General features: G+C 39.7%; 1 protein-coding gene across 1 annotated transcript; it reads right to left on the bottom strand.

The window, feature by feature from the left end:
• Positions 1–6439: 6439 nt before the first annotated feature.
• On the bottom strand, positions 6440–118329 carry Cpo (carboxypeptidase O). Its single transcript, XM_045148361.1, has 12 exons — positions 118218–118329; positions 115031–115103; positions 80537–80624; positions 76912–77013; positions 74214–74318; positions 72859–72969; positions 71538–71628; positions 70255–70457; positions 62577–62661; positions 61538–61764; positions 24899–24966; positions 6440–6605 (listed from the first exon to the last, which is right to left on the bottom strand). The coding sequence occupies exons 1-12, from the start codon at positions 118327–118329 to the stop codon at positions 6440–6442; spliced, it is 1431 nt and encodes a 476-aa protein (XP_045004296.1).
• Between the last annotated feature and the right edge of the window lie 3567 nt (positions 118330–121896).

Below are 121896 nucleotides of genomic sequence, written 5' to 3' on the forward strand. Positions count from 1 at the left end.
GTATTTTTAGGCATGTGTGTGTGGAGTATGTGGGTTCTAGGGTGTCAAACTTGGTGAGCTCCAGCCAGGGAGGCCCTCATACTTAAGTAGCAAGCACTATTAACCTCCAGCCATCTTCCCAGACTGAAAATATATACCCTTTAAGTGTGAGTGAGGCAAGGCTCAATCTGATGCCTGCTGTGATGCTCAGCTAGTACCATTGCTTTCTCTTATCCATAATGCTGGTTCCCACACAGTGCTGGGCTCTGGCATGCTTCCCATCACAGCATGAGCTCCCTAGCCATTTCATTACCAGAAATTATAATGATCATCTGTCTAACTGGGAATAACATTATCTGAAACATAATTAGAAGGAAACTGAAAGTCTAGGTGGTCCAGTGATAGCTAATCAGAAATATTACTGCCTGACATGTCACATCAGATCACATTTGAGAATCATTGCAGGGTGTTTTGTATTTTCAGAAGCACCTTGATTGCCATTAACATGGTTAAAATGAATAAAGCAATTATTAATATCTTCAACTTAAATATCAACATATTGAAGACCATGAAGTCTGATGCTATCAGGACTAAGCGCTCAGCAGCTCATCTATTCTAAGTTCTCTCTATGTAACAAAGTCTGGGCTGATTCCAATTCTGGAATTCTCCAGTGGGAAAAGGAAAGTAATCCGGGAGATGGGACTGCTTGAGCCAGAATAACACACAGATTTAATGAGTAGCAGGGCCTAGGTTTCAATAGAAGAAAGCGATAGGAATTTTGGCCAGAAGAAAGCAAGCACAGGACTCCAGCTCTATTTCGACCTAGAAAGAGGTGTAGGAAAAATTCCTTCCAGAAATGTAATGATGATCTAGAGTAAAGGTCATTAAGGCAAAGTCCCTTTTTGTCTGTAGGGCACAACAAGTCCATCAAGAAAAGGACTGGGGCCGGGCATGGTGGCGCACGCCTTTAATCCCAGCACTCGGGAGGCAGAGGTAGGAGGATCACCATGAGTTCGGGGCCACCCTGAGAATACAGAGTGAATTCCAGGTCAGCCTGGGCTAGAGTGAGACCCTACCTCGGAAAAAAAAAAAAAAGAAAAGGACTGGGCTGGTCGTGGTGGTGCATGCCTTTAGTCCCAGCACTCAAGAGGCCAAGCTAAGAGGATCGGTGTGAGTTTTAAGGCCCAGCCTGAGACTATATGGTGAATTCTGGGTCAGCCTAGGCTACAGTGAGACTTTACCTCGAAAAACAAACAAACAACAACAAAAATAAAGAAATAAAGGGATTAATTATGTCCTTGACACGAGGGAAAAGAGTGTTATAACATACGTTGTACATGGTTTGTCTTTGCAGTATTGTAGCCAAGTGATAGTGGGACTCTTGTTCAAAATTTGGTTCACGTTAACCCAATAGTTTGAAGACCAAGTGGTGAGACAGGAAAATGGGCTAACTATCTAATGTACGTAGGGGAATGAAGGATCTTGACTTCCAGTGGCCAGCACCGCTCTCCAGTCCCTCAGGGCTCATCAGAAGTAGCATTGTGGAGCAGCTGCCACAGCAGCCAATGTGATCATTTCTGGAGTTGTTTAAGGAAAGTCATGTGGCTGGCAGGTAAAGCCATCCCTGTGACCAGAACAAATGTAAAGAATAATAAAATGAAGATTTAGTTTGTATCAGCACTCCCCATGCATTAAATATAAGAGACGTGTCCCCAAATGAATTGCAGTCTTTTCGACAATGATGCTCTAGGAAAAGAACAAATATTGACACTTCAATAATGTTTGCCCAGCAATCAGTGAGCTGTATACAGCACTCAGGGTATCTATGTTACGGGAATCAATTAGGAAAACGGAGAATTGATATCCTCCAATGAGAAATATATGGTCACTGCTGACATTACCAATAATGTTAGCTCTGCAAATCATTTCTGGAGGTGCAGGTCTGCTAACACTGCCACTGGTGTGTAGTGACTTGAGAACACAGCTCTATCTCTGCTCTGCCCATGGCTCTAACCAGACATACACCTCCAATAGGCAGTTTCTATGCCAGCAACTAACTCTATCTTCTCTCTCTCTCCCTCCCTCCCTTCCTCTCTTTCTCTTTCTTTCCTTCCCTCCCTTCTAACCTTAATTCCTTCCCACATTTGTAGAGAGCCTCTCTTGAGCTAGCACTAATTTTTGGTAGACAACTTCCCTGGATGAGAGAAGGAGTATATAAGCAATAAAAAGCACAACATATAACATTTTCACTTTAAATAGAAATAAATGATGCATGTGAAATTTTGAGTAAAGTGTACTCCACCAGAGAATCAACAGGTGGAAAAGTTCAAGGTGTATACGAGTTCTCCCTTAACAGACAGGAAGACATTCCAAAGCACCAGGTAGGTTCTGGAAACCACACATAGTACCCAGCTGTACTAGTTACCATCTTGTTACTGGTATACCAGCAACACCAGACCAGAAGCAACTTATGGAAGGAAAGGGCTTATTTTTGTCTTATAGTTTTGAGGGGGAGGTTTCATTACTACAGGGAAAGCCTGGCAGAGAGCTGGGCATCACATCTCCAGATTAGCATGAGCAGAAAGCTGCGTGTCAGATCTTGTCACTCCAGCAGGGAGGAAGAAGCAGAATCAGCTCACTGGTGAAGTCCCACTGGGGCTAGAGTAATAAACCTCACGATCCATCCCCGGCAACACCTCCTGCAGCAAGGCTCCACCTCCCAAAGGCTCCACCACCTGGGACTCAAGTATGAGGCTCAATCACAGATACAAGAGGCCATGGGGGACGTTATACACTCACACTGCACATGCTATACTTCTGGTACACATATATCCACAATAAGGTCTAATTTATAAATTAGGAAGAGTAAGAGATTTCAACAGTAACTAATGATACTAAAACACAAAAGCAATTTACTGTAATAGAACTGACAGCCACACATCCCTTGTGGTTTGGAATCATTAGTAAGTAAAATGAGGGATATTTTGATATACAGGTCACTCACTCTGAACTGACACAGATACTAAGGGGCTAGTGGGAGGGTGACATGCACAGTGTGGTTCAGTTCAGATGAGGCAAGACTGTGTGAGATGTCATTGCACTACTCAGAACAAGCACGACTTAAAACTTAGGAATGGATCATTTCCATAGTGTTTCACTCAGGGCATGGTTCAGCAGCACATACCTGAGCCCATATGACAGTGAGACCTTAGGTATGGGGGAGCTGTTGTATATTAACCACACCTCTGTACTTCCTAGTATATATGGCTGGTTTTTGATCTCTGGTTCCTTCTCAGTCTGGGTGATTCCTTCTTGCCCTCTTCCCTACCCTGTTCCTTCCTTTATTTCTATGGTTTTATTTATCCAAATACACTGTCAGAGCTCTTTGAAGAAAGCCTATAGCCACGAATATATGACACCATAAGTATTTGTATTCCATTCATCGTCTGCTGTTCATGTGGGTCCCTCTCTCTATCTCTCTCTCTGTCTCTATCCTCCCCTCTCTCAAAATGCATCTCAGTTTCCTTGAGAATAAGGATACACTCATTTTTCTCAGATTTTTATGAATCTTCCAAAGTATCCAATATAACAAGGGACAGCTAGGACAGGTTTTGTGTGATAGATGTTGGCTCCAACTGAAATGTTTACAGTTGAAAATTGCTGTGGTAACTTTTCTCACCAAAAATATGTTTTCTTTTTTATAATGTTTTCTTGATTTCTCTCCTGGTTGTTGCATTTATTCAGTCTGTCTTCAGGAAAGCAATTTTGAAGGACTCTTGGCCTCAGACATTGCCATGATTCTTGCTCAGCTACCTTTGGTGTGTCAGTTCCCGTTCAACACTACGAGTGAAACAACTATGTGTATCTGTTGGTGACGGCAGCCCGGTTATAAAGAGCTTTGCAACAAGGGCTATGCGTTTACAGTGCAGTCAAGCTGGGTAAAGCTAGAAGATGAAGTTTATTAGCCTCCATCAACAGATGATTCGAAAGAGCCAATTCATCCCATCTACAGAGTTTAGACCCAGTCCTCAGCTTTTGGACCAATGAATTTTTTTTTTTTTTTTTTTTCCTCCTTGCTCTGCTTTCGAAACAAAGGATCCTGGATGAGATAGTGGGAGTTCAGTGTACATCCTCAGCCTGGGGATTTCAGGATCACAGCTCTGGCCAGGCCATCTACAACTACTACACAGGAAAGCTCTTTACAGTGGTGGGCAGGTGCCATTGCTGCAGGATAGTTGCTAAGAGTTTCATTATTGTCTGACTGCAGCAACTGGTAAATTAATTGGCATGACCTCATTCAGGTCCTCAGGGCCTACCTGTTCACAAATTATCAAGGAGATAAAACCTGATCTCTTTAGAGTGTCAGGAGGAAGCACCTGTTAACACTTCACATAACATTTGAAACAAGCTGGGATGCATAGTATTTATCTACCTGCTATCTTTTACTCACCTTCCCTCCTCCTCTCTGCTATGCATAATGGTCTCAAGACATGTCCTTAAACTTTCTTTTTCCTTTGCTCCATTTTTCCCTTGTTCCCTCTAGAGGAAGGGGATTTTTTTTTTTTTTTTTGGTCTGACAAACAGCCATTAAACTGAGGAAGGCTCACAGAAATGAACTATACTGTCTCTGAGGAAGAAAAATCACACTATGAAGATGAAAAAGTGTCCAGGGTAATGGAGATTGATTGTTCGATCTATCTATGGCCTCAGATAAAACTGATTGGATTTAACATGTTAGGTTACAGTTAAAAAGCTTAGTTGTTTCGGTTGGGGTGATACAGTTTCAGATTTTCATAGGGAGCCATTTATTTATTTTTGCATTTGTGAGTCATTTAGTCATTCCCTTGTGAGTGAGAATACATTTATTTTCCTACTCCCTGCTGTTAGGCGTTCTATTAATAACACACTAGTGGAAATAAATGGAGCAGTAGAAACTGTTTGGTGGTGAATTTGTTTTTCAGATTTTTTTTTTTTTTTTTGATATTGCTATTTTGGTAAGTCAGTTTTCCAACCCCTCCAGTGGTTTAAATAGTCGCAACTTCTCACCCTTTCTCCTCTCCAGCCTCATGTGTTTATTGCTGTTGTTTTGATATTGACAGCAGCACAGCCCTGTGAGGCCTTATAAGCCAAGAAAATGCACACAAGAGAATGAGTACGTGATAAAATATTTCTAATCAAGCATTGGGATTGTTAAAGATTACGATAACATGACAACTTTATTTTTTTAATGTGTAGGCGGTGTGTGCGTGCGCGTGTGGGGGCACCTTAGAGGCTGGAGCTCGGTATCTTCCTCCGTTGCCCTATTTGTTTAGTGAGGCGGGGTCTTTCAGTTGAACCCAGAGCTTACTAATTTGGCTAGTCTGGCTAGACCTGGTGTCTTCTACAACTGCAGGCCACCACAGCCAGCCTGGTATTTATTCACGCGGGTGCTGGCTCTCAAGCTGTCACAATATCCGCTGAGCCATCTTCCCAGGCCCCAAGTCTCTTGAGCACAAGTTTTCTCTCCACCTTTTTGAACTGTACCCCAAAGGAAATTCCAACCTAATAAACAGGAATTGATTCTACAGGTTACAAGGAAGTGGCAAGGGCAATGATTTCCAGGATCTGCAAAGGGGATTTTCAAATGTGCTTGGCTGTGCTGAAGCCCAAGAAGGCTTGCCCTTGCGCCTGCGCAGTACAGCTGAGCCAGATGTACGGTCCTTGTTATTCTGGACAGCTACTTCCTGTCAGTGATTGTTTCTGATAACGAACACGGTGGGGGATAAAGGCGCATCCGGGGGAGTGGATGGTGGAGGGTCAATTCCTGGCTTTGAACTACATTCAGCTTGACTCTCCCGGCTGCAGGAGGGCTCCTGCGAGCACAGGTTGGGGGAAACCCCAAGGGGGCCTGGAGGGACGCATGCGCAGCCCGGCACTGCAGAGGTTAGGCGAATCATGCAATTTCTCTTTCTTCTTCAGTCCTCAAGTCATTGACTGCTCTGATAAGGCTGGAGGAGGGGGAAGGAGATGACATGGTACTAACTGGTCCACCCCTGTCCGGGGGAGAGGGACGGAGCTAGAGAAGAACATTCCATTCTATTTGCTTCTCTAACAGAAGCCTGTGAGGAAACAAAGGATGAATAAAAAGCATGCTGGGCTCATGCATTCCCACATAAGCAGACACAGACAGACAGACAGACAGACAGACACACACACACACACACACACACACACACACACACACTGCACTTGCAACAGGGAGTCAGTACAAGTGAAGATAATTTATGCTTGGGTTTACACACCAACCTAGGAGTATAATGTAGGAGGTGGCTGAAGAATGAAGGTTATCCCTTGCATACCAAAATGTTTGTGCTTCCTCTCAGGTCTTAAATTATGTATGCCCGAGGAAGGTAGAAAAGGGCCATCACCTGAAACTGACTAGCCAGGCAGGGCACTGAGACTCAGCTTAGCATGGCACAGGTCAAGCAACCAGGGAAGCAGAGACGAAATCTGAAGTCTCCATCACGAGTTGCTGGTACTGCTGGGTGGTATCGGGTGCAGAGCCAGGAGCCCGCACGGTAGTCTCAGTCTCCTTCATGAAGACACTCACATCTTGGCTAGGATCTTGAGCTCGCTGATTTCTTGCACTTGTTTTATGAAACCAATAAAGTCAAGTCCGCGACACATTTTACTGGCAGTTCTGGGTGTGTTCTAATTGGCCTGTCATTGGAATTCCCGTTAGTGCCAGGGAGAAGTCAACCGATCTCATTCCCTGAAGATTGCTTTAGAGGTAGATTTATGAGGAGGAAACGGGAACAAGAGTGGAGACTCAGCTTCCTAAAGTCATTTTCTTTATTTTTCCCCCTTGTGTGGGAGAGATTTTGCTGCTGATTTCATGCCTACATTCCTAAAAAAAAAAAAAAAAAAAAAAAAATCAGCAGGTTTCCTCTAACATTCTTATTTTCATCAAAGAACATATTTGGAATTCCCAAATGTTGCCTTTCAGGATCTATCTCCTTTAGGGATGAACTGTCACATTCCGTCTCTGTCTACCCACCAGGCTGCCTGCTGGCTGGGAGAACCAGTTCTCGTGTTTTCCTCATGCTAGCCTCTCTCAAGGTTAGTTAATGAAAATGAAAATGAAAAAGAACTCCTGTTGCTTCATGTGCAGGGCCATGGTGACTTTGCATTATGCTGGGGACAATGAGGGTAGTGTTTGCAGGCTCTGGCTCTCATAAGCAAATGTCACTGAATATGTTTGGAAGGAGCATGCTTAGTTGGACACTGTCATGCTGTAGGAACCAAAATGAACTGGAGAAGGACGAAAGGGAAGAATTTCATTTCTTAGTGTGTGTGATGATTAATCTCACTTGTCAATTTGACAAGATTTAGAATCACCATGGAAACAAACCTCAGAGCATGTTTTGTCTGTGAGATTTTCTAGATTGGGTTAATTGAGGTTGGAGGAACCACCCTGACTGTGGGCAGCACCATTCCATGGGCTGGGGTCCAATGGAACAACCAGAAGCCATAGATTGTTACTAGAAAATTTTCAGTGCCAGGAATGGAATACTTTCCAGTGAGTTGTTGGCCAAGGAGGTCATTGATGCCCCCAAAACATTACAGGCCATTGCTGAGGCTCTTGAGTTCCCACCAGGAATAGATGATAAGACCCTATTGCTGAAGATTCCACATACTTGGGATGCAAGGTCACTGAGAAACCCTGCTGGAGCTGAGCTGAAAACCTCCTCCATGTAGACCAGCTGACAGAAAGCTGGGAAAAAAAAATCTATGCTACATGCAGTTCAATGGGAGAGAGAAAGCACCAGTGGAGATACTCAATAATGGACACTGCAATCCTTATATTTGGCCAGCCAGGCCAAATGAGCCAGCAGGTGCAACAGTGGCACATCTGTTATAGGGGAAACCAGCTGCTCTCTAATCAGACTGGTGGCCTGCCTCATGGGAGGCAATACATGCCTGATACTGAAAACGTACAACAGGGGTCTTCATGAGCCCTACAGGTGTAACATCTGTGGTTGTCTGCCTAAATGTATATTCTGTGTTCACCAAACTGCCCAGTAAGCACTTCTCTTAAGGTTCATACCCATATATTAATGCTACGCTCACTTTTTTTGGTTAGAGAAGTTTCTCTTTTCAGATGGCAGTGACCTTGGGATGACTCAGAAGGCACCATGGTGCTGAGAAGAAGTGACAGAGGAATGCTCAGCACTGCAATATCTCTATCACACTTTTCAAGGCTCAGGGTCCATTGCTGAAGAGGTGGTGGAAAGAATGTAAGAGTGAAAGAAAGAATAGGACTCCTTACAATGTGCTCCTCTAGACACAAAATGGCCTGGATATCCATGACCTCATAGTACCTGATGCTACCTGCACAAGACCATCATAATAGGAGGAAACGATGATGACATCGAAATAAAAGAGACTGATTGAGAGGGGGAGGGAATATGATGGAGAATAGAGTTGCAAAGGGGAAAGTGGGAAGAGAGAGGGAGTTACCATGGGTTATTGTCTACAATTATAGAAGTTGTCAATTAAAAAAATTTAAAAAGAGAAAGCTAGCTAAACAGCAGCATTCATCACTCTCTGCTTCCTGATCATGTATGCAGTGTGACCAGCTACGTCATGTTACTGCTCCATGCGTTCTCTGCCATAATGGATTGTATCCCTTGTAACTGTAAGCAAAATAAACCCACCCCACCCCTTAAGAAGCATCTGTTCAGGTATTTGGTCACAATGACTACAGACGTAACCAATAAGTGTGCAACTTCCACTCTTTGACGTAGGTTGAAATCTCAGTAGATTTTAAATCCTGGTCAAGCTACTTAACCTGGTCTGTGTCTTGGTTTCTTCATCTGTAAAAGAAAGGTAAGATTAATATATAATTTATAAGTTTATTATCAGGATTTAATTATATTATTTGTGTGATGCATTTTCAGGTTTTACAACATAATTAGTTTAATTATAATTTACAATATAATTAGAACCTAATAGTATTAGCTAGAGAGCCTTTCCTTCCTACATATCTGGTATTTTATGTTGCCATCAACTCTGTAATTTGGGGGGACTTTAATACCATATATGTGGCAGTAATCCTTAATGTCAACTTAACTGGATTTGGAATCTCCTAGGAGGAGTATCTCTGGGCATGTCTGTGAGGATACTTCCAGAGAGGTTTAACTGAGGAGGGGAAACACACCTCAAATGGCATGGCACTGCACCCCATGGAATGGAAAACTAAACTGAATTAAAAGGGGAAAAGGGAATAAACATGATCCCACAAGCTGTCTTGTATAATACCTTTCCCACCATGATGGGCTATATTGTTTCAAACTAAGCCCAAATAGACCCTCCTTCCTTCCTTCAATTACTTTTGTTAGGTATATTTGCCATAGCAATGAGAAATGTGGGAGGACGAGGGACAGAATATGTTAAATGTTTTTACTTTTGTGATGTGTTATTGATGTTAAAGACCACACATTTAAGTAGTTAGAAAGAATGACTAATACAAAATGAAAGAAACTTACTTCCAGATGTCAATGTCTTATTCTGCTTAAAATAAGATTTTATTACAAAATCATGGGTGATGGGATTGCCATTATTAAATAGATATTGACAAGAACCCATGTAAGCCCCACTTATTTTTAATGTTTAGGTAATTTTGCGGTCAGGATCATCTTATTTCATAATTAGAGGTGGCTCCTTGCACTAGAAGCAGCTGGAACAAAACTAGTGGCATCAAGCCTGCTTCTTTACATCCTAGTAGATTTTTTTCAGGAACAGTCCAGCTCCTGAGAGATGACTCTTGTCTATTCTGGCTGGCTGTAGCAGGTAATAGCCCTTTGGGTTGCCATTAAGGGACAAGTTAAGACAGAGGGGATCATTAGATGACACCATGAGAGAGGGCAGGAGAAGAAAGTTCAAAGCACTTGGACATGCTGGCAAGTGAGTAATATCAGGGTGACTTTGGGAAATCACAGACAGGTTCCTTTCCTGACAGTGGGGAAGAATGCAAGGAAAGTCTTGTGCAGGTCCTAGTTCTAGAGAATCTATAAGAATGCTGTTAAGACAAAGGCTTAGGTCTTCAGTTAGGAAGCCAGCTTCTACTGCTGGGGAACAAATGGGAACTGGAACCCTGAACATGGCAGAAGGAAGATCATTGACACCTATCCCTCGCTTTAGTTAGACCCCTGCTTCAGCTAGGCTAACTCAACCAACCTACTCAGCAAGCCTATGGATAGGGTATGATTTTGACCATGCCTATTTTTCAAAGGTAGAAACCAGAGCTTAGAGAAATTCATGCCCACCAGGCCCCAGAGACTCAGTCACTGTATAAAATAGCTTCCATAGTAGTTTGAATGTATGTTCCCCATAGACTCAGGTGTTTTACTGAAGTTTATAACTTGGGTCTTTAGCTGCCTGACTGTTAATCACTCAGGGGTAGATCCCGAGATCTAGCCCAAAGATGTGTTTGGGAGAGGAACTAAATTTCAGCCCAGAAGTATGCAGAGAGCTGTGAGCAATGAGCAGGGCAGCTGGGAGGAGGGGGTAATTACTGCTGTTTTGTGCTTGCTTCCTTTTGGTGTTTGCTGGCTGCCTGTGGTTTTTCTTTTTCTGCTTATATTTATGAATGGGAGCCAGCTTCTTCTGCCATTGATGGAATTTCCTCTGGATCTGTAAGCTTCAAATAAATCCCTTCCTCCCCTAAGCTGTGCCTGGTTTAGATGTTCATCCCAGCACTGCAGAACTGTACTAGGGCTTCTCAAAGCAGTCCCACTCCTCTAGGGACGACAGTGTCTCAGGACCTTGCCAAGGCTGATCCTGCAAGCGGGATGGAAAATCTCAAACCGTGGACAAGAGGAGGGCCTCAGGCTGAGGGATTAAGTAAGGCCTGACATCTTCCTAGTGTCCCTTGAAGAAAAGTAGCTCAGGTCTTCCCAATCAATAGCAGTTTACGTCTCTGTAATGCCTTTCCTCAGTTCTAGTTAAGAACTTGGAATTTTGGCTCCGTCTTCAGTCTTGACCCAGAGATCCCCCAGGGGACCTGATAATTTCTAGCACATATCTAGAGAAAATAAACCTGCTCCAAAGACCCATCCGCTTGCGAAACACTCAGGTCACAGTGAAATTAAAGAGAGTGAATGGAATTTATCTGCATTCCAGGGTATAACTCCTCTGTAAAAGTGGACATGAATTGATTGAGGAGCTGCTCTATGCTTTATCCAGATGATTGCTTCAAATATTGACAATATACTGATTTCCTAGGCTTCTGTAATCTAGTACCATAAACTGAATAAACAGATTTATTGCCTCATAGTTCTGGGAACTATAACTTTGAAGTCAAAAAGATGGCAAGGCCATTTCTTTCTTCCAAATTCAGGAGAAAAATCTTTATATTCCTTTTCCTAGCTTCTGGTGACTTGGGAGCAATCTTTGATTTTTTTTTTTTTTAACTTGTTAAGTTATTACTTTAACCTCCATTTACATAGGACCGTCTACCTTTGTCTCTACATTATCTTCCTTATGCACATGTCCAACCCTGTTTTGCTGATTGATTGAGTGCATGGGTTAGTGAGTGAGTGAGTGAGTGAATAAGTGATTGTGGTGCTGGGGTTTGAACCCAGGGTCCTGCACATGCTAATACTCTATGACCAAGCTGTATTCACAGCTTATTTTGCCTTTCTATTAGTGTAATGGATATATATGACTCATCCAAATGACCTCACCTGAAAAGAACCTGTTTCTAAATAAGGTCATATTCTGAGATACTGGGGGTTAGGACCTTTGGGGAAGAGGGTGGGAGTACCATTCAACTCATAACATACAAAGACCCTATCCAGTAGCAATTCCTCCTCTCTTTTACAGACAAGGACCATGAGACTTGAGGTTCTAGTTCATTCAGCTAGAGAGTAGGGGAAGTTTAAAGACAAAATCAAGTCCACTTCCTAGGTCTGAACTCCTTGCATTGCGATCATGTTGCCTTCTCAGGATAGGAAACCATCTGTCAGTTCCTTTAGTGACACAGGGTACCTTTTAGGGACCAGTGTGTTTGCTTGTGACAGTCACAACCTTGCTCATAATGTGGAAGGCCTGTTGCCAGTCCATGCTGGTATGTTTTTTTTTTCTTTTAAAAAACTTTTTACTGAAAAATTTCATGTACATACATAATGGATTTTGATTATCGTCCTTTCTCATTACTTTCTTTTGTCCTCCCACCCTAGTCCCCTGTCCATTGAACACCTTCTTCTGTCCACCTAGCTCATACTCTATTTTGATGTCATTTTTTTTTTTGCCCTTTCCCATCATTCATGATTACATGTTTATGGGCCCAATATTGTACAGGTCTTGTGCAGGTAATGACAGCTGCTGTGAAGTCATGAGTGCAGTCACCACTATGTGTCCAGAAGACAACATTCCAAAGCTCTCCTCCCTATCCCTCAGCTATTACATTCTTTTATTATTATTACTATCATTGTTATTATTATTAAAGCAGAAACTTTGTACAGACACATGTTGGTAACCATCATTTCCTTCTGCTCTGCTCCTCAAGGGCCCTCCTTAGTGAGATATCTGGTATTCATCATGGTGTTCTGAGTTATGAGTTTTGAGAGCATTGTCATTGTGTGTGGGGGCAGAAATGCTTCTGGATATGCCCTCCCACCCTGTGGCTCTTACAGTCTATCTGCTCCCTCTTTTGGCAAAATTCTCTGAGCCTTGGTGGGTGTGTTTTTAGGACTACTTTAGTGTTGAGCTCTCAGCAGCTTCCGGGTTTCTGCCTTGGTGCATTTTGAGTGTCCTCAGTGTCTGTCTGCATCATCCTGGCACCAGTTGTCAGGTTTGCAGTGGGAGCAGCGCTCTTACTCATCTTACCAGTTCCTCTGTGGTTTCACCTGGGCCCTTGCTGCTGTGCTACAGGTGGGTCATCTCATTCCAGGAAGTCAGCTATCTTTTCTTGTCTTTTTGATAGATTTTGGTTGTCCACAGGTCTTACTGCTTTCTAAAAAAAAGAAAAACAGATTCTGCAATGCCAAGTGAGATCAGGATAGGTTAAAAGGGATAAGTCTTATTAATTTAGAGATATTTTGATGGGTGTAGCTTCATCGTTGGCCAAAGACTACTATTCTGACTTGGTGCCCAGTTCGAGCCATGGGTTCCATTCCACTGAGCAGATCTCTTAGACAATCAGAAAGTGATTGATTAATCACCTAGGCTGGGCACCACTATTGCAAAGGCATGTCCCTCTTTTCAGGCTGGTTCCTCTCATATAGCTGTGTCCCCTGCTTGCTCACAACCTTGTTGGCCATTTTCCCCCAGCAGCTCATGTAGTGTTTGTCAGCACTGTAGGAGCTAACTATCTGGTAACTGGCTTCCTTCCAGATTCAGTCAGATCTCTCCATGTTCTGCATCAGCAGCATGTGGTATCTTCAGCAATAGGGTCTTGCTTTTTACCTCAGATGGATAATCAAGTGCTGTGACAGAAGTCTGTCTTGTTTGGGGGACCTTGTGGGTCTCTCTGATCAATAGCTCAACGTGGGTTGTAACCAATTTCTGGTACTGGAAGTTACGAGCCAAAGCCAAATGTTTTAGGGTTAGGCTTCATCCCAACCTCTCCAGGGGCCTTCTTACCAGATGATTCCTCCCTGTTCCTATTGAGGGCTATATCTTTTTATGTTCTATCCAGGAGGAAGACTTATATGGCACCAATTCATTTTGAATTTGGTTTTGTTTATATTTACCCCCACTTTCCTGTTTTTCCCCCAAATGCATACATCCCTCTTATCTGTCTGTTGAGTTGCTTGTTAGGTATGCCTGCAATTCAAGCTGTTCCAGTTTAGGAAACACAGATGAAGGAAAACATGTGACATTTGTCTTTCTATGCCTTTGTGTTTTCTTAGTATGATCTGTTCCATGTCCATCAATTTTTCTATAAATTTCATTATATCATTTTCCCTAATGCTAAGTACAATTCCATTGTGGATATGTACCACATCTTCATTATCCATTCATCAAACAATGGGCTTCCGGGTTGATTCCAGTTCTTAAATGCCAGTACTTTGAATAGCCTTCTAAACTTGCTGCTGAATAAACACAACAAAATTCCTTGTTCTGGAGGGATCCCTAGCTGACTGTGTTTTGGGTAACTTTGAGGGTGAATGTTTCACCCCAAGAGGCCTATTACAGAAGAGTTTTTCATATTGTATAAACAGCAGATGCCTTACAATGTGTTTTATCATGGAAAGGTTTATTTGCTATACAAAGAGTCAGAGACTTGTAGCGATAATCCCATATTGGCACCTGATACCACAAAATGAAATGTGTGGCCTGAGGCAACTCACTTAACCCCTTAACCTTACCATCTGGGACCTGGAGCAGATTATGCCCTCTGCTTGGAGGCATCATTTGGTGCCTTGGTAGACTTTGGCAGATGGAAATGCTACACTGATACCAAAATCAGGTAACTGAAAATAATTGGAATTTGTCAAATAGCATTCTTAGGGATCCCAAATTTCTTATGGCTCATCTCCATTCCCAAGCCCCTGGAACTGGAAGAATTGACCTGGAAGCTTGCCAGTCTTGTTAACTCTTATTGTTCTATTTTCACTTTGTAGGACAAATTGAGTGTTCTGTGCAATTGAATGCTAGGTAAAGGGAGGTTTGGGATTACAAATGGCCGTCAGTCTTCTGAGAGCAAGTGGGCTTCTCTATCAATTTTTTCTTCATACTTCCTTTGTTAAAGTACATGCAAAAAACCTGTCTCAGGGGCAGGCTCCTCTACTTTTTCTGCCTCATTCAAGTTATTTAATTATATTGTTTTCCCTATCCCTTTCTGCCTGGCTTTCAGATATCCATGTAATTATCAGATTAGCTCCTATGTAAAAATCCTTATTTTTGGTTTTCTTCCCAATATGCTAAATATACATCTAGTGGCAAAGAGCTGGCACTAGTACATTAAACAACCCAAAATAGAGCAGAGCTAGACCTAACAGAGTCCCCTTGCACTCTATGTTAGAACCCCAGAGCAGGGGGTGGGGGTAGCTCAGAGGTAAAGCACTTGCCTCGTGTATGTGAGTCCTTGGGTTTGATCCTCAGTATTAAAAGAGAAAAGAAAAAGCCCCAAACTTCAAAGCCTTAGATATTCTTAGCCATGTTGGTGTTCTGGTTGGAAGACAACCACATCATAGCAGTATTTTGTAGAATGAGTCCTATTTATCTCTATTAATAAGCAGCACATTAACAGGTTCCAAATAAAGAGGGAAATGTCATCCCATTACACCAATGCTTCCTGTAATGAGTAGGAAGATGTCTCATTAAAATTATTTGATGGGCCACCTTGGATGCTCAGTCTGAACTTCCTCTTGCTCCTAGTTCATGCCCTTCTTAATATCACTGTTTGTTTAAAAAGGAGTCTGAGAAAGAGAGAGAGAGAGAGAGAGAGAGAGAGAGAGAGAGAGAGAGGGAGAGAGGGAGAGAGGGAGAGAGGAAGGGAGGGAGGGAGAGAGAGAGATCTGGAGCTGCCTGACTTGTATAAGAAATGTTTTCAGTCTGCTCATTTCCTGGCAGTCAGCTATTTGGTCAGAAATGTAGTTATCTGATAGAGCGTTTAGCCCTTACAGGATGGTCACTGCGTAAGAACAAAAAGAAAACAACTGAAATTACACAAATGGCATTGTTTAATCACTCATCTGCAGCAGACTTGTTAAAACCAATAGAATATCCTTGCAGATTAGAGCTGTCCCACTGCTGCATATAAATGAATGAGGAGCCAAGAAAAATCTATAAATGGCCTTGTTTTCTCCAATTCTCGTGTGCTTGCTGCTGCTGGACTTCTTGAGGAATTTGCAAACATAGTTCCTGATCCCAGCACTTTTTAAAGCTGTACACAGAATTGTTAGCAGGACTCAACTGCAATTGTTTTATCAGGTTACTTACAAAGAATTGCGACTATTCATGGAAAGCTGTTGTCCTTACAAGGCCCCATTTTGTTTTGTTACTTTTCTCATTGCTGTGACAAAATGCATGACAAAAGCCACATAAGGAGAGGGAGATTTATTTTGGTTCACAGTTTGAGAGTAGAGCCCATGGTGGGGAGGAAGATGTATCAAGAACAGCTCCAGCTATGGAAGCAGCAGTATGGGGCAGCGGGTCACTCTGAGTTCATAGTCAGGAAACAGAAGGCAGGCAGGAAGTGGAGCTGAGCTATAAAACCTCAAGGTCCTCCCTTAGTGACCCACTTCTTTCAGCAAGGCTCCTCCTCCTAACGTTTCCAGGGGCTTTCCCAAAACAGTGGCATGAGCTGGTGTGGTGTCCAAGTGTTCAAGCAAGTGAGCCTGTCAGGCACATTTCACATGAAAACATTTCCCAGTGGGTCTCTAGCCTCCACGTGCTCTGCTCCTTCTAATCAGCCCATTCTCTGTTGTGATTTACAGATCTTTCTCATCTACCTGCAGTGTGTTGATTTAGTCTAGAAACGTTTATGTCCAATAACTGCATGGTGCCATTTCTGTGTTTTTAAAGCTATCAAGATGGTAATATGCTATAAATCTCATTCTTTGCCTTACTTTTTATCCACAATCATGTTTTTGAGAGCTATGCATTTTCAGTACCTGAATTTAGTGTCTGCTTCTGAGTCCCTTAAACCATTTCAACATACATAGCATTTCTGTCTCTTCCATGTAGCACATTCTACATACTCATTTTCCTGGTCAGCATGTAAGGGTATCTAAGTTCACTGCTAGATAATTAGATTGCTTCTGACTTCATGGTACCATAAACAATCCTATAATAATCCTCTTTGATCATGTTTCCTGATGGATCTGAGAAAGAGTTTTTATAGCATATATCCCATAGAAAATTTTCTGAGTTGTGAGCTATACTCATACTTTGTCTCACAGATTGTGATACAGAATGTTTGTACCAATTTATAATTTACCACCAGTGGAAATGAAACTTCCCCACATTCTTGCCAGCACCTTCTAATTTTTGCCAATCTGGTGGATGCATTTTACAAAATGGCATCTCGTTTTGTACAAGAAATTTGCATTTCTCTGATTACTAATGAAGATGTATATCTTTCATGTATATGGTAGCTGTTTCAACTCCCCCATCTGCCCATTGCCTGTTCATATTCTTTGCCCATTTTTGTCTTTTGGATTTCCTGTCTTTTTCTTGCTTGTTTGTAAAATTCCTTGTATGTTTTAGATATCAATTCCATGTTGCTTTGCTAAGATCTTTTCCCAGGACTTTTGTGATATGTTTATGGATAAATGTCAGTCTTTAATTTGGATGTGTGGTAATCCACTAAATTTTTTTCCAATGAATATATTTTTTATTTTCTTTTCTTTTTGACAGAGAGGTAGACAAAGAGAGAGAATGGGCATGCCAGGGCCTCTAGCTACTGCAAATGAACTCCAATGCATGTGCCCTCTTGTGCATCTGGCTTAGGTGGGTAATGGAGAACCAAACCATGGCCCTTAGGCTTCAAAGACAAGCACCTTAACTACTAAGCAATCTCTCTCCAGCCCCCACTTGATATATTTTATTGATAGTTCTCATGTAAATTTCTTGTGTAATTTTCCTTCTTATATACTAATTGTACTTCTAATGACAAAGGAATGACTTTAGTACATTAAGTGACCCAGAATAGAGCCAGAGTGGATTTCATTCTATATAACATTAGAGCTTAAAACGTTAAGCATTCTTGATCATGAGGCCACAGTACTTAGAAGCACAGTATAGCACATGTAGTAGGGTGGGTGTCACTTATCTTTGTTAAAAACCCAACAACAATTATCCAAAGCCCTACACACTGACAGGTTTCAAGTAAAGAGGCCAGCACATTCCTTTGGTCCTCTTGTTCCCTGTAATGACCACGGGGATGGCTAATGATTACTTGTATGGCTGCTTCCAGTGCTTTACTTCCCATTTGCTTGGTCTTTCCTTCTCTTCCTAGTGTTTGGCATTTGGTTCTTGCTTTTGTGAAACTTAGATATACAGGATTCATGGATAATACTCCTCAGTTTATGATTTATTGCCATTATTTGCTTGTGCAAGTTCATTTCTTTTGGTTTCAATCTTTTTATTGAAAATTTTCATAATGAACATAATGTGTTTTTTCTAACTTTTTATTTTCTTAAATATATATATTTATATACTAATATATCATATATATGTTAAGATATATACATATCTTTACAGGTCATACTCTTTTATCCCCTCACCCCAGCTGTCTTTACTCTGGGACCCATCTTCAGTAGGGTTCTAGAATTCTCTGTGGGGTCATGAAGGCCTCAGTTAGTCCCTGTGGGGTAGTGTGGGGGACAACTGTGCCTCAAGATATTCTACTTACTCTGTGGTTCTTACAATCTTTCTTCCCCCTTTCCCACAATGTTCCCTGAGCCATGGAAGGCCTGTTGACAGTCCAATTTAGTGTTGAGTTCTTTGTAACCTCTAGATTTCTGCTTTGATAGGTTTTGATTGATCACCATGTCTTCCACCATCTCCCTGGAACTGGTTGTCAGTCTAGCAGTTAAGAGCAGTATTCATCTCACAGCTTCCTCTGAAATTTCTCCTGGACTCCAGCAGATGTGGTAGAGGTGGCATGTCTCATGGTGGGATGTCAAGTATCATGCTGTCTTATCAACAGCTCTTGGTTCTCCTTTGCTTTCTCTACTGTCTTTACAATAGATTCTCCAACCAAGAGTGAGAACAGCTTGGGCTAAAGGAGGTATGCAAAGCTATTTGAGAGATTTTTTTTTTTTTTTTTTTTTTTTTGGTGTTCAAGCTCAACTCTTCCAGAGAGCAGGGGGAGTCTTCTTTCTGAGGTCTGAGTTTCCTGAACAAAGGATTCTGACTTGGTTTCCAGTACCAGGTATGAGTTCTCTCCCACTGAGTGGGCCTCATGTCCAATCAGAGAGCAGTTGGTTACCTTCAGAGTCTGCATGCCACTCTTGCACAATGGTGTACTTCTTGTCTGGCTAACTGATTTCATAGTCTGCAGGATCTCCTGCATATTCATGCTGTTGGTAAATATTGTCCTCTAGCGACTCCCACAGGACCTTCCAGCACCATGAGGGCTAGCCAGGAGAGACATAATTTCCCTTTTGTTTCCTGCATGATATTCCAATGTCCTGTGACCACAACCAGTGGTGTCTGTAGCAATAGGCTCTTACCTTTTAGTTCTGTCAGGGAATCAAGTGTTTGAGCAATGGCCTGCCTGCATTGTTCTGTGAACTTCATGGGTCTCCTTGGTCAACATCTTGAGGAGGAGAGCAATCCAACTCTGGACCTGGAATTTACTGGCCAGAGTCCATGATTTTAAGGTTAAGCTTTTTCCACCTTCTGTCTGGACTGTACCCGCATCCCCTTTACTAGTGGTTATATCTTGTAGAATGCTAGCCAGAACAAGGGTTTCTATGGAACTGATTCATGTTGTCTTAACTTTTGTGTAATTCACTCCCCAATATCCCTATCCCCTACCCATCCCCAATATTCTGTCCCTATAACTTGCTGTGGCCAGTGAAATATTAATGCCATTGCATTAGCATAGTTGGTTTCATCTACCAACTGCCTTTCACCAGAAGAACAGAGCTTATGTAGGCTTCTTCTAGTCTAAAAAGAATGAGAAACATGTGGGACTGTCCTGGATTCAATTTATAGCTTATAACTACATTTCCAGCCAGAAAAGCCAACACCCAGCTGACCTATAAGATGTGTGAGAAATAAATATTTGTTTTTGTAAACCACTAACATGCTAAAGAGTATTCTGCTGCATTATTTTAACAATAGCTAACTAATGGGCTCCTTCCTGCTTTCCTTCTTTCTGTGATCTGTGTGTCCCCTTTATTCTAATACTGCCACTGTTTTCCTCCTGCCACATTATCATGCTTTCTTCTTACTATTTTAAATCAACATGGTCTTGAAATCTATGCGTCTTTCTGTGTTGTATACATGTTAAGCCTTTGTACACGAGTATTATGGTTTGAATCTGGAATGCCCCCTAAAGACTCACGGTTGAGGGCTTCATTTCCAGTGTATCAGTGTTTAGAGATGACTGGATCATGAAGGCCCTAACCTCATAAATGATTGATCTACTCATGCGTTTATAATTCAATGGGTTATTGGTAGGTGATAAAACTCTAGGAAGTTGACTTATTGAAGGGAATAGGTCTCTGGGGAAGTCTCTGAAGAAACAAAAGTACCTTCTTTTTCTTCTATCTCTCCATATATATCCTTCCTGGCCACCATGAGATGAGTATCTTTACTCAGCCCTGCTCTCCTCATCATAATGTCCTGCTTTACTGCAGACACACAACAATAGGGAAAAGTGACCATGGACCAAAATCTCTGTCCTCTGTTAAGTTGTTTATTACATTGACAAAAAGCTGGCTTACATGAGGATATTGTATTGCCTACCTCCTAAGTCCAATGTTTTTTCACCAGGTAAGTGTACATCTAATTCTTTCCATGTTCCCCATTTAAAAATTTATCTTTAGTTAAAAAAATAACAATTGTATATATCCATGTAAAGAACCCATTATACTAACACCAAATCATTGAAGAACAGGGCTATGTTGGCTCCTTTGTTTTATTTTTGTAGAAGATCCTTGATGTAGGATGAGAGACATGTTAGTTATAGCCTGTGCTTTGGGGAGTGATATGTCTGGTTTTATCTCATAGCTCTGTCATTTATTATAATGGCTTAGTTATCGTTGTATCTTCATGGCTTAGTACAATGTTGATATATGGTTAATTTTCAATAAATTGCGCATCAAACAAAAATTATTTAATATCTCAAAACTTTAGTTTCTTTCTGTTAAAAAATGGAATAATAAATGTCTAGCATAATGTCTGGCGAAGAGAATGCATTCCATAAATTTTATTTCCCTTTATTCCCTTCCTTTCCTTATCATCTCAAACACCGTGTGACCCAAGAAGCTTACTGAACAGCTGAGGAGGCCTGTGGTGACTTGCTGTCATCTCAATTCATAGAGCAGAGCCGCAGGATGATCTTCTCCAGCTGTTATTCATACAATAGTTTCTTGAAGAGTAAATTATGAATGAGCCCAAATTATAAAATGCAGCCCAGAGTCTGAATCAGGTTATAAAATACATTAAAGCTAATGAAAGATCTAATTTGGAAACAGATTTAGGGTCTGCAAAGCTTAGCGATTGGTGTAGTCGGATACAGAATTCAAACTTTACTTCATTCATAATTTCCCAAAGTTGCCCATGGAACAATGATAGGAAATGTCAATTGCAAATCTGATGTAGACCTACTATTGTTTTTTGTTAAATAATAAATGCTGCTTGTTTTTTTTTTTTTTAAATACCAGGATTGGCTTGAATACTGAGATTGCTGTCCAGAGTACAGAATGCGAAAAGGCAAACACTAGAGAAGGTTAAACATTACTCACTCCTTCTTCAGCAGGCGTGGTGACTCATTGAGAGATCGTATCATGTCTTATTCTTTATTCCTCTTCTCCCAATACTGAGATCAAAGCTTGCATGACTCCAATTGTCATCCACAGCCCTGTTCACTCAGACCTTGGTCTTGTCATTATTGCTTCCAGTTCATTTCAGCCTTTTCAGTAACACAACATATATGAGTACTTGGTTGCAAGCAACAGGATTGGATTTGAGTTTATTTATGCAAAATTTGAATTTGAAATTTGGAATTTGAAAAGGGTGGTGGGAAGTGTGGCTGTGAGGGGTAAAGTATGGGTGTCTCATACAATTGAAAGGAAACTGAGCAACAGAAATGACTGAGAAATATAAAAGAAGTAGATTCTCCATTTCAAGATGTGCCAAACCATCTCATCAAGCTCCACTAGGGGGATTGGTGAGGACCTTGCTCAAGGAGTACAAGAGGGAAGCTAAGCTCCATTGACCCGGCTGTACTGTTTTACCATCCACCTAGGAAAGGCAGGGTAGGCTACGCATACATATTGAATCAGACTACATGCTGAAGGTCAGAGATACTTCTCCTGAAGGAAATTGGGATTCTGTTGTCGAAAGGAGAGGAAGATGGATCACAAAAAGTAATAATTGTTGACTAGGCTGTACAATATTCCAAGAGACATTTATAGAATTGATAGTTTGCATCAAAATGCTTATTATGACTATGATTTTCAAATTGAATTTTAAAAATTCATAACTTAAATTTAGTGCCCTCTTATTTGAATCATTGAAAATAATTTGAGAAAATTCTACAGTCTTTATAGATTGGATCAAAGATGGAAGCAATTTCCTTGAACAACAATTTCAGGTGGAGATTAAACATAGGAATTGTAATGGTGAACACTTGGGCCTTCTGAGCTTCCCTGATAACATACTTTATAATCGTCACTGAGTAATTTAATTTGTCCAGTCTTGTAAATCATAAATAAATATGTAAAGTCTATGAAAATTCTGCCTTGCCTGCAAAATGTGCTTGTTGTCAGCCAGTCCTGCCAATACCTGCCTTGATCCCACTGGTTTCCCTTATAGATAGGATTTGAGATACATGGCAAGATATCTCAAATATTTAACCAACATGGCTTCACTGGAAGCACACACACATGTTCAGAGTATGAGAAGAAGGAGGAGACGGTTTTCTCATGAAGCTTAACATAATTTCTACACAGAGCAGGTGGCAAGAGGATTTTTTTTTTTTTTTTTTGCAAATAAATCAACCTCTGTACTCTTCCAGGTCAATAATACTTTCTCATTTTACTGGGGCATTTGAATTATTGACTGTGTCTTCATTCCCTAGAAGGAAAATTGGAGGAATTAATGTTTTTAAAGTAGTTTTTTAAAAAATCTTTCTACCAATTAGTATTGTTTGATCTGTTTTCTTAATCTTGGCTGTTTGGTAAAATGGGATAGTGACCAAAATTACTAGTTATACTTACTTCAGAAGCAACTAGCTTTCTGGCAATGACAAGACCAATAGTGGTTTTTAGTGTTACAAGCTAGTTTCAACATACTCACAGAGCCTACTAGCCCAAACTGGCCTAACACAAACAGTAAGGACCCAGCATTTGACCATCTTCATTCCTGAGCAGATTCTTGTAAAAATACTTGGGAGCCTCGGGATATGCCTAGTCTGCTAGTATGCATAAGGCCCTAGTTTTGATCCCTAGCACAGAAAGAAGGGAGGGAGCAGGAAGGAAGGGATGAAGGGAAAGCGAAAGAACAACTGGGGAGATCCAGCTTTCCAAACTGAGCACATAGGTCCATTTGAATTAGGTGTGCTTTTGAAACTGAACTTAAATATTGGGAGGGAAAAAATAATTTAGTAGCTCAGTACTTTTCAACAATATTTTATTTGTAGTTATTTATTAGAGAGAGAGAGAATGGGCACACCAGGGCCTGCATCCACTGCAAATGAACGCCAGACACATGAGCCACCATGTGCATCTGGCCTAAATGGGTTCTAAGGAGTCCAACCGGGGTCCTTAGGCTTCACAGGCAAGCACTTGACCGCTAAGCCATCTCTCCAGCCCTCTCCAGCCCAACTTTTTGTTGTTATTATTTTGTTTTTTGAGGTAGGATCTTGTTCCTAGCCCAGGATGACCTGGAATTCACCATGTAGTCTCAGGCTGGCCTTGAACTCACAGCAATCCTCCTACCTTGTGTCCCAAGTGCTGGGATTAAAGGCATGAACCACCACTCCAGGCCTTTTCTGAGAACTCTGAAAGCTGTTTAACTCAATAAAAATAGATTTTGGAAAGCCATGTTTGCGTTCTTTTTGTGTTTGTTTTGTTTTGAAATAGAGTCATACTCTATAGCCAACACACTGGCCTGGAACTTAGTATGTAGTCCAAGCTGTTTTTGAACTTGAGGAAATCCTACCTTAGCCTTGCAAGTATTGGGATTACAGATGTGAGCGAGCTATCACATTCAGCCACACTGCAGTTTTCTTTTTCTTTTCTTTTTTTTCTCTAATGCTAGAAATTGAACCCAGGGTCTTGTGCATGCTAGACAAACACTAATTCTCAGCCCATTGTATTCTTTATTAAAATAAGCAAACACCACCACCAACAAAGCATCTCCACAAATTTTTGAAAGAAAAAGCTAGTGGTATAGATTACAAAATGGGAGGGCTTAGAATTCTAGGTAAAATTATCATTTTCTGTTTATGATAGCTTTGAACAAGACTACATACATAATTCCTTTGAAAGCTTTGGTTTTCTTATCTATAAGATGAGGAAAGTACATATTTTAGTCTTTATGGTAAAAATTAAATAATGCTAATGTATGCAAAGGCTTGTGAACTTCCTTGCATATCATAGAATCCAGCAAGTTATGGCTATTAGGATAGAGACTACAGACCTAGAATGCAGACAGAAATATTTATTTGCTCTTTTCTAGGAAATAGAGCATCATGGTTTTTTTCTCTTTTGGTGAACAGCAAAATAATTCTTGGTTCATTCTTCCTTCCAGGAAAGAGAGGTGATTCCCCTTTATCATATGATAACTTTTATTTGTTCCTCTTCCCACTCCTCCATTCACTTCTTTTGTTTATTTAGTTACTTTATAGCTTTGTTCTGTAGTCTGTCTTACATCTTCCAGCCTCCGATATAAGAAAGACAGTTTATTTGATGTTGTTTTGCATCATAAAGTGCTAATTCAAGCAGTTATAGGGTCTGAAGAGATGGCACTCCTTTTATCAGGTTGCCAATGGCTAATAGCCATCATGGTAACTTTAAGTATAGATTATTATTATTATTGAATGCATAGCACCTTGGGTGTTTGCCCAGCATGTCCTTGCTAACTCAGGGTCACAGGCAAAACGTAATTCTCTGCCACAATTCAATAAGACATGAGATCTGCATGATTAAAATGACCTTAGCATTTGGAATCCCAAAATAATGGCACTTCAAATTAAATTAAAAATGGGTTAGATTGCTTGCAATGAATAATTGCTGTTACCACTTACCATTCTTCTTGCTCCCCTCCAAAGTCTTTATTGATTTCCTTGTTGCTCAGATGCTGAGGATGTCTGTCCTATTGTGAGGGAGAATTTAAGATGCTTACAGAGACTTACAAAATTACTGAATTAATGGGAGGGGGCTGAGGAAGGGAAGAAAATGAGTCAATTCATCCTCTCTCTCTTCTTTCCTTCACTTCTCCTCCCTGCCCCCACCAAGAGAGGGTTTTGCTGGGATAGACACTCTCTTTGATAAAAACCCCTGCAGAATTCTTTGTTCTGCACTCACTTTCTGGGTGAATGTGCTTACTCAGGCCATGAGGCCACTGGCCCTTGGACAACTCCAAGTCCTTTGCCCTGCAGCAATGGTGATGGCCATATAGACCATTTTGATAATTAAATTCCCAGAAAACCTGTTCTGAATCACCCAATAATTAACTAAATTTGTATTTGGATGCTGTTGCTGATGAGAATCAAGCAGCAGGCCATAATGCTTGCAGCTTCACCCGGATTTTATTACTTTCTTGGGCCACCAGGGACCTTCTACCTCCCTGGGGGGACACTTTTCAATTTAATTATCCCATCCTCATTTAGCCTAAAGAGTAATAAATAATAGACAAGTACTCCCCCTCCCCCTATTTGCCTCTCATGGATAATGACTATTACCAATAACAAAATAATCAAAATCCAAAATAAAACCACACAGCCGGAGAGGTGGCCAGATAAGAATGAAGGCAGAGAAAGGCTGCAAGAGCTGGGTGGGAACATGGGCTCGCTAAATGTGATGACACAGTGTTCTCCTTTGCGTTCAGCTATGAGCTCAGTGGCCAGGAAGAAAGGGGATTACTGCTTTCATGGGTAGGATTTCCGCAGCCCCAGGACCGGCCCTTACCAAGCACATCCTCCAGTTACAGAACCCATAACAAGGAAGGAAGTCTTTTTTTTTTTTTTTTTTCTTTTTCTCTTACACAGAAGGTTTGGAATGTGAAATCCTCCCAGGCAGGCAAAGAGATGATGTAAGCTCATTAACAAAGGGAATCCAAGGACTGATGTCACACCCTCCCCTGAGAGCTGATTTAATGATGAAAAGAAGAGAAGGTTTGGCCAGACTTTGAACAGTGGTGAGGAGGGACACGACAGTCCAGGGTTTTTCTTCTTCCCTTCACCATCAGAGAGAAAAAGGCTCCTGCTAAACAGATACATAGTAAGCGTTTACTGCATCTCAGGCTCTTTGGACATCTCACAAGACCACATGCAGCAAGACAGGCCTCCTTAGCCTCTTTTGCTGAAGGAGAGATGGAGGGAGGCTGGTATATGTAAATTAATTTATGCAAGATCACCTGGTTTCCAAATGGCAGAGCAAGGATTAGAATTAAGGTCATCCTGACCCCAAACTCAGAAGCTCTTTAATCCCACCATGATACTCATAATAGAGCCCCAGCAAAATGGAAGAATGAGTTTCAAACTACAAAATCATAATTGAGATATTTTGGTGAAAGGGGTCAGAAGAATTAATCTGATTTTGTGGATAAGATAGACAAAAGGACATACAGGATCCAACTCAAGTTTCTTCTGTCAACCGGAAAGCAGTTAGAATTTAGTGATCTGGATGTTGTACCCAAATGTCTACTCAGGCTCTCCTTCTGGGTTTTCCTTTGGCTTTTCTAGTCTATCTATGCAAATTGGAACTCATCATCTTGTACCAGCTATTAATGGTACTCCTTTCTCTCTCTAACCTACTCTCTGGTATATGTCCTTTTTTAAAAAAAAAAAATAGTTTAATTTATTTAATTGAGAAAGAGGCAGATAGATAGAGAGAGAATGTGTACACCAGGGCCTCTAGCCACTACAAACGAACTCCAGATTCATGTGCCACCTTGTGCATCTAGTTTACATGGGTCCTGGAGAATCAAACTTGGGTCCTTAGGTTTGCAGGCAAGCACATTAACTGCTAAGTCATTCCTCCCTTCCCTCTATGTCCTTTCTTGATTTATGGGCAATGTCTTTCAGTTTCTTCACTTCAGGCCATTTTGGGACTAAACCCCAAAGTATAGCACTCTGTCCTGCTGAGTATTTTAAAAGGAAATGTGTAGGAAAGAACAGGAAGAAATGTCTCTGACCTTCTTCTCCTTTCTACCTCCCTCCCCTGTTTTCTTTCTGTCAGTTACAGAAACCAGTTCATCTACCCCATAGAGGGACCTAGAAATTGGAACTCATCTTTCCAAAAGCAAACTATAAGCCTCAGAGAGATCACTCTCTTTTCTCCCTTGAAGATTCTGGCTTCAGAGAGTCTTATTCCACAACCAGGAGGAATTGATATTATACAGAAAACTCAAAAAAAAAAAAAAAATGGACAGCCCTGCAGAGTTTCCAATCTTTTGCCATTAAATCATTTTCTTTTTGCCCACTTATGTTTCTACACAGCAGTTTATTGAGCCTAACTACAAAATTGTCAATATTCCCTGGGTTATTGGGTCTTTATTTCTGAAGGTTCTTATGCCATAATTTTGATTAAATAAGTCTGGTTTTTTTGTTTGTTTGTTTGTTTGTTTTGTTTTGGTTTTGTGTTGAGCCAAAGTCTCACTATAGCTCAGGCTGACCAGGAACTCACTCTGTAGCCCAGCCTGGCCTCAAACTTAAAGTGAACCTCCCAGTGCTGGCATTGTAGGTGTGAACTACCATGCCCAGTGATTTTTTATCAAGCAAGCACCTTTAATTACTGAGCCATCTCTCCAGCCCACCAGTGATCTTTTGTTGCTGCTGTTCACCTGTCTTTCCTTATAGAAGTGACATTTAAGAGAGGTGAAGATATGAATCATGCCTTTCTATCCCTATAACAGGAGCCTAGACATACTCTGCATTTCTCCCTTTATCAAAGCCTCCCCTGCATCCTCCCCATCAAGTAAGTCCTTGGTTGGGGCACCGCTCTTTGCTCCACTGTATCAGTACTCTATTCTGAATTGCGTAGACCACACTACTACCCACTCTCACGCTGCCCAACTCTGTTCAAATTGATGGCAGGTAAGATTCTCTAAAAACTCAAGCCTAGTACCTAGTGCCGAATGGATAGTTGGCAAAACAAACTGCCAAATGGTAAAAACAATTTAAACACAGATTGGCTCTTAAGTACAAATAATCATACGGCAACAAATCAGCCAAAAAAAAATTACTTGGACTTCTTTAAATTTAGGTTAAATATATCCACAACGTTCAGTGAGTTTTGCCAAAATAGCTACCTATGTAAATGACACTCCAAGAAATATAGGACACTTACAGCATACTGGATATCTTTCCCTAATGACTAATAACATTGAGTACATTGCTATATTTTTATTGGCCATCCATATTGTTCTTTTATGAAGTGTCTGTTTTCCATCTATTTTAAATTTTAGTGGCCCTTTAATTGTGAATTTCTAGTTCTTTATAAATTATGAGAACTTTGTCAGATAAAATTAATGTGAACATATTTTCTGAGACTGCTTTCCCACTTACATAATTGTATTTTCTGAGGAGGAGAAAAATGTGAATTTTATGGTTTCCATTTTAATTTTTTTCTTTCATGAATAGTGCTTTGGAGTCTCATCTAAAATAAAAATCTTTGTTAACCCCAAGACTCATTCTTTCTTTCTTTCTTTTTTTTTTTTTTCCCCTACAAGTTATACAGTCTAAGCCTTTTAGTTTGGATGTAGTGGTTGTTTTGAATTGTGTATGTTGAAAGGGCAAGGTGATAGTTAAAATTTTTTTCAGTACCATTTGTTTAAAAAAAAAGTTTTTTTTTCATTACTGAATAAAACAACAACAACACAGTTAGCTTTGTTTTCATTTATTTCCATTTCTGGATTCTGTTTCATTGTTTCCATTTCTGGAGTCTGTTCTGCTCCAGTGGCCCTTGGTCAATCCTAACAGCAGTTCTACACTGTTCACTATTACATGTCTATAGTAAGTTTTGAAAACAGAAAATACAAGTACCCCAAGTTTCTCAAAATTGTTTTACCCTTGGGCTGGAGAGATGTCTTAGCGGTTAAGTGCTTGCCTGTGAAGCCTAAGGACCCCGGTTCAAGGCTCAGTTCCCCAGGTCCCACGCTAGCCAGATGCACAAGGGGACGCACGCGTCTGGAGTTCATTTGCAGAGGCTGGAAGCCCTGGCGCGCCCATTCTCTCTCTCTCCCTCTATCTGTCTTTCTCTCTGTGTCTGTCGCTCTCAAATAAATAAATAAATAAATAAATAAATAAATAAATAAATAAATTTAAAAAAATTGTTTTACCCTAATTTACAAATTATTCTATTGCTTTTCACAAAGAAAAATCAACTTGAATTTTGATTGAGATTGTGTAGAATCTTAGCAATAGTGATTTTTTTTTTCCTATCCATGAACATCCATTTCTTCTTTATTTTCTAATATCAAGTCTTGTACACCTATCATTAAATTTATTCTTAGGTATTTGATGGGTGTTGATGAAATCATAAATATTGTCTTATAAATTTATTATGTTTTCTGCTGGGATATAGAAATGCATTTTATTTATATTATACACAATCATGTGCATATATAAATAAATTTAGTTTTGCCTTTCTTCCCTTACAATCTTTGTGCTCATTTCTTTTTATTGCCTTAAGACTTTTAGTACAATTTAAATATAAGTGGCGAGAACCTGCATTTCTCCTAACATTAGAGAAAAGACAGCCAGTAATTCACCACTGAGTATTATAGACACTTTAAGCTTTTTATAGATTCCACTTATCAGGGTGAGGTTGAGACAGGTTCACACATATTTTTAGTATACTGAAAATTATTTTAACAAATGAGTGCTGAATTTTGTCATGTATTTTTTCTTTCTCTATTAAGATGATCATACAGTCTCTGTTTTCCTATTAATTATATAGATTGATTTTCAAATATTAATCTAGCCTTATATCTCTGGGCCTTCATTAACTACAGCATTTTTTTAGTGTTTCACTAAGTTCAATTTGCTAATATTTTATTAAGGATTTTTATACCCATGTTTACCAGCAATATTGATTTGTAATCATCATATAACTAATGTCCTTTGATAGGTTTTCATCTCAAGATGAGCTGGCAACACAAAGTGAATCGAGTATTTGTTCCTGCTGGCCTCCTTATTGACATTGTTTTCAAATCATGTCTTTATCAACTTTTTTTGTTGCTGTAAGACAATGATTCCAAAAACAATGCAAATTATCTCAAATAAAAATTGATAGGCCATTTGCCCAAAGTTTCAGATCCAGTAAGTCTGAGAATAAACCAATAATGTGCATTTTAAACAAGTTTTAGGTGATGTCAATTTTTCATCTATGAACCAACCTTTGAGGAACACTTTTTCACAGATTAAAATATGTATCTTTAGTTTATCATAACTTACTTAGAATTAATATTCTATAGTTTTATATAAGATATAGAAATGCTACAATAAAAATCTATTTTATCAATACTTTGGTGTTATTGTCATCATATCTACTATATGTACCTAAATGATCAAAATATATGTAATTTGTTATAAGAACACATAGTTTTCAACAAAATTAAAAAGGAAAATATATTTTTATATTTGATCCCCATATATGCCATTGTAGATTCTTTTCCTTCCTATAAATACAAAATTCTAATTGCTATTGTTTATTCATGTTGAAAAAAAACACCTTTATCAGTTTTTCAAATATCTATGAGCTGGAGTTCTCTCAACATCATTGGTCTAAAATTGTCTTTAGGGCTGGAGAGATGGCATAGCGGTTAAGCGCTTGCCTGTGAAGTCTAAGGACCCCTGTTCAAGGCTCAATTCCCCAGGACCCATGTTAGCCAGATGCACAAGGGGGCACACGTGTCTGGAGTTCGTTCGTTTGCAGTGGCTGAAAGCCCTGGTGTGCCCATTCTCTCTCTCGCTCTCTATGTGTCTCTTTCTCTCTCTGTCACTCTCAAATAAATAACTAAATAATTTAAAAAAATTTGTCTTAAAATTGTCTTTACATTTCCCTCATTTTTAAAGTGATTTTTACATATACTTTGCTAGAGAGTTGTGCTAATTGTTTTGAGCACTTCAGAGATAGTATCAAGTTGTCTTCTCACCTCACCTGTTCCTGGTGGGAATAAGCCATTTTTCTATTGAATGTGCAGCATATTTGCTTGGGCAGTCTGTCTCTCAACTTTGTAGAGCTTAACTTTGTAAAATTCTACTTATGAGTGACATCATATGGTATGTTTTGATTTTCTCAAGTTAATAGATTAATCTATTGAGATTTTTTGTCCAATGGAGGAACTTCTGGTATTAATGTTTTCTTCTCTCTCTTTCCTTCTCTTTTGAATTTCCATTTATATATATACTATTATATATACTACATGGTATTGCCAAATAGTAAATCTTTGCCCATATTTATTCTAGTTTTCAGATTGGATAATTTCTCTTGATAGAGCTTTATATTAACTCTTTCTTTAGTAGTCTTTAATGCACTGTTAAGCCTGTCTAAGGAAATTTTCATTCTAGGAGCTGCTGTTGTAAAATTTTATGCATCTTTTTTATGGTTTTTACTTTTTTTTCAAAAATTTTTTCTGTTATTTATTTTTTAGACATACATACACAGAAAGAGAGTTGGGGGGAGAAGAGAAGGGCATGCCAGGACCTCCAGTCATTGTAAACAAACTGCAGATGCATGTACCACCTTGTGCATCTGGTTTATGTGGGAACTGGGGAATTGAACCTGGGTCCTTAGACTTTACAGACAAATGTCTTAACCACCAAGCTATCTACCCAGCCCAGGGTTTTACTTTTCTGTTGATATTTTCCATTGTTTCAAACATTATAACCACATTTTCTTTTACATCTTTGAACATTGTCATAACATTTGCTTTCATATCTTACCTATTTTGTCTCAGATTGTTTTTTTCTTTTGTTTATTAATTTTGTTCTATATGATGGATCCTGTGAATAATATCATGTAAGGTCTAGAATTACTTCATATGCTTTTAAAAAGTATTGAATTTTGTTCTGAGAAACAGTTAGATAATTAAAGGAGAGCTTATGCTCTGTCAGGCTTTATGGATTTATTTATGCCAGGTATATTTTTAGTTTTGATATTAATATTGTGGTATGGTTATTTTTCAAGGAGGTGGTCCTTATTCCTGGTATGTGGTCTTTGAGGGTGTCTCAGCTGGGTGTCCCTCCTCTATGAATTCTTCTGGGTATGCGTGGTCCCCAGCATCTCGTAGCATTGCTCAGCCTCTTACTTCTCCTTTCAACTTTAGACCCACCTGAAGCTTTTCTCCTATAGCCCGTTGTGTCCTGCCATGAAAAATTCCAGCCAATCTAGCTTTCAGCTTGAGGACCTATGCTGAATCTCTACAAAGATGTAAAAGACCTTGCTTTTTGAAGATCCCCCTTTTTTTGTACTTTGCCTTAAAAATCCATACACTTCTATATCTTGAAATTCTATTCTCTGTTCTTTTAACTCAGCATAACTTGCCACTCTACTGGGGTTCCAACCTTTGACATTGTGGAGGAAAAGTACTTCCTACCTAGCAAAAAGCTGAGAAAACATTGTGTGTTTCCCCTCTTTATGGGATCACAGATTTTCACTTTGTGTTGTACAAAAATTGAGCCCTGATCACTGTTGAATGTTCCGACGTGACTTAGTTTGGATAAGGCTTCAGTTTTCATGGTAGTTTAATATTTTCATGAAATTCCATCAATAAAATATTGAGGTGCTTGCTTTAGAGGTTCAGAATTTGTACTTCTCATAAGAGTGGAAAGACATGGTGTAGTCAATGAGCACACTCTAGTTGTTGAAGCAGAGTGGCAGTTGCCTGCTTCAGAGAGAGTCTGTTTTCAGAGCTGCCAGTTCCAAGGTCATCCATGCTACTTGATTGTTGGCTGTCTGATCCCTCTATCTACTTGTGTGTGTGAAGCCTGCATGGCAGCAGACAATCTCACACATAAGAACATCCCTCCAATAACCTGAATGGCTCACTGATCACCGTGCGTTTCCCTTCATAGCTGTGTTCCATACGAGCACCCTGTTTTAGTTCTTTCTGGGGAGTCAGGTATCTCACTAAGGTAAAGAATTAAGGTAAAGAAATAAGAAACAGAGACATGGAATGAAGTTCAATTTTGCCAGTGTACCCTGGTCTTCATGCATGTGGAAATTCATTAATAAGTGGTCAGAGACCAGCCATACTGTCTGCTCCCATTCTGGTTCCAAGGCCAAGATGTGTTTATGCCTTTCAGCCAACAAACCTCTCTCTTACTTAACAGCCTCTCAGATATTGCATTCCTGGAAATTCAATGCAGCTTTGCTCTGAATTTTATACCCATAGTTTTGCTTAAAAAACTCAAGGAAATTGTTGTTTTGCTTATACAATAAACATTGGTGGCCTTTGTATTTTAAAACCAAAGCGACTTTTATTTGAATTCATTGTGTGTGTGTTTATATATCTGTGATCAGATGGATAATAATTAACTACCAATTAGTACACTACTATGTACTAGTCACATTGTTAAGTATTTTATATGAAAAAAAAATGTCATTTTATCTTTAACAGTAATCCCGTAAAATAGAAATGAATGTTATCCTTTTTGTATGCATGAGAAAATGAGGTTCAGAGAGGCTAAATATATTGCCTGAAATTTAAAAAAAAAAACAAAAAACAAAAAACAGAAAAGTAGTAAAGTTGGAATTTCAAATATCTGAATCAAAAACTCCATTAGCAAGTACTGGCCAGGTTGTGCCCTCCACTTCCTGGAGCATAATGGTGACACCAGCAGTCAGTCAACTGCAGACTGCCCACCTGCCAGCTCTCCAGCTTGCACAGTCCAGAGGAGACCTTCACACCCGGAGCTGTGCAGCACGCAGGCCTGGCTCACGCAAGCATTCGCAATGACAAGAAACCCCTCAAAGTACACGTCTTTTTAGAGTAGAAGTCAGCCAAGCATACAGAAGAAACCACAAAATGTCACAAAGAAATGTGTGAAGCACGTGGGCAGTGAGGGGCACTGACGGTTTCCTCGCTGACTCTCCGGCTGTCCTGCGTACTGACCTCACATCTGTTAGCCTTAGAAAGAGGAAGGACTGGGGTTCACACACGCACAGAAAAAACCTTTTTGGTGTTCTCAGTGCCAAAAATCCCTGGAAAGGCTTGGCTAAGGAGACTGGCTGAACCTTGAAGAGCATTTTCTCTTCTCACTCAGGGCCCTGAGAATTAAAGCTGGAAAGGGCTGAGGAGAGATTTTTCTCCAGTACTGTCATCTTACAGATAGGCTAGACAAATGAAGGCTAGAGAAGGCATCGATTCCCCAGCTACTGCCTCGGTGACAGCGGACTCAAGATCAGAGGCTAGGGCTCAAGACGAAAATAATACTCCTTGCATTATTAGCACCAGGGGGCTTTGCTGGTAAGGGCTTCAGGGTCTACTCAAAAGGTGACCCCACAATAAAGCTTCCAGCTACAGAGGTAGGAAAGAGCAAGGCATTCAGGAAGGAGGAGCTGCTGGTGGCAGAACAGGTATGATCCAATCATGAGCCCAAGTACCAACTCATAAAAACAGAACTAACTTCCCCTTTTCATACCACCCAAACCCTCATCGACATTTCCAAGCTGTCTTGAGGGATTGGAAGTCAAGAGAAACAAGGTACTGTTTGATTTCATTGGCTGCTTCTCTATTGATTAATGACAGAAAGCAGAGACATTAAAATGTAAGGATCCTGAGAAGGACACACTGTCTAGTCTACACAATACCTTGTTTGCTTCTGCACTTCCACATGGCACCTGTAGCAAGATGCATTTTTATCCATTATCATAACTGTCAAAAATCTTTGTGTAAAGGTGAACTGACTGATTTTCCTAAGATTATAGATCTACTAAGTTCAGAGAGGGGCCTGGGAGTTCAGTGTATTTTGTCATCTGTCCTATGGGCCTGCTATCATCAAATCAAATACTAATTTCGATAGTTATATCAATACAGGGAGGCAAACTGAGTTATTCTGTTCATACAAAAATACAGGCTCACTAGCCCCGTGACTATGGCTGCCCATGTACCTTCTCTAGACTTCAGTATTCTCATCAGCCAAACAATAATAATATTTGCTTCATTAAAGTAATTCAAGTATTTAATGGGCATCCTTACATTACTTAAAATGGTTTGCATATGGTATATGTTAAAGAAATATTCAGATTTTTCTTGCACTTCCTTGTGCTGACATTCAAAACATTCAAGAGTAGCAAAGATTTACAATTGATTAGATATACTCAACATACCAACAGAAATTCCGAAGCATGACTACAGTATGCCCCCATGTTCAGACCTCTTCATGACACAGCTATTTATTCAATTTAAAAATGTTGGACACACAAAAGGTATTATGTGGCTTTTCAACTTCTTCTGAGCCTCCCTAGTTATGAAGAATTAGAAATCCTTCAGGTAACCCTTTCTCTATCAATTTTGGTATGTTACGTTAATATACATATGTTTTAAAGAAAATAATTGAAAAGAGTAAAGATTACCATTCAGCTTATTTTCTGGGGTTATGATGAACTTTGGTATTTAATTATATCAGTAATGTTCTCAAGTTTGGAATTGAGAAATAGAGATACATCATAAAGATAAGGATAGAGACATCTTTTATAGCTTGCAACCACAGAAATGATCATAAGTGGAAAAAAAAGCAAAATACCAAGAATAAATAATAATGAATTAGAACCGGACTTGTAATGGGGAACAATTTTGTTAGGTCTGCCAGCTCCTTTTCTGAGAACTTTCCACTCAGCAAAGTGGGTGTGGGCTCTTATAACTATATTTATAGTGTTTAATGGCTTTATTGGTAATCACTGATTGTAACAATCTGGGCCAAGTAGTTTTCTTCTGGGAGTTTGGATGTAGGAAGGTAATCAGATTTTCTAGGAACCTCAATGTTGGGAGATGCTATGGTTTTAGGACTAGATCAAATTTCTCACCCTGTGAAGAGAGGCTAATGTAAAGTAAGAGACAAATACAGCTATTACTTGGATAGAGATAGGGACAAGTGGCCCACAGTCACGACATAGCGACCACAGCTTGCTCGGTATTTCCCGAGTCTCCATCCTCTCTTTCCTACATTCCTGGAGTTCCAGGGTTGTCGACTTCTATGAAAGACACACAGATCTTTCCAATAAATCTTTATTTTCACACATCCTGGTCGGTGTATTGCTTGCCTGTTAAAGATCCCTTTCGTGAAGTAGTATCGACAATGATTAAGTGTTAGAGGTTATTCTCTATCCTCTCTGTGTTGGAAGTGTCTGGCTGGGAAAGATGAGTTTCATATGTCACCACAAGCAGAGCAGGGTTTGGTCTGAATCCAATTCTAAGTCTCTTTATTCAAGTTCACCTGCCGTGAAGTTCTACTTTCCCTCCCATGTGCATGGATCTTGCCCAACAAAACTGGAAGCTTCTTCAAGGAGATGACTCTCTTTATCCGTCTTTTCTTTCCCTGTAGCCACTGCATTGTGCTATTATTGAAATTTTTGATGATGTTTATACAAAAAAAGAAAAAGGGTGAAAAAAACCTTTCTACTTGAATAATTTTCTATTTGGGCAAAACTTCTTTTGCCCTGATTTAGGAAATAATCACATTTCTTTCTCTCTCTCTTTGTTGCAACCACTCTCTCATCTCAGCTTTGGGTCAATGAGGAGATAGGTTTATTTAGCCAGTAATTTCCACTGCAGAAAATCTTGAGCCCAGATTGCCCTGGAAAAGCAATATGTTCTGTTTTATTTTTATATTACATTATATTTATTTTAATTGCATTCTCCATCTGGTCAAAGATGGCATTAGGCACTGTAAATGAAGAAATGAAACAAAGAGAGTTGAGCATGATAATAGCTGCGATTATTTGTAAAAATCATCTGTGGCCACAATAACCTCTGCATATGAGGTAAATTCCACTGCCCTTTTAGGAGAGAGCTCCAGGAGAATTGTGGGCAGGAAGAAAGATGAAACTGAATGGACTGACTTCTAACTCCTAGTGCCTTTTGTATGGCCCTGAGTAGATTCTTACACCCAGCGTCTTCCTGAAATCAGTCCTTGAACAATGGGAGGGACAGCACAAAATGACCCATTCATGTAGCTCCTAAGCTATGCTGGGCCTTCGATTATTTCCAAAGGAATTTCAGAACAATGTGCACGCACAGTTTCAAACAAATGTTTTGTTAATAAACCTTAGAGAAGACCCCTCACAGGAGCAGTCATTTTCTATGGTTCTGCTAATTTGTGCTGATCACTGGAAGTTTTCCAAATGAAGCCGATATGGTTGCATTGGTTTAGTGTACCTGGCACCAAATTCTGAAGTCAGAGGCCCTCGGTGAAAGGTGAGACATTCGCAGGCAGGTCAGGATGCTGCATGCAGGGTTACAGGGATGCGGAATCTTCTGTTTCTACTTTTAAATCTGAACAAATTACAAGACTCTAGGGGAGGATTTACACCGGAAAGTTTGCCAGAAACAAGTGGGTGGTGCCATTCCCTGACTGCACTCCTCTCCTCCTGCATTCCCTCAGTCTGCCACTTAGGATAGTTTATGTTTCAGCAAAACAGAACCCTATTTGAAGTGGCTTAAGCAAATAATGGGACTTGGTACTTCATCCACAGATGGGCTCAGAGGCTCGTGCCTTCAGGTGTGGTTGCCGGCAGAGACACACTGTATGCTGAGGGACTCCACACATATGAGAACCTTTGGCAACTGGAGCTGTCAGATCTTTCCTTCAGGCTGGTCCCAGGCAGTCTTTAAGAATGGGTTTTCATAGCTCTGAATATCACATCCTGATGCCAGTCAGAATAGAAAGAGAGAGTGAGAGAGAGAGAGAGGCTGAGGGAATCTTTCCTAGTCATTAACAAGACCAAGGAAATCCTTAGGAAGAGTCTTCATGATCCATCCTGGGTCATGTGTTCATCTCAGAGGCAACTGCTGTCAGGGAGGGGTGGATGGGCTATGTGAATCAACTGTGAGTGGTAGGGGTCACTCCTGGAATGGCATCTATCTGCTAGAGGAATGGGGAGAAATGTGGAATGCTGTTGTCAGAAAAGAGAGAGAAATGAATACAGGAAGCAAAGTCACAGGTACCCATTACAATGTGCAGAAGCATGACAGGTGTTACCTCCCTGCCCTGGGTGGAGCCCTTCATCTGGAAGTCTCAATGCCAACTTCAGCAGATTCTACAGAGTAATAATAGGATTAATGTAACAACAAAGGGCAGAAACAGGAACCTGCTATTCTTTAGATCCTTTGGGTCCTGAGAGGCCTGACAAGATCTGACCTTGAAAAAGCATGTTCAAATAAGGAAAATAACGTTACAACTAGAATAAAGAACACTGTTGGAGACAATCTTGGTACCCAGCCTACATCCCTTTTACCTGGATGCAGGAACCTCCCAAGCTGCTAGGTATATTAATGGCTAACAACTTAAGGTCCTGCCCCTTCTTCAGGGAATTGCACTTGGCTGATGGTGCTTTGTTCACTCCAGGACCCTCTCCTCTCCATTGAACTAATTTGTAATGTGGTTTATCTCTACAGCTTCCAATGCCTCGGGCCAACTGGAGATCCCTGAAACTCCCTCCTTGTTCAGTTTTTATTCACTTTTCATTCTTGCTTCCCTGTGAGCTCACATCTTTTGTGAATGGCATCATGGAATTTCTACAGTGGGTTCCAGGTCTACAAACTTCTGACTTAAAACAGAGGCCTTTGGTAGAAAATAGGTAAAAACAAAGTGTAAACTAACAAAGAGAGGGAGTGGGGATGGGAAAGGAGTCTCCTTGGTTCAAGGTTTCTTTGATGAAACAAGGGTTATGAAAATTAGAAAGTGCTTGAATTCATTTGGGCTTGGTTGTTTCAGGGTACAGTCACTTCTACTGCGGTGGCAGTATAAAACAGGAGGTTGTATAACAAAGAATAATGTTGGCACTAAGGCCATCTACACATCCTCCCCACTTCATCTCTGCACCTACCCACTATTTCTTCCCCCCTAGCCTTGTGGGAGCAGCAGCATGGTACCAGAGTGTTCAGCATCATCTTCCCTGTTCCTCAGGAGGATGGACTGGACTCCACCATCCCAACTTGGCTGGTTTACTTGCATTTACATGAACCTTGTACTGGCCAACAATTTTAGGCTGGGAGCAAAAGTTTGGGGTGCATGTAGCAATCACAGCCCAGAAGCATACCCTCCTGGTCACTTTGAGAGAGATGCTTCTCTAAGAAAGGCCAATGACAAATACACTGGGAGCACCAAGTACAATACTGAGTGTGACATGTCCAGGGAGTGTACTTTATAACCCCAACACCCTAAGGTGACTTCCATTCCTCCTCTCGTCAACACTGTTGGAAAGGATGGAGGCAGCATACTTCAATGGAAGGGAAGAAATCACATGCGAGGTGACACTGAAAGAGTTTAGCAGACTTTGTACCCCTCAAACAATAACATTGTATGCAATGGGATGAATAAAGACACGTAATTAGATTAACAATGATTTGCTAATAATAGTTTGTAAGAAATCTGGCTTGACAATAGTTAGTTTAAAAAATATCTAGAAATTTCATGAGTTGGTGGTACCATGTCTTGGCTTCTAACAGAGCTTTTGTCATCTCAAGCAGCATTTGTGAGTTCGGTATCCAAGTAGTAGTAGATGGCAAGAAGTTCATGTCAATCTCTGTTCTTGTCAGGACAGGGGAGTGTTCAGCTATAGACAATGTACTTTAAAGGCCACAGAAGCATTAATTCAAGAATGCATATTTATGCCACACCTACCCATTGCTAGATACTACAAACAGAGGTTTGAAAACATGACCCACAGGTTGGATGGGTTGTCTATTAATGCAATTTTAGGAGGAATGGAACTGGAAGTGTCTGATGAAAATAGAAGAGAGACTTCCAGAAACTTGTGTTTTGGTATTTAGTTCAGTTGCAAAGAGGAAGGAGAAATGATGATGTTTTCTACTGTTTTAAAAGAGCGAACACTGCACATCAAAAGCCTAAGAGAGAGAAAGAGGGAAAGAGAGAGACAGAGAGAGAGGCTGAGACTGATTAGTGCCTAGTAAGAAAGAGCTTACAAGTGATTAAGGAGGTCTCATGTGATAGAAGGGCTTACTTCTACGACAATAAGAGACTATGGTTAGCACCAATACTAGCTACCATTGACTGTACAGCCCCTATGTGTCAGGCTCCATGGTAAGTGATGCATGTTCCTTATTCTCATAAGTAACCTTGCAAGATAGAAAAATTATTACTCCTGCTTTGCAAATGAGGGTCCTGATTTCTAAGGAAGTCACATTGCTTGTTTAGGATCTCATTACAAGTGGAAGATCTTATGTCTATAATTCCCAAGTAAGGGATATAGTCAAATGAACTTCTGCTTTAGAAAGAGGTTGGATTAGATATCTAGTAACTAGTATAGTAATTTTACCAATTTACTGAATCTCGGTTTCTGCCCAGTAAAGTCAATGTTTTTGTTGAAGCCTTTGTCTAAACACTGCATACCATGATTCAAGTTGGATTTGGGCGGTGGGAGTATGTGCATTCCTCCATGAGCTCAGATCAAAAGAAAATAGATACATTAATAAAGGTAAGCTAGATAGACTGAGGAAATTACCCAGCAAAGGCAGCAAGATTGGCAGAGGACTTGTCCCACAGTAGTCAGGGAACCTGGCTTCGTGTGATCCCAAAAGTGGCAAAGGAAAAGTGAGCCTGTTTACTGGCTCTTATGCTGTATGTATGGGATGACTGGCATCCCTTTTAACCTTAAATGGTTAACCTTTATCACGATTTCACAGGCAAGAAGTCCAGTCATACAATGAGACCAGAAGTGGAAAGCCATGCAGACTTGGGATTACATTAATGGTTTCCACAAGATAATTTTGATAATAGTATTCCTGCTTAATATTTAAATTATAACTGTGTTCATTAAAAATTCCCAAAGTATCCAGATACAATGGCACATTCTGTAATCCCAGAACTTGGACAGCTGAGGCAGGACATCATGAGTTCAAAGCTAACCTGGGATACATACTGAGACTTATCTCAAAAACACACAAAAAGAAAAGAAAAAGAAAAACTATTTTTGAAGGAAAATTTGAGATTTATTTTCCTAAACTTAGGGGACTCATAAATTGGATCTCATATCAAGTTGCCAGAAAATTTACCAGCTTAGTGGTTTTTCTTCTGTTCCATGGAATGTCAGACAGTGCTATAAGGTGTGAAGTTGGGGTCCTGGATACCCCTCATTTTTTTTCCATTTACTACTTTCATCTATGTTATGTGGTGGGGAGTGTGTGTGTGTGTGAGTGTGTGTGTGTGTATGTCTTGGATTTAGAGTTTGGCTTCTCAGAGCCCATTCTTCCTTCCTAAAAGCAGCCTCCTTTCCATTCAGGGAATAACTTCCACTGAATTGCATGCATGTTCGGATGTCCTGACTATAAGCCATAGAAGCTATTATTAGCTCCTTCTACCAGGAGCTCTCACCACCCAGCTATAGTCAAGCGTGTCCTAGGCTAAATCAATTTCTCTTTCTCTAGAATACTCACAGCACAAGGCAAAAGAAATGATGGGAGTTCATTCATTGTCACATAGTAATACCAGCTGCTACCTATATATTCCAAATCACATTATCCCATTTGCCTTGCAATCATATGAAAACACTGATATCTTTCCAGGAACTTCCTCTCTATGGTTACCGTATTAGTTTCTTTTGCCTATAATCAAATAACCCTAAGTTGATAAAGCTTCACTAAAATTTTTTGGATTTTTTTTTCTTAATGAAGAGTTCCACTACTGAAACATAATGCTTTAGACCGCATAGCTTCTCCTTGACCTATGCTTCCAAGCTTGGAAAATACAGAGAATCCTTTTTAGAAATCTGGGAGTTGACTCAATAGGAAACACAGATCTAGGTGAGTATCATGCTTGCTTAAAAGGTATCTTAGCATCTTTCCCACCAACCTTCCTGAATAGTCCTGTAAAATGTAACTGTCAGAACCCAAGCACTCAGCAGCCCCAGGTTCACATGCTGGAGCTGCGTCATCTGAGCTTCCTTTGTGAGCTCCTCTCTCTCCATGCTTCTCCGTGTGTGATAGAGACAGGATCACAGTCTCATGCACTTACTGACTTTGATTGAGATGCCATTTAGGTTTGTGCCCTTTCTGGACAATGGGACACCATTTTCTATGAATAATTTCCATCATCCTGGAGCCACCTCCTCAATCTTCTGAGCTGGTGTCTATGCGTTTAAATATGGCTAATGATAGCACATGCCTGCCAGATGGCCAACGGGAACTACCCGGGATATTTGAGCACCAGAAAAATGCTTGATTTATTGAATTAGGATTCAAATCTAAAGCCATTCATGGAAAAAATAATTTAATAGCAAGGACTTATAAAAACATTATAAGGAGCAAATAGAAATTATCAATAAGGATGACTAAGCCACGAATTAGCTGAGGGTGAATCATAATTTCTTCTCACTTGAGTGAGTAGTTGGGTCACTTTAGGGAGGGCTCATGTCTTTAGAGTTTTGCCTATATGTCTGGGACTTGTGCAAAATGGATTTCTTCTGTGTGATCTCTCCCCTGTCTATTTATCTTGCTACCTTGTTTTTCTATAATATTTATATATTTTCATGATCATCTTCACCTCCACCATCTCCACTGGACCTCTCCCACACATGTCTCTACTGTGGTGGTTTGAATATTCTGTCATGCACTGCCCACAGGGGTCTTCCTTTTATACCTGCTCTCTGGGGAGTCTCCACAAGGAATGCCCATCTGTTCCAGTAGTTGTGCCAGTCTTCCTCACTTGACCACTGTTGTGCTCCTCTGAGCTACCACCAGCTCCATTCAAAGCCCAGCACTACACTGGACAAAAAGTTCCTCATGTTCTGCAAAGTGGATTCCCCTTCCATTTCCTGCAGAAAGCAGCCTGATTTCTACCAGGAATGACTGGCCCCTCGGCAGAGGACTGTGGTAAGAACATCACCCAGCATTCAAAGTGAATTTTCTTCTAGGCATTGCTTATTAGTTTTCTTTTTTGTTGTTGTTGTTGTTTTCTAACTTAAAAATCACTAAATGGCCTGGCAAAGAGAGTTGTATTTCAAGGCCTATCAACAAAGCATACATATATCAACTTGGTACATTGTAAGAATGGATGAGTCTTTCAACTAGGTATGGTGTGAGATCAAGAGAGTTTTCCAGGGCTGGAGAGATGGCTTAGCGGTTAAGCGCTTGCCTGTGAAGCCTAAGGACCCTGGTTCGAGGCTCGGTTCCCCAGGTCCCATGTTAGCCAGATGCACAAGGGGGCGCACGCGTCTGGAGTTCGTTTGCAGTGGCTGGAGGCCCTGGCGCGCCCATTCTCTCTCTCTCCCTCTATCTGTCTTTCTTTCTGTGTCTGTCGCTCTCAAATAAATAAATAAATAATGAACAAAAAATATTTTTTGAAAAAAAGAGTTTTCCAGGAGATAGGATCTCCAGAGAATATAGAACAAGGCTTCAAGGAGTCGTTAAGGAAGATAGCAATCACCTAGTTCTCTACATACATGAAAAAGGCAGCCACTTCGTCTCTATGGAAGTTTGAAGACTGCTAAAGGCTGGACTTTTTCATTAAAGTATCAGTTTCCTTTGCACAGAATTCCCAAGTTGTTCCTCTGGCTGTTCTCTTCTTCATATAAGGGTCCCAAAGTCCACGAGCTATAAATAAACACAAAACCCTCACAAGAACTTTAAAAATAGAAAGTCAGCAGGCAGCGATGAGCATATCCAGTGAATTAGGCCACAATACTGAAGCACCTTGCCAAGGCCCCTTGCTCTGATCTCACCAGGCTCATTCATTCTTATCACTGTACTGGAGGAAACCAGGACTTCTGCCTGCCCTGTTTCTCATTCTCCTGTCTCTCGGTGGTCTTAACAGGTCACAGGCAGGTCTACACAGGCTGCCCTACCTATAATGTACTCAGCAGGTACAGAGATCTTATATGTTCTTCACACTTTTTTCTCTTCTCATCACCCAAAGCCATCCTTAACCCTCCTTGCTTTCAAGGGAGAGACAAATTTACTATGATCTTCACCCTGGACAAGGAGACCTTTCATTTAAAAGAGAAAAGATGCTTTATTCTCTATGAATTGGGATAATTAAATATTTCTTGTAAACCTAGAATTAAAATGCAGACAATACATGAGTCCTTCAGTTTCCTTTTATTGGTCTTCAGAGGTGAACCTGGGTAAGGTCATAAATATGTATCAGGGTAGTGCCTGGCCTTCTGCTATTGAAACTCCACTCACAAGGAAGCCCAGTGTCACTGTCTGACTTGACTCCCAGAGTCTCCTCCCACTCTTTCACTCCCTCCCCCACACGTGCATCTCCCTACGCTGGCTACAGTGACTTTGAAACTAAGAAGCATTCTGAAGTGACACTCTCACAGCTGTGTGGTCTGGAATGCATTATGATGTCATGTCTCAATTACAATATTCGTTGGGCGATACAGGAAGCAGGCACAGGCCAAACGCAGCCTTAGAGCGTACTGCCACCTCCTGGAAAACCGTCTGTACCCTCTAGTGCCATGCCTCCTCCAATGCCACCAACCAGAAAACAAGGACTTGGGCATGGCCTTCTATCTTTAGAAGCAAAGATCTGAGTGTGCAGAGCCCTATTCTCCTGCCCCTTCAAATTGGAAGGCACCAGTCCCTGAAGGAAATGAAAAGGTGTAGCACTGCTGTCTTAATTAAAAATAAGTACCTAGGTCCGGGAGGCCACTGGTGTGGAAAGCTGCAATCATTACTCCTGCCTTCTGCTCCTGAGGCTGGAAACAGACGCTGCTTACTGTAAATGAGTGCCTGGCACCCGTAGGATCTTGCCTTTGGGATCTCTGAAGAGGCGCCAACCTTATTTATGCCAGGAAGGACTGGTCGGAAGACACGAAGCAGAAGCTGTACACACAGACAACACTGCAGTGAAGACAGCCCCGAGTTCATAGGGTCTTTGCTTGGTAACAATTGCTCACCAAGATTCTACCTTCAGGCTCATTGGGGCAAATAACGAGCTATTTCAAGAAAGCACTGAAGACACAGAAAAGTACCCAGGGTTTCCATTTAAACTCACAGCATCTGAAGACCAGTAGTTGTCTCCAAAGAACAGCTTTATGGATTACAGCATGATAGTTCTTGGAATTGGACCAGAAGAATAAATACATTTGGGAAGATATCAGGCTGGTCGTCATGACAAACAATGGGATAACAGATTTCTCTATTAACAGCTTTCCTTGGAAATAACAACCAAAAAAAAAAAAAAATCATTACCTACATAAAGACAAATAAAATATCCTTATTACCAATTAAATTCATCCAATTAGCCAAATTACTTGAATTCAACTAGTGTCCCTCTGAATCATTAATTTTTATTTTTTTGGAAGGGAAGTTATGTAACCTTTGGGAGAAAAATACAAAATTCTCGAAACTTTAGCATTCCTTCTCTAGAAAAATACATTCACATTTTTCCTTATCTCAAAAGTTTAATGGGCCTTGCCCACACCAAGTGATCATAACAACATTTAATTAAAGATGACCTTTCTAGCTAGATCTTATTGCCTGAGTTTAACTTTGGGACATTCTGGTTCTTAGGGTTGGGAAAAGAGAGGCCACATAAATATTTGCAAATGAGTGGAACTCTGGTTTTGGGACCTAGGATTAACATCCAGGGTATTTCCACTCCTCTTCCATTCCCTGGCCTCGTAATAAAAGTGAGGTTGATTGTTCACCCTTTAAAACTCCTGGACTTTCAGAGGCACACATCTGAAAAATCCTGATAACACCTGGCTTCAGCTCAGCTCCAGAGGAACAAAGCTGAATCAGGGCTTTGCTGGGCACCTGTTTGGACATGTCCTTTGTCCTCGCCCCTGGAGAGAAACCCTAATGAATGCTTTTTGGGAACACAGCCTTCCCCGGTGGTGGTTTCGGGAGGATCAGACACAACCTTTCCTGACAATGTCATGGTGATAACCCTCCCTGGAAACTAGTAATGAATAAAGTGTGAGGAGAATTGCAAATGCTGCACTAAAATAGCAGCAAAGTCTTGAAAGACCCGGGGCTCTTCCAGAGCTGCAGATCCTATACTTTGGAACCCAGTTTCTAACACACACTCTTGCCTTTGGTTCTTTGTTTTCATCCTTATCCTCAATTACTGTAAGAAGCTTTTTGTCTTCCCTTGCTGATCTGTTTGTAGAAGCCATGTGGTCACACAGATATTTTCTGATTTGGGCAGGAAAAAAAGAAGCAGTGTGCCACCCCCACACCCGCTCCCTCCAGCTTCTTTCCTTCCTTGGCCACTGTAGCCTGTCTTTGGAACTCATTGTTATTTCTCTTTCTGAAAGTGATAGAAATGATGGTCTCATATTCATGTAATATTATTATTTCTCATTTTAATCCTATAGCTTTTCACTTAGTTGATGGGAAAACTGTAGCACACATAGGTTAAGGTAATAAACCTGAACTGGCACACACCAATGACAATAGCAGATAAGTACTGAGTGGGTCTCATGTGTCAGGTATTGTGCTTAGCATTACCTAACTCCATCCCAAGTCCTTATTAAAAGGATGTGTTTTTAACTCCTTACTTTTAAGTTCCAAACCTGAAAGACAGTTTAGTTACCTACTGTTGCAATAATGCAACAAATGACCACAAATTCTCAGGGGCATTCACAAGAAGAAATCATTTAGGTTACTTTTCTATGGGAGGTTGGTCACATTAGGCTCAGCTGGGGTGGCTCCATTCCATGTGTCTTTCACCCTTCTTGGACAAGTGGGCCTACCCATATGCGCTTCCTACAAGAATGGTAGAGAAGGAACACGTAAGGCCATGTAAGTCTTAGGCTTAGAACTAGCATAAGGACACTTGCACTCATATAAAATTAATCATAGAATGTTACATGAAATAAAAATTAAGGATTGGGGCTGGAGAGATTGCTTAGTGGTTAAGCACTTGCCTGTGAAGCCTGAGGATCCCGGTTCGAGGCTCGATCCTCCAGGACCCATGTTAGCCAGATGCACAAGGAGGTGCACACATCTGGAGTTCAGTTTGCAGTGGCTGGAGGCCCTGGTGCGCCCATTCTCTCTATATATCTGCCTTTCTCCCTCTCTCTGTCACTCTCAAATAAGTAAAAATAAACAAAAAAAAATTAAAAAAAAATTAAGGATTGGGAAGGTATACCTGGCTTTAGATGAAGTCATTGCAAATTTGGATGTAGAGAAGGGTAAAGAACAAAACCCGAAGTTTGGCTTTGTCCCAGTGCTACCTGGCATTAAAATCCAAGTTCATAACTGTTGTTATGCCTAAGGAAACTTAATAAAGGGCTATTATTGTTATCTCAACCACTCTGCTGGATCAATGTATACAAACAAATGATGGTGGGCAGGGAAGCTATGAACAAGAAATGGAGTAAGAATGTGAAATGGGACATGAGAGTGAGGCTGCAACCACAGCTGCCCAGTGTTCCCTATTTAGAGTAAAGCCACATTTTACTTTGTCAATTCAGAGAAAATGAAGAAAACGGCCCATGCCATCTTCGGGGATGTATCCATATGATATGTATATGATGGCATAAGTCAAAAGATTTCTGATGCATAGTCACTTGTACATAGGAATTTAGGAGATGGTTCCTATTGTCAAGGACACAGCTCTCTTGGCAAAGAGTGAAGAAACCTTCTACATGAGCTTCAACAGGAGAACAAATCCAGCCTCACAAAATGGAAGACAAGCTAAAATGAATGAAACAGTGCCTTCAGTGGCTTGGAGGAGAATGGGATTGTAGTAAAATAACAAAGGCAATGGTTAAACAATAGGCAACTGAACCCACAAGAAACTGCCTACCAGGGGATAGATGGTCTCTTTTTGTTTTAGGAAACTGAAAATGCAGTTGAGTTAGCAGCAGCTGCAATACCCTTCACCTGTTAACTTTGGGTCTTAACCTGGACAAGATTGGTCATGACAGCCAGAGATAGTTCTGTTGGATAGCAATCCTTAGCAAGACTAACATCCAAGGATTACACTCCAATAAGAAGCTGGGATGAACTTCAAGAAATAAGAAAAAAATCCCCATTCATCTGGTATCTTCCCATTGGATTGTGAATTCCTCATTTTCTCTTCTCTATTGGAGGTGATTTATTTGGATAATCTCAAACAATGATCCTATTCTCTGTCTCTCTTTTTGTAGTCTGAAAAAAAAAAATTAGAGGTCTACTGATAACATGCTCTTTGCTTTATACTAGATACATTGGTGCTTCTTGGCTGTGATATAAAAATCTTTTCTTATTGAAAGAAATGGAAAGACAGCTCTCAGAGCATCAGAAGTGACTATGGAAAAAGCAAGCAATATGGAGAGGAACAATAGTCTTACAAGAGGGAGACATGTCCTTTCTTCCTGGTGATATCACTAGAGAGTCAATTGAAGTATGAGTGCAGAGACCCAGCAAGAAGATGTGGAAGACCACTGTGATATTTGGGAAGATTTCTTTATCTACACTTGTCCATTTCTTGTACCTACACCCTCCTCAAAGCCTTTCAGGCCACATGTCTTTCTTGAGGCCCTTTTAGTGGTACCACTGTGAGATACCTTATGAATTCTAGGATAGTAGAGTTCTTGGAGATTAGGAGCTAAAAATAAGGCTATTATATGTGGCCACTGACAATACCATTAGATAAATCAAAGTGTGTCACCATGGTGGAGGCTCTGGAAAGACCAGCCTTTTTTTTTTTTTTTTTTTTTCCAATATGCTCTGAAGAATTTAATTTGAAATGATTTCTGGAAGAGTCATCCAAATTGTGGAGTAATTTTGTTAAAAATCGATATTCTAATTAGATTAAAGGTTTAAAACACATGGAACAGTAATAATTTGTATGCCCAATAAACTCCTTGGAAAACAAAAATAAGTAAAACATTCTTCCATGCTGACTTAACTCCAAGTATGTATCATTTAATAAATGCACAGAAATTCCATTTTGTATGTTAGGTTGAAGAAGCCATGTATTAAATCTCTTTAGTTCATTCAAATCTATTTCATCAGAAAAGAAGCTCTTTCTACTTCATGGATGTCATTAAGTTCAACAAACATAAAAACAAATAGTTGTTAATATCTTACTATGTCAAGTATCAACCTTATGCCAAACTTAGATAAATGTGTATGTGTTCTGTACACAAATGAGTATTTTCTGTAATGTAAATCAATTTTTTTTTTTTTTTTGCTTTTACAGGTTTCACTGAAAAATTCATCTACAGTTCCTTTCCTGTCATGATTCCTTTGCATCTCAGCATGTTTGGAAAGCTGTATTAAGAAGGCAGATGTAATGAGGAAAACGAAGACTGAAGACTCACTCCTGAATTGCCTGGCTTCTTCTTGTTAGCTGTGCTGCATATGTTGGGACTACATTGTGGCTCCATCTCCACTACGTTGATGGCTATGTTATCACCACTGTTTCTGCAACATTGAGCCACATTACTTTAAAAAAAAATAATAACAATAAATAAAATTTCAAGTGCATTCTTTGGTGTTTTATTGTAATTTCTACTGCTTATACTGACCCACAAGGTACTGGAGCCACAGTCTGTCCTTTAACATAAATTTAATCATCTTGGCTACCTTCACAATCACTTGAGTCCTTTGTTATTTCAGTTTTATTTCTGCTAATTGATATTTTTAAAACAATTTTTGTCGTCAGTGAATACAGTCAAGTTGGTACCATTGTCAGCCTCTTCCCTGTCCTCCTCCGTCCATAGGGACCCTCCTTGTTGGAGTATATGGGTAGTGCATTGTGGGGTTAGCTTTTAGTTTTGGGTAGGAGGAAATGTCTTTGCATTTCATGACCCAACCTGTGGCTCTGACATTCTTTCTGCTCCCTCTTCTGCAAATTTCCCTGAGCCATGTTGGGTTCATATTAGGTCTGCTTCCATGTTGAGATCTTGGGTGCCTCTGTGTCTCTGTATATCTGGTTTGGTAGGGGTTGATTATTCTCTTTGTCTATCTCCTTCACTGTTGTGCTGGTTCCTGGTTCACCAAGAAAACAGCATTCTTGCATGTTTCCCCAATTATTCTTAGTTTCAGCTGGGGCCCTTTTAAGGTATGATGGAGTAGTTTTCTCCTTAAGATTTTTTTGTGTTTATCTGAAAAAGAGAAGCAGATTCTCCAATGGAGAGTAAAGTTAGCACCAAGTAGATGTAATAACAATTTTTTAAAGAGAGTTTAATGGAGAGTGGGTTCATTTTTGGAAATGGTTCTGATTTGTTTCCCAGCTCCAGCTATGAGTTCTGTTCCACTGAGCAGATCAGTTAGCCAAATCAAGAGCAGTTGGTTTCCCGCCATAGCTATGCACCACTATTGCACTTGTATGAGCATCATGTCAGGTTGTTTGCTGCTAAGTAGGTGAGACCATGTGTTGCTTGGATAGATATTTGTCATTATCCCCCAGTCACTCATGTCCTTCTGGCACGGAACACATTAGCTGTCTGGAGACTGACTCTCTTCCAGCTTCCAGCCATGTCACTCCATGACATGTAGCAACAGCGTATGGTGTCTTCAGCAGTAGGGTCTTAACACTAACCTATGGTGGGTCATCAAGTGCTCTGACATAAATCTGTCTTCTTTTGGGAGACCTTGTAGGTCTCTATGATCTAAAGCTCATTGTGGATGATATACACCTGCTGGTACCGGGAGTTACAGGTCAACACCCAAGAAGAGAAGGAAGAAAAGGATAAGTGATATAAAAGAGATAGAAAGATGAGAGAGAAGAGGGAGAGAGAGAGAGAGAGGGAGAGAGAGAGAGAGAAAGAGAGAGAGAGAGAGAGAGAGAGAGAGAGAGGGAGAGGAGCAGAAACAGGAGGAAATAATAGTCAGTTTTCATCACACCCTCTCCAGGATCTCGTGAATCTGGTGTTCCCTCTAGGGCCTGGTGGAGGTTCAACCATTTGGTCTGAATTTTAGGATGTAGAGTTTTATGGTACCATTGCCTTTTGGGTCCAGTTTTGTGTCCCCCACCCTTTCCCTTGCCCTCCCCTCCCTTCCCACCCTCCCTATTGTTCAGTCCTCAAGATGCTTGGTGGTTATGTCAGCAACTTGGTAGATTCAGGTTAGGAGCTGTAGATGAGTGAGACTATGCTGCAATTATCTTTCTGTGATTGGGTGAGTTTACTGAGAATAAACAAGCTGTTCCAGGTTCGACCATTTTTCTCCAAATTTCACTGTGTCATATTTCCTTACTGCTGTGTAGAATTCCATCATGTAGATATACCACATCTTAGTTATCCATTAGTCTAATGATGGACATCTGGGTTGATTCCAGCTCTTGACTATTACGAATTGAGCAGCTATAAAGATGGTCGAGCAAATCTCTCTGAACTGAGGCATGGAGCTTTTATGGTATATGCCCAGTAAAGGAATAACTGGGTCTGTTGATAACTCTATTATCGGTTTTGTTTTTTCTTTAGGAAGAATGAGTATTTTTGAGTGCTTTTCTTATTCTTACTTCATGGTGAGAATTCTCTTCCTGTATTGCAGCATTTTCTGCAAGTCTAGGATTGTTGTAATAAGAATCATAGTCTTGATGCCTAATATTTACTGAGCACCTACTCAGATTGGTCCAGGATGACTCTGCCCTAGAAGATTAACCTAATTCAAATCATCTTATAGAACATTAATTGAGTCAATCTCCTCCAAAACTGTCTAAGGCATGTCCATGTATAATCCCATTTTATCAATGAGACGTGTGTGACACAGTTTAAATTACTTGCCCCAGGTGCACAGCTATGAAGGAACTAAGCAGAAATTTGAACTGGAGCAATATGGCTTCAGAAGCTTTATTGTTTACATCCTCTGAAAGTACCTCTCACATACAGGAAAGCTGGGAATGGTCCCTGAAGCAGTTACCAAAAAAAAAAAAAAAAAAAATCTGTGTAAGGCACATTATGAGCAGAGAACTTTGGCTTTGCTACAGGGGACCCCAGATCTGATTTTGAATCTATGCCCAACACACAGCTTGAAAGTAAATTACTTTGCTATCTTTTTGAGATTATGCTATTCTGAATTTGGTAGTGTACATTCTAAGATTTAGGGAAAGGCTTGTGCTTACCTGGTTGATCTTTTTGTGTGTGTGTGTGGTGTTCATGCATGTGTGTGAGTGTGTGTGTGTACATGTACGTGTGGAGGTCACAGATAAATGATGGATGTTTTCCTTAATTAGTTTCCATCTTGTATTTATTTACTTATTTATCTATTCATTTATTTTTGTGTGCATGTGCACACTATGGCCTCTTGACACTGCTAACAAATGCCAGAGGCTTGTTCCAGAGGTGACTCAAGAATTGAACTCAGGCTGTCAGGTTCTGGAGACAAGCTCTTTTAACTGGAGAACCATCTTCCTTTCCACTCCAGAGGGAGATAGGATCTCTCACTGAATCTGATGCTCACCAATTTGGCTAACCTGACTAGGCAGCAAGCTGTAGGGATCCTCTTGTCCACCTCCCCATCCCCAGTGCTGAGATTATAGCTATGCACCACCACACCCAGCTTTTATGTGGGTGCTAGGGATTGGAACTTGTGCCCTATAACTTGTCAGGCAAGTACTTATCCACTGAGCCATCTTCCCAGCCCCACTTTCTACTCCTATTGCCTTTTTTGACTGACCAGTATTTATACACTCTTCTTCCAATACAAGCACCTTAATTGGATTTCCTGTCCCAATATGTGGTTGGAGGATCGGGTCACTCAGTGGGCATGTGACTGGGACCTGGATAGAACAATGCAGTCCTTATTTTTGAGAATTTTATTAAAACATGGGAAAGGAAAGCAATTTTTCTCCAGGGTCATAAAGAGGATGGGCTCAAGGCCCAGAGTTGTGAGAGGTATCACAAAGGAAGAGTTGGCTTCGATTAAAAAAAAAAAAAGATGCAAAATTAATTATAGAAACCTGCTAGACCCTGATAACATCTTTGGAATCTGTGGATCCTTCTGTTCTGGAATTCCCTAAACTTTTTAGTTAGATGGACCAAGTCTATCCTTCTCTTTGGACTTTAAGCCAGGTGGTTTTATATTGTAGTCCATTATATCCAAAAACTTTCTTCTCAAATACCACCTGGGCAAGAAGGATACATTCCTCAGTGATGGGGCTTAAGAACTCTTTTCTTCACAAGAGCATGTAGTGGGGATTTCTACTGTGGGGACACAAGCTGCTTTACACCACAACCTCCGCCCAACTCCGCCAAAGGGACAAAGCCAAAGGCAGACCAGTCTTCCTGGATTGAACTGTAAGTCCAGCATTTTCTTCCCCGGGGAGAGGGGGTGGGAAGAGAGTTTGTTCAGACTCATTCTCTTCTCCATTGATTCTATGACAACCCCATGGATTCCCGACCCTTCTTTTCTACCCTAGCCATCTCAGTCTACCTCAGAAAAGAGGGAAAGGCCATTTGTAATCATTAAAATGTAACTGAGTGAAACTCCATGGTTACTATCAGAATCTCAATAGGTTGTACATGGAGCTGCTCATTTAGGCAGATCATTTCCAAGTTCTGCTCAAGTTTTAAGACAACCAGGTGGCGAGCTCCCCTGCCCTCCTCTCATACTAACCTACAGGGGTGAGTCAATGGCTCTTCTCAGCTCCTAGCATGGGACTTCTATTTTAAAATTTTTATATGAAATGTTTATCTGTTCTTTGTTTTTGAACTAGCTTCTACAGTTCCCAAAGGAAGTGACTTTTCTTTTTGCCTTATATCCCCCCCCCTCCTTTTAACTAAATAAACAATAAGGAGCTCCTGCACATCCATGGGCAGTTCTGTCCTAATTATGAGCCCTAATTCCCACACCATGTTCCCTGGAGAAAGAGCATCAACAACACTGGGGAACTTGTTAGCTATAGAATTCTCAGGTCCTATGTGCTGAACCAGAAACTTTGAGGTGGGACATAATACATTTGAACAAACTTGCCCGATGATTGTACTTACAGAAGGTCAGCATCCCCTGGTAGTTGTCAAACATGCAAAAGCTCATTCCCACTACTGACCTATTGATGTGGCCAAGAATCTGAGTTTTAAACCAGCTTTCTGGGTGATTTATGTGTTCTAAAATCACTCTGCTATCTAAGTTATCAAAAGCATCAAATTACACAAGGGTACTTTTATTTTTTTGAAAAAAAAAAGGAAAGAAAAGGGAAGCTCAGGTGTTTATTGATTTTAATTTTTTTTTTTTTCTAACAAGTTTCCAGCTAAAACCAATGCCATGGACTGTGGGTAGTAAGTTCTCCAAGATTGCAGGGAAATTAGGGGCAGAGGAACACCATATATCCACTAATGAGAATTCTCCTCAAATCAAGAAAGACAGCTCTGCTTTATATAACTTACAGATCAGGCTTCAAGGTAAAATTTTGTTTCAAGTAAGAATTCTGCTGCTAAACAAATCTTTTAAGCAGCAGCTTTAGAGAAAATAGTCAACCTTTAAAGTGATAGACTTGCAAACCCAATTAGAAAGGAAATGTCATAGGGTAAATTAGCGTATGTGCAAGAGGAAGCTGGTGATGATATTTCACTTTTTAGCTTTTTAAAAGTGTTTACCAAGAGCTGGGTGTGGTGGCGTGCTCCTTTAATCCCAACACTCAGGAGGCAGAGGCAGGAGGATTGCCATGAGTTCGAAGCCACCCTGAGACTACATAGCGAATTCCAGGTCAGCCTGAACTACAGTGAGACCCTACCACAAAAAAAAAAAAAAAAAAAAAAGTGTTTACCAAGTCTCCATATTGAATGAAGTTTAGATTGAAATGCAAGTTGCTTGTAACTTGACACCTTATTTCAAGAAGGAAAACTCTTAAGTTCCAACTGACCTACAACATGACAATTCAGCACTTTCTGATTTGTATCCTAAACCCAGTATTCTTCTTTCTATCATTCTTCTCTTTGGACTTTCATGGGTATATAAGACCATTTCAAACATTATTATGCCTTTCAGGTAGAGAAGAAGCAAAGATGATTGACAAGTTTTCATGATGAAATAGCAGCCACTCACAATAACATCAACTCTCCTTTCTTCTTGTCTCCATTCTCAAATGGATCCCACATTGAATCTTTTTGAATAATATCTCCATTTTTCTGGGCCTTTGTTTCTATTTTTATGGCCACCAACTCAGCTTAGGTCTTATCCACTTTAAGTCTGCAAAGTATATTTCTTCTCCCATTCCCCTTTCCACTATCTCCCTCTAGTCCATCCTTCCAGACTAATCTTTATACAACATATTCCTTACCCTATCTCTAGAGCAAACATGAGGTTTTTCTCCCCAAGTCTACATGAATAATGTGTAATTTCTCCCTGGCAGTCAGGACTACCGGCTACCTGATCTTAATGCGCCTCTCCACTTCCTCTTCCCAGGATCCTCTTGTTTTTGAATCCAACCCATGAATACACAATACACATTACTCCTTGCCTTTTCTGTGTTTCTATGGTTGCTTTTGTTTAAACTATCTGAACAAAGAGATAGGACAGCATTCCATTTACCACTGAAAGCACTATATTGGAGCTGAATTTCTCCAAATCAACTCCTTAAAAAAAAGAGAGGGCTGGAACGATGGCTTAATGATTAAGCACTTGCCTATGAAGCCTAAGGACCCACGTTAGCCTGACGCACAAGGGGGCGCATACGTCTGGAGTTAATTTGCAGCAGCTGGAGGCCCTGGCGCACCCATACTCTCTCTCTCTGTCTCTCTCTCCATTTCCTTCTCAAATAAATAAAATATAAAAAAAATTTAAAAAGAGAGAGACAGAGAGAGAGAGAGAGGCTAGGTGTGGTGGCCCATACCTTTAATCCCAGCACGCATGAGGCAGAGAGGCAGAGGTAGGAAGATCTCTGTAAATTCGAGGCCACCTTGAGACTACATAGTGAATTCCAGGTTAGCCTGAGCTAGAGTGAGACTCTACCTCAAAAAACCAAAAAAAAAAAAAAAAAAAAAAAGAAAAGAAAAAAGAAAAGACAGAGAGAGAGAGAGAGAGTCAACTCCCAGATAAGAGGACAGATTGGAAGCTGTGTCTGTACATTCAAATGAACAAACAACAAATGGTATTCCTATAGGATAATGAATTAAGGAGAGATAAGTCTTGATGAAAATTTCTCAAAGGAAGAAGCCAAACCATTGGTTTCTGGCCATAACACTGTTAGTGCCAGCTGGCGGCAGCTGAGGCTGCCAGGGAAGGGCTCTCACGGGCAGGCACCTGGAGGGCTGGAGAGAGGAGTTCAAGCTGTGAAAATGCAGCCACAGGCTGGATACAAGACATATTCAAGAGTAAGTAGAAATAATATCTTGAAAATGGCTATCTGACTCTACAGATAATAAAAAGCACTCTACAGATTAAATATAATCTTTATCCAAATTCCAATGACATTCTTCACAGAACTAAAAAAGAGTTGCAAATTTCACTTGGAAACAGAAAAGAATACATAATAAATAGCCAAAGTACTCCTAAGCAAAAAGAATAATGCTGAAGGTATCCCAATACCTGACCTCAAATTATACTACAGAGTCCTATTGATAAAGACACCATGGTCTGCTATAAAACAAATCTGTAAACCAATGGGATAGAATACAGACTGTAGAAATAAACGTGCGTAGATATATCCACCTAATTTTTCTGACAAAGTTGTCAAAAACATACACTCAAAAAAGACTGCCTCTTTAACAAATGGTACTAGAAAACCTGTATGCCCACATGCAAAAGAATTAAATTAGATCCATGTCACACTGGATAAAGATCACTTCATAATGGAACAAAGACCTTAATATAAAACCTAAGCAGAAGCCAGGCATGGTGGTGCACACCTTTAATCCCAGCACTCGGGAGCCAGAGGTAGGAGGATCAGTGTGAGTTTGAGGCTACCCTGAGAGTACACAGTGAGTTCCAGGTCAGCCTGGACTAGAGTGAGACCCTACCTCAAAAAAACAAACAAAAAAGAAATCATGTGAGTTTGAGGCCAGTCTGAGAGTACATAGTGAATTCCATGTCAGCTTGGGCTAGAGTGGAACTCTACCTTGAAAAACCAAAATAAGAAAAAGAAAAAAAAAGAAAGAAAGAAAGAAAGAAACTTTGAAACTGCTAGAAGAAACAGTAAACATACTTTAAGATACAGCCATAGGAAAAAATTTTCTGAAAAGTTCTTCAATAGCATATGAGAGGAGGCCATGAATTGGCAAATGAGATACATATTAGTTATTTTCCTCACCATATGACCAAACATGTGACAAGAAGCAGCTTATGGAAGGGTTTATTTCTGCTTACAGTTCCAAAGGAATCATGGTGACAGGAACTAGAGGCCAGCAGTCACACTGTGCGCATGATCAGGAATCAGATGGAGAGAAAAGGAAGTAGGAAAAGGCTACAAAACCTGCAGATCTGCCATTCACACTTCTTCCAGGGGGGACTACCTCCCTAAGGTTCCATCACCTTTCCAAACAGAACCACCAGCTGAGGACCAAGCGCTCAAATGCAAAACCCGTGGGGAAGCACTTTACATTCAAACCACAATGGGATTATCTGAAATCAAACAGCTTCTGTATGACGGAACAAAGAGACAGCCAACAGAATGGGAGAGGACCTTTGCCAGCTATACCTCAAACAGGGGATTAATATCTAGGATATATAAAGAACTGCAAAAATTAAACACCAAAAAAAATCTTTGAATCAATAAATGACCTAATGACCTCAACAGACAGTTCTCAAGGGAGAAATGCATCTGGCCAATAAATATTTTTGAAAGTGTTCAACATCCTAAGGATCAAAGAACTGCAAAGTAAAACTACCCTGAGATTCTATCTCTATGCAGACAGAATGGCCAACCTTAAGAAAATGAATAATAACAAATGTTGGTGAGGATGTGGGAAAAGATGGCACTGCTAATAGAAGTATAAACTAGTGTAGCCATCATGGAAATCAGTGTGGAGGTTTCTTTTAAAACTAAATAATATCAAGTGACCTGGCTATGTCACTCTTAGATATATACCTACAGAATCCTGAGTGCTGACAGAGGGATAATTGTACATCCATGTTTATTCCTGCACTATTCATAGTAGCTAGGAAATGGACTCAATCTAGATGTTCAAAAAGATGAATACAGAAAGAAAATATGATAAATATACACAGTAGAATTTTATTTCGTAGAAATAAAACTGTAACTCATTTTAACTTTGTTGCAGAAAAATTTCAAACTAGAACCTTGAATGCCATCTCAATTTATCACTTAGCATAATGCAAACTCTAAATTTGCTTGTAAGTCAAGAAAAAGTAACGTAGACAAAGAATTAAACACAGGAAATACAGTAGGCAAATCTGCTATAAAAGAAAAGGTATTGGAGAAATAATGTTATTAGTACTGAGATACTAAGTTGAGTCATAAAATCACCAATCCTCAAACGTTTTTTAAACATATGAAACAGCAATTTGCATGATTCAACCTAATACAGTCCTTTGTGGATATCTTTTTTCTTTGACATCTTGCAGTCTGTGGCAAGAAGGCAAAGCCCTGACCACTGCTTGCCTGGCTGTTTCTTAGTTTTATTTGTAGCAAGCAAGCAGCCCGCCTGTGAGTGATGAGGAAAGGGCTCCTCCTGCAATGAAGGTCCAGCTTACTGACCACTTGCTCCCATGCTCAGAGTTTCCCTCCCCAAACACACCTCTCTGTAAATGCGTGTGGCATTGGCCTCTGCATCTTCCCTTTGGAACCTGGGACCAAAGGAAATCCATGAAAACATACTGATATTTGTACTAATTAATATGCTGTGAGAAACAATCTGCCTGGACTCTGACCTATAAATGTCATGCTTTCTAGCATCCACCAGTAACTTTTAGCTCTAAAGTGGGGTAATAAAATCAACTCCTAGGCTCAACAAATACATAGTACAGAATATTCTCAAGGTCACATTAGCAGTAGTTAAAAAAAATAAACATTCCCCAAACAATTAGCATTTGAGACCAGGAAGTTAAAACCATCCTTAAGAAAGAACATATGGGGGCTGAAGAGATGGCTAAGAGGTTAAGGTGCTTGCCTGTAAAGCCTAAGGATCCAGGTTTGATTCTCCATGTCCCATGTAAGCCAGATGTGCAAAGTGGCATATGTATATGGAGTTCATTTGCAGCAGCTAGAAGCCCTGAAGCACTCTCTCTCTAATAAGTAAGTAAATAAAAATAAATACTTAAAAATTGAAAAAAAAAAAGAAAGAAAGAAAGAACATATGGGGTGTAAAGACAGTTTAGTGGTTAAGGCACTTGCCTGGGAAGCCTAAGCACCCAGGTTTGATTCCCCAGTACCCATGTAAGCCAGATGCACATGGTGGCAGCTGATGTTCATTTGCAATGGCTTGAGGCCATGTTGCACCCATTCTTTCTCTCTCTTTCAAGTAAATAAATAAAGTTAAGAAAAAAAAAGCATTCATGTCTTTCTGTTTTGGTTCTTAAGGATCCTCTCAGGAAATGAAAAACTTAAGAAAGAAGCAAAAAGACATGGTGTGTACCCCAAAAGCCTGCATGCTGTTAGTGGATGTGACTGCTCTGAAAGAAAGCCCCCCAAAGGAAGCAGTGATTGTGTTCTGACCCATGGGCATGTGAGAAATTTCAGGCATAAGTGATAAAGTTTCTGTCTGTTCCAACTTGATTTGCCCTTGGGCTCCATCCTTAGGTATCAAATATAGTTTGTAATTAAGGGCTCCTATAGCATTCAGACATCCAGATTATTTTATTTTCCTGAAAGCCCTGGAACTGAAGCATAGGCTACATTGGAAATAATGATCTGAGTCTGTAAGCACAGCTCCCTGCTTGCTTCTGGGATTGTAGCCTTGAGTGGTCACACTAGTTTTCTTCTTTTCTAAGCTGACCATTGATGAAACATAACCATCCCTCTTCACAACAAGACCACAATTGTGGAGTTGGCATTTTTATGTAAATAGATGTTCCCTGATTCATTAAACCCCATTGTCCCTGACACTTCTTTTCTGACCCTTATCAGCCACACACTAGCAAAACATGAAGGAATAAAGAGGACAAAGAAAGGGTGACAGCAAGAAGTGTATTGTGACTGTCACCAACAAGAAAATTTGGAAGAGGGTGACTGAACACCCAGGGGTGATGCCCTGTCAGCCAGTCACAGCTGCATTTGTTCAAAGCTTGTCAAGTGCTTAGCACAATTTCAAGGTGTCACACAGAGATACATAGGAAATGACAGTCATCAGTGCCACTTTAAGAGCACTTAAAATTTAATGGATGAGATAGTACAATTAAGTGCCTATATATCCATAAACATACAACTGCCCTTGCTTACCTCTTGATTTCTTTTATAGCACATGTCAAAACTTGCAATATATAGTTTATTCTCAGGTTCTTGCTTGGTATGACTTCCCTTGAACTGGGATGTCTCTCATATGAGACAGTGTGTCCATTCCAATCTTTTATAGCTGCTACTCCAGATCTCACCCACCAGAGCATAAGTTCCAAATTGACAGGGGCCATGTCTCTCTTATTCAACACTGTAATCACCTGTAATCATTATTCAAAAAAAAAAAAAAAAACCAAATACAGTCTAAAATTTTAAACTAAGTATGTTCAAATAAGTAAATATATAAAACTAGCACACTCCTTATTTTCTGAATGCTGCTACTAAGCTGTTACTAAAAAGGATCAAAGTCAGAAGCCAAATTCCACAGAATTTAGATGAGGGGGGGAAAAAAAGAAACCATGAAACCTATTTGTACTTCTGTTTCCTTAGTGAATATTGAGTATTGAGATATAAATCAGGAAAAATTAGTAGAACACAGAGGGCTTATCACCTGCCATGTGACTTTTAATTAGATTTCAAGCACAGAGGGACACTGCTGGTACCCACAGGCTTTTCAAGGTTGAAGAGCAATACAATAGCCTCCAACCTGAACATGTTCCAGCTGAGACATTTCCACCATAGTGCTAAACCAGTAAAGCTCAAGGGTGTGACATTAAACACCAGGTAGAGTAATTTCATTCATGACCCCAGTTTTGTATCCCTCACATGGTACTTTGCCCTACCCCGTGATGCTGAGCTCAGTTATTTGACTTCCTTTGGCCAGGGGGATGTTAGCAAATGTGATGTGAGCAGAGGTTTGAAGGTGCCCACATGTTAGAACTTGCTCACACCCCATAAGCCTGGCCTACCCTTCTGCAGGGAGTGCATCCTTGGCTTGGCTCCTTGTCCCAGCCAAGGCTATCTTAGACTGCCTGAATGAATGAGCCTAGTTAAAATCACCCAGCTGTCTGCCTCTCACCTCAGAGGCATGAGTGGGTCCCTCCAAGATCAGCAGGATTTCCTCACTGGTCTATAGATTCATGCACCACTGAATTTTAGAATGCTTTAGTTTATAGCTTTATAGTTGTAATAGCTAAGTGATAATATATTCTTATAGAGTAATAAAAATTAACTACCATCAAAACAAATGTTTTAAATGCAAACACGATTCTTTATTGGAATAGAGAGCAGATTTAGTTCCATGATTTGTTTTCTGTACAACTACGCACACTTTCCCTCCTACCACATCTCTGCTACTGGGGCTGAGGAGGCCCGGGAAGGACACATTTAGAAGAGAGTCGTGAAGAACCATAACAGGCTCACTACAGCAGTAGTGGCTGACACCCTCCTGGCACTGTTGACAGGCCAGTTCTTTGTGTGGACTTCATCCAGAAGTGAGAGGACGCCCTCCATGGTCTCCTCACAGGTGGGCTGGATCTGGCTTTCGGGCAGAATAAACCCGTAAGTACCATTGTCCCTCAGCTCAAATGTGTATGAAAAGGGGATCCCAATGTCTCGAGCCCAGTCTCTTGAGGACCCTGACACGGCATCTATAAAACACGAAAGCAAATGCCGAAATGAGACCTTTCCTAGGACAGATTTCCAAAACCTTTTCAGTGAATTAAAACTTAATCAATAAAATAAATAAACCATTCTATATGAGGGTCCTGTGGACAGCTAAGTCTTCCCTCTTTCATTGGTAGGAAGCCCCTGGAGGGCCTATATATTATTTGGTCTTTTCCTCCTCCATGGTACCTAGCCTATGTCTGGCACATGGATGTGATTTAGTTCAAATTTCTCAGCTAAATAAAAAATGAGGCAACCTCAAATTGCAAGGCAAGGATGAATCTATTGACTCAAAAAAAAAAAAAAAAAACAGAAGAAAAAGAACCCCTAGGAAGATTATTGCTCAAATATTATCTAGGTGGGCCCTGGAAGCTGAATTGGGTGGGACTGGGTCTGGGAGAAACACTGAACCCTTCTTTCCATCAGATTCCTTTGATTCACTTCCCAGGTTTCACCCTCCTCTGCTTTCCTGGCTTGATGGATCCTCTGGGAATTGGATCAACTGACCAAATGGACAATGTCTTTCCTGTTAACTCCTGTGAGTTCCAACTTGCCAGCTCTTTTTAATCAAAGCCAAGCAAAGGTCTGGCTTGAGCCAAGGTATTAACTTGTTACCTTTAGCTCATACTGTATCCCTAGAGAGGGTAATTCTGAACTTGCCCAATCTCTCTTTTATCCTTGGTCATTTTGTTTTTCTGTTGATCCCAGAACTCCTGCCCACCTCACCACCCAAACTACATTGACTTCTTTTATGCCTTAGATACTAATGAAGAGGTGAAAAAAAAAAGACACTTACATAAAATATCTGCACTAGATCCAACTCTATAATTGGTTCCATGCTTTGCTTTTAATGCATTTGCTGCCTTCTGTCCCACTTGAATCTGTAGGTGGGAAATGCAGAAACAGATAGCTGGTGTTAAAAATAAATCCAACAATCTAAGGGTTTTATACTTTGTACAGATCTATCTCCAAGGTTTTTAGCTGTTTTTTCAAACTCTCATTGGATGTTTACATCTAGGGAGACTGTTGTTACTTCACACGAAGCAATTCATATTCATTTTTGTTACCTTTCTCACCAATGAGGGTGTTCTGACTTTCCTACTTCTTGCACACTGGTCCAACACACATGTACGATTCTGTATCATTGACTCCCCTTCTCTCAAAGTTACCAACTTGCATTTCCATAGCCCTATGTCAGATTCCTTACCTCTGCACTGGCCTATTGCATCTTCTAATACATTTAGGAACTTCCTCTCATCAATTTCTACCCCAGTTAACCCCACCTGGCTTCCAGATACACAGAGCTACATTCATGATACTGTTGAAAAGCTTTCAATAATTCCCAATTGCTCACTGAATTAAGTACAGACTTCTTAGCCTAGATTTTGAGATTTTGAGATGGCCCTAAGTCACTTTTCCAATAGCATGCTCATGTTCCTCAGCCCCTCCATCTTTTCTAAGGATGTTTTCATCACCTAGGAGCCCTACCTATTTGAATTAACCAAACCTGGAAGGACTTCTCAAATGTTAACTTCTCCATGTGACTGTTCCTGATTACCCCAACTAGATTCCTCTTCTCCCTGGTTAGAATCTCTCACAGCTCTTTGTTCTTACTTCTGTTATGGTACCCTCTGATATTTTTCTTAGAGATATCTGCCATAATTCTCCACCACCATGTAACTTTGTTACCCTGGAAATCCCTCAGAACTAGATGGTTTCAAAGGTCCCCCTCTTGCTCTCCAAAGAACCTTTCCTGAGATCAGAGTCAGTATTGAAATTCAATTCCTACTGACCTTCTAAATCTTATAATCATTAACCTTCTGATGCATATTTTTCCATAGGTCTGTTGATCTTGTAAGAATTCACCAACCAGACTCCTGAGTGCTAAAGCTATACCCATTCTATTTCCATATGAAACTATATCCCACTAGTTTCCCTTAGAATCTATATAATCACTACCAAAACCCTTTGCTTTTCCTGTTGGTACTCAGATGCACCATTGCATTGGTCCTGGGGCAACCTAGCTACAGTGGGAGATACATCAGCTCCTCTGACTTTCAATTGGTAACAGTGTAGTTTGAGATCCTTTCTCTCCTCTCCTTCTCTGCACTTCCAAGCTGAGTGTTAAGATGTGATAGAGTTGTACTTGGGTAGGGTGAGGGAGATAGGCCCAGGACATTAAAAGAAAATAGCACTGAATTGAACATACGTTGAAGATGCTCTTTTCTACTCACTTATAAGAATTCTATCTTTGGTCATTCACTTGCTCTCTCTCTCTCTCTCTCTCTCTCTCTCTCTCTCTCTCTCTCTCTTCTCCACCAGAGATTCCAAGTTTATCTCAGTTTCCAGGTCTGGCATTCCCAGAATGGAAATAACAGTTAGCAACAGCTGAAGAAATGCAAGGTATAAAACACCTGAATTATTTATACTGGAAAGAGGATGTGGTAGTTTGAATGTTAATGCATGTCCCCCATAGACTCAGATGCTTTTCTTTTCAATTTTTAAAAGTTATTTTTATTTATTTATAAAGAGAGAGAGAGAGAGAAACCAAGGCCTCTACCTGCTACAAACCAACTCCAGATGTATGCACTACTGTGTACCTAGCCTTACGTGGGTATTTCAGAATTGATCCCAGGTAGTTAGGCTTTGCAGACAAACACCTTAACTGTTCTTAACATCTCTCCAGCCCCAAAGACTCAGATATTTTTGATTAAGCTTCCTACTTAGTCTTTAGTGGGTGGAGCTCTGCTGGAGGAGGTATATCACTGGGGTGGATCACGAGTCCAACCCTACTAGGAATGAAGAGAGCCTCCTTGTGTTCTGCTGGTTCATGCTTGCTGGTGCTGGCTTTCTGCTATGGATGTATGATAAAATGAACCAGCTTCTTCCACCATGATGAAACTTCCCCTGGAATCTGTAAGCTATAAATAAATCCTTTCCTCCCATAACCAGCTTCTGGTTGCATGTTTGTCCCAACAATGTAAAGGAAACTGTGACAGAGGGCATTTTAAGAGAAAGAGAGAGCTAGGGGGTGGATTTCTGGAGAGGAACTTTGGTGAGGAAATGAGCTGCTGTGTGTGATGAAATTAAGAGCAAGGGTCCTGGGGAGAGTGAGTGTTGCTGTAATTTACCAGCTACATTCTCTTCTGACGTTCTTTGAGAGGTATCTAGTAAAGATATGAACTGTTGTTAATTACCTTAATTCACATGAGCCCCTGTGCTTCTCTAAATGAAACCTACACTAACTGGTCTGTGGAGAGTCCTTACCTTCATTCCCAGCATGTGAATTAATCCTAGGCACATTTTCTACCCAAATAATCTTTTTGCTTTTTTACTTTTATCTTCCTCTTTCTTTCTTTCTTTTTTCTTTCTTTCTTCCCTCCTTCCTTCCTTCCCTCACTTCCTGTCTCCTTTCTTACTCTCTGTCTCTCTCTCTCTCTTTCTTTCTTTCTTTCTTTCTTTCTTTCTTTCTTTCTTTCTTTCTTTCTCTTTCTGGTTTTACCCTCAACAACTACCTCTTCTTCTCATTATCAGCCTTTACTACCTCGTTCCTTTCCCTCAAATCCTGGCTATGAGGTAAGAAACAGTCATCCTAGGTATTACTTCTTTTGACAAAAGATTATTTGGACTTTATCCTTTTCAAGGATTTTTCCATTAGTAATTACTATGAGGAAGTAGATAAAAGTAAGAAATATATATGTGAAGTGTAGACTTGTGATTCTGAAGTTTGGTCCTATTTTTAGAGAAGATGAAATGGAAATTCCCTAGACTTTGACTCCTGTCTCTGGGTGGAGCTCTTGAATACATGCACCATTTTCTGAAACTATATTACATAGCTGTATGGAACCCTCATCTCTGTGGCCCTTCTTTACAATAAGAGTACTTCCTGGAAAAGATGATTAAAATTAAAAAAGAAAACTACCTCCTTTGCCAGTGAAATGTGATATATGCTGCTGAAGACCTCTATCTAGTCTGTTCAGCAGCCCTTTCACTGGGACATAAGGGTGCATTCACAGGCAGATTCACAAACACTTTAATTAAAGTTCTGGCACATGTGAGAAGAAATAGAACTTGAGATGGGGTACAGAGGCAGATATGAAATAGTTCAAATGGAAATTATGAAACCATGTAAAACATTAAGATTTTGCTAGGTATTCTACTTTCCAGAGCAGCTTAGGAAGGGGCTGTATACCATCATACCTCCCTACATATTTACTACGGTTTCTAAAACAACTTTGTGTTTGTACACATAGAAAGATCAATACTAGTCTGTGATGTTTGCAACTAGTTCTAGAAATGAGAATACCATGGAGGAGTGGGTTTGTTTTTGTGCCTTGGTACATAATGTCATATCTTCCTGGAGGCACTGCTAAGAAGACTCAATAAGGCTGATGGATAGAGGCAAAATATTGAGATTTTCATCAAAAAATCTTGAAGGTGAATGTTGAATCTTATTCTTCACCATCTGAAACTCTAAGAGGTAGAGAAAAAGTTACTAGGTTTTATGCAGAGAACTAGGATTTACCAGTATTTTCATCTTAGAATTACCTAGTGTCTGTACTACTACCTCTAATTACTCTTGTCCTCTTGCTCCTTCCCCTTGACCACAGAGCTCTAATCATACAGGTGATCAGCAACACAAGGCCCCTCTTGCTTTTGAATACAGGCCTTGCAAAATGGTCATGAATATGTCTTTACCTGAACCAAAATGGAATGATATTCCTAAGAAAAACAATGGGATTTACAAATACTGGTGAAAGATCTCTTCCCACCAAAGATCTTTCTGTTGGTCAAAGTTACCTCTGGAAATTCATTGCCTTTTTATGGTTCCCTTTTAATTTAAAAAAAAAAAAACACAAGAATATCACAGAAGCTGGGAAATAATGTTGGTTTGGGATTTCTTAAATGATCTTTGCATTTCTGCAATGTTTTTCACTGAACATATACTTTCCAGGGTTATTTATAAGGGAGGATAACACATCACATAATTGACTGGTAGTCTAAATTGATAATGACTCCCCAAAGGCAACCCCTTTCTGAGCAGAGTGAGGCAGTGTGAGGGTGCTGATTGTCCCTCTAGCATATAAAGAACCAAGTTCTCATCTAGGTGCTACTGTTTCCTGTCTGTGGGAGTTCTGAAAGTGTAGCTAAGTCAAGTTTTCAGTCATCATCCCCAAAGGGAGATGAATATGTTATCAATGAGGGCCAATTGAGATGGTGCCTTTACAATTCCTCTGTAAAATATAAAGATCAAGGCAAATGTTAGTTACTGCCACAGCTTACAGAATGATCACATAGTAAGGATGTAAATTATGGAGCTCTGGAAAAGGGAAATGTAATTTTTTCAAAAAGGTATTTAGGGGCTGCAGAGATGGCTTAGCAGTGAAGGTGCTTTATTACAAAGCCTAAGAGCCTGGGTTCCATTCCCCAGTACCCATGTAAAGCCAGATAGATACACGAAGTGTTTCATGCACCTAGAGTTTATTTGCTACCACTGGAGGTCACATGCCCATTCTCTTTCTCTACTTGAATCAAATGAATAAAGTATTTAAAAAGAAAGGTATGTGGATATTGCTAGATATTTTTGACTGTCGAAGAAAGGGTTCCCATAAGCAAAGGTCTATCATGTTTCATTTGTTTGTTTTCTTGAGGTAGGGTCTCTTTTTCTAGCCCTGGCTGGGCCTGAAACTTACTCTGTAGCCCAGGCTAGTCTCAGACTCACAGTGATTCTCATACTTTAGCCTTCCAAGTACTGGGACTAAAGATGTGAAGTACCACACCTGGCTTTGGCTTTTCTTTGAGCATCCAGGCCCTGTGCTTTGTGGTCATGCTCCACTGGGAAAGAGCATTGGCTGTAACCTAACCAAAAGTCATCTGGTGCCCTCTGTCAACCATAGAATAAAACTTGACTTCACATTATGGCTTGCGCATAATGAGTAGCTTCTTCTTTTTTTTTAATAATAAAGAAGAAATAATAAAGATTAAATGACAAGCCTTAGCAAGAACATGGAAAACTTTGAATCATTGTGCTCTGTAGAGTGAATATATTAAATTATACATCCAAGGGTTAAAGAGGTGGCTTAGTGGTTAAGGCATTTTCCTTTGAAGCCTAAGGACCCAGGTTCAATTCCCTAGTACTCACATAAGCCAGATACACAAGGTGGCTCATGTGACTGGAGTTCATTTGCAGTGGCCGGAGACACTACTGTGTCCATCTCTCTGTCTCTCAAATAAATAAATAAAATTAAATTAAAAATATTTTTTTAAATCAACTCCTACCAAATCAGAGAGCCAGAGCCTCAGAGGCCCCCAACACCTCAGCACTGAAGCAGACCAAAAATGAACCCAACATGGCTCAGAGAAATTGTGCGGAAGAGGGGGAGGAAAGAATGTCAGAGTCACATGTTGGATCATGATATGCAGAGACATTTATCGTACCAATAACTGTGGGCTAACTCCACAATGCACGACCCATTTACATCAACAAGGAGGGTCCAATGGGAGGGGGTAGATCATAGATGAGCCTAAACAATGGTACCAAACTGCCTGTATTTGCTGAAAAGAAAACTAATAAATTAAAATTTAAAAAAAATATTTTTTAATTTGGAAAAATTGTATAGTCAAAATGGAAAACAGTATGGTGTTTCTTCAAAAGTAAAAGTAGAATTTTCACATGATCCATCAACTACGTTGCTAGTATTATTCAGAAAAATTACAGGCAGGGTCTAAAAGTGATATTTGTATGGTCATATTCATAGCAGCATTATTTATAAGAATTTAACAGTAGAATAAAAAACATGGTATATACATGCAATGGAATATTATTTGATTATTAAAAGAAAGGGGATTCTGACATATCTTACAAAGTGGGTGAACATTTAGAAGATGATGCCAAGTGAAATAATCCAGCCTTGAAAAGACAAACAGTTTTTGATTCCACTGATGTGAGGTATCTACAACAGCTGAACTCAGTGATGACAGAAAGTAAAGAGAGTTGCCAGAGCTGGGGACAGAGGAAAATGGAGGGAATGCTATTGAATGGTATCAGCTTTCATTTTCTCATGATAAAATGAGTCTAGTGATTGGTTTCATGGCACTATATAACATGAACTATACACTTAAAATGGCTATGGTAGGATGAGGAGATGGCTCAGTTGGTAAAGTGACTGCATTGCAAACATGAGGGCCTGGGCCATGTAAAAAGCTACTCATGGGATGGAGAGATGGCTTGGCAGCTATGGCGCTTGCCTGTGAGGTTTAAGGACTCAGGTTTGACTCTCCAGGTCCCATATACTGACACAAGCGTGTGAGGGGGCACGTGCATCTGGATTTGACTGCAGTGGCTGGTGTGCCCATTCTCTCTCACACTCTTTCTCACTCTCACATTTTTAAAAAATGCAGTCTGTTGCACTTGTCTAAAAAAAATTCTTGAGGCATGCACCTATTACCCTGGCACTGGGGAGGCAGAAACAGGAAATCCCTGGAGGTTGCTGGCAGTTCACCTAGCCTTATTGGTGAACTTGGTGTGACAGCCTGCCTCATAGAGAGGTGGACATGTCTGAGTGCAACACCTGAGGCTGTTCCCTGCTTCCACATGCATGAGCACACATGTGCAAACATACCTGCACATGTATGGATACTCAACCATGCGTGCCCCCCCCCCCCCACAGAAACACCCACCAAAACATGCTTATTATGGTAAGTTTATGTTAGGTAAATTTTACAATTAAAAACAGAAAGATCAATTAAGAAATAAAGATAGTAACTATTAAAACAATTTTACATTTACTCTCCCTTTGATTTGTAGCTATTATCCTCAGGTTCACAAAAGGGCAAAAGGCCCAGTTCCCTTAAGCAATTGTGCTCATCAGGGCTTGGGTAAACACAGCTTTTTTGGAGAAATGTCTGGATAAAACAAAGCGCAAATTCCCTGGTGTGTGTGTGAGGGGGGGCTTGCATTTCCCTGGCCCTTCCTCTTAGAAATATTCCTGGGCAAATGCTGGAGGGAGAATTTAGAAGAAAACAGAGCATTGTGTGGAGCAGAAAAGAGAGCAGATATTATTTAGTCGTGTTATTTTAGATATGCCATATTCCATGAACAGCTGGCAAGTTCTTTAAAACACGGTTTCAAAAGCCGTGCTTGCTGAATGGAGCTTCAAGAATTCACAGAAATGAAAGTGCATTCCTACAGATTATTAACATAATCATCTCGTTTATAGTGTAGAATACCTAAGATGTCTCCCGGCTTGACACTTTGTGAAAACAGGTAGTTAATTAACATAGGTAAAGCAGCATTTAACCCAAAGCCTTTCTGGCAGGCATCTGGCAAGGTGCAGAAAGCAGGCAAAAAGGAAATAAAGATGAGCTGAGGGAAGAAAAGGCAGGGTTAGAGCCGAAATCTTGGAATGGTGATGAGTGAAAGGAAGGCAGTGGTCTGCAGCGGTTTCCCTAGAGGCATGGCGCTGTGGACATACCAATTCTTCATGGTTACTTGATTTATTTTTGGTGTATCCATAGGGTGTGAGAATGAGCTGTCCATAAGAATGTATGGTCAGGAAGCACAAAATGTCCTTCTTCTTGCTCTCTATAAGGCTTGAGACAGCCTTAGCCTCTGGCTCAGACACTGGTTCTGTTCCACAGAATGTTAAATCTTGGCAGTTTGTGGATGCACCGATACCTGCAAGATACAGGAAACCACATGCAAGCCTCGTGATCTCAGTGGAGAAAGGACCGTCCTCAGGGTAGGAGGCTCATCTGTGGTTTTCTGAGTCTGCTCTAAGTCACCTTGGCTAATCAAGGAGCGACTCAGAGAGGCAGGAGAGCTGATGTGGAGAGTTAGAGGCCAACAGCACGCTTTTGTGTCACCAAAGGGAAAATTCAAAATGGAATGGTATTTCAGAAATCTTTCACTTAAACCTATGGTGAACTGGGAAAAGAAAAATGGGAATCAAATCTCAGGTTTCTAAGGCAGGCTGTGATAGCTTTACTGGCCAAGTCTCTACCTCCTGTTATACTGGCTTCTATCCCATCAGAGCTATTTTGCAAGGACATAGACAGTCTGTCCTCATTAACAATAATAAAGTTCACCAGATGAGCACCTCTTACATGCTAGATTTGGACCCAGTCCCTCCTGTGCAGCATCACAGTTGATCCACATGACAGTCTTAGGATAAGTTAGTATGACTGTGACCCTCGTTTTACATAAAAGAAAACTAAAGCAAAGAGATAAAGTGTTTTTTTTTTTTTCTAAGACCACACAGACGCCAAGTTTGAGTTTTAACCCTTGCCATCTGCTTAGTGGCAACGTACTTAACCATCCCTGTCTCTTGATTAGCTTCTGATTCCATGGGCATATTGAGATTGGAGACTAGAAGTGCCATACGGAGAGGGGAATGTTTGCTTTGCTTGCTGCCCACTGATAACTCCCTGCTGTAAAATAGTCCCCAAAGACAGTGCTCTGATTTGTTGTTTCTTGATGGTGATCTAGGTATTTCAAAACAAAGTGATGGTTGGAAAATATATCTCATATCACATACTGGTCTAGGCTTACTTTGTCTTTGTTTAGCCAATTTAAAGAAAAATTTTGCACTTGAATATTGATAGATAACTCTTACTATACAGTTGGTGTTATCTCTTTAGAGGGAATAAAACTAGTCAGAATGCCCAAAATGCCATTTTAGGCTCAAAAGGATTATCTGTGGTAATCCACCTCTTTCTTGGCTTTTCAGCTCAGTTCATCTACTGAACAGGTACTTACTACACCAAGACGCATTGAAATTTCGATTGAGATCCACTCCAAAACATGTGCCATTACTATGGGATGAACGGGATTTCCTCCAAAGACGATCCTGCAACAAGAATCTTAGGATGTTGCCATGCAAGATTTCACAAATTAGCAATAGTGATGATAGGTAGCCCTTGAAGATGGAAAACATCTAGGATATTTGAAAACACTTATTGTTAACATTGTAAGATTTAATTTTGTAGAGGGGCTGACAAGCCCTCAGTGCAGGAACATTTGTACAACCAAAAGTGAACACATGTGTGAGTAACCAAATTGGAGGAGACAGTTTGGCCTTTTTTTTTTTTTTTTTTTTTTTTTTGAGGGAGGTTCTCACTCTAGTCCAGGCTGACTTGGAATTCTCTCTGTATTCTCAGGGTGGCTTCAAACTCACGGCGATCCTCCTACCTCTGCCTCCCAAGTGCTGGGATTAAAGGCATGCAACCATCACTCCAGCCAATTTGATCTTTTACACCTGAGAAAATTACCTGGGTGTGTGGACATTACCAGTCACTTTTTAGGGCCAAATGTCATAGGATGAAAGGGAAATAGCTTAACAGATAGAAAAGGGCATTCCCAATGTACTGGGGAATAGCTTCTGCAAATTTTTAGAAGCAGAAGACTGCTAAGAAAAAGGGGAAAGAGAACTTTCACCAGCCAAACCTACAGAGAGGGACTTGATTCACTCATGAGCTGGAGTGTTCCAAAAAAGAGGACCATAGAATGGCTTTGGAGAGTGACAAGCAAGGGAGAGAATGAATGCTATCTAGAAAAGTGGACTTTTTTGTGAAATGATGTTGTTTGGAAATGTTATAAAGAGAAAATTGTCTTCTATTTATTATATTCAAACACTGGGAGGGGTTTAATTTCTGTGAATGATAATATTGAAAAAAATATAGGTTTCTTTAGCAGTCATACATCATTTGCTCCCCTCATGCTTCTAGAACTAATTTGAGGTAGGGTCCAGTTTGTTATATAAGAGTTATGTCAACATAAGACTAATTAGCTAGCAAGCAATTTATAAGCATTAAGATGGTAGAGGAGAAAAATTAAGCCTGACTGAAAAAAGTGGCAAACTATCAAAAACATAAAACTTGAGCTATAAAAAGCTTTTAGGCCTCCACAATCCTAAAATTGTTATTTATTTTTAAAAAATTAAGATATTTTTTATCCCAATGACATTTTTTTTTTCTTTACATAGGTATAAAATATTTTCATAGCTGGAATGGCTAAGGTCATAAAAATGAGCCTGGGTGGAACTTCAGTTCATGAATGCATCGAAATGCAGCATCCTCACCGTGGTCCAAGTATAGATATAACCATCAATGTTAAGGACTGGAAGAACATAGAAGTCCAGGTTCCTAAGGAATCTGCTTATTCTTGAGTTGTCCTTATAGTTCTGTACAATCTGGAAATTTAAGAGAAATATTTGGAATGATTTCTAGGAAATAGTCTTTTCTAATTCTCTATGAATTTTAACTTAATTATAAGAGCTGATTGTATCACACTTCTATCCTTTAGCCTTCAAATCCTCCTTAAAGGTCTTACCCTTTTATAGTGGTGGTTCTGTACCAGAATCATCTGAAAGACCTGTTAAAACACAGGTCGTGGTGCTGGAGAGATGTTATAGTGGTTAAGGCGCTTGCCTGCGAAGGCCAAGGACCCATGTTAGATCTCTCTTCAGATCTCATGTAAGCCAGACACACAAAGGTGAGGCAAGTGCAAGGTGGCACATGCCCAGTAGGTGGTGCAACCATCTGAAATTTGATTTAAGTGGCTGAAGCCTTGGAGCACCAATTCTCTCTGTCTCTCACTCTCTCTAAAATAAAATTTTAAAACACACAGATTGTGTTAGGTATAGTGAAGAATGTCTGTAATCACCACACTCTGGAGACACACAGAGGCAGGGAGAGTTCAGAACCAACGTGCTCTACGAAATGAGTCTTAGGCCACCCTGGGATATGCAATGAGACTCCATCTCCAAATAACAAAAGCATATTTTGTCAATCTACACCTGTACCTTTCCTCTGCCTCTGCAGGTTTTGAATCCACTAGGTTCAAAATGGAGCTAAGAACGTTTATTTCTAACAAGCTCCTCCTAGTTGCTATTGCTACTGTTAGTCTCAGACCACATTCTGAGGACTCTTCATGAATTACCTTTTTAAATAAAGACTCATGAAATGATGGGCATCACACACAACAAGAGTGCCATGCTAACTGTTTTCCATTTTTCAATTCATAGAGTAGACTCATGAAGCCATTGTTTTAAACTCCTTTCATGGGTGAAAAAATAAATATTTTCTACATTGGAAAACAGTGTCTGATATTATTTGTCAGGATTCAGTCTTGGTCCCAAGGTACCTTCTAGATATGCTTCCAGAGTGTGCCATTCTAGAATGAACCTTCTAGAAGTACCTCTTTGGCATGCTAACTCTCTAATAAAATGATTGTGGACCCTCTAGAAAGAGGTTAGGATACTAACTCAATTTTTAACCAAAGCTGCTCACTAATTCCATTTCACTTGAAGTGAAGGAGTAGCCCAGTAAAGAGTCACACTGCTAATGTGGGAAAGGAGCATGGATTCTAAGTAGCCTAGATGTGATAGTTATTTAGTAAGGTGATCACCATTATGAGGAGACTAATGACACTTACTTCTTTCACAAACCATTGGCAAAAAGCAGGGGCAATCCACTCCCTGGCATGAATTCCACAGTCAATCCAAATGATCTTCTTGGGGTTGTTGGATGGTTGGCTAATCTGGAGGGGACATCGAAGCTCCATTACCAAATAATTACTTATTGGAAGCCTCTCTACAAAGATACTAGGTTTTTCACTCCCCTAAATGTTCCTTTCTTGCCTACGCTGTGGCTCAGAGAAGATGGCAAAGATGTCAGCGGAGATGCCCACCAATAACCCTCCCCTCTGTCACCTTACTCTCTGATGATGTTCCCAGGGCCATAAAATGACCCTCATCGCACTCATTCAACAATGATCTTCCTTATATCCTAAATTATTCCCTAATGGCAAACACAGGTTTACATTCTTGTCCCAAAATCTAAGAAGCTAAATTCATATAAGCCTTATAAATGTTTTATACACAGAGTCTGCTTAGAATGGCCAAGTGCATCACAGATAATGTACAAGAATAAAATGTACTTAAAAATGAATACAAATCTTTACTTGTACTTCTTCAACCTATGAATAAACCAAACTATACACTCTAATGCAGCACTTATTAAATCCCCCACCCCCCACATTCAGTGACTCCTCCATTTGCAGACAGCCTCATCTTTTTACTTTTCTGCCCATTTGCTATTCTTGGACATCAGGTAGGTCTCACATTATGAGGAAACATGCACTCTTTCTTGAGAGGAGTAAGTGGGTGGGAATTAAACTGTCATTCGTGGATGCTTTTTGGTGGAGATGGGGAATGGAATTTCAAAGGGGAAAGTGTGGGGGTGGGGGAGGGAGGGTATTCCATGGGATATTTTTTATAATCATGGAAAATGCTAATAAAAATTGTGAAAAAGAGTCCCATGCTATAACTAGTGTATCTATTTTGGATTTGCAAACAACCTATGCCAGGCTATTTGTTAAAAGCCTTGAGAACCCAGCTGATGACTGGCTCTCTCCATCCACATGAGGTTCCTAGAAACAGAGTTGAACAAGAGGCTGGAGCTGTTATATTCATGGAACTTTCTCTCCTTTTAGCCTTATGTACTTTTACAAAGCTTCCAGGACAATTCCTAATTCACCTCTTACCTTAATTTTCTTTGATAATTACCCCTTCATGAGTACATGTGTACTAATTGTATGTTTATCTCTAGTATCTCCTTATTATATACTCATTCTATTACTTACACTGTGCCCCAGGCAGAGGATGTTTACACATCATTTTGGCTGATTCAGCTCAGAGTTTGTGTGTCTATCAAAACTCAGCTTGGCAGTTCCTCGTGCTTAACATTAATAATTAATCAATCCATGGGTAAGTTCTATTTCTGAGCCAATCACTTTTTGTGTACTTGTAGCTACCTCTCAAGCTTGGGGTTGTGCCTTATAAGTTAACATTTCTGCACCAAGTAGTATAGGGCAATGGTCTAAGAATTCTAGCTCTTATGATTAGAATTCTTAGATAGTGGTCATGAAGACAGGTTGTGGACCAGCAATATCAGTGTCTCCTGGAAACTTATTAGAGAAAAAAAAAATACAGTGGGTGTAAACCTTGAATGGGCATCAGAGTTACCTGGAGGAATGCCTGTTAAAACACGTATGGCTAGGCTACATCTACAGAGTTTTGGATTCAGTAGACCAGCAATAAGACCTAAGCAAGGGCAATTCTAACACTTAGGATGCTACTGATGCTGGGTGCCCAAGGACTGCTCTTTGAAAACCACTGGTTTGCCAAGACAGATTGCACACAGATCTGTAATCCCAGCTACTTAGGAGGCTGAGGCCAGAATAGTAATGCAGGTTCAAGGCAAGCCTAGGAAACTTGGGTAGATCCTAATTCACAATAAACGTAGTAAAAAGGGCTAGACATATAGATCAGTGGTAGAGAACTTGCTTGGTGTATGTAAAGTTGTGAGTCGAATCCCCAATATCAAAGTGGAGGAAGAGAAACTACTGTTTTGTTGTGGTGGTTGTCATATAAAGGTGCCTGGGAGCTTTGAAAGTATGCCTTGACCAATCTTGGAACAATTGGGCCCCCATCTCTGTAGGAAGCATGCAGGCAACAGGACTTCATGACAACTCCTCCGGTGATTCTCATGCGCAGCCGAAATAGACTCTCCCAGGCAGAGGCCCGGGAGTCCTGAATTTCTACCCTGTGCAAGACTGACTAGTGGTCCCAATCACTTCAGTATGCCACATGTCATGTCCAAGGAGGGGAACCTGAAAAAAGGAACATCCTCTTGCCTAGGCAACATCTGGCTATGTGCCTTGTACAAGTCATTATCTTCTGAGTCTTCATCTCCTCAGTTATCAAGTAAAAGGATGAGGAATGAAAGTTTTCTGAGAGTTTTAAAATATTTTTATGAGGAAAAATTCTCTTTTAAAAAGCATGCAAAATGCAGATGAAAAGTGAGCTGGTTATAGTGAAGCCTAAGTGGTGGATGGTCTGATTTTGGCTCCTCCTGTGTTCTGGCCCTGCATTAGAGCCCCACTATATGAATGTATGGGAAGCTATAAGGTTTGAATTCTAAAAGCCCAGTTTGGGATAGAAAAGGCAAAGACTCCATGTACTGCTTCTTCAAGGTCACCTCCCATTCCTGACAGAGCATCTGGGTATTAAGCTGTGCTCTCTGATTGGGGTGATCCTCTCCAGAAAGGTTTCTCCAGCCTCCACACTCACCTTCAGGTAGTACATTGGTCGGGTCTCATAGGTCATTCCTAGGAAATGTTGTGTCACCAAGTCTGCATGCTTCTCGCTGACCTGGCTCATCCACTCATAGATCTGAAACAGCCCCAAGGACCACAGCTGTCACTCTGCCATGGAACTCTGTATTCTGCTCTACAGTGCAAAAGCTATATTCTGAACAAAACAGATAACTGATCCATTGACTTATTATCTTCCCACTGCCGTTTGCTTTCAAGATCCACTCTGCCACCAAGTCTCAGGAAACTCCATGGAACTTCATAAATAAGAGATCAAAGAATCCACCAACAACATTTCTGAGATTGAATATAAAAAAAATGCCCAGCACATATCCCTCATGATTAGCACTCATGTGACACACTATCATGCCAATAAGTCTAGTCAAGCTCATTTGTGGGATCATCTTCCGTCTGTGTGGATCCCAACACTTACAGTTGAACATTCTTTTCTTTCACATGTTAGAGGCAGGATCCCTAGTGTGGTGATGTGAGACATGGAAATTGTGAAGAGGTGAGACCTTGTGGGAGGTCTTTAGGTCATGGAAAGCCTCTCCCCACAAAGAGATTATTGATCTTTTGAAGTGAGCTTCTTTTTTTTTTTTGGTTTTTCAAGACAGGGTCTCACTCTGGCTCAGGCTGACCTGGAATTCACTATGTAGTCTCAGGGTGGCCTCGAACTCACGGCGATCCTCCTACCTCTGCCTCCCGAGTGCTGGGATTAAAGGCGTGTGCCACCATGCCTAGCTTTTGAAGTGAGCTTCTTAAGAGTGAATTGTGGTAAAATTCTGAGCTCTGGTTTCCTGTGTGATGATGTGATTTCTTCTCCCCACCCCCACAATCCTGCCATTGCCAACTATCATGAGTTGGTGCTGCCAACATGGCTGTGCCTCACCAGAGGCTGAGCCACACTGCTTGCACTTTCAGTGTCCTAAACTATCTTTTTCTTGGGGGGAGGGGTGTCGGGGAGATAGCTTAATCAAAGAAGTACTTGCTTCTTAAGAATGAGGACCCAAGTTCCATCCCAATACCTATATAGAAATGTTGTACAGTAATCCTAGCTCTGGGAAGGCAAAGACAGAAGGATTCCTAGAGTTCACTGGCCATCCATCCAATTCCCTAGTACTCACTTAAAGCCAGATGCACAACGTGGCACATGAATCTGGAGTCTATTTGCAAGGGCCCTGGTGTGCACATGCTCTCAGTTTCTCTCTCTCTAATTCTCCCTCCCTCTCTCTCATAAATAAATATAAGAAAATAATTTTTAAAGAGATAATCATTTTAATTCAACTGAGTAGACCTGAGTAGACACTGACTTAACTATAGATCACATACAAATTTGGAAGGAATATTATATTTGACCAAGAAATCCATACTGGGGTTCCACAAACATAATAAAAAGGCCTATTAAGGTAATCATCAGCTTGTCTAGATATAACTCACAGCAAGTGTCCCTGCAGTTGACATATTTGACTGATGAGAATCCAGAGTTATAGCAAATAGTAGTTAATTAGGGATAACGAATACATTATTTCAAAATTTTTAATCTTGCTTAACATTCACTTTAGCACAGACTATAGAGAAAACTAGCTCTTATAAAATTAACAATACTTAAGTGAGGGTAGTTTCAACTTAGTTTATTAATCACAAAGGATTATCAGCTTGTGACAAGAGTACCATTTGTGCTTCTGTGATGGGACCAAGTCAGATGTCATGTCTTCAGTCTCCACAGAAATAAAAACAGAATTAAGTAGAAGTGGCAGCCACACACTGAGGACTGCCTAGCATGTAAAGCTCTTGGTGTGCAAGCCTGGTGACCCAGGGATCTTCAGAACCCATATAAAGCAAGTTGCACAGCAGAAGCGTGTGTAATTCCAGTAGGCCTATGGTGAGAGCAGAGACAGAGACAGAAGCAGCCTGAAGCTTGTAACTCAGTTACTCTGGCAAATGCAGTTGCAAAAGAGACCCTGCCTCAATCAAGCTGGAAGGCAAGGAATTACACTGAAAGTTCTCCTCTGAGCTCCCTATTCACAGCATAATCTGCATGTGCCACATTCACATATGCCACACACACACAGAATCAAACAAGAAGCAGCCCGGCGTGGTGGCGCACACCTTTAATCCCAGCTCTCGGGAGGCAGAGGTAGGAGAATCACCATGAGTTCTTGGCTATCCTGAGACTTCATAGTGAATTCCAGGTCAGCCTGGGTGAGAGTGAGACCCTACCTTGGAAAAAAAAAAAAAAAAGAAGAAGAAATTAGAATTTCTTGCTGTTTAATGAGTAGTAGCATTGTTGACTTGATGGAGTTTCAGAACAGTACTTCAGGAGGGACATTTTATTCCTCCTGTTCTACAGATAAAACTAAACATCAAGGAGATTAAATGTCTTTATTAAGGTTATATAGCCAGTGAGTGGCCAAGCCAGGAGGGAACCCATCTCTGATAATAGCTCATAGATTTACATGGGCCTTGCTGAATCTTCTTCAAGATCATAAAGCCCACCATACTTTGGGATGAAAGTATACATTTTTTAAATACTTTTATGAAATATTAACATATACCAAATGTGGAGAAAATGAATTGGTAAAACCTGTTTGGAAGGCAACTTGCACATTTATATAAACAGTTTAGATGTGTATATCTTTAATTCACACTTTCTACTTTTAGATGTTTATTCCTCAAAAATGTTCTGTGTAATGTCACATAGATAAACAGAAGCTAATTTTGTTTGCAGGTGTATATGTGAGTTGGTGTATATGTGTGTGTGTATACATGTCTGTGTGTGCATACACACATGTGTGCATATGCAAAATGGAGACCAGAAGCCAATATCAGGCAAATCCTTTAATTGTTACATCTTATTTTTCAAGACAAAGTCTCTCACTAAACCTAGAGCTTACTGACTCATCTGGACTAGCTAGCCAGTGAGCCCAGGAATCTCCCATATCCGCGTCCAGCACTGGGACTACAGGCACACATCATCCCGCCAGCAATATACATGAGTACTGGGGATCCAAACTCATGATTGTGTCCTCATGATTGTGTGACAAGCATTTTACCCACTGAGCCATATCTCTAGCCTACAGAAGCTAATTTGTCAGTATATATAGTTTTAGAAGCCACTATACATTTTCATAGTGGTACAAATGATTATTTGAAAAGAATGGTTTTCCATCTTAAGAACTACTGAGAGACCCCTTGCATCTTATGATAAATAACCACATTTTCAACCAAATATAATTTACCAAGAACCTGTCTTCCCCTAGGTCTTACACCCACACAAACACCACCTTACCCTGCTTAAACTGGCTAAGTGTTAAAACCAAAATAAGTGTTCATTCTGGCTTATGTTCACTACTAGCAAAACTGGCTCATTGTTCTTTCCCTCCTTTTCCCTTGAGTTATTAATTTGTCTTTTTATTTCATATTATAGTAGTGGCAGAGGAAGGGATGTTTAGGAATCCTTCAACTTAGCACATAAGCAAATCTCCACTTCACATTTTGAGCTTTGGAAATTTATTGATATTAGTAACAACCCATCATTTATGCATTCTAAAACAGGTCGTGACCTCATCAAACAATCTTCCCCATGTGTCCCTGCTCACCTCACCCATGGGATGGTATTTGTCATAGGAATAAGTGTTCAGGCTCCTCCGTGGGCTCACAACTTCTTGCCCAGGTTGATCTGAGGAACTGAAAAGGGAAGAAAGTAAGACAGGAAATAATGAAGACATCAGGACATCCTGAGTATGAAACAGTAGATAAAAAGGGTAGAGAAAATGATACACATAGGATGTGACCTTCTAAAGCCAGCATTGCAGTCATGGCTCTATAATTTACTAATTGTAAGATCTTTACTAATCAATCTGCCATTGAGGAATGCAATTTCTTAATCTATAGGGTCAAGACTATCATGCCAACCTTGCAGGAAGGCTAGGACAATTCTTATTGTACATAAAAAAGCATTTGTAAGTTAAGTTTGTGAAAGAAGTAATAGCTAAGATTTATGGAACAGAAACTTTTTATGAGACGTGCACTGTTCTAAGTAATTTAAAATCTAATTTACTTCGCTTTAAAACTGAGATAGATTCTCTTATTATCTCCATTTCAGAGATGAAGAAAGTCACAATGGAAGTATTATTGGATTCAAACCCTGGCAGTCTAAATGAAGAGCCTCTAATTTTGACCACTGCTAATAATATGATGACAAGAATCAGTTTTTATGCATTGTTTCATCTTATGTTTATATGAACATTATTTTCAGAACACCTTTTTATATTTTTATTTTCAAGGACATATATATATATATATCTATTTATTTATTTATTTATTTATGGAGAGAGAGAGAGAGAGAGAATGGGCACACCAGGGCCTCTAGCTGCTGCAAACAAACTCCAAACTCCATGTGCCACTTTGTGTATCTGGCTTTACATGGGTACTGGGGAATCGAACCAGGGTTGTTAGTTTTTTCAGGAAAGTGCCTTCACCACTGGGCAATCTCTGTAGTCCTGTTTTTAGAACACTTTTAAGTGCAGATCAAAAATAAGCATAAAATCCAGGTGATTTCTGTGCCATCCCTATATACTACCCCTATCTCTATACACTCAACATCACACACAAATATCCCACATCATAGTGGCACATTTGTTACAAATGATCTACATTGACACACCATCAGCCAAAGTCCATAATTTTCATTAGGATTTATTGTTTCAATTGCACATTCTATAGAACTTGGCATTGTTTAATGACCTATATAAACAAGTCGAGTATCATAAGAGTGATTTTAGTGCCCTAAAAAGTAACCCTCTGTGTGAAGCGGTGGTTTAAACATGAGTGCTGCTTTCACTGCTAGCCTGACAACCAGCTCCAGAGTGAGGGCAATAGACACTGAGGACACCCAAAATTCATTAACATGGAAATCCAGAGGATGTAGAGAGCTCAACTCTAAAGTAGACTTACCACATACACACACACACACACACACACCAAGGCTCAGGGAGCATTATGGAGGAGGGGATTATAATGGTTGTAAGAGTCATAACGGTGGGAAGGTGTATGCTGAAGCATTGGCCCCCCACACCCAAGAGACTGGTACATTCATGACTCCACATGAATAACAACAACCCCCCTAAGGAAGACCCTCAGTGGAACAGGGGTGGCAGTGAGAGGATATAAAAGGGTAACCCAAGGGGAATATGACCAACATGTCATTTGTTCATATAGTAAAGTTAATAATTAATAAATAAAGCTTATTTAAGACTCTTCTGTGCTTTACTAATTCATCCCTCTTCTTCTCAACCCTTGGCAACTACTTATTTTTGTGTGTGTCCATAGTTTTACCTTTTTCAGCTGTGTCTCAGTTGGGATTGCATTGTGTAGTCTTTTCTGGTCAGCTTCATTCACTTATCAATATGCATGAATTCTCTGCTTGTCCTTTCATTGCTCATTTCTTTCTCCTGCTGTAGAACATTATTTTGTCTGGATGTATCATACTTTATCCACTCATATGTTGAAGGACGTCTTGGTTGCATCCATGTTTGGCAATTATGAATAAGATGTAATAGGCATACATTGGGCATGTTTTTGGGTAGATTTGCTTTTGATTCATTTGGGCAAATACCAAGGAGTATAACTGCTGATTAATGGTAAGTATAGTTTTGCAGAAATATTTGCAAATAGCTTTAACCTTTTTGCATTTCCACTAACAAGAAAGAAGGGATCTGGTTGTGCCACACCCTCATTAGTAAGTGTTTTGGACACAGACCACTTCAATAGATGGTGTAGTGGTACCTCACTGTTCCAGTTTGCAAACCTCTAGTGACAGATGGTGTAGAATGTGCTTACAAGTCGCCTCTGCATCTTCTTTGTGGAAGTGTCTGTTTAGGTGTTTTTGTCCATACTTTAACTAGTTTGTTCTTTTATTATTTCATGAGTTTTCAGAATAAGATATAAATTTGGATCACAACCTTTTATGAAATAACTTCAGTAAATTTTTAAAATTTTTATTTTTATTAGTTCTGGACATACTTAGTATGCAGACACCACATGTTGGTACAATCCATCCCCTCATCCCTGCCCCCTGGGGACTGTGCATTCTGGGGGACATCAGTCAGTTATGGGGGAGAGGCAATATCTCTCTGTGCATAATGTCCCAACCTGTGGCTCTACCAATCTTTCTGCCCCCTCTTCCATAAAATTCCCTGAGCCATGTTGGGTGCATTTTAAGTTTATTGCAGTGATGGGCACTTAGGAGCCTCTGAGTCTCTGCTTTGGTAGCTGTTGAGTGTCCTCAGAGTCTATCTCCTTCACCTTTGTGCTGATATCAGGTTCACTGAGAAAGCAGCACTCTTGCTTATTTCTCCAGTCCATCTGTGGCTTCAGCTGGGGCAGGGGTGAAGTGCGATGGGTCATTTATCTCCTATACTGCTCCCATCTGAAAAAGAGAAGCAGATTCTCCAATGGAGAGTGAAGTCAGCACATGTTAAATGGGATAATCATTATTAGTTTAGAGAGAATTTAATGGGTGTAGACTCTCAGCAAACATTTTATCTCAGTTCATAGCTTCTGATTTTCTTCACATTTTCTTTCAAACAGTAGAAGTGTCTAGTTTTAAAGAAGTTCAGCTCACTAATTATTTCTTTTCATGGATTATTTTCTGTTGTGTACATAATCTCAATACCATACTCAGGTACCTAGACTCTCCAAGCTAGCTTCTAGAGTTTTATGATTTTTGCATTTAATATTTAGATCAATGAGACATTTTTGAATTAATATTTATGCCTTCGTTTTTGGTTTGAGTATATGTAATATGTGTTGTGTGTTTGTGTGTGTGTGTGTATATATATATGTGTGTATGTTTATGCATGTTCATGTGTGCACACTGTGCATGTGGATATTAGAGGGTGCCAGTCCTTGATGTCTACCTTGCTTGAGGCAGAGTCTCTGGTGGTTCAACAGTGTTCACCAGGACAGCTGGCCCATGAGCTTCTGGGAAATGCTCCTTCCCCATTTCTTTTCTTGCATAGACACACTGAGATTACAAATGCCTGCTACAGCATCCATCTTTATGTGGGCTCTGAAGAACACATATAAAGCTATTCATGCTTGAGTGGCAAGTGCCTTATCTATTGAGCCATCTTTCTAGCCCAACATTACTTTTTTGCCTGTGGAAGTCCAGTTGTTTTAGCATTACTTGTTGAAAGAATATTTTTGCTCTGTTCTATGATTATTGTTTTCTTCTGAAGATTAGTTGACTGCGTGTATACGTGTGTTTCCGGGATCCCTATTCTATTGATTATTTGTTTATTCTTGTGCCAATGCCACACTATCTTGATTACTATAAATTTATAGTAAGCCTTGAAATCAGGTCATGCCAGTTTGCTGACTTCATACTCCTTCTGTATTGTGTGGGCCATTCTTTGTCCTTTACTCGGCCACATAACCTTTGGAATCAGTTTATCATTACCTATAAAATATCCTGTAAGGATTCTGTTTGGATTTGTATTAAGTCCATAAATAATGTCGGAATGAAATGACATCTTGACAATATTGAGTCTTCCTCTACGTGACCATAATATACACCTCTATTTAGTTCTTCTTTGATACCTTACATTAGTGTTTTATAGGTTTCCCCATATAGCTATTATATGCATCTTGTCAGAGTCATGCCTAAGAATTTCATTTGGGGGTGCAAATATGAATATTAACATGTTTTTATTTCAAATTCTACATAATCTTTTTTATTTTTTCTTTTCACAATTTTTATTAACATTTTCCATGATTATAAAAAATATCCCATGGTAATACCCTCCCTCCCCACCCACCGCACTTTCCCCTTTGAAATTCCATTCTCCTTATAAGTAGATTTTCCTCTGCCAGGCTTCTCTTTTGCCATTTGGTTATGATTGCTTATTCCAGAATGATTTTGTTGTTGATTCTTTCTGATTTTCTTTGCAAAATAATGTCACCTGAAAACCGAAACAGTTTTATTTCTTTCTTCCTAAGCTGTATGCCACTTGCTCCCGTTTATTGTTTTATTGCATTAGTGTCATTTTGACTAACAGTGATGGGTGCAGGTACCCTTGTTCTGACTAATCTTAATGTCAAAGTCTCTAGTTTCTCAACATTAAATAGATGTTATCTTACATTGTTTGTTTGTTTTGGTTACTGTTGTTTTGTTTCTGAAATGTTCTTTATTGAGTTGAGGGAATTTTTTCTTTTTATAATCAGAAATATGTGTGGGATTTTGTCAAATAATTTTTCTATACCTACTGATAATGACCATGTGATTGTCCTTCTTTAACCCATGATATGACAGATAACATTAATCTCTAAATGTTGAACCAGCCTTGTAGGATTAGGATAAATACCACTAGGCCATGCTTTTATACATAGCTAGATTTTTATTTGCCAATATTTTTAAGATTTTTGTATTTATGAGAGCTGTTGTTCTGTACTTTTCAGTTCTTGTAACATCCTTATCTTATCCCAATATTAGGATAATGCTAGTCTCAAAGAATAGGTCATTTCTAGAAAATATTAAAAAGAACTAGCATAACTCTTCCTTAAGTGTTTGATAGTGTTCACCACTTTGGAGCTGAGGTTTTCTGTCTTAGAAGGTTACTAATCATCGATTCAATTTCTTTAACAGCTATAGGATTGTTCCAACATTGTTTATGGTTTAATTTTTAGCAATCAGGTTAATAATACCATTCAGTACCTGATCTATCCCAGATATCATGCTAGCATCTAAAAGACCATATTCGTGTAGTTTATCATCTAATTCTCAGTTCAACTGTCAGGTGTTATTGTCCATCTTCTTCTGCAAATGAAACTGAGACCAACAAGTCACAGATTTAGCAAGTTGTAAATTAGTATTCTGTTTCCGAGCCTCACAAATATTTGATGTTTGGTTTTTTTTAAACATTTTATTTACTTATTTATTTATTTGAAAGAAAGAGAGAGAAATGGGCATACCAGGAGCTCTAGCAACTGCAAACAAACTCCAGACACATGCACTACCTTGTGCATCTGGCTTTACGTGGGTATTGGAGAATCAAACCCGGGTTCTTAGTCTTTGTAGGCAAGTGCCTCAACTGCTAAGCCATATCTTTAGCCCTGATGATTGCTTTTGAGATCCATAGTTAAAAGCTTATTTAAGCAGAAAAGAGACGTGTTTTCAGTGGCTACCATGCTGATAGATCATTTGCCTAGCAAATATATGCAGAGCAAATGCTTTGTTTGTTTGTTTGTTTGTTTTTTAAAAAGAGAGAGAGAGAGAGAAAAAACTGGCATGCCAAAACCTTGAACCATTGCAACTGAACTCCAGACATGTAACTTTGTGCATGTGTGACCTTGTGTGGCTGCCTTATTTGGGATCTGGGAAATCTAACATGGGTCCTTAAGCTTTGTAGGCAAGCACCTTAACCGCTAAACAATCTCTCCAGCCCCAAATGCTGTCTGAACTGTACTAGTCTATGAGCTTTTGGAAATGCTGGAATCCAAACTTTTGTATAGCAATCCTGAGTTGCAAGAAAATGTGTTGGAGATCCAATTAACAAGTGTTCCAATGACTTTTATCTATTTGTTCACATTTTAAAACTTTTGTGGTATTGTATCTTCTGTTTCTCTAAGCCTTCATTTCCTTCTTTGTAAAATAGGCAGAATAATAACACCTTCCCAAGGGATTTTATAAGAAATAAATAAGTTAATCCATGCTTAACAATGAACTACTTTTTGCATATAGTTAATTCCAAACAAATGATGAAAACATAGTAGTTTACATTAAGGCAAAAGCCTTATTTAGCTGTAGTGATGTTGAAAACAAAAAAATGCATGAAGACTAATTTAGCCATTTTATTAGTATTCTTAAGCTATGCAGAACCACAATATATTTTAATGATATTAACTAATACATAAATTCTAAGCTGGTCATAGTAACATATTCCATGTTTCCAGCACTTGGGAATCTGAAGCAGGAGGATCACAAGTTCAAAACAAGTCTAGGCTACATAGTGAAACCCTGCTTCACAAGACCCAAAATTTATAAGAAAACAAAAATCCATATTTTCTAAGTCCTGTAGCAAGCTAGACTATATTCTATCTTAAAGTCTATGTATTCAATGTTCTATGCTACAATTAACTACTCAAATAGCAACCAATTTCTCCACACAGTTCTACTACTTTATAAAGCTAATTACATTTTTAAAAATTATCATCATCACTATTATTAGTATTCTTATTAGCCACAGCAGTAGTAATAAAACTACTGTCAATAATTTGAAGTGAATAGTTCTTATCTCCAAAATTATACATGTTTTGTTAGGTTGAATAAATTTTATTTTATTTGGCTTGTCCAAAAGAAAATCTCATGAGATAAGATTATCTAAATCACTACCTAAAAGATGGAAATGAATTTTAGATGTACTTTTAAAAAAACAAATATTATTTAAGTTGTAACAGTTAAAGTTCGATATGTTTCTTCATGTTACTTATGGGTTCTTTTCTCCTACCTGCCACTCATTGTGTTTTTAATAAGCAAGAGTAGCTCAGAGTGAATAATTTCAGTATAAATATATATTGATGCAGGTTTGATTTTGAGTCTTCATGCTTTATTGGTTATATTATTGTTTTATAAAGAAAGATACATGTATCCCTTAGTGTGTTTATAGTCGTAAAAATTCACTCTACACATGAATTTTCAGTAACATATTTTCTGTCTTTATTAACAAGCCAGCAAATATACTTCATCATAACACTGGTCAATTCTTAATGGTTGCCACTTAATTGAAGTAGCAATAGATAATAGAGTAGTAAGATTTCTTTCTTGACATTTAAAATCTTTTCAAGACATAGACACATGTAAATCTAAATAACATAGCCATTAGATAACAAGGAATTAAGTGCAATAAGCTAGTCCCTGGTTGCCAATGAAATGACTCCCAGAGTATAATGAAGTCTGGAAAGGGGAATTCCAAACTCAAGCCCAGCCAATGATAATAACCAATACTTTACTAGAAATTACTTAGACCCACACTGTCTTAAGAACTGTATATTTACATGTGTGTTATTCCTTTAATCTTAACAATCCTTAAAATAAACATGATTTTTCTTGCTCTTTTTTTCACATTGAAGACTTACATAGATGAAACCGCTTTTTATTGCATTTTAAAATCTATTAAAATACTGATTGGCCAATTTTATAAATGGCTGCCTTTGCTTTGAACAACAAAGGAAGCAAAATTATCAGCATTAAGGTCATTGGAAAGACTTTTGATCCTTCTTCAGAAAGGGAAGGAGACAGGAGATGAAGCAAATGAAAAGCAAATCTTCCAGGCCTCCCTTTGCCCTCACTCCTCAATTCCTCACATAGCTTGTTTTGCCTGTGGAGCCTGCCTTGGAAGAAGGTCCCTGAAGATGCTTTCAAAGTCATACTCATGCTGGAGGTAAAGGTGGTGGGTCTTGCTTATCAGTTCTCTGCTCAGAGAAGTAGGAAGGTCACCCCTTGTGATCCATGGGCAATTAATTGCTGGATGCCTTGGCTGTTCAAATTCCATATAAGATGACAAAGTGTTTTTCCTACCACTGGCCCACATCCTATTGTATACTTTAAATCATTTTTAGTGTTAATAGTTAGTTTGTGTTGTTTAAGGAGTAGTAGCTAGAAAAAAAAAACTTCACATATTCAGTATACAAATTGTTTTTTTTTCTGAATATTTTTAATCCAACAGTTGTTGCATGTGTAACTCATAGAAACAGGAACATCTAAGTGACAAAAAGCAGGGCTCACACTGTTAATGGGCTTCTGCTTCAAGTGGGCTGAGAACCCCTAGAAATATCACAACATACAGTGAAGGCAACTGAGCACCAATATTTGCTTTGCAACTAAGGTGTACAAATTGTCTGCAGCATCCTCCACCCAGCATTGAAGGGCTGGGTCTAGCCAGGATTCAAAAAAGTACATGGTCTGAGATGTTAGTGAAAACCTCTGACATAGTACTTGTAACTTTTTAAATACAAAATGAAAGCATAATACTCAGAGAATACAATACTTGGTTCAAGTGAATGTTTAACCACATACTTAGAAAGGCTATTCCCAGTTTCTAGGCACTTCTTGGGTGATGCATAATACATGCAGACAGAGAACGAAAAGCTGGCTAATCCCCCAAATTATCACCACTCTCATCTCACCAAGTAAATGAAAAGATTACTGTACTCTGTGTATTCTTTTTGTACAGATATTCATAAAATGCTTAGCACAGAACATGATCCTTTGGGGGTACATTATTAATAAGTGCTGCAGATCAAAGATTGTCTGATGGAATTTTGACTGGAATGTATAAGGAGGTAAAATAATGAGTGTTGAGGCGAATTTTGTATTTTAAACAGTCATATGAATATTTCATGCAGTAAACTATTTTCAGTTGTTATTTTCTACTTACAAAATTACCATATATTTCAAGTGAAGAATTTAGAAAATATAGAGATGATAAAAAGGAAGAGGGCAGATTTTGTAAAAAGGAAGGAATAATTGTCAATAATCCCACATCCCTTAGTTAATTGGTGTTGAGTTTTGATATATTTCCTTTCAGTCTTTTATTTGTGCACATATTTCAGAAGTCATATCTATGAAAAAGATGTTTTTTCTTGAAGTAGGTCTTGTTCTAGCCCAGGCTTACCTGGATATATATATATATATTTTAGATATATATATACAGATATAACAGATATACATGTGTATGTTATATATGTATATATATATACTCACCTATTATCTATATATGTATATGTTATATACATATAATTATAGAGTCACCTATTTCATTTTCACAAAATTTTATTCTACACAGGACCATATTTTGTGACTTTATTAACAAACCAGCAAATAGACTTCATAATAACACTGGTTAACTCTTTGAGAACACTATGTGTTAGTCACTGGTCAAAGCACTTTATATATTATCCATTAAACATATAATATTTGAAAATAAGTATTTATTAAATGGTGCTATTTACTTAAATATTTGTTCTATGCTGCATAAAATTTCCCTTTGAGGGGATGTTATTGGGAATAATTCAATGGAAACAGCTTTTTAATGAAAATCTTTGTTCTCATTCTTTATATTTTTTTGAGCTGCATTCTAGGAAAAAGAATAAGAAGGTCATTTGATTTACATTGCTAAACCTGAATGGTTTTTATATATGTACACTTGGAGGGAGAGAAGACTTCATGTGTATCTGAGACAACCTCCCTAAGTACTCAAGACTTAAATTTTAGAATTTTTAGAGTATCACTGAATACATTAGAGTGAATGGAGTCTCAAAAATTGTGGCTAATCTATGTTTTGAATTTGATAGACTTGTGTGAAAATAAATTAAAAATTTATTTTTCTTTTTCAAATAGGATCTTACTTTATACCTCAGACTGACCTCAAACTCATGATCCTTCCTGACTCAGCCTACCAAGTGGTAGAATAAAACTATGTATCATCACAGCCAGTGTGTAAACATTGGCTTTTGCAGCACATGATAATGGAGACAAAATGCCCAGTGAAGGTGAGGCTAAGCAGATTTGAAATGTTTTCATGAAGCTTGTCCCAATGGCTGCCCTGTCCTGAGAGTACTGCCAGAGCCCAATCACTTCCACAGCTGAAGCTGGGTGTAGCAACCTTTCCCTGTAAATAGAAGTGGTGCACATTTTAATTAATTTGCAAAATTAGAATAGTTGACAGAGGAGGGAAATGTTGTCAAAGATAATATTTACCAATTTGGAAGATTATTTACTTTTACAGTAATTTTGTTATCTTTTGTATTCTGCATTTTTCTTTTTTTTTTACTTCCTCCTTTTCATTTTTTATTTTTTTTTTGCAATTTTATTTTTATTTATTTATTTATTTTTATCTTTGTTTTGATGCTACTAATCTTTTTGTGTTTATTTTTCTAGTGGATGTGTACCTGCATTCGTCACTTTTCTTATTGTTGTGATGAAGTACCTGGGAAAAGCAACCTAAAGAAGGAAGGCTTTATTTTGGCTCACATTTCCAGGGTGCAGTCCACTGTGCACGGAAGTCATGGTGGGGGAGCAGCTGGTACACACTGCATCTTCAGTCAGCAAGCAGAGAGTGATGCTTGCTGGGGCTCAGTTGGATTTCTCCTGTTTTATTCAGTCTGGGGCCTCAGTGGGATGGGACCTCTCACACCTAGGATGAGCATTTCCTCGTCAGCTACACTTTCTGGAGACACCCTCACAGACATACCCAGAGATGTGTCTTCCCTTATGATGCCTTAGATTACTCAGAGAAATATGATTCTCAAGCCAGTCAAGTGGACAATGAAACTTGCCAATCGCAACAGTTTAGTGCATATGTAACTTACTATGGGACATTCCCATTACTATAGCATTTACATTTTAAATAGAACAGCATTACAATGTATGAAACTCTTCCCATGCTTTATATTCTCAGTATATTTTTTTCCAGAAGCATAAACTAAAGGTTGAAGGTGGATAAGTTCTAAGAATCTTGAGAGTTTTAAGCAGCTTAATTTTTTTCATGTTTTTCCCTGTGAATTATGTAACAGTATTTGTCTCTAATTTATGAATTAAGGATATCAAAAGGGAAAATGAATGAACTACTTATATAAAACTAAGCAAAAAAAATGAAGAAATGAGATAGAAATCCCTGAACAGTTTTTGGTATCACATAGATCTTGGACTCTCTTTATATATCTAAAATTACGCTCTATAAGGACAAGGGCAGCCTAGGTCACATGACTAATACAAAACAAAATTCAGAGTAGGTTTCTAATCTGTCAGAAAGGATTGTTGCAAGATTACTTTATCCATGAAGTCAAGAGGACATGGAAAATACAAGCACTTACATATATCAAATAATGAACTCCAGCGAAGATTGAATATGCTTCACAGGAAAGTGACTCAAACACTTTAATTAGTTATATTTATAAAAGCTATGACTTCTCAAAATGGGGAAAGAGTACAAAAATGAGAAAATGACATGAGTAGGCCATTTATAAAATCATCAAGTGAGCACTAAACAACATAAATATTTAACTTCTTATAAATCATCACAGTACAAAGGAAGTGAATAATAGGTAGTTTTTCTCACTTGTCAAGTTGGCAAACACTTAAAAGCGATTTCCTAGATTGTTATTAGAAGTATGCACTGATGCAACTACAGTCAATTTGTGGCAAGAGTCTTACAATTTTAGAGATTTTAAAAACAATTAAAAAAACTTAGCCAGTTGCTTATCATAGCATTATTTGTGAAAATTAAAAACCAGAAATTACGTGAATTATGGAATATCATTAGCAATTAAAATATGTTTTAAATTGATCATGAATGGCATAAGAAAATTGCTACAATGTAACGGAAACATTTCAGCAATAGTACTCTAAACATAATTAGTTATAAAAAAACATTAGCTAATTATCTCTAGATAAAATTATTTGGTAATTTTCAACAGTTTTCTTAATACTTAGAGTAATCTGATTTACTAAGTGGGAAATTATAAAATAAGAGATATAGGATTTTTATTATAATTTCCTTTTTCCAATCATAAAACATTACACATCTGTTGGTATGTATCATACATTATGCTAGAAAATACTTGTTAGTAATTTATTCAAGGATTATAAGAGTAATGTTCAATAGCAAAACTCCAGTGACCTTTATCCTTCTCTTGTCATGATGGAGTACATAGGGAAGGGGGAAGGAGAACCCAATTATGGTGTCCCATTTAGAGCATTGTAACCACAGGCCATCCAATCTTCCCGCTTTTCACTCACCTATCATATCCTAGGCCCCCAAGAACCAGCCAGCCCAAAAGATAAAGGGTTCCAAGCAGTGGCTCCATTCTTGTACAAGGAGAGCTAGAAAATCCCCTGGCCTTTCTGAGAATGCATCGAGACATTGGCTCTCAAGTCAAGATAAGATAGCCAGCAGATGCCTCAGCAAAAACAGACTTGAGCAATTGCTTCATTAACTCTGTCATGTCCTTAAACACCTTTTCATTTTTTAATAATTATTTAAAATTTTTTTACAGTTTTTATTAGTCCTCTTCATAGAAATTTGCACTTGGATGGCCAATCAGATTATTGCACCATCTTTTCCCCTCCTGGGTTTTTTTTTTTTTTTTTCCTTTTTCCAGTGCTAATCACTACAGTCCCCTTGACCTTCTTGCTTTAGTCCTTACATTTTGTCACTGTCTTCATGAAGTCTTTTTAATGCTCATGTATGCTGTTCAAGTCTTCAAGTATGTGACTGATCATATTTTTCTCTATGTAATCCAAGGAATCATAATTTATGTCAAAGCCAGCTGTCTTGCTACCTTCAACATGGGTTCTGAATCCAAATGCAAAGGTGACACCTGGTGTGGTGTGTTGGCTGGTTTCCTCTGAATTGCTGTCTTAGCTACTGTCACCTTCCCAGAAGGAAGAACACCAATGACCATTTGTTTTTTCCTGAAGCAGTTGATAGTGAACTTTTCTGGTCCGGATAGTTACTGGCAAATACATGTCCTAGCCTTTTTGATTCAGTGTTCCTGACATAAAGGTGCGGTGTAGGCGGTGAGTTTATGGCAATGTCCTTGTGTTCAGGGACAAAGACAGCAACTAAGGAGCGGCAGAGATGGTGAACTGACTTGGCCGTGTGCCTTCCTATTCTTGTCACTAAGCTGTTTACCTTCAGAACGACCCTGGCCTTTGGTTATGATATTTCATAACTGCCTATCTCCAGTATTCATGGCAGCCTGCCATGCAATGTGGTGTCCAGAGAAGTCATGAGCATTATTTTTAACATACATTATTTGGGGAGATAAACATCATGGAATTATGTAGGGCTTGGCAGATAATAAAAAGTGGTCAGGTTTCTTTCTTTTTTTTTTTTTTTTTTTAACAACCATTCCTACCAATTAGAATTTAATCCCCCTCTAAGTCAGCTATCTGCAAGGCTTCCTCTTGCTCATTCCATGACCTGGTCTATCTAGGAACGTGGTCTGTACACTAAGAACCATGTGTCCTTCCCCCACACACTGCTTTTACCTAGGAAAAGTGTTTATATTTTGGCAGGGTTTCTTTCATGTGGCTCAAAGGACCACATATATTTGTAGGCATTCTATCAAGTCGTTTAAAGAGCATAAAACTTGCAGTAATATTTTTGGGAGTAAATTTTATTGTTATGGCTTTAAAACATAGTTAGATAAAAACAAGAATTCCATTAGTGGTTGAATATTATAATAATAGAGTTGAGAATAAATTTTACTGTTATAGAAACTATAAAACAGGGATAATAAAGACACTATTATTGTGAATAAATTGTATCGAGATGACTAACTAGAAAGCTATAAAACACAGTGATAAGGGATAATCTAATCACCAGGAAAGATGTGATAATAATTCACCCTTGTTAGTGAGCAGCCCAAAGTTCCAGTTCACTGGCTGCAAGGCTCTGGGTTACTGCCTACATTCCATAAGGCTACAGGAAGATAATCTTATCCAGTGTGGTTGGCAAGAGACCACATATTGCGGTGAAATTAGACATGGGGGATTGAGGAAAATCCAATTATCAGTGAATGTTAGGTAAATCCTGTGTAATAATGTCAATATCCTCACAACACTTACTAGAAACTATTTGCCTGTTTCTATAGACAATTTTAATGTATTATTTGAATATGTGTTTTCATGTATTTAAGATTTTTGTTTATATAATTTTGTTTCAGAATAGTTTTATGGAATTATCTGTGAAGATATTAGAACCTTGATTTTTTTTTTTTAGATTACCTGTGTCTTTATGCCCTGAGTGCATCTGTGTCCCATCCCAACAAGTAGGAGAGGAAAAGCAGATGCTCAAGTCCTACATCTTACCCTTATCTGTGGAGCATGGGGCCCCATTAAAACCTTCACTGTAGAATCAGCATCACTAGGTACCTGCCCTGGCCCCACTCTTATGTGAGGGGAAAAGTGTCGTGGGTGTTATCTTTTAGACCTTGTTCTGAATGTCAGAATTTGAACTCGAGATTTTTGAGTTAATTATAGCAAGGGGTGGTGGGAGCTCATACCGTACAGTGTCTTTTAGGTAAGACTCTTGTCTCTGACACATGTCTACTGTCATTGCCCTTTTCCAAGGCCACCTCTGTCTCAGTGGAGCTGAAAGAGTATCTCTTAATCTCCTTAATCCACTTTTGAATGTTTGACCCAGTGAGTAACTTCCACAATTTTAACATGTTTTCCTACGTTGCTTCTGGGGCTTCATAGACTCCCAAGAGCCATGACTTTATTTGAATCCTCAATGTGCACCACACTCATTAGACCTATATCAGTGACTTTATATTCACTGGTTGCTTAAAATAAGTATTGTCTCCAGACTGTCTGAAAACATGGTGGGCTCTCTGAAGGTGCTGTGGGTCAAACCCAGGGTCTTGAGCATATTAGGTAAGCCCTCTGCCACTGAGCTCCATCCCTAGCTCTTGTGAAAAGGTTCTATATGGGAAACAGATGTGTTTGTTACAGGGGAGGGGAATCCACTCCAGAAGGAATTTAAACTGTTCAGTGCTCAGATCCTGAGAGACTTGGGTTTGTTTCAGAAGCTGGTGATGGGCTACATCAGAACAAGGAAAGACATTTACTTCTAAACAAAGTCTTAGACTTCAAAGGGGAGTGGAGATACTAAATAATGGCCATGTCTACCAAGACAAAAGTAAAGGACATTCTACCTGTATGGTGAGCACTGGAGGGTGGTCATGTCTTCAAATACTCCAAAGGGGCTTTACATAAGGAGGACATTTCTTTCTGGGAATAAGTATTACTTTAACATGAGAAATAAAATATCAAGTGGTAAAGGGTTTCCCACTATTTACAAAAAGGTGTTTGAGCTCTTTTCCTTTGTGGATGATTGAGGAAAGTACTAGAAAGATTCGAGCAAGAGGTAGGTCCGACAGCAGTTCAGGTGTGGTTGAGGGCTTGGTCTCAAGTAGAGAAGACATTTATTCCAGGTCATAAGGAGGGATGGAAGGAAGATTAGTAGAGATACATGCTGGCTAGCACTCTGAGGTTAGGGGCCTTGGTAGGAGGAGACAAAGTTTAGATTTGGTTAGTTAGGTGGCACCAAGGACAGGCTCTTAGATTCTGCCATCATGCATTGCTGGTGCTATGGTGAGCATCACTGCCTTTCAGATGGCTGCTGTCATCTCAAGCAGTAGAGGAACGGATGGATGGATAGATGGGAACATGGATTGGAGGATTAGCTCACATCTGTGCTCTTGTCAGAGAGACTACATCCATTGTCTGGAACTACACTCACCTGCATAGTGATAGGTGCTCAGTTTCCCCTTTTCCCAGCTGTGGCAGGTATGTGAGTCTATAATCAGATCTTTCAAGAGAGAAACTTCTGCTGATCCCTGGCTGTGGGACTGCTGAGGATCTCACTCAATATTCAAGCTGAGATATGTACCACTGAGACATCCCTGACAGATAATGGAGCACAGAGTGGTGTAAGGGCTCACAAATTCACATGCATGTGTTTTTGGAGCTGTACCAGTCAAGGGACCTCACTGTCCTTGCTTTTTCCCTAACCATCTTACTACCTTTATAATGCTTGCTACCCTTACTACCCTTTCTACACTTACCCCAGTGCTCTTTTCTTTCCCTCCTCTTTTACAGCAGTTATGCATCATGACAGAAAGCTTTCCTTTGTGCCTTCTGCCTCCTCTTTGCTTTTTCTTTCACAAGCATTATGCACCTCTCAGCATCACTCCCATGGCTAACTCTGTCTTGGTATCTGTAGCTGATGCACCATCATCCAGACTCTAGGACAAATCAAAATAGAAGAATGCAATTTCTTAGAGCCATAAGGATGTTTCTGGACTTTGTAGATAATTATATGCAGAAACAAAACTGAAGCTTGGAAAATAACAGAAATAATTTTATATGGCCAGGTCTTAGCTGGCTTTCAAAACACAGCCAGCCAGCTACAGAAAGTCACATGCTAGCTAAGTAACACACCAGACTAGTTGGCTTAAGAAAGAAAGGAAAGAAACATGTTTTCCACTTCACTGTTTGCTCTGTCTAATCTGTTAGTGAGGCAAGGTCAGAGCCTGCAACCTTCACATAAAAATACATTTAGCTCCCTCCTTGGTATTGAATAGAGGTTGGGTATATCTTAGAGAGGAGATTGGCTCTGGGAGAGAACCCCCAACAACCTGCCTGGGCATGGACATGGAAAAGGTCAATGGACCAGGACATAGCCACTGGATGTCTTTCCATTGCTTTCACAGGTGGGTAATATTTCATTTGGCATCAGCCACAAGCCAGTTTTCCAAGAGAACATTTCTGTTCATTATTTGGGCTCCTCTCCTTGGAAAGCTTGATAAAGAGGTGTGAACTAAAGTTCCCGAAATGCAGCTGCACCTACTTCAAACATTCTGTAAGGTTGACTGACTGACAGACAGAACTTCTGTGGTCGACGAGAGATGGAATGCTGCAAATTCAGAGCCACACAATCTTGGTTATCTTCTGACCCCTTAGTAGCCATTTATTGCCCACCTCTGTATTTAAACTAATATCCTTGTATCAGGTAACTACGTGAAACCTTTGTAGAACGTGCTAATAGGCTGCCAGCTTCCACCAATCCAAAGGCTAAGATAAAATCTGCAGCCTACAGCAGAAATTTCCTGACTTTGCTATAATGTACCTACCCTGATGTCTCTACCAATGGATTTTGACAAGTGCCTTGGTTTTTGAGCTTCTTTTGTTCTGTAATTACAAAAACTTCATGAAATAGTGAATATGTTGGAACATAGCATTTGGGGTAACCCAGATTTGTGTTCCCTTGCCATGGTCACTCATATTTAGCTCCAATATAAACTGTCTCAATCCTTTTGAAATAAGAGCTGTGTGTTTTGTGCTGACACAGGTTATCATTCTGATGCTCTGTGCCCATCCATCACTTAGTTGCTTAACAGGAAGACAACCTAACTAGATTTTGAATCTTGACCCAGGTTCACTGCCTTATATCTTCTCATTTCTGTTGAATATGTATTATAAGGTCATTACAGATTATGACCTTCATGGTCTGAATCCCAGTACAAGATTAGATAGAACAGGTATAAACCGTGGGCTCTCGTTCTGGTTCATCTTATCAGACATGTGATTTTTACACTTTTCTCTTTCCCTTCATAAAGAGAAACAAAAATCATCTCATTATCTAGCTTCCTGCTCATAGTTGAGGAGTATATTGTCTGAATTAACATAAGGAAGGCCCTCTGAAGACTGTAAAACCATGGCAGGCATGGTGGCCTTCTCTCCATACTAATAACACTGACCTGCAATTGCATTATGGTTCTACATGGGATTAGTATACACAAGACCACACACTACACATGAAGAAAACCAAGTTCCCCCAAGCAGAAAGCATGGTGGTCTCATTTTCTCTTTCACCATGAGAGATATTTTTATAAGCTAATCACTGGATTTTCCTAAAAGTTGGGAGATGGGTGGAGCTTTCTGACTTTATATATAGATAATGTTGAATAAATAGATCTTTGAAAAACAGCATGTGTCTGGAATGAGCTAGATATTAGCTGTTTGAACCAGCTATATATAATCTAGTTTACTTTCTGTTTATATGGCAATAACACTTTGCAGCATAATTGACTTTTTCTATAAACATATCCCTAATCTAGTGTACTTCATATATTTCTTCCCCATGAATTTCCCCTAAATCTTAAAAATTATTTCAAAGGATAGAAAATGAGACTCCTACTTTATCTGATAAATTTAGAATTAATTTTCTCATAGAAAAGTAACTGCTACTAAAATCATTATGAGCTTTAATAAACACAAACACACTCAAAAAGCTCAGGTCTGCCCTTGTGCCTGGAGGCTGCACAGGTTTCACAGGCTTGCTGTTTCTGTTCCTGGAATTATTGTCAGGAAGTTGACGTCCACTTTAAAGGCATTGGGAGGGGAGGTATCTGGGGGATGACTGGATCATGAGGGCAGAGCCCTGCGGGGCGGGGTTAGCAGCCTCATGTGTCATATGGGGACATAAGCAGGTTCTTTCCATGAGGAACAGAATCACCCTGAACAAGACATGGAATCTACTGGTCTCCGATCCAGTACTTCTCGACCTCTGACACTGTGAGCAGTAAAATCCTGTTGTTTATGAATCACCTTGTTTTAGGTACTTTGTTATAGCAGTTCAGACATTCTCAGATACTATCTAACATCTCAATTCTAGAATTAAAATAAGGACTGGAGACCAGCAGCATCAGCAGGTCCCAGATAAATACTCAGACCTTACTTCAGTGTCACTATTTTAACAAAATCTGCAGGCTAGTCCCATTTTGTTAACTTGCATCCTTTGCTTATTGGAAGTTCTACTTGTTCCAGGTAGTATTTCCTTCATATTCCTGCAAAGGCGGGGCTGCTACTACATTCAAACTTCTTTCAACCTGGAGCTCTCTTCTCTTTTGCTATCTTTTCTCTTCTCTTCTCCTCTTTCCTTTGTGTTCCTTTCTTTTCTCTTCTATTTCTTCAGTTATATTTTATTTTGCAGTGCTGGGGATGGAACCTGGGGTCTCCTACCTGCTAACCAAGATCCATCCTTAAGGAGCAAAAGAACCCATTATGTCTCTTGGCACTAGGAAGGTAGCATCTGTTTTGTCCAATATTTTTATTCTGAATCTATAGAACAGAGCCCAGCATTGTGGGTACCTGGTCGATATTTGTTGCATGAGTGAATTCTTTTTTCATAATTATACAGTGTAATCATAATGTTTAAGATTACCCACAAGTCCTCCACCCTTAATCTAACTTTCTCTCTTGAATTTTTCCACAAACAAGGCCCAGAAGGTCCTCTAGAGAAATCACTGTTCTTCCTAAGCAGTTGTGCTGCATCTGTAAAATAAAGGGTGGAAACACCTCTCCTACAGCGCTCCCAAGAGGGTTAAAGTAAACCAAGATGCACACATACATTTCATAGCTCAGTAGTTCATGAACTTCATTTCATTTTAGAATCAATGGAGGAGCTTTCACTGTCTCTACAATCCTCAGCCCAATGACAGCAGAGTCCCTGGGGATGGGCCCCTAGAATGAGCATGGTGACATTTTCATCCCTACTTCTAACAGACAGTCAGGTGTGAGAACCACTAGGCTTCTGTGGAATTGTAAGCTGTGAGTATGAAGTACAATTTAACCATGTTAGTCTTCTCGTCCAGGCCTTGTCAAAGAGTCTATAACTCTCAACAGGCTATGTTGATTTCCACCACTATTTTTCTCAGATTTGGTCCACCTCCTCCCCACCATACAGTTGGTCAATCTTGACTTCCATAAGGTTGTCTGAAGTTTGGTTGTGAAGTTAAAGCTTCCCTCTGGAATTTTTGTTGATCATTTCAGCTTGATCAACTCTCAAATCCAATAGCAATCTGAAGTCCCTGTTATGACATCTACCTACTGGCTCTACTCATTTCGACTTTGCAATGGTTTCCTGTTTTTTCAACCCACATATTTCCCACATCTTAGGCCCAGTGCTAGATGCACTCTAGACACTTTAAAAGGATCTTTTGGGGAGAAAATGAGAACTTGGGATTCCCATATAAAATGAACATGGATCAAAGATTTTTTTTAATGCATCAATTAGTGAGAAACTCAGTCAGATGCTACAGCCACTTCAGATGAGAAATCAAAGAGCTTCCTCGCGTACACAGGACATAGAAGCTTTGATGTAAAGTTGCAAATAGATACAAAATGAATCCAGTGCATTCATTTATATTTATAAGGTAAAGAGTCATTTGGATTATGGCTTATTTTATGCAATGCACACAGTTGTAAAGTAGATCAAAGATGATAAAATATAGAAGTAACCACAAATGTTGCTCTAGGCAACATCTAGTTCTTTTTTCCAGGTAGATGCTCTACAATCTTTGTGGTCCATTTCAGCCTTTTGCCATCCTTCCTGACAGTAATAAGTATTATTGTGGCCTGTTAATAGATTCATGTTGGCATAAATAAGGAGTTAAATAAAATAACCATAGGAAGTCTCAGGAATTTGAATGGCATTAGTTCAGTTAGTGGTCCTGCAATATCAACACCATGGTAAAGCCATTAGAGTGAGCATTGTACTGATGTAAGATATCAGTGAAAATCATCTCTAAATTACTATTAAGATAATTAACTCAAGATTTTGGGATATTTTCAGTAACATACCAGCCTGCTGAAAAGTATTCTCATGTGGTACAAGGCCAACAAAGGTGATTGAGTACATAGTTATTTTCAAAACCAGGATAATAATAGTTACCCAAAGCTATCAGAGTTGTAAAGCTTAACCGTAGGATTGTGCAAATGTCATTTCAACTAATGAATTAGTTACTTTCTTCATTGCTGTGATAAAATACCTGCAAGAGGTAACTTAAGGGAAGAAGGCTTTATTTTGGCCCCACCGTTGAGAGGGTCTAGTCTAATAGGGTGGGAAAGGCATGGCTGGAGTGGCTCATAGCTGGGGCAGTTGGAGCATGGAGTAGATGGCTACATGAAGTTGGCACTCAGGAAACAGAGAGCTTGCTAGGAACCAGGTCTGTGTGAGCATCAACCGATGAGCCATGCCTCCATGGCCCTATGTCTGTTGTCTAGGCCCCATGTCCAAAAAGTTCCACAACCCTCCATGACTAAGCATTGTATGATTTAAGATATCAGTGGATATCAAGTCATAGCCTGCCTAGAAAAACTGAAGTGCAGGGATGTTTGGCAAGGTACTTAGCAGGTATAGAGGCAGTTGCAGGGAAACCAGTACTCATAGGGTAAAAGGGCAAAGGATATATAAACATTTCCTTAGAACTGGATGAAGACCCCCCCAGCAAAGAGAGTATAAATTATTTTAGTTTTTATTTAAGGGGAATGAATAGAAGAAGCAAGCTTGGATGAGTGAAGCAGAAGGTATCAGCAGATGGACAAGTGCTAAAGAGAATATACAAGGCCAGTTGTAATAGATGTATCTTCAAGGAGAGAAAGTTAGAGCTTTTTGGTGATTGAGTCAACATAGGCACAGATGTCTAAAGAATTCATGAAAGATGACTATTGTAGGGAATGAGAATGACATAATAAATTAATAATCTAAATTACCTCTTAAATGCCAGAACAAGAAAAGAAAAGAGCCCCAAAGTAAGTGTGAGAAAGGAATGAATATATTAGAGCAGAATGAATGAACTAGAAAACAAATATGGAGGAAGTTCATACAATCAATAGCTATCATTTTAAAAACTCCGAGAAGCCATGGGTTGTTAAATAAAAATTCCAGTGCTGTCGATGGACCCCTCCCCTATAAGTTGTTGGTCAGGGAGGTCCCCAAAGACCCCCAAACAATACAATCAATTTCTTTTGCTGTTGGTTGCCTACTAGGACCACATGGTAAGGCCCTATTGCTTAAAATACAACATGATCTATTCAAAGAACATAGAGAAAACAAGCTGGAATGGAGCTAGAAGCTTTCTGAGTGCGGTTAGCCATCATAGTGCTAGACAGTGCTATGAGATTGCTGAAAGAGAAGTGTTGTCAACAGTCTTACCCAGATATGGGACCCTACATGCAAAACTACCAACAAGTCACGTACATTATGCCTACTGATGCATTGTGGCAGGTCTGTTACAGAGGCAGCTGACCAGCCTCTGATTGGATTAGAGGCCTGCTTAATAGCAAGAGGTGTTCATCTGACACCGTAAACCCAATCTGAAGCCCATGGCTGGGATGGTGAGAGTTGCTAGTGGGGAAGTTGCTACCAAGTGGACATTGTGTGTCCATCATATCACTTTCTAAATAACTATGCTTATAGCTATATATTATCATCCCTGTCATCTGGTAAAGAAGCTTAATTTTGCAGAGGACAGTAAAACTGAAGAGGGTCATAACTGGTCAAGTGATGTGAATAAGTGACAATCAAATAGATGCTCATCCACAAATGGGAGGTCTCTGTCATTCTCCTACCCTTCCCTCCTCCAAGACTCAGGGAATATTGCAGAAGAAGGAACATGAAGACTGTAAGAGCCCGGTGAATGGGGGAGTGATGTGGAATGCCAACTTAGAGGAATGGCATGGCTGTTTAATTCTCGAATTCATGGCAGCTGATAAAAACTGGGCAAGAGAGTTGTCTGCTAACATCATGTCCTGGAGGCGGAGCTCAGGAGCTCCCATCAGTGAGGATTTGTACATTGCTAATGATTGCCATGGTCTAGTTGATACTAATGTACGCCCCTCTCCCATAGCCCTTTAAGCAGTCCTAAAGTATCTCACAGAGAGATGAAAGAGAGAGAAAGGCATTAAGGGACTAGTGGAGAAAAGAAACAGGATCATAAAAGGAGGAAGGGGGTTAGAGAGAACAATGGGGGTGAATATGATCAAAGTGCATTATGTACATGTGTGAAAATGTTATAATGTTACTCATTATGTATACTTAATACATGCTAATTTACAAAAGAAAAGTTCAATGAAATTGATGAATACCTAGCAGACTCATAAAAAAAGAAGGAAAGCATGGAGAAAGGGAGAGATAAAATCATGACATCAATAAAGGAGGCTTCACTACATATCTATAAACACAAAAGATGATGGAGGTTATTATTAGCAACTTTTGTTAATTTTCAGGAACTGTGGAAGGTCTTAAATACCAAGGACTAAAAAGACTTAGCTGTATAGGAGTTCAAGTTAGCTAGCCTGCCCATTTTATGCTGATGGAGGACAAGGCTCCTGAGTCAGAGAGGAAGGGCATCAGTCCTCATGACATAGCTGGCTGCCTGGGCCTGGGTGGCACCCAGCTATTCTTGAACCTTCAAGTGCCACGGGGTGACTCAAGCACTTCCGGTTGCTGCTGTGCACACAGTTGGTTTGTGTCAAAGTTAAGAAGCCCTTCCCCCATCCCTTCTATAAGGAACTGCAAGCAAGCCTCTCTGATGGTTGCCCTGGAGCAGAGCATAGTATTCATAACTCCGGATAAATCCACATCCTGTTCCAGCCAGAGCAACTGCCTCTGTCTTCCAACATCACTTTCCACATAAATATCTTGAAAAGATAGTCTGAAAAAAGTTGCCAGTGTTTCTGCTCTTAAGACATGTAGAGCTGTGACATACCTCTGGAAAACTTCCAATAGGATTAGGTCAGTTTTAAAAGTTCCTTGAAAAAATGCAATTTATGTATAAAAGACAAAATTTAAAACAGAAAATTAAATAACCCATTAGCAATAAGCAAAATCAACTGATTTTCAAGCCATTCCCACAAAGAAAGTTCAGATTGTATTAGTTTGACGTATCAAAACTTTTAAGAAGAAAACTTCAGGAAATAGAAGAACAAATATTTTCCATTTTTAATATGCTTGCACAAGCCGAGTAGCGGTGCTTCATAAAAAAATACTTTTTAGGGATGGAGAGATGGCTTAGTGGTTAAGGCATTTGCCTGCAAAGCCAAAGGACTCCTGTTCAATTCCCCAGGACCCACATAAGCCAGATGCACAAAGAGGCTCATGAACTGAACCTGGAGTTCATTTGCAGTGGCTGGAGGCCCTGGCATGCCTATTCTCTCTCTCTCAAATAAATAAATAAATACATAAATATTTTAGAAATGTTTTTTAGAGTTATAGACAATATCCCATGTAAACATGAATATAACTGAACTTACAAAAATATTGGTAAATTAAGACTAACAATACACAATAAAACATGAGCAACTAGATTTTATACTGGAGATGTAAAGTTATTTTATTTTTTGAAAATTCTATCAATGATTGACAGTGATAAAGTATTTAAAATTGGAGTACTTTGGAACAGCAAAAAATATATATACCTGAAGAAATTCCATACTTATCCTAAAAAGTCTCAGAAAATGAGGACTGAAGCACTTCTTCAGTATAGTAGAAATCATATATCTAGAACTTTATAGTTAATGCTATCATAAAGCCTTGGGCATCTTTTGTTCATGTTCTGAAAGAAGACAAGAACGTATACTCTTTCCACTTCTCTTAAACAACGTACTGAAATCTTCTGTGGGGCAATAATCAAGGAAAAATAAAATTAAGAGCATGACTGTTAGTGAGGGAAATGTAAAACTGTTTGCACACATAAGCTACATGATATATTAGTTGCTTTCTTGTTATTGCGAACAAATACCCAACCAGAACCAACTCAAGTGAGGCATGAATTTGTTCTCAGCTTATAGTTTTGGGAAGAACTTTCGTGGCCTCAGTGGCTGGAGTGGGGAGGGAGCATGCACGTCACGTCACAGTCAGGGGGCAGAGGCCAGGGAGGAAGTGTGGCAGTACTTCACAGCCTCAAGGTCTGCCTTTAGTGTCCTATTGCCTCCCACAGGCTCTACTGCCTACAGGGTCTACAGCTTTCCCACTGACATCTAGGGGCTAAGTGTTTAACTAGCCTATGGGAGACGTCACATTCAAACCGCAGCATACAGTGGTATTCGTGATTATGTACCTAAACACAAAGTGTACTTCCCCAAACTACCAGATCTAGAAATGAATTGAGCAGTGTAATATGATATGCAATCCACAGTCCAGGCACTATATTCTCCTATATTAACAATCACTCAGATAATAAAATCAACTTTAAAAGTATTAGGAAAAATTGGGCTGGAGAGATGGCATAGCAGTTAAGTGCTTGCCTGTGATGCCTAAGGACCCCGGTTCGAGGCTCGGTTCCCCAGGTCCCACGTTAGCCAGATGCACAAGGGGGCGCACGCATCTGGAGTTCGTTTGCAGAGGCTGGAAGCCCTGGCGCGCCCATTCTCTCTCTCCCTCTCTATCTGTCTTTCTCTCTGTGTCTGTTGCTCTCAAATAAATAAATAATTTAAAAAAAATAAAAAAATAAAAGTATTAGGAAAATAATTTTATATAGCATCTAAAAAATAAAAAAAGTAGAAATCATCTTTTAAAATATCTGCAAGACATATACACTGAAAATTACAAAATATTACGGAGAAAATGAAATAAAATGTAAATAAACACAAGATAGGTATTAAGCTCTCTCATTAAGGATTTGATATGAACATGCTCAGCCTTCCTAAAGACTCAATAAAAATCCACAAAATGCCAGCAAGTTTTATGAAGAAATTCAAGCTAGTCCTAAAAAGTTTTTTTGAAATTTGAATGTTTGACAAGAACCATGCTGATTTTGTAAAAAAATGAACAAGTCCTGTAGCTTGGAAAATTTCCCCCCAACATCAACAATTTTGATCAAACTTCAGGAATGAAAACAGCTTGCTTCCGCTTTAAGAACCCATCATGATACGAGATATGAGTTGAAGTACTCAGTTTTTTTTACTAAGGTACCAATGCAACCAACAGAAACAAAAGTATGGTGGGAGAACTGGACTTCATGTAGAAAAATAAAACAGAAAGAACCTTGTCATGAGCTCTGTGGCACGCCACCCCTCTTCTTCCTCAGCCTCGCCCCTGTCACCACCTCACCCACACGCTTGCCCTGTGACTCATTTTCTCTGCAGCTGGAATGCTGTGGCTGTTGGTGGTTCACAGCTGAGTCCTTTCCTCTTCAGGAATTGTTCTGGTCTGGGATTGTTCTAACCTTTCCCTGGTAGTTGCCCAAATCCAGCACCATGTAGAAAACAAAAAAGCCCAGTTCTTTTGCACCCTTCAGGACAATGACGAACGGCCATCTCAAGGATGACACTCTTGGACTGGAGAGATGGCTTAGAGTTAAGCACTTACCTGTGAATCCTAAGGACCCTAGTTCAAGGCTCAATTCCCCAGGATCCACGTGAGCTAGATACACAAGGGGGCGCACATATCTGGAGTTCGTTTGCAGTGGCTCGAGGCCCTGGTGGACCCATTCTCTCTCTCTCTCCCTCTTTCTCTCTCTGTCTGTCGTTCTCAAATAAAGAAATAAAAATTAACAAATTAACTAATGCACTTGTTAAAGTGAATGAGTCTCAAAAGCATATTAACTGGCTGGAAAGATGGCTTAGTGATTAAGGCACTTGCCTGCAAAGCCTAAGAACGCTTGTTCAAATCTCCAAGTCCCACAGAATAGGCATATGCGAAAGTGATGCAAGCGTGCAATGTTGCACACGTGCACAAGGGGGCACACTTGTCTGGAGTTCAATCACAGCAGTGGGAAGGCCCTGGCATGGCCCCCCCGCCTCTCTCTCTCTCTCTCTCTCTCTCTGCCTCTTTCTTCCTCATTCTGTTTCTCTCTCTCAAAATAATATCATGTTGAACTAAAAGTGTAGACACAGAACCACCATGGCTAGACCCATTTATATAAAGTCTGACAAAAGAAAAAAAATGAATATATGGTATATAAAGCAGAAAATAATTGCCTGTAATTTATTTCAGAGGAGTGTGATTCAATTCCTGTTTTTTGTTTGTTTTTGTTTTTTAGCTATGGCATCAAGACAATTCAATGGAGGCCGGGAAATGGTAGAAAAACTGGATTTCCATTTGGAAAATTAAAACACATGGAACCTTGTCATGAGCTATAACCTATCCTAAAATGTTTTTTTGCTTGCCAGGCCTTAAAACCAGTTCAGGAAAACTCGACTGTTCAAATAAAGGATACAACTAGTAGTTGGAAAACTCTACAAGGCTAAATGTAACCTTTGCAAGGTGAGAAAAACTTCTTCAGACAACTGTATTTCCAAGTTTGTCACAAATCTGCCATATTCATTAATGGTTAACTCAGCGATTAACATTTCCTATATAGTTAGCAACATTACCAAAAGCAAGAGTTCCAAATTTCATTAAATTTAAAGACAAGGGTGAACACTCAACTTTTCCTTTATTTTGGTTTGATTTACCTCCCAGTGCAAGCAGTACTGGGAATGGAAGCCAAGTCCTTGAGCATGCCAAGCAAGGACTCTGCTAAGGAGCTCTATCCCAGCTTTGGTTTCTGGGATAGTGACACAGAACTTTGTAACTTAGGCTAGCCTTAAGTTCACTATGTGAATGCCACCATCATGGTGCCTTTATGCTAGCCATTTGGTAACAAGGCAAAGGGTCACTTTTTCTTGCTCTATAGCAGAAGCCCTCATTCCAACCTTGTGGCTTAGTAGGAAGAAAATCTATCTGGATTATTACTGCAGAACAGGCCTTGCTCACAGTGAGCCAGAGCCTTCCCATGATCACTAAGGAGAAAAGGTGATGAACCCTGTTATTTGTAGGTGTCTTCTTATAGGCTTCCTTTTGTGTTTTCTGCTGGCACAGAAAGGACTGGTACTCCCTTTAAATGACTTTTGGAGATACTTTTGGTTGTCATAGAATCGCACTGCTGGTATTTCATAGTTGTGGACCATAGATACTCTATATCTTGTAATACATGGGAAATACTACATAATGAAAGAATGTTTCAATCTAAATGCCACATCACTCTGCACAAATCCATCATGCCACATGACACAATACCATGGACTGGATGACATCAACAATAAGAATTGATTTATTTATTTAGTTAGTTAGTTAGTTTTTGGTTTTTTCGAGGTAGGGTCTCACTCTGGCCCAGGCTGACCTGGAATTCACTACAGAGTCTCAGGGTGGCCTCGAACTCACGGCAATCCTCCTACCTCTGCCTCCCGAGTGCTGGGATTAAAGGAGTATGCCACCACGCCTGGCATGATTTTATTTAATTTTTTAAAAAATATTTTTTTTTATTTATTTGAGAGAGAAAAGGAGATAAAGAGAGAGAGGAAGGAAGGGGCAGTCAGAGAGAATGGGTGTGCCAGGGCCTCTAGCCACTACAAATGAACTCCAGATGCATGTACCACCTTGTGCACCTGGGTACTAGGAAATCAAACTTGGATCTTTTGGCTTGAAAGTCAGGCTCCTTAACCACTAAGCAATCTCTCCAGCCCAAGAATTTATTTTCACCCAGTTCTTAGGGTAGCAATTCAAGCCTACAATTCTGGCAGGGTTCAGTTTTGGGTGAGGGCTCATTGATGGCAGCTTCTCACTCTGTCCTAATGTAGCAAAGAGAGGAAGATACCTGTGTCTTTTTTTTTAATAGACACTAACCCACCCTCATAGTTCCACTTATCTTAATTACTTCCTTACTCCAAATACAATAACATGGTGTGTGATGACGCTGATATATTAATGGGAAGCATAATTCAGTCCATAGCCCATCACTCTTATGAACAGCAAACATTAGATGCATGTAGATAAGAGTTATGCCAGGGCATTAAAATGCACATTTCTTCTGTAGGAATGACACTTCCAGACGGGTGAGATCACAGTGCAGGAAGTAAGAGCACTTGCTGCACAAGCATGAGGACCTGAGTCAACAGCCTCCATGGTCATATATGCCTGCAACCCCAGTCCTGAGGTTGATAGCACAGAAATACTAGGGTTCACTCATCAGCCAATCTGGCCAATAAAACAGTGATAGATTCAATCCCTAGAAAACAGAGCAGATGAGTTGTAGAAGACAACACTCAACATTCTCTGGCCTCCATACCCATGCTCACAGAACACATGCTTGTGCACACACACACACACACATCCCACAAACACACACACCACACAAACACACACACCACACAAACACACATACCACACAAACACACACACCACACAAACACACACACACCACACAAACACACACACACCACACAAACACACACACACACCACACAAACACACACACCACACACGCTGCAGAGAGGCACACAACAAAAGGAAAAGAAGGAAGAGAAGGAGGAAGAGAAGAGAAACGTTCAAGATAAATCTAAACTCCTGACCATAGTGATTAACACCCTTTATATCCAGGCTCCAAATTATTTTTCCAGCTTTACTTTGGCCAGTTCCCCAAACCATTCACTCTCTCCCCAATTTCATTCTCACTCTGGACCTTTTTTTTCCACATATGGTATGAAGGTTATTCTCTTTTCAGTCTACTCAAGAAAGCCAACTTATTCTTAGATGGGTTAGCTCCATGATCCCTTCTTTACATTTTTTCCCCACCACTATCGTCATGGTCATAATTAATTAATTGATTGATTTCCTTCATGGATTGTAATAAAATTATAGCTTGCCTCTTCTGACAGAGCTTGATCTCTGAATCTGTAGATCAAATATTATCAGCTAAATGCTCAACACATACTTCTTGAGTTGCTTTAAAATTTAGGTGGTCCATTGTGACATCATTTATTTTAATCTATTTCCAATTCGATCTTTCATCTCTTTTTTATCCTTGGCTTCCTTTTAAAAAAATTATTTAGCACCAATGCCACCCGTACCTTCATTTCTTCTATACCCATTCTTTTTTAAATATTTTGGTGGATTTATTCATTTGGGGGAGAGAAAAAGAAAGAGAGAGAGAGAGAATAGGCATACCAGAGCCTCTTTCTGCTGCAAAGGATTTGCATTTGTGTGTCTGGCTTTACATAGGTTCTGGTGAATTGAACCCAGGCTTGCAGGCTTTGCAAGCCAGCACGTTTAACTACTGAGCCAATACCAAAGGCCCTCATGCCTGTGATTAACTAGGCGACAACTAATAAAGCAATGTTTTGCATAGATATTTGTGTATAGTAATACATGGTATTTTGTTTCTTTTATTTTTATTATAAAATAAATATTATCTCAATTATATTTTGGCCAAGGCATGTGTTATTCCTCAAAAGTCCCAACGAGTAAAACTTCTCTCAATAAAAACCTCAAAAATCTATGAGGAGGGCTGGAGAGATGGCTTAGCGGTTAAGTGCTTGCCTGTGAAGCCTAAGGACCCCGGTTCGAGGCTGGATTCTCCAGGACTCACATTAGCTAGATGCACAAGGGGGCGCACGTGTCTGGAGTTCGTTTGCAGTGGCTGGAAGCCCTGATGCGCTCATTCTCTCTCTCCCTATCTGCCTCTTTCTATCTCTGTCAGTCTCAAATAAATAAATAAAAATGAACATAAAAAAATTAAATTAAAAAAATCTATGAGGAGCATTTTGTTGAAGGACAAAATTTATGTTTGTATATATGTGAAACAAAGAAAGTAAATTTATTGCTTCCTAAGCCATAGCTACTCTTACATATTTCAATATTTCTGAATAAAGATTATAACACAATAGGTCTTAGGAAGCATGGGGTTCAGAGGTTGGCAGGCTGAACCAGGATGTTCAGGGATTGCCTAGCTTTGGGGAGCAGTTCCTAGACTGAAGATGTTGTTGACTGGTTGACCTTCAAGAGCAAGGCACTATTGCTAATTGATTAGTATGGGTCTGTTTTGTAGTTACTTGTTTACTATTTTGGACTGAAGCCAAAGAACAGTCTCTTGGTACTTTTTCAAATTAGTAGGTAAGACCTTTCTACTCAGAGCATAAATCAGAATCACCTGGAGTGTGTTTTAAGCACACACTGCTGGCATCATGCCAGCATTTATTATTCAGTAGGTCTGGAGTTTTACCCATGCATGCTCATTTCTAACAGGTTTCCAGTGATGCTGCCAGTGTGGGGATCATACTTTGAGAACCTCTGACTTAGAGAATGAAAACATCGGAAAGGTAAACAGTAATTAGTCGCCCCGGTTTAAGAACTGTCACTTTCAAGACGAACAGGGCTATGGTTGGATACAGCAAATGTCTTCGCATGAGCAAGTACACAGACTAATCATGAGAGGTTTCTCTGGGGCTTATACATGACAAGGCTTGAGAACTGGTGTGGAATGAATGCCTGCCATAGAGCTTTGGTAAACGTGTGCTTATCTTGAAATCCATGCATGTCTTCCATTTCTGAATTATCAGCTAGACAAGGAAGTCACTTTACCCTCATTTTTTCCTTTGTGTAAACATAAAATACATGAATGAGATGGGATTTTCATCTTGCTTTGCTTCTCAATGTGGTACACATAAATTTCTTCCTTCTCAGTGTGGTACACTGCTAATTAGCACATCAATTCAAGGAGGCAGACACTTTATTCATCTGAGCACAGTGAAAGGCCTTAAGAACGGGAAGATCCCCGAGAGGAAAAGGGTGCATCATCACTTCCTAGCACATAAAAGATGGATGTTGAAAAATCAAGGTCTATGCCCAAATGTGCAATATATTTTTGTCCCAAATCCATTCCAGCACAAGAAATATGGTTCCAACTAGATTGAAGATTTTTCTTCTCCTAAGAAATGTGATGGTTGCCAACTAGTGATGAAGTTTCCAGAATTCTTCTCCCAATGCTTAACAGATGAATTTATTGGATAGAGAAGTAAGAGCAGAGCCGAGCTTCTCTGGAAGCATGCCCAAACTCAGCAACAGTGATATCAATAAGTGTCACGTGGAGGCATGTATAAAAGACAGGGAAAAATGAAGTCAACACAAAACCACTAAAAAGGCAGCAATGTTGAGCATACCTAACCTTGATGGACGGTTGGAGTCAGGATACAAGACTTGCTAATCCATTAGCACTGCTTTGGGGGTCCTTGGGGTGACCATAAGGAATGAAGAAATGAAGAGTTAAATGTTCAAGAATGTAGCACGTCAGCCTTTCTGTTCTCTGGGGAGATCATGACATCTCTAGCTCCCCACAATAGGTCTTCTGTGCAGAGTGTGAAGACTGTCTGTTTTCTGGAAGCATCAAGAGCTTCAACAGAAGTCACCCAAAAGTCAGAGCCTATACATGTCTTCAGTTTGAAATGACAGAATCTTTCTTCATGGTGGGGGAATGTAAGAAAATGGGTGCCGAGATTCATACTTCTCCTCTGCTTAATTCCAAGAAGCTAACAGTTGATGGCTCTCCCAAAGTACTTTCTTCACCTATTTTGGTTGAACAGAGCAAACTAGTCACCAAATATGCAAATTTTAGCCATAATATCATTCACTTGAACAATATTTTATTTTTAATTTTTGCACCAGGAGTAACCAAGCTCTCTACAGGTAGGATGTGTTCACCTAAGTTTCTCTCATAAGTCTCATGTACAACTTCCACAGGTCATAGTGACAGAGACTTTCTATGCATGCACAGCCTCTGTACTTTCTTTTCACTAGAGTATATGCTAAACTTGTCTGACCACTATCTGCGCTGGTGCTGCTGTCTGAACTGGACTTCCTAAATGGGTCAAGTCTGTGGTCTGTGAGGGACCACAGCCTTCTGTTTCCCATCTGGCTTCTTAAACTTGACATTACGCAGTTAGGGTAGTATTCATTTGCTTCACAACAGACAGGGACTCTGTTCCTTTTTGAAACTGTAACAATCTTAGACAAGTAACACTGTCATTTTTTTTTTCTGCCACTAAACCCAGCAGTGTGAATATTTTCCAAGAAATATTATTTTGTTTCTTTTTTTCAACTAGGGTTTCACTCTAGTCTAGGTTGACCTGGAATTCACTCTGTATTCTCAGGGTGGCTTCGAACTCACAGCTATCCTCCTGCCTCTGCCTCCCAAATACTAGGATTAAAGGCATGTGCCATCATGCCCGGCTCCAAGAAATAAATTTTGAGTACAGGATATAAAGTCTAGGACCTAAAATGTGAGATATAAGGCACTTAATCATTTACTTCAACCCAGCTCAGGGGTTGAGCCCCACTGCTCTGTGTGAGTGTGTGTGTGTGTGTGTGTGTGTGTGTGTGTGTGTGTGTGTGTGTTTTCCAAATGTCTACCTTTGCTAAGTGTGTTGACAAACTCTTAACAAATGCTTAGGAAACACCTGTGGATGCAGTTGTCTCCATTCACAGCATCTATGATAAATGAGAAAGATGAAAGTGTGTGTGTGATTCACTATCACCATCACCTTCCCATAGAGCCCTTTTGAACCTATGTTGAACATTTATTGAATGACCACTGTGTGCCTAGGATAAAAGAGAAAAAAAAATGTTTATATCTCTCCTTCCGAGTTTGCACGTGAATGACAGAGAAAATAAATATAGGTGCTAGAGTCAAAATGGGCCATCATGCCTCAACCCATGTTTAGATGTCATTACTGTATCACGGGGAGATGTTTAAAACATGATGAGCCATAATGGATTCACGTTGCTAAATGAGTAAATGTGCTCACCTTAACATTTTTACATCTCAAAGAAACAGAAAGCATTCTCCTATGGCGGAGGGAAGGCTGTTAGATTTTGCTTGCTAACGCACATTGCTTTCCAGTGTACACGAGGTCATTAGCCTTTGTAATAGAACATAGTGTCTGTTCTCAGAAAACTATAACACAAGCTTAGCTGAGTTCTGCTAGCCTGGCCCCAGAAACAAGTAGACTCAGAAGCCTCGAAAATGTAGCCCAAAGGGGACCACAAACCTTAGGGATCTAAACAACTGGAAGGCAGACAGACGATACTCCTGTCAACGCTAGTTCTCAGATCATTCCTTGCCACAGGAAAGCCGATCTCATAGAGTCCCCACCAAGGCATTTTTGGAATGGTCCCAGGATGTTTGCATGTGTTAACTAATTGGTCCTGCTGTCATTGTGGTAGCTGAAAAAGTTTGAGGACTCAGGAAACACCAGTTTGACAGTGGTCCCACTTAGAGCTATGCTTCTGATTTGGATGCTACTGTTCTGTGGCACTCCTCCCTACCCCGATGCTACAGGAGAGAGAGAACCCGGGGAGGGGGGAGAGGGGGAGAGGACCTAACGCCAGCAGAGCTGGTACAGCATCACCTCTCTTGATGGTCAGGGATCCATTATTGATTTAAGAAATGAGAAAGAACATGTAATCATATGTTTACCTTTAAGAAGAAGAGATTTCAGCGCTAAGTCCCAAAGCCTTCTAGCGTAATGATAAGCTTTCTTTATTCCCACATGGTTATTTTCTCCCAGAGGATACAACTTATACCAGCATTGACTAAAATCAAGTGAACTTTCATACCAGTCACCAAGCCATTAATAGAAAAAAACCTACTCTCCTTCCGTGTTTAGTCCTGCATCATACCTCACGCTTCTTTTCACTCATGGAGAGTTTCCTTAGAGGTCCCTAATAATACTTTCTAATAAATCTCTACTTATTAGAGTTTTTTTTTGTTTTGTTTTTTGTTTTTTTTTTGTATAGGACTGAGTCACAATTAAGACCATGGGTAGGGATTAAGGATTTTTCTAAAAGGCTGCATTACCCTTTTGTTAGTCAGAAGAAGCAGTAATTACTGGAGAAAGATGAAAACACGTTCACTATCAAAAGTACCTGGACTGCCGCTCCCCACCAACTACGCTGCATACTCTATTCATGACTTGAAACAGATGGAATTTAGAGGCTTCTGAAGTTGAAAAACAAAAACTGACTTTCCAAAGACACAAAGTTTACTGATAAATAAAGAAACATTTCAATAATCCACAGAGATGCAAACTGAGGAAGAATTGGTGACAGGCAGAAGTGAATGAGGTGAATGCTGAGAAAAAAAAATCATGAATCTAGAAAGTAGCTACATTTAAATAAGAAAGTCAGGTATCGTAAAATAGCAATCTATCACTTACCTACTACCTATCCTCTCTCCCTCTCTCTCTCTCTCTCTCTCTCTCTCTCTCTCTCTCTCTCTCTCTAACTCTCATCTATTGATCCATCTTTGGGCTATGGTAAAAGAGCCATTCTCTTCCGGAGCCATGTCATATGTCCTCCCAATTCCTCTCTTCTTGGATGATACAATTTTTCAATTTGTCTCCACCCCAAATCAATTACAACCTCTCTGCATATTGACGTGTACTTGTCTCTCTGTATCTATAGCTTCTTCATCCACAGCCTCAATTAATCTCAGTTAAAAATCAGCACTTGGGAGGCAGAGATAGGAGGATCACAGTGAGTTCGAGGCCACCCTGAGACTACAAAGTGAATTCCAGGTCAGCCTGGGCCAGAGTGAAACCCTACCTCAAAAAAAACAAGAAAAAGGGCTGGAAAGATGGCTTAGCGGTTAAGCACTTGCCTGTGAAGCCTAAGGACCCCGGTTCGAGGCTCGGTTCCCCAGGTCCCACGTTAGCCAGAAGCACAAGGGGGCGCACGCGTCTGGAGTTCGTTTGCAGAGGCTGGAAGCCCTGGCGCGCCCATTCTCTCTCTCTCCTTCTACCTGTCTTTCTCTGTGTGTCTGTCGCTCTCAAAAAAAAAAAAAAAAAAAATTAAAAAAAAAACAAGAAAAAAAATCAGACTTGAAAAAAATGCATCAGTATAACACATGTACAGATCCTTTACTCACCATAACTCTCTAGACAATATCATCTAACAACTGTGTAGTAACATTTGCATTATATTAGCTACAACAAATAATCATAGACATTAGAAAATCTGGAGGAAGTATACCTAGGGTAGATGCAAAAATTACATCAGCACATATAAGAGACTTGAACATCTGGGGATTTGGGTATTAGAGGGGTGTGCTGGAACCAATCCTCAGGACATTCAAAAATGACTATAATAATATGGACTGAGGGCCTAGTGTGTTTAGTAGCATGCAACACAATCAGAGGGCACAAGCTGGTCTCCAATAATAGCAAAGAAGTAATATTGCCACAGTGGCTTCTCTACTATCCAGTAATATACTCTCACCTTTGACATTTATCTTGCTCCCCTGTGTCTCTTTCCCCTTGTACAAGGTGGCTTACTCCATAAGAACTCTCCGTCTTTTGCTCTCTCTCTCTCACTCTTTCTTTTTCCTCACTCCTCTCTCTCTTCCTCCCCCTTCTCTCTGTTGCGGCTAGGATCACACTGGGCATGAGAAGGCTTTCAGCGACTTTTATTTCTTAGTATTGATTTTAGGATACATAAAAGGGACAACTGGGTTATGAAAATATAAGCAAATTTTATTTTATACCTATTTAATAACCAGAAGGAAAAAGCAGGATCTTAGTAAAGTTTGAAATGGGAATTATTGCCTTTTCTTCTCTGATCCCCAAATCAATTAATAGATTCACTAGCCAAGAAAAATACATAAACAAATGAATAAATAAAATACAAGTTAACTGGTTAGTGCTAGTAAGACTATATTGGAGATCATAGCTTTAAATTTAGGCCCATATAGGCTTTCTGATATTCCCCTTCCTCCAACTCTATACACACAAGGACTTGGGACTTACGGAGCACATCCATCCCCACCACACACACACCAGCTGCATACAAGACCCTGGGTTATGTCCTCCCCTTTGAATAGAGGGACCCTATTGACACAGACGAAACAAATGGAGCTCCAGAAACATATAGCCTTTCACACATCGACTCCACCCACCCACAGATCATTGAATACAAGAACTTCACCACCATATCGAACAGAAAAATGCGATTTCTTCTTTTGTGAGACCAGTAAACAGGGAGAGGAGTATCTTTTTGCCTTAAACAGGCCATAATTTCTGTTTGATTTTTCAGGAAAAATAAGAGGGATAAAAAAAAACAAGAGGGGGAAAATTAGAGGTAAAAAGTTACATTCCTACCCCAATGCCCCCTAACAAGCACCTCACAGAGTTTCTGCTATGAAGACTGTGACTACAGCCTGGAAGTACACTAGTTTTGTCTGTGATCCCTGCAGCTGCCCAGGCAGGATGCAGAATAACAATGGCAAGGAAGCAATGGAAATGATGAGCATGCCTGTCACCTGTCTGTTCCTAGGCTGACCAAGCCAATAGAGTTAATGGGCTTAACGAAAGACCAGGGGATCCAATGGTAGATGATTCTCTACATGGTTAAAGGGGATTTGGAAGTTAGGAAGTCTTTTTTTTTTTTTTTTTACTTGCTAGATAAAGAGGGCAAATCTTCACAATATTGAGTAGGAAACAGCTGCATATTTTGGCAACCGTTGAGAGGGAAAAGGTGAATACATGAACTATTGCTGTAAGACTCTAAAAGAGGAATCTAAATAGGCAAGAAAAGGTTGAAGAGTGAAAAATAGAAACTGCAGTGGGGGGTCCTCCCTTGCGATATGCTTTCTCAAAGATGGTGTATAAAAAATAACAGTCAGAGAGCAAGGAGAGAGGGAGAGAAGCTTGGAAGAGTGAGCACCAAATTGAGAGAAAACTTTCCTGCGAGACACTTAAAAAGTAATCAGAGAAACAGACTGAAGACCCAGAAAGGGCAGTTTGTCTGGAGCTAGAAATGGAAAGACTCACAAGGAGATGCCACCTACTCTATCAGCCTCTTAATGGACCGAGAAATCTGCTGTGCTAATAGCTCTGAACCAATTGCTTTGCATGAGATTCTGAGTAGTCCAAATGACTTTGTCAAACTTCAATTTCCCACCTTAAACACAGAACAAAAAATAATTTCAAGGTGTGGGTAGCATTAGAGCTATCAAGTTGAGTCACTGGAAAGCAGCCACAGGGTTTTTATCCTCGAGTTTTCTCATAGGACTCCACGGAAGGCTGGATTAGCACCTCTCCCCCTCTGCCCTCCTCACCTTCAGAGTGTGCTTGTTCCCCCCACAGCTCCTTCTTGTGAACGCTGAGTCGCTGAGTCACCACTTCTCTGTCTTTTCCTTTGTCCGGCAGATCCACCCATAGAGCTGACATGTTATACAGAATTAATGGTTGATATAAATTTAAAAGTTTCAATGACTTTATGATTTGCTGTTATTCAGCTGGTGACTTCTATTACTTGGACAAAAGGTGTGCCATTCATACATAATCAGGCTGAGAACAGTGGGAAAAAACTGTCACTAAGATGAAAATAAGTTCAAATTCCAGTTAATAAGCCACAGTGCTTGTTACAAAGGTACTATGAATTTTGAAAAATTATCAAGTAAGAAATCACTTAGTCAAGATGTAAATATCTGAGTTTCTGATTGATGCCATTGGAGTAGAATCATGTCTGCTGGTCAGCCAGGTGGACAGTTAGAGGGGACTAGTGGTTGGCAGGAATGGAAGGAAACTAGAACTTAGTGAGAACCTTATGAATGCAGATACTTTAGTTCATTCTAAAAGTGCATAAGAATTAGAATGTTTCAGGCCTTCATTCAAATTCAAATGATTATTAGGTAGCAAAACCATGTTTCAAGCTATTTAAATTACTCTCTCAAGATCATCTCAGTTGACATGGAAAAAGCAATGGACAGAACCCAACACAGGTTCTTAATTAAAGCACTCAGAAGTTTAGAAAGAAAGTTCTTCAACACAACAAGGGCTATTTATGCAAAGCACACAGCTAATGGTATAATCAATGGGGAGAACCCAAAGGCTTCCCCACTAAGATCCAGAGCAAAGCAGGGGTGCCCATCTTTCTTCTTCTATTCAACAAGATACTGTAAACTAGCAAGAGCAGGGAGGCTATGAAAAGAAATAAATGACATCCAAATCAGAAAGGAAGACTGATATGTAAAAAGACACAAAGCTTTCATAACATCAGTTAGAACTAATAAATAAATTCAGTAAAGTGGTAGAATAAAAATCAATTGTTAAAAATTAGTAAAATTTTTATATACAAACAATAGCCTAGTTGAAAATTTTAAAATTGACTCATTTCAGATAGTAGCATCAAACAAATTAGGGAATGGCATTGTATATATATATGGAGAAGACCATATTACAGGAAGTGAAGTGGCCTAAGTGAGGCCAGGGGAAGAGATTGAGTAAAAGAAGGATGGGGGGAGAGTGTCAATCAAAATTCAACATATTCTGAATAAGACATGAATGTCTACTTTTTTTGGATACAGAATCTATAGATTGTTACTAGAAAATTTTCAGTGCCAGGGATGGGATACCTTCCAGTGAGTTGTTGGCCAGGGAGGTCCCTGCTGCCTCCAAAACATTACAGGCTATTGCCAAGGCCCTTGGCTTCCCACAAGAAACAGATGGTAAGACCCTATTGCTGAAGACTCCACATGCCTGAGAGGCAAGGTCACTGAGAGATCAAGCTGGGGCTGAGCTGGAAACCTTTTCCCTGCAGACCAGCAGGAAAAAGCTGCACTGCATGCAGTCCTGTGGGAGACAGAAGTCATCAGTGGTGAAAATAGTGGACACTAGAAGTCTCAAGTTTGGCCAGACAGGCCAAATGACCAAATGAGTACAATAATGGCATGTCTGCTCTGGGAGAAACCAACTGTTCTCTAATTGGACTGGAGGCCTGCTCTAAGGTAGGGAATACATGCCTGGTACTGAAAACCTAATCAAAAGCTTATGGCAGGGGAGGTCATGAGTCTTAGGGGTATAAAGCCTGCTCTTGTCTGGTTAAATGCATACATTATGCTCATTAAGCTGCCCTGTAAGCACTACACTTAATGTTCATATTTATATATTAATGCTACTCTCACTTTTAGTTAGAGAAGCTTCTCTTTTCAAAGGACAGTAATCCCTGGGATGACCCAAAAGACAACATAGTGCTGAGAAGAAGGGACAGAGGAATGTCCACCACTGAAGCCATTTCTATCACACCCTCAAGGCTCAGAGTCAGTTGTGGAAGAGATGATGGAAAGAATGTAAGAGCCAAAGGAAGGGCATGACTCCTTACAATGTAACTGTCCAGACATTTGGCCTCAATACCCACGTCCTTACAGTGCCTAGCAATACCTTCACAAGACCCTCATAATAGGAGAAAAATACAATGACATCAAAACAAAAGAGAGACTAATGGAGAGAGGGAGGAGATATGATGGAGAGTGGAGTTGTGAAGAGGAAATTGGGAGAGGGGAGGGAATTATCATGGTTTATTGCCTGTAAGTATAGAAGTTGTCAATAAAAAATTATACATTAAAAAATAAAAAATAGGGCTGGAGAGATGGCTTAGCGGTTAAGCGCTTGCCTGTGAAGCCTAAGGACCCCGGTTCGAGGCTCGGTTCCCCAGGTCCCACGTAAGCCAGATGCACAAGGGGGCGCACGCGTCTGGAGTTCGTTTGCAGAGGCTGGAAGCCCTGGCACGCCCATTCTCTCTCTCTCCCTCTATCTGTCTTTCTCTCTGTGTCTGTCGCTCTCAAATAAATAAATAAATAAATAAAAATTTTTAAAAAAATAATAAAAAATAAAAAATAATTTAGTCAAGGAAGTGAAAAGACTGTATATTGTAAATTATAAGACACTGATGAGAAAAACTGATTAAGCTGAAAATAAGTAGGAAGGTACCCTGAATTCCTAAATTCAAAGAATTAATATGTTTACATGTTCTTACTACACAAAGCAAAATAAAGAGTTAAATCTTGGGCTCGAGAGATGACTTAGCGGGTTAAGTGCTTGCCTGTGAAGCCTAAGGACCCCAGTTTGAGACTTGATTCCCCAGGACCCATGTAAGCCAGATGCACAAGATGGTGTATGCATCTGGAATTCTTGCAGTGGCTGGAGGCTCTGGTGTGCCCATTCTCTCTCTCGCTCTCTATCTGCCCCTTTCTCTCTCTTTCTGTCTCTCCCAAATAAATAAATAATTTAATCAAAAAAGAATTAAATCTCAATGTCATTCTTCACATAAATGGGAAACAATTCTAAAGCTTATATGAAAATATAAGAAACCCAAACCATCAAAATACTCTGAGAAAGAAAAGTTGATGGTATCACATTTCTTGATTTTTTTTTACAAACCTATAGTAATTAATTGTACCAGCTCAATAAAAAGCAGTTAGCTGTACATGTTTGGCTATTGCTGAGCTCTCTGTTTTCTTTTACTGCTCACTTTTGCCAAAGGAACGATGGCTTACTCCAGAAGAAAGTACTCCAGGGGCCCGATTATTGTTTGTCACTTATTTTTTTGGAGGGGGCGGATGGACCTGTAACTGGAGGTTCAGTTTGATTGATAAATTTGAATTATATAATGTTTTCTCTACTGAACATGCTCCTTGCCATGATGCATCTGATTTTAATCATATGTATGCCATTATACATAAGCCTACGATGGTAAATAGGGATTTGTCCTTATAAGCTCACTTGAAGGACACATTTTGCCTTACTGTACATGTACCCCAAACCATTCCAGACTGGAGGGTCCCCTGCTATTCCCTCCTGGATCTAAGAACCTATTTAAATGAGTACCTATCACAGATTATACTTGGCAAGGGAAGAAGAAAACAAATTCATTTTTTGAAGTAAGGTGTGCATAGAGCTTGATACGGTTTCCCAACAATTGAGTAGGTGCCTTGTTGAGGAAAAGTGTGTGTCCTG

Source organism: Jaculus jaculus, chromosome 4 (assembly GCF_020740685.1).
Source record: "Jaculus jaculus isolate mJacJac1 chromosome 4, mJacJac1.mat.Y.cur, whole genome shotgun sequence".
NCBI lineage: Eukaryota > Metazoa > Chordata > Mammalia > Rodentia > Dipodidae > Jaculus > Jaculus jaculus.

Coding starts and splice junctions, on each gene's coding strand:
- Cpo (XM_045148361.1), bottom strand. CDS start 118,329: ATGTCAGCTCTATGGGTGGATCTGCCGGACAAAGGAAAAGACAGAGAA. Junction 74,319..76,911: donor GACCAATGTACTACCTGAAG/GTGAGTGTGGAG, acceptor TGTCCCCTCCAG/ATTAGCCAACCATCCAACAA. Junction 72,970..74,213: donor GCCAATGGTTTGTGAAAGAA/GTAAGTGTCATT, acceptor TTAAATTTCCAG/ATTGTACAGAACTATAAGGA.